Source organism: Phlebotomus papatasi, chromosome 1, assembly GCF_024763615.1.
Source record: "Phlebotomus papatasi isolate M1 chromosome 1, Ppap_2.1, whole genome shotgun sequence".
In the NCBI taxonomy this organism is placed as follows: Eukaryota; Metazoa; Arthropoda; class Insecta; order Diptera; family Psychodidae; genus Phlebotomus; species Phlebotomus papatasi.
This window is the reverse complement of record NC_077222.1, coordinates 1159739-1303917: the sequence shown is the minus strand read 5'-3', so window position 1 is coordinate 1303917 and position 144179 is coordinate 1159739. Positions and strand designations below refer to the sequence as shown.

Sequence of the window (144179 nt, the reverse complement as noted above, 5' to 3'; positions counted from 1 at the left end):
GATGTTATCGCTCGGTGAAGCCAGTGAAAATTTTTTCCTTATTCAACTTAAAAACCAACATTACAACCTTTCAAATAGTCAATTCCAGTGTTTTCTATAGTTGTTTAGTTGAAATATTGATGAAAATCTTAAATTCATTGAAAATCTCAACACACTTAGCCTCTCGATTCACGCAAAGTTACAGAATAACTTTTCTAGCAGTCGTGAAGGGAAGCTCGTGAACCTTTCACTAGTGAATCGTTCACAGAGTTAGAGAATTCCTACCCTGTTTGAAATACATTTCGATATCGAATTTGCGACGGTCAGAGTTTAACCGCTTTGAAGGACATGTTTTTCAACCAATTTGCTTAAATTTGTTTTTTTTTTTTTTGAAAAAGATTGAAATTTCCAACTTGATTGCAACGGACTTAAGGGGGGAATGTCAATGAGAAGACCAAAACTTTGCTCTTTTTCGCGACTTTTTTGAAGGAGAAGGAAACGACCACGATTCTAGAAATTTTTGATATAATGTTCACATATTTAGAGTACTTAAATTTTTTTTGAGAATAAATATTACAAAATAGCGGACTAATGCGTAGTTTAATGAAGCGCCACATCGCAGTACTCCCTTATTTGCGGGAAATCTGCAGCTCGTAATTTTTGTCTGAGAAACAAAATATAAAAATAAGATTCATTCAATTTTCAATAGGGTAAAGTGATACAAGTTGGACATAATGTTACAAGTTCGAAGATTCACCAGTACAAGTCGGACAGGGATTTTTTATTGATAAATACGGCACTAAATTTATTTTAAGCACAAGCAACCAAATTATAAAACTAAAGCATTAAAAATATACAAATAAAAATGAAGTACTAAATTTATCAAGAAAAAAAGCCCTGTCCGACTTATACCATTATACAAATTCTACCATGGTCCAAATTGTATCACTTTACCCTAGTGTATTTCATAGAAAACCCGAAGAATAGCGTCGAATCGGAACTTTTTCTAGGTTTTTTTTTAAACGATACATTTTTGGGACAAAATTTTGACTTTAACATCGCTTGTCAAAAATCGAGAAATAGATTTTCAACAATTCTTTTAGTTCATCTAGAAGGGAATAAGCCTTTATTTATTTTATTTGGTCTATAAGTTGTTTCTTAATTTTTCCTGCAAATTCGATAACATTTTTAAAATGAGAAGTGGAGAAAACACGCCTCAAAGTTATGAATGTCGCTTGAACGCATGCAAATCTGCTCGATGTTCATTTGCTTTCGGCTCTGTATCTTCGAAAATACTTCGAATAAGCTTCTGAAATATTCATGGTATATTTTGAGATCATTTATCTATCGATTTAAACAATAAAAAAAATATAGACCGCTTCTCTCCTTTTAATTGACACACCCCCTTAATCGGTAGTGTCCTCTCTTGGCAAATTGTTCTATTTAGTAAATTATTTATGGCTTTCTCTCCTGAAGTATTCGTTTAAGTGTTTATTTAGTTTGAAAAGACCGTATAGCGGCAACTTTCGAAGTATCATTCATAAGATCCTTTATTTAAGAATCGAATCTCTTTTCTGGACAATTTAAATTCTATAAAGACAGACTATTTGCTACTTGGGATTGTCAACAATTTAACCTTCTGTGCAAGTCATAAAAATATGATGCTCACTGCATTTATGACATTGCAAATTTCACTTGCATTTTTAACTCATTATCTGCTCCTGAGAATTTTCATTCACTATTTTTTCCCTTCCTTTTTCTTTATAAATTAATTAGCAATTTCTGAATATTTATCAATTTTCTTCAATTCGTGAGTCAATGTAGCATTTTGGTTTTATAAAACACAGATAAGTTCTGCACTTGCTGCAGGACCACTTTCAAAACATTTTTCTTTATTTTCTTTTACTTTGTTTAATGAGTTTCTCTGGCGAAGAATCAGCAACTGATTTTTACCTTTGCTCTGGCTCTTTCTGCCTGCGTGTTGGTGTGTATTAACAACCTTAATTCTTGCACAAGATTGCACTGGGCAAAAGTTGCTGCTCGCCAGATTTTCTGGACTTTCAAGAACGCAACACGAAACAAAATAGCAATATGCACAAGAAGAGCTTGAGAAACTTCTTTACAGTGTGGCTTATCATGGAGATTCTCCATGCTTGTGAGGTTTGTAAAAATTTTGAAAATTCATTTATAAGTCCTATATGCAGACCTGTTGAGCTAAATTATGCGATTTCTTACGGCATTAATTTATGTAAAGTAATGAATTTCCTGTGGATATAAAAATATGGTAAAACAAACGTAATTACAAATAATTATTAAAAAATAGTATGTTTTATGGTTAAATATAGGATTCTTTTACATAGTGATAGTTTGTAGAATGCTGGAGTTTTGTAAAATCGGCACCCGCGGCGCTGAAGTACCAAAAATAATGGGAATATAACTATTAATCTATTCGGTTATGAACATTATTTGATTCGTTTTGCATCCTTTTGGTTTGGTTAATTTATATTTTTTTGTATAAATTTTAGGTTACATTAGCACAACATTTGAAACAAAACCGAACATAACCTCAGATTTATGGAATAACCTCTTTTTGCTACATAAAGTCACCATTTCAAGACTCACATATTGATTTTTAATTACGAACTAAGTATTTTGTAATTCTTTTAAACAAATTACTAGTTCTAGTATTTAATTAGAAATCACTTTGAAAAGAAATGGTGGAATTTTATAAATGACACATGGTTACAAAACAATATATTTTTGCAATGAGATACTTTATAATTCTCCGGAAATCTCTTAAATATTTTAAGCCAGAGGGGTGCAAGAACCGTTTGAATTGAATCCGAACAAACGTCAAATGAAAATTGTACGTCAATGGTCAAAACGCTACCTGAACAAACTTATTTTGACGTTTATTCGGTTTCAAATGGTTCTTGGTCACCCATGTCTTAAGCATTGCTTTAACGCATCTCTACATAGAATTTAATTTTATTCCAATTAAGATTGAAAATTTACAAGGTTATGAAACCTCAAAGTGACTAAAGGTACTTCCGTGACGCTACGTAATTTTTGAAGTAATTGTCGATATTTTTATTGTATCATTTAAGCTTAAATTGAAATTCTTTAAAAAAATATTTATGAGACCGATAGTTTTCGTTAGGATAGTCTAGCACTTTCCTCACTAGAATGTCCTGCGCATAACCTTAAAATCAGGAATAAGAGCTTTCGTTTAGGTAGTTCAATTGGTTCAGCATGTGATTGGTATTCCTATGGTCCTGACTTCGAATTATTAATGTGAAAATCGGAAAATTGAGAAAAAGTTAATTCAGATATGGAGCATTTGTTCAATTGCCTGATAAATTACATAACCCCAAAATTTCAAAATATGCTTTTTAGGTATAATAAAGAGCCCTGTGGAATATAAATGCGTATAAGATTGTTAAAATTTAACTTGGTTAGAACAAAAATATAACAAAACTATTTTTAAAGTTCTGATCCTAACCTCAAATGCTCCGATGGTTCAGATAATTTGTATTCGGATGCCCTTGATTCACAGCTTATTTTTTTGAATAAATAAGAGCTCTGAGAAACGTTACAAACGTTTGAATATTTCAATCGTAACCTAAGATGTCCCTAACCTCAATTGATCATTACGTCACAATTACGTATTTTCTATTTTAACGTATTAATTTCCTTCAAAACTAAGTAATTAATTAATTAATTCTTTATTGTACACGGGCCTGGTGGCCATTTTGTACAAGTCCAAACGTCAATGTGGGGTGCCTGAGTCCACTTCAATATAATCTAAAGTACTTGACATTTTGCATCCTAATGAAGTTTAGCCAAAATTCTTACAAAAACGGTTTGAAACATTGGAAAATTCTGATAGCCAGTTTTGAATACAGAAGAAAAGAATTCTTTGATAAGAAAAAGAGAAAAGAAAAAAAAGGAAAACTGATTCGGAATAATTAGAAAAAAATTAAATAAATAAATATAGGTTTGCTTTTGTTTGATATGAAATTTAAACTTTTTAGCGACTAATCCAATGGAACATTATTTTTTTTTAAATTCGTATTAGATTCTCAGTCAGTCCCGTAAAGGCTACGAAAGACACCGTCCTCTTCAAAATCTTCAATCCTTGAGCCTAAAAGAGCTGTTGAATCTCAAGGTTCTTAATATTGATTCTTCTGCGATCCTGAGCATAACTGAGACATTCCATTATCCTTCTAAACTAGCTAGATTTTTGAGTTTGAATATACTTTATAAATGTTAGGCAAAGGTGTCTTTCAAAATTTCAAACGTCCTTAACCTCAATTGATCATAACCTCAAAATCTCCAATTTTTTATTTCAACGTGCCAATTTTGTTTTAAACTAGATAGATCTATTTAGCTTGAATATAGCTCATAAATGTTTAGCGAATGTGCCTTAAAAAAAAACTTTAAAGATCCTTAACCTCAATTGATTATAACATCAAAACTTTGAATTTTCAATTCCAACGTACCAATTTCGTTATAAGCTAGCTGGACTTGTTTAGTTTGAATATAGCTTATAGATGTTTAGCGAACATGTCCTAAAAAAACTCTTGAGTTGTTTGAATGTGCCACAACTTCTCCTATATCTATCGGAATCACTTTTTCAGATTTGATACAATTTATTGTGGAATTCGAAAGAGATTAAGAGAAACATCTCAAGGTGTGTAGCATTTTTCTTAATAATTAAACATCATTTAGCAATTTTTTCGATTGAGAGGCTTTTATCGGAAAATCACATATTTTGGGGATTGCTATATTTCGTTAATTTTTAGTTAAAATCATTTATTTTGTTGTTAACCGTTAAGTGGTTTTGGGAAGAGGCGGAAACACCAACTATGATGTTAACGAAAGAATTAAACTTCTATTTTGGCTATTTTCTGACAGTGTCCAATCAATAAATTACTATAGCAATGGGTTGATGAAATTTCTTATGAAGAAATTTATACTAAACTATATTGAGATCATAACTTAGGAGCTGATATCGACCGAAAATTAATATTCAATTTGTTTCTCTCACTGTCCTGCTGAATACAAATTGATTATAATAAAATAATAAATTTTCGGTTCTTTTACATATTAAATTTTTTTCTCCTCTTGGGGGCTTGGCGATGATTTAAATTTAAATAAATGCGTTCAATATTGTAACACTCCTATCATATGAATTTGCTATAATTGTATTTAATTGGTCCATTATTGTAAAGATAATAATTAACAGTTTTGTTGATTGATTTTTGTTTAAAAGTTATTTTTACCATGAATGGCAATAGTCAATGACTTTTGGGGAGAAATTTTTACAGGTTCAGTGTTCTTATTTAATAAATTTTTGAGTGAGTGTGAGATCGATTGAATAGGTCAATCACATAGTTCTTTTGGAGTGAAGAAATCAATTGATTTTTTCTGATCTCTCTCCTCTTTACTCGATAATCTTCAATTTGGTTCACATTTTTCCTAATTTTATTTATAAGGCGTGCATGTAAATCGTTAATTGATTGACAGACAAGTTTTACGCCATATAAGAAGCGTATAAAGGTCTTATATTAACCGATGATATTTTTTTCCTCATCTTGATGACCATTGATTTTTTCAATCTACGTGTTTTCCTCCATTCGGTTGGTAATTGTGCTTCGGAGTTTTGTTTTAACATGTCGTTATCCCTCTTCACAATTTATATTCTTTTCTCAGAATAGTGTTCTTTTTTCTTTCTTCTTTACTGATAAATTATCTACAATCTCCCAAGGAGATGATTAAGAATTATTGTTGGTTTGTGAGAATGCTCAACAGATGGCATTACTTGTAAGATTTTATTTGAACATATGTCCAAATCGACCGGTAAATGACTGTCATATTTTGGCCGTTTGTTGGCTTAGGAATTTTATTATTTAGTTTTTATTTGGAACTTTTAGAAAAATATCTGGAAAAAATATTCTGAGTGAATTAGTTTTAAAAAAGGAACACCTATTGACACTTTAAGAAGTCGTGCCAGGACTTATTGACACCCTATTCTGTACCAATTGGAATGCGAAATTTAAACAAATATCCTTATCAGAAAACGTAGACTAAGAAAAAACGTCATATTATTTACATTTTATTAGATACTTTAAATAAATTGCAAGATTTTGACAAAAGTGTCAATAGAGGTTCCCTGTCGAAGAGGTGTTCATTCGACCCTCGAGCCGATGGAACCGATCTAGGACTTTTTTTTGTAGGACCTCGATTCATTTCTGAGCAAAGATGTTCAGATTTTCCCTTGGATTATTCATTATATCGCCAAATACTTGTTTTGTTGCGAAAATTTCAGTAGCATGGAGTTACCACTTATCGCCACTTTTAGGAAAATGTGAAATTAATTTGATTAGAACTTTTGAGCCCTTATTACAGGAAATCTCAAATTTGACACAAAGTTACTTAGGTGTATTGGCTATATATTCGTGAAAACAATAGTCCTACAATTTAACCTAGGACTACTTAAAAAACTGATTTTTATTAACAATGGAAAAATAACAATTTCGTAGCCACTTTTTGCCACTTTTCGCCAGTTTTGTAACCACTCTTCGCCACCCACTTGGAAACGTCCAAACTCGATTATTTTGGGCAATATTATACAAAGAATACCAGCATTTCGTTTTACTCATGACCACCTTATTATTACTCACTTTAAATTAATTATGCAAATGTATGATCACAAAATATACAACCTGAGAAGGGATTTTCCATCGTTTTCATCCCGGAGTAGGTTGGAACCAACGCTAAGACGGCGATGGCCGCACGGGGGGTGGGTCAAAAAAGAAATAGAGAGATGATAATAAATAAATAATAATAAAATAAAAATAATAATTTTCTCCTCTTTTATTATTTAAAATCAAATTATTAGACTGTTGCAAAAAGTAAACAAAGCAGATTTGACAATTGAGAATCTACGAACTGAAGTTGAAAAGCAATGGCGACAGGCGGTAAAATCAATTCAAAACATTACCACTTTTCGCCATGCCTCATTTTTACACAAAAATAATATTAAATGATATATTAATTAACTAAATACAAATCATATGTATTCTAAGAATGTAATTAAATATTCAACAGAGAGATTATTTATCCAAAAACATAAATTTTGTCTGATGAAAATTTGATGGCACTTGTTATATTTGGTAAGAAATATTGGATTCGATGCACTCGCTTAAAATATTGTTCTAAAAAACGCTCAAAATCTTAAATCCAAAACAAATAGTAATTATTTTTCGACTCTATACGTAGCAGCAAGATAAATACAAATAATTTTGCGGCTCATTTACTCTATAAATCGTGAAAAATAGCGATTTCAATATAAGTAGCGACCCTATATTGGCATGGATATTATTTTTACACTTAATTCCTATAATTCGGGAGGGCAACGAGTGTGCATTTGAATGACAAAGATTTATATGTTTGTGAACTAAGGTTTTAGTGTCTCGAAAATTTAAACTCAAAAGAAGTATAGCTTTTCATACAATTTCCATTTTCATAAGGGTTTAATCGGTCCCGAAAATATGCAAAATTTCAGTTCTCCCTATATAAGATCTCTTTGTTCATATTTTATTATAGTACCTGGTTTTTCTGCTTTAAGGCCGCAATGACCTTGAATTATCTCTTATGATGATTTTTCAAGGTCGAACGAGAAATACCTAAAATTTAATGAATATTAATGTATCATTAACGGCCCCAAAATTTATCAGTGAGTTTCTGAATTTGTTAATTAGAGCGAATTGCGAATTTTCCTCCACCATAGTTCTATTTTCTTGTGGTGGTTTAGAATACCCAGACTTGTCAACACCCAATATTTCATTTGGTAGTTTTCATGGTATTTCATTAAGGAAAAATTCCAATCCTTCCCGTCATTCTCACAAGCATCACTTAAATCCAAAATTCGCATATTTTTTTTTATAGCATCAGTGTATAGCACTAGATTTTACACGATAAAAGACCAATACTGGCTTCAGTAGAAAACAAGGTATTCTTAATTTCTTTGACTGAACCGCTCATTAGTGCATTCCAACATTTCGCGTAATGTTTTATATAAATCTCTCGCTATATGTAGAAATATTCCAATCGACTTTGGTCCACACGAGTTGGAAAAAATAATCGAGAGGACTTGTAACCAGGGGCTTCTAAGAATGTTGGTGTTTTGGAGAATGTCTCTTTTCTCTTTTTTTTTTGTTTTTGGTCAAGCAAGTCAACAGGGATTTATTGCTAATTCTTTTCATACTTAATCTGCGACATGTCATTCAATTTGGGTGACTTTGCGGACCTTCAGATGCATTCATGAGAAAGATTTTCGCTTGCAATATATAGTAATATGGTTATAATCCCTCTATTTTTCGTTACCTCTACATCTCCATTCTTTCACCTGATGGTAAGTCAAATTTTAAAATAATTATGCGATACAGAAGACTTGGGAAAATTACGTTTCGGTGTTTATCTGTATTCTTTAAAAAAAAATCTTTGTTATTGGGTTGGAGGCTAAACGACTAGAGATATCATTTTCGGTTTTCGATGACCCCCTACACTCTTAATGAAATTCTCTACCCTTTCCACCCCTTTCCAATTCATCTTAATGATGTTCCAAAGCTACATTTTCTTCTTAAGGGCATTACACACTAGGAGCAATTTCTTTAAAAAAATGCCCTTTTAATGAAAATATCCCCTATTCTTGTAGGCAGAAGCGTCAGTTTTTTTGAAAAGACAATTTTTGAAGAAAATTGTTTCTAGTGTGTGGACACCATTAAAAGGCAAAAGTAGGTCTAACGCCATTGTTTTTAAAGAAAATTCTCTTAGAAATAAACATTTTCTCATAGAGTTCTTACAGAATACTATAAGTTTACAAACCTCAAACTCACATATTTATAAAGCTATTTTAAAGGTATTTTAAATTCAAATCAATCAGAAAAATAAATTTAAAATAAAAAATAAATAGAAAATTTTACAAGAGTTTATGGGACACTAAGGAGACGATTTCTGAGAAATAACGTTACGTTGTTTGAACGTTTGTACGTCCGTCTGCTCCGGCTATTATCAGACCTATAGAGGCCCAACGGTTAGAAATAGAGACTTAGAACCCTTAATATGCCCCTTACTTTTCCCCACCCTTTTCCTACCACTCGAAAATGCGTCGTGCGATTCTTTTCGTTTATGAATATGTTTTAGAGATTACCCAGGCGGATAATTGACCATATACGCAAATACCGTTGAATCATTCCCAAAAACGGTTTTCCAAGGTCAAAAGTTAAAAGGCTTTAAAGATAGTAATTTCTCAACCGAAGGGGTTCATGTTTGAGCTCGTTGAAAATGTCTTGGGTTTTCCTACAAAACTGAATCGATTCCAATCTGTTTTGAACCGGTAATGAATCGGTTATGAGGCCATAACTAATTTTTATCGCAAGATCATTTTTTTTTACTCCAAAGCCATTTTGAGCGATCTTTAAACTGATTTATAAACCGGTTTAAATCGATTGTGAACCATTAAATGGTAAATAATGCGAAAGCATGTTTAGGGTAAAGTATCTACTTCACGAGTTCGAGCATTTCTCTAAGCATGGGACGCTTTGCCACCCCTTTTTTTGTAAAATAATAATCGATAAAAATTGATATAAAAGGGCAAATAGTTTAATAATAGGAGAAAGTACTCTCCCTTCGAACGTTCATGTCTTCGAATAATGTGAATTTTCTTTTATTTTTCCTGACATACTTACACATTTCTATGAAATGTTAGCTAGCTTATTATCAATTATTAATAAATATGTGATAATCATGTGTAAGTCCCTTAAAAAAAGTAAAGGAAATTCACATTATTCGAAGGCATGAACGTTCAAAGGGAGAGTACTTTCCCCTAGTTACTGAAAATTTTAATGTCTCCTTTATTTTATTTATATATAAATACTTGCTCTGATTCCTTAAAATCTTGAATGAAGGCTACCTGTGGCATGAATTTGAATCCTCTATCTCTTTCCTCTTAGAAGATATCGAATTTTAAAATTTACAAGTTAGCAAATTTTGCTAGAGTCTTTACTACTATCCCAAGGAACTTCTCAAACACTTTTTCTATTTTTTTCCAGCAGTAAAACAACAGATTGTCATGAAAAACAATCTAGAATCGTTTTGATTTCCTTAAGAGCTTCTACATATTGAAAGTAATTTTCGTCAAAAATTGATTTTTGACAGAATTATGACGTTTTCACCTACAGAGGATGATGTACTTAAAAAAGCAATTTTTGACGAAAATTGACCCCAATGTGTAGACGCATTAAAAAGATTCTATCAAAATTCTATGAATTTGATGTCTTTTGTTCAAACCAAAATACCTCAAATTTGATAGAATTTTTAAAGAAATTGCCTTCTTCACGCTAAACGACTTTTCTTCAAAAAGGTATTTTTCAGTTAAAAATTCTCACTTTTTTAAGCTCATTTTTTTGAATAAAATTTTCATGGAGTAGGGGGAGATTGTGCAGATTCGTAAGAAAAAAAGATATCCAAGATTTAAGATTTTTTATTGAATGTCACACAAACCAAATCAATTATATCACTATGCCAAAAAAATCTCTTACTTATTAGGTTCATAATTCCGCCTCACAAAATTCCTGGAAGCCCTTGAATTTTCCTCTACAGGATAATGAAAATTTAGTGGCGATTTTTACGAAGCTGGCCCATTTTTTATTTTAGCGTTTTGGACCCAGGAAAAATAAGCCTAGACTTTCAAGCTTGGCAGGAAATGTGAGATCTTGGACTAGCTTTTAGAATATATGACCATGGATGAAATTCATTTAGTAACTTGGAAAAAATCAACTTTTACGAAGCTGCAACATTACGAAGCTTCAACACTTTCTCCTATCCTTTAAAATTTGAATTGCCAGAAATATTACATGGATTTCGTTCATTTAAAAGTGCACTCAGTGTATGCTTATACGTACTGATTTATAGCTCAGAGCTAAAATAATTCTGATCGAAAATTTCGCCATGTTGATTTTTCATTATCAAACTTCAAAGCATTCTAGAGGGTTTATTTGTCATCCGATTTGAACATCAATAGATTCATTTGAAAGGTCTTGAAATTCTCAACGAGTCTGAATTGATTATGATCGGTTATGAATCAGTAATTGAACTTTTATTTAAAATTTTCTTTAGACTAATTTTATGAGATTTTGTATTATTACTAATATGACTTAAAAATCGATTTGAAATGGATTGAAAACACCGAAAAAAAAACAATTCTCATTGAAAATGCGTAAGTTCGAGCAATCAGCGAATTTTCCTTCCCCATTGTTTTCTTTTTGTTATATCGTATCTTGGAGGTAATTTTTATATTATTCCTTTTAATCATCAATGGACTATAATTGGTTAGTTAGAGATAAGTCTCTTTACCGTTCGATTTGATTAATCTAATTTCACCACTGTGGCATTTTCTCATAGTTGGGAGAGCCAGCAAGCAGAGAAGATGTTTAAGAACCACTTGATGGTCAATACACTAAATTCTAAACCATTTGATTTCATGTGATTCATAAGATATCTCCTCGGCATTTCTCATCGCTTCTTCCTCTTTTATCTCTTCTTCAATTCTCTTTTTTTAGCTTCTTTTGCCTGTTTTCTCTCCAATTTTTACGATGTCCACCTTGGGCAAGATGTACACACAGGATTCACTGTCAGGTTAATATTAGTTAACAAACTAGAAATAAATCGACTTCGGAGAGAACGACAAATTCAGTTGTAGACTAATTTACGATGGCAATTCGATGGATTTTAATATATTGCTCGTGGTATTTTTTGTTGTTCAAGGGGGGAAAGGACAAAAGAACACAAAATTAGACAAATCTTCTATACCACAAAATTTTTATCATTCAATCAAGCCAATGCTGTCACGTTTTCCCTGGCTCTTGTTTTATGAAAATGTTTCTTTGCGAAATTCTCTTGGGATTTTTCGCTAAAACAAATTATGCGAATTGGAGATTGAGTGCTCAAGATATGACTTTGATCGACCAACATTGAGTCAAAGAACTGTGATTAGCTATTTTGGTCTTCTAACAAAAATATTAAGTTCATTTTGCAACACTTGGAGTCGTGTTAAGGGCTACAGTCTAGCTCTAAAGAGGTCAAAAGGAGTACAACATGCAATTGCAAAAGTCCACATGATCATCCATCTGGTTCTTGCCAACCCGGCTGACAACAAATTCAATCTAAATTCATCAAATGTGAGTCTGGTTATCAATATTCGTCATCACTTTATTTTCGTTTGCGCTCGATGTTTTTGAGGTTGTATAGACATTTTCGTAAAATGCTTATTTTTTTCTAAAATTGTCTAAATTGACTTTAAAAGCAATTGGGATTTTTATTATTAAAAAATCACTCTGATTGTTGAGGTTATGCACATCTTTAGTTCGAAAACAATTTTGGGAAGTAAGGAAATGAGGTTCAGTTATTCAAGAGTTGAGGTTTTTTAGACCATAACCAAACAATATATAAAATTCTTCAAACTGCCCATGATTTGTAGAATTTTTGAGGTTAGAATTAAATTAATTTAATATTTAATGATATTTAATGCTGGTTTATTTCTCGTTGTGACTAAATTACTGATTCTAACTTTAATTAAAAATTATATTTGAAGATTCTACTGCATAATGGTTTTGTACTACATTGTTTTTTTAGGTTAGGCCTAACATAACCTTAAACTTCTTAAAAAGTTTTCTTCCTAAATATGAGGATAACCTTTAAAAATATCAAATCTTCAAAAGGCTGATAAATTAATAGCAATTGCAGTTGAAGTATAAAAGTTTTCCATACAATTATTAAAATATTTTAAGAAAAATAATTATTGTTCATTACATAACCTATAAAAAAATATAATCAATATTTTGTCATGAAAATTCTTAGATTTTTCTAAAGATATCTCAATTGAAGTTGAACAAGTTAACTGACTTCTCAAATAAATTGGAGGGCTCCACTCATTCTAAAGTTAGAACTTAGAATTCAATTTATTTCTTTGTTATTATTATATTTTTTTAGGTACAAAAGTTTAAAACTATGAGAATTTTTTTTAATTGATTTGTTTGTCAACTGATAAATTAATTGCAATACCATAAGTTCCTTAAATATGAAAAAACGGGTATGAATTCAAATTGTAAAATTAGAGGTTATGTACAGAAAATTTCACTTGACTTAGAATTAGAACCATTTTTCTCTGATGCTTCTTCAAGGCTATAGTCTAATATTCATTTAATAATTGCATTTATTTAACAATAAATTATAATGATAAGTTGAATAAATACATTTTACTTAATTTAGGTTAAGTGCATTGTTCCGTTATTTTTTTTTAAGTATTGAGGATTGAGAAAATATTATCTATACCCTACATTATTTAATGTTTCATGTTAATATTTGAAAAAAATTAACTGTGTTTGAATTCTTCAGATGAATTTTAAGTTTCTTTTATTCGAAATCCAAAGCAATTTTGAAGGTTATGTTTAGGATAACCTTACATTGGGAAGTCACAAAATTAATTTTTGTATTTACAGCAACGGCGATCATTTACAAAATATATAATTTGTCAATTATTTGTTTAGGGATTGTAATTTTTAAAAAAATGTTTTTATTAGGATACGGCTTGAATCCTGAATTTCCTAAATTTTAACATCAAAACGTGACCGATAACTGTTTTTTTTTTTTTCAAAATTAAAATCATTTTAAAACGTTGATTAATGTAAACTCAACAAAAACAATGAAATCCAAATTTGTAAGAAGCTTATTCTAAAAGTACCAAGACGATTTTTTAGTTTAATGAAATATTTTTTAATGGAAAATTTATTTTTAATTTAGAAATTATCCCCTTGATGGACTCTTAAAAAATACAGAGAAAAGTGTTGGGAAATTCTGAGAATAATTGCTATTTTGTGAAACTCTGAAACAATTAGAGGGTGTCTATTTTCTGTAAATTAAATAATTGCGACAACTTTAAAGATTTTCATCTAAATTGTGATCCTTTTTCAAAAAAAAAGAATGGCCTGAAAAACAGAGAAAAGTCTTTAAGAAATGGAATTTAAAGAAGAGAAGCAAGATACTAATCACAAACTGTAGGGAGGAAAATGATCCCAAGCATTTAACAAGAAGAAATCTTTCTCAGACTGCGGGCAAGCTTTTCCTGATCACCAGAGCAAGAACAAAGTTTTCCTGAAGAACCCTGAGAAGATTTAACTGAACACCAATTTCTAGTCAAAAGGCTACTAAAGAAAATTCTGTCGATTTTCTCGTGAAAGACAAGAAAAATCTCAAGTTGAACTCCCCAAAGATCCTTATTGTAAATTTGTTCTGAAGGCCCGGATGACTGGCAAAGCAGAAAACTTTCACTTTTTGAGGTTATGTCACGTACCTGGAAGTCCGATGGCGCGAAGATAAAAAAACCCTTTCCTCTGTATCAATTTTCTGTGAATCCTTATGAAGACTTTCGTAACATTTTTCTCTGCTAAAAATCAGGAACCTCAGTATCCATGCGGGTGTTTGTTTTGTTTAGAGGCAATTATTCTTTCTGGAAGAAAAAATGGAAAATAGTAGTATTTTTAGTGTTTGATTAGTGAAATTATATGCAGTGCTTATTTCTAAATTGATTAAGAAGTGTTTTTGTGATGTTAGTTTGACTGGAAGCTTTTGAATTAAGTGTGAAAAGTGATTTTATTTCTGGTGGACTTCAAGCTGGAAACCCTTAAGCTCCTTCAAGGTATGCCCGCCATATTTTCCCGCGCTTCTTGGGAATTCTTTTTATTTTCTCAATTTTAGGATTTTTTTAGAAATTTATTTATTCTTAGTGCGTATAAATTATAGGAGTATATTTTATTCTCACCTACTGTCGAATTTTACTAATGAAAAATCTCAATTTTTGGATTTTTTTTTTAATGTTACTGCTTTTCAAACACGATTTTTTTTTTGGAAACTTGCAAAATTTTGCATTTTCTACGCATTTCGTAAGCGTCTTTGTAAGCGTATTTGTCACAGAATTCCAGATCTCAGCAATTCTCTTTCTTCTCCTTTGGCACCTTGCAACATTTCTTGTTCTTCTTAAAATATTCGGTTCGTCAGATTTAGAGGCCAAACAGTTTAAGATATCCATTTGTGGTTTTGAGGGGAAATTTCATAAATTTTCACAATGACTGTTTTCATCACTTTTTATGATTTTCAGGAACTATTGAAAGCGCATTATGATGAAAATTCTTAATCTAGCCCCTGGAAAGTTGGCTGAAATTTGAAGCCACTTTCTCATACCTCGATTTAAATTTCTATGGGATTTTTTTGCACTCGCGACCATTACGCTAAATATTTAAAAATTGAGAAGTATTTTCGTATTATAAGATCCCTTAACGCGTCGAGGGATTAATATACTAAACTTTTGTTTAAACACATTTTTTCCTCGGAGCACTGTGAGCTGAGTCCGAGATCAATTTAGGAAATTGGCTTCAAAAATATATTGGCTTGTTCTTAATATTTGGAAATCCTTTAGAAGTTGAAATTTTCTCTCATATAAGAAAACGTCTTGAATTGTTCCCAATGACATTTTCAAGGTCATATTTAAAAAAGGCTCTACTGAGCTTATTTCTCAACTGATTTGAACAATTTGGGGTTTGTTGGAAAGGTCTTGAAGTCTGGGGTGAATCTAAATAGGTTTCTACGTGATGTGATTCTGTAATTCAATTTTGCGTACATTTTTAGGTAATATTGCGTTTGTTTGGAACATTTTTTATCATAAAAAAATTCTCAATGCGAAAAGTACTTTCCAAAATGCTTGTATTCCTAAGCAAGAGACGGTTATGAGTTAAATATTTTAAAAATTTTATCCACTACTAGGCCTTAAACTGTATTTATAACAATAATTCTCATATGGAAATCTAATCTCGAGTGAGATCCCAGATTATACTCAAGGACAGGAGGATAGAATTTGACGATGGGAGGTTTACTTCACGAATTGATTGCAATTATTATTTCTCACTGAATATAAACCGATTGCCACTCGTCAGCTGGGAAGAGATCATCGAGTTTAGAGATCATTTCAGGGGGAATCGCTCTTTTGCTCCAGGAAATTCGATAAGATTTCCTATGTTATGGCTTGTTTCTCTACAACTTTTGCTAATAAGACTTGTTAATCAGGTATATATAGTTTAATGTTCCAAATGGCTTGTAGAAGAAATAATTGATTAAATTATCTCATACAGAGTTATCGGATTAATCTCAACAAATGATACTAAAAGAAAATTTAATATATATTTTTTTTCTAAGATCAAAACCTCTCAATAGATTTTCCCACAATGGAAGGCTATCGCCATCAAAGTGTTTGAAGTTTCTGCAATTTCCATTATAAATTCTTCAGAGCACGGAAGCTTCATGCACTTGGGTGTATTACTGTAGTTAAGGCTTATGGGATACCTTACAGACGTGTTTTGCGAAATTTACAAGCCAACTGTGCATTTCGAAATTATGGCATTACACTATCGATAATTGCAATATCGCTCTTAAAACTTCATATATACTAGTCTCTATTTTGCTATACTGGATACAGCAAAAAGACTCGAATAATACAATAAAAAAAAGACCCACGGTGTATAGGAAGGCGTGTCTAGCAATATTTCTAGCTCACCTATTGGGTATCATAATTGAATTCACAAGAAAGCTGGAAGTTGAATCTTATGTTCATATCACGGGTAAACAATTTTGCTTCTTTACAAGAGAGCCAAAATGAAAACTCCACCGACACACTGTGCAACAAATTAGTGAACCGCCTCAATTGTTGTTGTAAAACTTCCCAAGCACGATCACAAGATGAACTTACAATTGCCATTGGATATGCTGAATTTGCTCCATTGTATCATGCTAAATTTTTTTTCGGTGTTCTATATTTATTCTTATACCTCATATGTCTCATTTAAATTCACGCAAAAGTCACCTACGTGGATTTGATCTACTTTCCTACATTTTGATTTTAAATTAACCCATTAGCTCAGTCGCTAATCCACCTTGAAATCATCTTGAATATCAATATTATTTATTAGAAATAGCAAATTTTAAAGATCTTGTCATTGTTAGGGAATGTGGGCAATTCCCTGGATGTAGAAATAAGACAATTTTCTGCCTTGCTAATCAATGTCTTAACTTTGAATTGTAGGCGAGAGTGGGGCCGAATTAGTCAGGGGTAAAATTGGACAATAAGTCAATGGTGGTCAATAATTTTGACAGATGTTTTTACGAAGCTGCAGTATAAAATTTTCCTGAGCTGCAAAAGTGGTAATTTTTGTGAATTTTCCTCGATCCACAAAAGGACCCCTTTCAAGCAAAAGATTTTCATGGTTAATTTTAAACCTGATAAACTCTCTTTAACTTGGAATGTTGTTCTTTTTTCGAAAAGACACTTGAATTGTGAAAAAATGCTTAAAATGTTCCACATCAGAATTACGATTTTAGGCCCATTTTTTATTTTTGCTTCTAGAACCTAGGAAAAAAGGCCTAGGCTCCCAAGTTTGTTAGCTTTTAAAATATATGACCATGGATGATATTCATCTAGTAATTTGTAAAAAAATAATTTTTACGAAACTGCGAAGTTACGAACCTGCAAAACCTTCCCCTAAGTCCCTCCACATTTATTGTAATACTTATCAGACTGACTCAAAGATGTTTCTACAAATTATTGGCAAAGAAAAAAATTATTAGCTGATTGATTCTGCTAGGGTCTCCCCTAGAATTTTTAATACAAATTTTAATTTAATTGTTAAAACTTTTTCATGAACGTTGATGTTTAGAAGCCCAAAAGGTAGTTTATCATCTTTGTTTTCTTTATTTTTTTTTCTTAATACTTTAAAAAATATAATTATTGGTTTGAGTAAAATATCGGGCACCTTGTTGTAGAGAAAATGTAATTTCGTCCACTCTGTATGAAAACAAGCTTTTGTCTTTTTAGAATCCTCGCAAAAAATTTCTTCACAGCATCTCTCATTCGTAGAGGAGACGGTTTTTTTTTTTAATTATTTGAGTCTTGAACTATAAAGAAATAAAAAAAAGAAATTGTGTCATTTTAAATAATGAAACAAGTGGACGAAATTAGAAACATTACCTCACTACTGGTTAAGTGTTGATAAATTGTCTGTTTCTTACACACAAATCGTAATGCAGTCCAAAAAAAAACCAGCGTCTACTTAATGTTGATCAGCTACGTATCGGTATATTTAATACCATCATAGGTGGTTTGATGCTTCATCGTGGAAACGGAATCCAGAAGGACCGTTAATATCTCTGGGGAATTAAATACATCGAAGAGCCTTCCTGCTTAAGGTTTACTTCGGTTAATACCATCATCAGGTTTCTAACACGCTAGACATCTTATTCAGGATAAAAATGGTAACTGACTAAGGTGTCTAGCATGTTAGAGGCCACTGGTAAAAATAAAAGGATCAAATTGATCCAAATTTGATCCTTTTGCAAAGGATGGATCAAATTACTATGTTCTATTATGATAAATATGCATTCAAGGTTTGAAATTTGATCCATATCCTTTGCAAAACCATCAAATTTGAATCAATTTGATCCTTTTATTTTTACCAGTGCCTGATGATGGTATGAAGTATACCGAAACGTTGCTGACTAGCATTATTTAATTTAACCAGAAGGACTGGTTCTGTACATTATTTATATCTAGATTGAAATTTTCCAGGATAATTACGATTTATATAAAGATGATTTAACGTGTGAGAGTTGTAGAATAACTTGGTGGTTCGAAATGCAGTCCAAAAATTAAACGAACGTCTATTTAGACGTCTATTTAGACTTCTATTTAGACGTTCGTTTAATTTTTGGACTGCATTTCGAACCACCAAGTTATTCTACAACTCTCACTCGTTAAATCATCTTTATATAAATCGTAATTATCCTGGAAAATTTCAATTTAGATACAAATAATGTACAGAACCAGTCTTTCTGTACTCTGTCGTATCTTTTGGAAAACTGGTTACCCAAAAAAACTTTCCTTACGATTATTGGCATTGTTAAAATTTTGGTTTTTGACGATATTTGTAGAGAAGGATATTCAAACTTTAGATAATTTTTACAAATATTATTCTTAATCTTAGAACACTTTTTGAAAACATATCTTCCGAAGAAGCAGACTTTCAAGTGGTTTAAAGCATTTAAATCTATATTTTTTCATTCCATAACTCTTTAGGAAGAGAATTACATGACCTGTGTAATCCAAACTTTGATGTATTTTTTTGTGATTCTTCCAGAGCCATGCAAAATTTTTAATACTGCATATTAATTTCATTTGGTTCGAAAAAATGCAGTCTCATCAAGAATTTGTTATTGAGAATTTAAATATTTGAAAAAGTAATTTTGAATGATAAAAATGATTGTTTAAAAAACTTAAAAAAAAATTCAGCTTCACTTTAGACAAATAAAATAGAAAACAACACGAAGTTGTGTCACATTGTAAAACCCTTGTAAATTCGATTCCAAAATGCACGGATTTTGTGTTTAAATATTTGTAAAAAGGATTATTAAAAAGAAAAATAAGGTACCATTCACTTAATTTATGAGAACAAATCCATATTGTTAGCACTAAACCTACCAAGACCGGTCATATTGACCGATTTAAAAACTTTTTCAAATTAACACATATTTAGACGGTACAACTATGCTATGAAACTTTAAGAATTTCATAAAATATGCATGTAATTCCACTTTTCCAAGAAAAATTTGTTGAGTATCCTACCTAACGTGGTCTGTCATTTGACCGAGCCCCCTAGGAAAAATCATTAAAAATGCTAGGTAGGTTAAGTGTCAATCAATTTAGTTGCAGCAATCGACTCTTCACTAAATTGGGCGATATTTAACTCAAATGGTACCGTCTTGCCCGTTGGGGAATCCAATCTAATATTGCTTCGTAGTCCCCTATAAAACTTAGTCGCGATTTTACATAATAATTTTACACAATTTGGGATATTTGTCAAACTGTTTGCAATATCGGACACTTCTTCTGTCTCTGAAAATTCTCTGAATTTTTGTATAATACAATTTATAAACGTTGTGCAATTCAAAAAGAATCAAAAGAACATCTCATGCAGGGAGAAATGGGACACCTTTGAAAGTGGGGTACCTTTGAAATTGGGATTTTTCACCTATTTTTAAGTAAAACTGAACCTTATCGTGATATGATTTATTAATTTATTTATTTATTTATTTTTTTAATTAGGGGTTCATCAATAAGATGATTGCCCCAGTGATATAATTTAGCTGCATAAACAGATTAAGAAGCTAAATTATATTATGATATGGCTCAGTTCCATTTAAACATAGGAGAAGAATGCCAATTTCAAAGGTGCCCCACTTCCTCCTACGAAGAGATACTGTAGAAAAATCCTTGGAAGAGTTCCGAAAATATATTTGGTGTCCGATATAGCACACAAAGCAATATCTATATTTTTTAAATAACATTTAAATTTATCAAGAGTAATTTTAGAGAAAAAAAAAGCGATAAAGAGTTTTTGCAAGACTATAGGGCTTATATGCAAATGCAACACGTCCGAAATTTGACACATTTCCTCCATATTTTGTGATAAAACCAACCTTGAATTTTAAAATGTTTAAGAGCAAATTACAAAAATTTATTTTGGCGGTAGTACAATTTAGGTGATGACTTTAATGTTTAATCTTATTGGCTAATGGGTTAACAAGAGATAAATTGATTTTTTGCGTGATCGCTTTCGGCTTTCTTTTGATAACTCGTTGGAATTCCTCATAATTTATTTTACTTTTTAGTTTTTGTGTTGATTTTAGAAAATGAATTCATAATAAAGAACTATAATTAATAAAGAATTTTAAATAGTTTATGCTCTTAATAAATTCGAGAGGGTTTGTAAAAAAAACACTTTTTTAAAAATAACCTTGTATTGTTATTTTCTAGAGAATTTTAATAAAATGTAATAAACAAGTTGCATTTGCAGAATGTGCAGAACAAGTAGAATCTTATCAACATTTTCAATATTTGTTGAGAATTTTTTAAATTTATATCTTAGAAGTCTATGCATGGCTTCCTTAGTGACATCTATGTTCTCAGTTCACAATTACCAGTTGTTGCTTGACAATACTGATCAGCTGATAATGATGTAATTATGTATTTGCGCATAATCCAGTTTGTGAAAGGTGCTTTTAGAAAAATTCCTCCAGCACCTTCGGTTGTGAGAGAATTTGGCCAAAGTTATAGATCAAACAGTAGCTCATACCACGCATTTGTTGAAATGGATAAGATTACGGCACTAAGGTATGAGCGTTTGCCTGAGGATTCACCTTATGTAAAACCCTTTCGAATGTACTATACGCAGAATGGTGAAGAAAAGAGTTGGGACTTGCTGAAAGTGCACGATTCCGTTGCTATTATTATTTACAATTCAACAACGCAGAATTTGTTGCTCGTGAAGCAATTTAGGCCAGGTGAGAGAGGAATGCGTGGCATTTGTGGAAGTTTATTGGTAAAAATATACAAATTATTTGCAGCGGTTTATCATGGGGTTATTAGTTCGGCTGAAGGAACTAATCCGACGACCATTGATCTGGAGAAGTATCCACCGCAGTTGGGGATAACAGTTGAGCTTTGTGCTGGAATTGTGGATAAGAGTAAGCCCTTGGTTGAGATAGCCAGGGAGGAAGTGTTAGAGGAAGTTGGATACAATGTTCCAGTTGATAGAATAGAAACTGTCTTGACTTATCGGTTAGTAAAATTTTGTTTTATATTGCCCCAAAGTCCCCAAAGCTAAAAGAAATTGTTCAAAAACAGCAATTTTAACGGGAATAGGGTAGTTTGTAATTCCGGACAACGTGAAATTCCGGACAAATTTCTCAAAATTTACTAAAAACCAATTGAATGATACTAAAAGTACTCTATAATTCCATAATTACTAAATTATTACTAGATTAGTCAAGTATGAACTCTCAAATTGATTTTTTCAGAACTGAAGTGTCCGGAATTTCAAATTTTACTCCATATAAGGAACAAATATCATTGTTTTTCAGTGAAAGCCTTAAAAATCGATTTCCATAAAAAGGACATAAAATAGCATATGTTCTAAATCAGAGGAGTGCAAGAACCGTTTGAAACCGAATAAACGTCAAAATAAGTTTGTTCTCATAGCGTTTTAACCATTGACGTAAAAATTTCATTTGACGTTTGTTCGGTTTCAAACGGTTCTTGCACACCTCTGTTCTAAATTATTACTCGATCTGATTAAAAAATCTAATATCCAGATTGTCCGGATTTTTGCGCTGTCCGAAATTTAGCTCTGTCCGGAATTTAGCGCTGTCCGAAATTTAGCGCTGTCCGGAATTTTGAGCTGTCCGGAATTTCAAATTATACCGATTTTTAAAGAAATTACCAGTGAATTCAATTGTTATTCTATTGAGAATCGCTCCCTACTCCGATTAGTCATACAGTAGGTCTCGTTTTTATTCAAATAATCATTGTATTTTAGGTCAGGCGTTGGTGCTACTGGGGCTCAACAGACCCTCTACTACTGTGAAGTAACAAATGCTGATAAGGTCAATTCCGGAGGTGGTGTTGACGGAGAGATTATCGACGTAGTCGAATTAAATTTAAATGATGCTAGGAATCTTCTAACTCAAGGATCTGTTGTTACAAGTCCTCCAAGTTGCCTTTTAGGAATCCTCTGGTTCCTCACGAACAAAGCTCCTAAACCCTAAAAGAGCTAATTAAAAGACATATTAGATTAATTGACAACCTTTTACCCAAAGCAGTAATTAGAAGGGGGATTTAGAAATTTATATATTTTTTTGTGGGAACATTTATTTAAAACACTAGTCCACTTGTGTTTTCTTCAATGCGACAAACACGTTCTAACGATTACATTTAATCAGAAATTGATTTTGTTTATTTTTTTTTAATAGTTAACACGTTACTTTGTAGAATTATTCTTTTGTTTTTGAAACATAGACTTGAATAAAAAGAACGTTTCGAAATTCCGTTAGTGAAATAAATTAATATCTTATGAAACGTTTTTCCTAATAAAAAAACAAAAAATTATACAATAAATATTGGTAAATGAGAAGACTCTTTTTTCTAACTCTTAATAAATAAATTTGAAAAATAAAATGTGGCACAACTATCAACGTGATATTCTTTTAGAATTATATTGACTTCCTTAAGAGTGAAAATACTGGTCTAAAATTGTTCGACAAATTCTGCAATTTTTTTCTTAAATCTTTTATTCTTAATGCTTTGCTTATTCTTCCCGTTCGGTCAGCTTGGTGGGAACTAGTTCACGTGTCTTGATTTCTGGTGACTTGGGCCATGTCCAAGTGACAGGCATTGAGCTTTCGTAGTTGAAATTGTAGAGTTGATCTAACAGCCATTGTCTCTTATCATGAGGCTCCGGGTACGTTGAAGCAAGTCCTGGAAATCAAATTAAAAAAAACATTAACACAATCTCAAATTTTAAGAGACTTTTGGTACAAGGAGGAAGTGTCTGCTGGAAATGTGTTTGCAAGCATTTGATTTTTTTGTATTTGAAGATGAAAATGAAAATTTTGTATTGAAAAATTGGTTGTAACATTTTGTTTCCGTATTTAATAATTTGTCTTTAGCATCTCGTTTCCGTCTTGAACAATTCGTTTTCAACATTTGGACTTCGTATTCAATATTTCTTCTCATATTTTCGTTTTTGTATTTGAAAATTCATCTCCTGGTTTTCGTTTTCGTCTTCAAGAATTCGTTTCAAATATTTCGGTTTTCGTCTTCAAAAATTCGACTCTAACTTTTCGTTTCCGTCTTCAAAAATTCGTTTTAAACATTTCGTTTTCATCTTCGAAAATTCGTTTCAAACATTCGGTTTTCGTCTTCAAAAAATCATCTCCGAGTTTTCGTTTTCGTCTTCAAGAATTCGTTTGAAATATTTTCATTTCCGTCTTCAAAAATTCGTCTCCTACTTTTCGTTTCCATCTTCAAAAATTCGTTTTAAAAATTTCGTTTTCGTCTTCCAAAATTCGTTTCAAACTTTTCGGTTTTCGTCTTCAAAAAATCATCGCCTAGTTTTCGTTTTCATCTTCAAGAATTCGTTTAATTATTTCGGTTTTCGTCTTCAACAATTCGTCTCCTACTTTTCGTTACTGTTTTCAAATATTCCTCTCCTATTTTTCGTTTCTGTCTTCAAAAATTCGTCTCTTACTTTTCGTTTCAGTCTTTAAAAATTCGTCTCCTACTTTACGTTTTCGTCTTCAAAAATTCGTGTCACACATTTCGGTTTTCGTCTTCAAAAAATCATCTCCTAGTTTTCGTTTTCGTCTTCAAGAATTCGTTTCAAATATTTCGGCTTTCATCTTCAAAAAATCGTCTCCTACTTTTCGTTTTCATCTTCAAAAATTCTTCTCCTTCTTTTCGTTTCTGTCTTCAAAAATTCTTCTCCTGCTTTTCGTATTCGTTTTCAAAAATTCGTCGACTGCTTTACGTTTTCGTTTTCAAAAATTCGTATCAAACATTTCGTTTTTGTCTTCAAAAATTCGTTTCAAATATTTCGTTTCCGTCTTCAAAAATTCGTTTTCGTCTTCGAAAATTCGTTTCAAACATTTTGATTTTGGTCTTCAAGAATTCGTTTCAAATATTTCGGTTTTCGTTTTCCAAAGTTCGTCTTATGCTTTTCGTTTCCGTCTTTAAAAATTCGTCTCCTGGTTTTCGTTTCCGTCTTCAAAAATTCGTCTCTTGGTTTTCGTTTTCGTCTTTAAAAATTTTTCTCCTACTTTTCGTTTTCGTTTTAAAAATTCTTCTCCTTCTTTTCGTCTCCATCTTCAAAAATTCGTTTTAAATATTTCATTTTCGTCTTCGAAAATTCGTTTCAAACATTTTGGTTTTCGTCTTCAAGAATTCGTTTCAAATATTTATATTAAAAAATTTCGGTTTTCGTCTTCAAAATTTTGTCTCTTACTTTTCGTTTCCGTCTTTAAAAATTTTTCTCCTTCTTTTCGTTTTCGTCTTCAAAAATTCGTTTCAAATATTTCGGTTTTCATCTTCTAAAATTCGTTTCAAACATTTCGTTTCCGTCTTCAAAAATTCGTCTTTTGGCTTTCGTTTTCGTCTTTAAAAATTCTTCTCCTACTTTTCGTTTTCGTTTTTAAAAATTCTTCTCCTTCTTTTCGTCTCCATCTTCAAAAATTCGTCTCCTGCTTTTCCTTTCCGTCTTTAAAAATTCGTCTTCTATTTTACGTTTCCATCTTCAATAAATCGTTTCAAATACTTCGATTTTCGTCTTCAAAAATTCGTCTCGAAATAATGTTTAAATATTTAAAAATCAGCAGACATTTCCACCTTGTTTTTTGTAAATATTAGCACAAAAATTTCTGGAGATCTATCTAGGACAAAAAAAAACTTGTTAGACACGTGCTCCCTACACGAATAGTCAAACTTACTTTGGCCACTAGTGCAACTTCCTACAAAATGCAAATAAAATGGAATAAATTGCCCGCAAAAAGCAAAATAAAAATCAGTGCTGAAAAAAATCTACTAAACACTCTAATCTACCAATTTGAAACAATCTAAAGCAATTGATTTACCTTTAACATACGCAAATTTGGTGATACCAATGGCTATGTTCAGGGACACCTCCTTGACACGTGCTAGGTCAGGATACAGAGATCCTTGCATGAGATCCGCTTCGGTGACGCAGTCAGCAAGTTCCTGAGCTGCAATTAGGAACATATCCTCGGGGATATGATGTGTTTCAGTTGCAATAACTCCAAGAGCAATTCCTGGGAAAATATAAGCATTATTGCCTTGTCCCGTGTAGTAAGTCTTCCCGTTGTATTCCACCGGTGGGAATGGAGATCCAGATGCAAATATCACTCGTCCCTAAATGGAAAATTTAATTTAAATGAAACTTGTCGAAATCGGTTTAGAAATAGGGGTTTAGGTTTACCTCTGTGTGTTCGAATGCTTGTGCAGCTGTGCATTCTGCTCTGTCCGTTGGATTTGACAGAGCAAAGATGATCGGTTTGGCATTATTCTCAGCCATTTCTGCCAGGATGTCTCTGGTGAAGAGTCCTGGCTGAGCACTAGCCCCAATCAAAATGCTAGGCTTCACTGTCTTTACAATTTCGAGCAGATCATTCATAGGTTCAACATTCTTCGCATAGTACGCTTTATGTCCTTCGAGATGTTCTCGTCCTTTGACGAGCAGGCCATCAATATCGACCATCCAGATTTTGTTTCTTGCCTCCTCCAGAGTGCATCCCTCTACAATCATTGCTCTGACGCAGAGATCAGCAATCCCAATGGCAGCTTCTCCAGCTCCAACGAAAAGAATCTGATGGTCAGCAAATCTCTTTCCCGTCAGTCGCTTTGAGGCATACAATCCTCCAACAGCTACTGCTGCAGTCCCCTGAATATCATCGTTAAACGTGCAGTAGGAGTGTCGGTATTTGTCCAAAAATCGGAAAGCATTGTGATTTCCAAAGTCTTCAAACTGAATCAGGACATTCTGGCCGTATTTCTTCACAACAGCTCTCATGAATTCATCGATAAATTCATCATAGGCGTCTCCCGTTACCCTTTCTTGCCTCAATCCAATGTACAAGGGATCTTCCAGCAAATCCCTGTTATTTGTTCCGACGTCCAGGAGAATTGGTAAACACTGATGTGGTTTAATTCCTGCGAGGGCAGTGTAGAGTGAGAGTTTTCCCACAGGGATACCCATTCCATTGGCTCCTAAATCTCCTAGACCGAGGATTCTCTCACCGTCAGTCACACAAATTGCTCTGACGTCGGGTTCTGGCCAATTCTTAATCACATCAAATACATGCCCTCGGTCGTTAATTGTGACAAATAGACCTCGAGGACGACGGTAAATCAAGCCAAACTTCTGGCAAGCTAATCCAACCGTTGGAGTATAGACGATAGGCATCATATTCTTAACATTCTCCGAAAGGAGACGGAAAAATAGTCGTTCGTTTCGATCCTTGAAAAAAAAATTGATATTTTAAATTAGATTTATGAAATTTGATTTTTTTAGTATTCTGCAATAAAGGGCTTTTTTTTAAATACTCAAAAATATAATAACCGAGTAAATAAAAATAAACAATCGGCCGATAGAGGAACACGTGCTGCTTTCATACATTTGTATTAGCAATTAATTGTGTCATAGACAGTAGCATGTGCCAAATATTACGCGAAAGTTAAGAAATTTCAATGCACAAGAAAGCATCTATCAACTTTGTAAATAAACCGAATTAAAAAAAGAACTATGACTAACAAAAGCTAACAAGCTTAATTAAGACATTTTACGAGAAATGAGGAAACCCGCCTAAATATTCTATTTGCAACGAACGAAACTGATCCTGTTCTTGACAAGAAATTTTATTTATAGAATTCTTAAAGGCTTTCTCTCCTGAAGTATAAGCTTAAGTGTTAATCTCTTTAAAAGGATGTAATTGATCAAAGGACATTGGGCAAAAATGTTTGTATGCGCATTTTATAGGTAATGGTGTAGAATGAAAAACTACCGATATAACGAGGCCATACCTCTCTATAATACATTAAAAGTAGGGGAGGGTGGGGTAGGTAGTTTCACCCCTAAATTGCAAAATGGATTTTGGGACCATTTTGCAAAAAGATGATAAACAGAAGTAAAACTTTGTATATTATGTGAATTACAGTTGTGTTTAGGGTTAATAAAAATAATAACAATAATCCTTTATTTTTATTAATCTATTGTGGAGAAATTTATTTCACTTGAAAGGCGGAATGTGTAAAAGTCCCCCATTGCGGGGCACTTTCAAGATAAATATGAGGCAATTTTTGAGAAAAATAAAACGTGTTTATAGGAAACTTGCGATACCAGAATTGATTAAAATTACTATTTTAAAGTCTTCTAAGACTCTAAAACCTAAAAATATAATCAAACAAGAACTTTATAACAGAATTTGAACACTAATTGATCATACAGAGAAAATAAAATATCGCTAGAGATTTCCAAGCCTATTTCTCATTAATTGAGCAGTTTTCTTTGAATTTTTATACGAATGAAATGTCTTTTGTAGTGCTAAGCTAATTCTGTACATTGTTGGGTCATTATATCGCTATAGAACATGTCCTTTTTAGTATAACAGTTTTATAATAGTATTTTAAAGTCTTGAATTTTTATAATACTAAAAAAAAATACAATATCTTGCTGAAAACATTCTGAAAATATATTAAAACAATTAAATTCATCATTTTTAAGCACTTAAAAAACACTGAAAGATTATTTTTTTTTTTAATTTTTATTATGAACTTTTAGGAAATACTACTTTCCATAATTTCGAACTTTATCGACAAAACAGCTACAAAACGTTTTCAATGATCATTTTAAGTTAATTTTAATTAAAAAAATTAAATTGTTAGACACTGGAAACTTCTCAGTCTGTTTGCATGAAATTGCCCCTCACGCACTTTCGAAGCTCAAATGAAAATTGTTAGAACCGTCTTAGATTTCATTCAACGCAAAGTGCCTTATAATAATCATAAAACCACTCGTAATTTAATACAATTATGTTACTTCGCTAGATAAGTTCAATAGTTCAGAAATTGTTGAAAATAAAACATTACAAAAAGTTTCATTTTGATGCAGTTTCATAAAATCAATTACAGAATTCAAACGCGAAGCGTCACGAAATTAATTATTTTTATGAATATGGATCTCAGTTATCTCTTCAATAATATAATGGTTCTATCCCATTCCTTTCAAAGGGATAAGAAGAATATGCAAAAATTGAAACTGCTCCGTCGTTAAACTGCCCCACCCTCCCCTATCTGACATACATTTTATAAGATCATTAAAATCGGTTGAATACTTTCGAAACTTAACACATTTCTTGTTAATTGAAAACTTTGATAATCTGGAGTGCCCCTTGCGTTCGACTTGTGAACTTATCTATACCGTCATTTTGTAGGAGTTTTCGAGACCTTTCGATTGAGTATTCATTGATTAAATTCGGTTGACAAATCTCTGAGATATAAGGTTTCAAATTTTGACTTTGAGCCTTTATGTTTTAATGTCCCCCTACGCATGTTATGCATTGTAAAGACAGATGATTTTATGTACATTTCGAGAATATGCAGTCATTTAATGTAGTTTATATTACAATTTATTCTTTCCCTTAAAAAAGCAGTATAAATGCACATATTTCGAATAAGAGATTATTTTTCTTCTACGAAAATTTTTTTTCTGTAGAATATTTCCCCCATATGGTTTAGAATTTTGGTCCCGGAACAAAAGTTGTGTCCTATACCACGGCCGTTACATATACTATGGTAGGGGAGACCGGGGTAGAATTAGACACGTATAGTATTAGGTAGTGGTATCTTACAGTTTACAGTTTACCTTCGAAGACATTTTTTGTACAAATTACATGTAATTAAAAATTTCATTTGGTGGCTAATTCTACCTCGGTCTCCCCTATTAGTCTCATTGGTGGTCACACCATAGACCACTTTTGCCCATATTGTCCTTTCGAAAGCATTACTACATTGTAGACTCTTAATCTTCTTTTAATAGAAAAATGAAGTGTCATAGGTCTAGACTAGATTGCTCTTGGTCTTAACAAGAAATTTTATTTAGGGTTTTACTAATAATTTCCTCTCCCGAAGTGTACGCTTAAGTGTAAATCTCTTTGAAAGTCCACCTTTATTGCAGAATAGAGTAATAATAATTTTAATATTTTGCCCTTACTTGTAAATCTACCAAATATAGGTATTTATTGAGGTCCTCCTTGTATCTATCAATAGATATTTTGCAGAGTTCTAGTTGTTCTTCTTGTGTCTTAAATCTGGCTGGTTGAAGACCATGTATACCCAACACCTGTCTTTCCTCAAGCGTAAAGGCCAATCCTTTATTTAATCGCGGATCTCGCAAGTGGTCAATTCCTTGGAGCATTGAAGGACAAGGAATGTCCCCATTAACTTCATGATATTCACGTTGTGGCACGAGAATATCCTTTTTTCCGGTGCCACATAATGCCAATGTACGACCAAATGCTCCCAAATGCATCTGCTTGTAGAGCGGGTTATTCCTGACAATATACACATTTTAAGATTATATTTAAACCATGGTGTTATTGGAGGTCACAATAATAAAAATGCTAAATCGGAAAATACAATAAAGACACGTTGATTTAAAAATAAACTTTTGGCGATTAAGAATGTCACTCTCAAAGAAGATTTTTTGGATATAGAGAGAGAGATAGGTGATAAAAATGATTTGCCCAGATTAATTTGCTAATATTAGACGCGCAAACAAAAAGAAATTTTTCTTTTTTTTTTTAGTCTCCCGCACAAATATTCCGCGGTATCTGTCGTATTTGTACCACTTTTCTTAATCTTTGCTGTAAATCACACAAATATGCCATTTATTTATTGACTCTTCAAAAGCTCACGAGATTCCCAAGAATAAAAATCGATTAGAGCTCAGAAGGTGATGTAAGAATTTTGCACAAACCATTTCTATAACACAAAAAAAAAATTCATACAAATACGTACAGTATATTACGCGCCATCATTTCAGAAACTTTTAAATTTTAATGCACATCTATTAGTGGATGCTTCTCTTCCGGACTTTTTCCTCCCACAGTCACACTCTAATATGATTTAAAAGCTATAATTGTTGGAGAGCAACGAGCACCCAAGTACAATGCTATCACACCGCCTGATTCTCAAGAGAATGACACACCGTCTGACAAGTCAGAAGGGGAAATTTTTACGCTGACGATTGAGGATATTTGGTATCAGAGACTCGGGTTTGGGCATTAGATATACTGGCGTGGAAATATATCGACTTCTCGATATATTTTCTGCTCGACAGGGTGCTTGAAAAAATCTGGCGAAGCCGACGAAGCATTAGCCATATGAGAAGTTTAAATTGAAAGTATTCACTGAACTTATTACATATTCATGTACATTGATAAATATTGAAATTCTACTGGGCGGAGCACGAATTATTTTCCACTTAAAAATAATTTTTGTAGACATACTTTACAATATAGGGGGAAGTGGGCACCTTTGAAAGTGGGGTACCTTTGAAATTGGGATTTTTCACATATTTTTAAATAAAGTTAAGCCTTATCGTGATATAATTTAGCTACACAAAAAGATTCAGAAGCTAAATTACATTAAGACATGGCTCAGTTTTACTTAAAAATAGATGAAAAATCCCCATTTCAAAGGTGCCCCACTTCCCCCTAAATGGTAGGTAGGGGGAAGTGGGGCACTTTTGAAAGTGGGGCACCTTTGAAATTTGGATTTTTTAAAATCTATTTTCAATACAACAGAGCCGTGTCTTAATGTAATTTAGCTTCTCAATCTGTTTGTGCAGCTAAATTATATCACGATAAGGCTTAACTTTATTTAAAAATATGTGAAAAATCCCAATTTCAAAGGTACCCCACTTTCAAAGGTGCCGCACTTCCCCCTACTGTCGTTTACTAACAAAAGCACATTTGAGAATTTCAAAATATTACATTTTTTTCTTATTTTTTCTCTAATGTGATTTATTTATTTATTTTAAAAGTATCAGTATAACAATTTTTGTTTTATTTACCATAGTTTCTAGCCTGAGCTGTACTCTATATTATTATAGGTTTTATTACAGGTTTTATTTTTAATATCATTTCCATATCCTTTTTTTTTATTAAGAAATTTTCAAAATATTTCTTACTAAATTTCTTCATGCATTGCAATTTTGATAAAAAACATCGATGAAATTTTATATGACTCTGGATATTTTCTATCATATATTTTACTTTCAATGAGTTTTTAGAATTCTTAAAATTGGAAACACTTTAATTTCTACAAGTGAAACCTGTTATATGTTGTGATTAATGTTGTAGTTAAAATTTTTAAAAGTAGAGTTATAGAGGTGTTCCAATGAAAAATGAAAAGTTGAAGGCTTTCCCCTGAATATTTTTTAGTACATGATTTAATACATGTTCTTCTGCGTAATCCTCTATTCTTTTATTTGGGTCTTGTCACGACTGTTTTCTCTGGTCCTCATCGTATTTCAAAACCACCAAACAGTCGCGACAGGAACCAGCAAAAGAAAAGTTGATTACGCAGAAAAAGAGAATAGTCATGTAGTAAAAAATGTTCAGGAGAAAGTTTCCCCTTTTCATTTTTGGAATGGCACTTATTTTTCTTGTTTGAATCAAAACATTTTAATTTCTGAATGTTAAACGTTTTACATATTTTAAAACGTTTACCATTTATCTTTTAAAAATAAGAAAACAACGTGAACTTGTTGAACCTTATTTTGAATTCAAATCTCTGCTTTATAGGGATCTTACCAAAAGTTTCCAAATGCTAATAATAATTATAAGCACATTAATTTCTGAATTTGAAACCTTTTAAATGCTGAGGTTTATGTCATGACTAAAAGTATTAAAAACAAAAAGTCCGCTAAATGAAGTGCTTTAAGAGAGGTTTTTGAATGTCGGTAAACGATAACATTTTGATTTTTAAATTTAAAGTATTCTAAATATTAGATCTTGACATTAAAATTTAGGTTTCTTATGACATTAATAGAGAGATATCTACTTAGATACAATTATTCTTATTTAAAATATGCGTAACCTATGATATTTTTCTTGTACTCTTAAAAGTATAGTTTTTAATTATGTTTTTTAGAAAACGTATTACTAACTGGTCCAATATGGACCACTTCTGAAAAAACATTAAGAAACATCGTCACAATTGCAAAATACAATTGCTAAAAATTAAATAATTTGAATAGCTACAAAAACCAAAAGAATTACAGTATTTAATTTTGATCCGCAACCCCTGGATCCTACCTCATTGTTGAGTTCCGTAGTTACTTTATCAGTTTCAAAAATATAAAATCCTTTAAACCCTGTTCCGTCTAGCAAATTATTTGATTTGAAAAGGATTCTAAAGAATTTCCCATCAGATTTTATTGTAAAGCCTTTCATCTGACCACAGAATCTAGGGTACTTCCTGTCCATTGTTTCGAAGTTCGAAAACTCCAGATAATCACTAGCTGAGTCTAAATTGCATGGGAAAACACCTTCTACATCAAAATAGGTAAATCTTATTGCTACTTTTTCCATTGCAGTACCGTAGAAATAGTAATAACATTCAATATTTTTTGGATAGGATCCTGGATAGTTTGGAGAATGAAACCATCCACTTTTCACATTTGTACTGTTGTAAGAAAAGGAGCAGGGATGATCTATCAGTTGATATCCAGTAGATATTCCAAAATCTAATTGAGGATAAAAGGAATGTTATTGAACTTGTTGTATAAATTTTATTAGGGAGTCTTACTCTTCAAAAAAGCGTATTCAGCCTTAAATCCTTTATTTCTGTTACTAAGGTGTGTCCCTTGAAATTCCAGCAGCAATGTAGGTCCACTTGACATTATTGGTTTTGGCATTATTCCACCACAGAGGACATCAATGAGCTTGTAATTGTCCTTTTGTGGTTCATATACCTCAATTATGTCTTCTTCGCCGCAGTCCTTTCCTTTTCTTGGAGGGAAATTAAATTCACTGAAAGTCACTTGAACCCTCTCTTGGTCCTTGCCTTGGAATTCATACCGGCAGGTTGTTTTGCTTGAGTAAGATCCTAAATACTGAGGTGATTGAATTGTTCCTTTTGGAGACACTGATGACTGCAGCGTCATATCACAGTTTGATCCTTTAAAAGGGAAATCATTTTCTGAAGTTTACATTGAAATATATTTACAAATATTTTTTCTAATTAGTATAAAGCCCTAAATAGACTGAGGCTGATCCTCGAGAATACTTAGCTAATACACTGAGTGTTTATGATAATACTCCAATGAAAGATGAAAAGGGTAAAATATTTTTTTTTAGTACATGAATTGTTCTCATGTGCTTCTGCATTATCAAAGTTTTGCTTGTGATGGTTCTTGTCGCGACTGTTTTCCATAATTCTCGTCGTGTGTTCCAAAACCGCCAAGAAATCGTGACAGGAACCAATCCAGAGAAAATTCAATGATGCTAAAAGACATTAGAGCAGTCATGTACTAAAAAAAATGTTTTCCCCCTTTTCAGTTTTCATTGGAATAGCACGAAAAGTTAAAGGAAATAGAGGTCTTTTCCATTAAATTCCTTTACTTGATTGATTATCACTAAAAATTTACTAGATAATTGTTCTCGAGGATCATTTTGTCTATTTGTGCCTTAAACATTTGGTGCTATTCCAATGAAAAATAAATAGGCTTTTTAGCACTTTACAACTGTTCTCAAGTGCTTCTGCATTATCGACTTTTCTTCGTGTTGGTTCCCGTCACAACTGTTCCGTGGGTTTAGAACACAGCAAGGACTGGAGAAAACAGTCGATACAGGAACCAATAGGAAGAAAAGTCGAAAATTCAGAAGTACTTGACAACAGTAAAGTACTAAAAAAAAATGTTCATTTTTTCTTTAGAATAGCTTCATTCAAGTGGTCAATAATTCAATCTAAATTATCTTACCATAAGATTTGACATTTGGTAGTGATCTGTGTTGATTTACAATAACTTGACTTTCAGTGGTTAGAATAGTTGGTAAAGTAGTCTTCACAGAATATTGGTTATCTTCTGAAAGTTTAAGAAAGCAAACTTAGTTTCTGAAACATCTTTGCTGTTGTTGTTTTGTTTAGAATTTTAGTTATGAACTGAGTATGGGATGTTCTAAATAAGCTCCGCCCATAAATAATTTTAGAATACGCCCCTTTTAGAAATTGCGTTTAGAATGACGAAGCACAGTTCTTGTAACATCATAATGATGTCAAGGAAAAAATACGTAGTTAGATCTTATACAGGGGAAGGGTGTATTTCTTTTAATAGTTTCTGTTAAAAAGGATATGGCCTATTTTTCAGTTGATCCTTCTTGAATTCTGAAATAATCGGAACAGTACAAGAATGATTCGATGTTGTATACCTCACAAGTGTCACAAACATTAAATTGACTCTCAGTAGGGGAAAGGGCGTACATTCGGACGACTCAAGCTTCGGACAACTCAAGCTCCGGACAATTCAAATTTTTCTCTATGTTTCTTATGAATTTCACCAATATAACTTTTAGAATTTGAGGTATTATATTAGCTATTAAAATATAATATAACAATGGGAAAAATTCATGTATAACACATAAAAAAGATGAATTGTGCGAAGCTTAAATCATCCGAAGGTAGAGCGCTCTCCCTACATGTTTAAAGGGAGGCGTGGCCTAAAACTATTAATAGGCGGAGTTTACTCAGAAGGATTTATATCTTTTCTAAGCAGTTAATAAAATACAAACATAGATATTGTTCTTACTCAAAGTATTAACTTTTTCCACTCGTTCTTCAATTTCAATAAATCTATATTTAGCACTGAAGCCATAAGATGTGTCATTTGAACTTGTTTCAAATTCAATTAAAAGGAACGGTCCGGTACTTAGAATTCTCTTATTCCACTTTACATCGCAAAAGACATCAATTGTTGTGGATTTGTTGAGTATCTTACTATCGTACACAGTTATCTTATCCAAGTGATTGATGCAGCTAAAACGACATTTTATTTTATTAAAAATGACTTAGATAAAAATGAAAATATTAAAAACTAACCTGCGATTATCTCTCTGAAGAATAATGCCGTCAAATATGATTTCCACGCGATTTTGTTGTCTGAAAAATTGTTTTGATAATGCTTTAGGTTTTGGTAATGTGGAGAATCTTAAGTCGAGAGATGATGTAATGTAATTATAATCAAAATAATAAACAGATTGCATTTTCATCAGTTTTATGACCAACGCACAATAACTTTTGTTTCTAAACATGTTTTCAAAATTTCCCATGAGAATGAGCGAGATGACTAGATCAAGATCTCACTCACTCTCATTGAAATGTCAAAAACATGTTTACTAAACAAAAGTTATTGTGCGTTGGGCATTAGAATAATCCGTCTCTAAGTTTAAGTCGAGAAACGGCTTAGTTAGTGGGAAAATGATGGGAATTTAGTGAAATCATTAGTTTGATTATAATTTAATTAAGCCTTCTCTGGGCTTAAGTCGTAAGTGTGTCTAGGGCATTACCTTCCGATGAACTTGTAGAGGCATTTAACATGGCTGGGGTATTTTGCTGGAAATCTAGGTGAATAGAAGTTCCTAAATTTTGCATTTTCATATTTGTTTTCCCTGACAAATGTTGTGGAATGTGGCAAAAATTGGTAATCACAGTATGTTGTAGATAGCAAGTTTCCGGTTGTCCGGTAAATCTCCTTGCTGATGTATCTAAATTTTCCGGAAATTGAGAAGTTTTCACTGGAAAATGTACTGATATTGTGATGAAATATTTGAATGGCCATAACAGAATCTGAGCTAAAAATTGCCTTTTTCAGCAAAAGAATATGAAAAATGTTTCCTTCGACCAATTTTACTCTTTTCTTGTCTGAAATTTTTGAGGATTGTAGTGTATTTGTGTCCTTAATCTTAAATCCCGTTGTTGTGTTATTGCTGAAGTAAAGTGTTGCATTTTGAGAGCAAATAACATCTTCATAGGGAGTTGTGTCTGTTATAATGGTGTTCTTGAGATGTGGATAAATCCGAATTTCGTCCAAGCACCTATAAATAAAAGCAATTTGCTGATGAATTTCTCAAACAAAGTATAATGATGATAGATCAAGGCTAAAGTGTACATAGTGCAACAGATGTTCAATTAATTTGGTTTTTCAAAAGACTTGATACCACAAAACTCAATAAATTTATTTGATATAAAACTTATACATTACCCTTTGCATTTTACATCATAAGAGAGACTTTTCTTAAAAGCTAAAAAAATTTCATAAATTGTTTATAATATGGTTTAAAAGCAAACTCTTTTTTTTTAAATTACATAGTATTTTCCATAGCTTTGGTCTTCATGCGCTTGCGAAAACCACCAATAATTTTGCAGAAAGCCGGATATTCAATCATAGCAGGACCATGACAATTAAATCCTGGTCCAGTTCCTTTAGCAATTGGAGCTTCTTGTAGAGCACTTTCAGCTTCGTTGGAAGAAAATTTGTCTCCAAAGTTCATTAAATCGTTCTTGAGGCTGGAAATATTTAGAATTATTTTATTAAGTGATATTTTGCATATTGCGAGAATGAAACCTAACCGATCGTGACTAATCAATCCTGTACGAGTTTTATCCCATTTACTCAAAGCCTCGAGGAGCACATCCTCAGGATCTAGCTCTATGGTCTTGTAGCCAAGAAGTACGACAAAAGCATCAAAGTCCAGGGGATCAATTGCTTCAGATAGCATCTGGGCGACTTGATCATCGGATATTTCTTGACCTAGAGTTCCATAGGTGCTCTTTAAATCTTCAGCGTCGATAACTCCGTCACCTGGGTTTAAACCAGATTTAGTGACCTTTAGTATAATGGTTAAATTTTAAAAAGAAAACTTTGTTTGATAATTAAGCCCAAGTAGCACAATTTAGTTAGAATAATGTTATTTGAACACTCGCAATTTCTAAAAACCTGCAATGGCTGAAACTTACGTCTTATTGACGTAAATCTTACCGAGAGTTTCGTAAGTCGTCTATACTGACTTTCGAATGAAAGATTTTATCTTTAACAAATTTGAAGTAAAAACAACGTAATATTTGAGTAAGAGAGTGACTACAATTTAAAATTACCCCAAGTTGTTGAGCGTATGGCCTATTCGACACATGTCAACCCAGTCGACGGCTATAACCCACCAATCCTAATCCTTTATTCCTTTGATACGCCCAGCTTGTACCAATCCTTATGGGTCCTGAAAGGTTGCTTTGGGGCTGTTATTGCCAGGTAACTATCCTCAGTCTACAGTGAGTGAGCATCAATCGCCGTGGACGGTCCACTCTCGTGAAGTTTGTGATTTTACATCAGGTGAGCCCACCAGGGCTTCCAAAAGCTTTTCTGTGACGTTCTAATAACGTTTTCATTACCTAATTTTTACACAATTGCAATATTTTGCTACTTAAATGGATATAATTTAAGGTTTCTTATTGAAGATGTGTTACCGAAAAATATAAAACTCTTTTTACTGCTCGAGCTCCACGGAAAGAGCAGTATAATCCCTCGATTTTTTCACCCTCCCCCCGGAGACCTCTTTTGTCAACTTTTGTTTCAGACGATTTCTGAGAAATGTCGTCGCGCTGTTTATCCATCTGTCCGTCCGGCTGTCGCCAGCACTAGAGACCAAACGGTTAGAGATAGCGAATTGGCATCCATAAGTTGACCCATGGATCTTTAATATGCCCCTTATTTTTCCCCCACCCCTCCATTTCCCCTAAGAAAACAGTTTTTTTTGGATTGCTCGAAAACCCGTCGTGCGATTTTTTTTCATTTTGGATATGTTTTAGGGAGCACCCAGGTGAACGTTCGACGATTTATGAAAATACCGTTGAATCATTCCTAATAACGGTTTTCAAGGTCAAAAGTTAAAAAAGACACAAGAGAGCGTATTTATCAGGCGAATGGGGCCATGTTTGGGGTCGTTGGAAAGGTCTTGGAATTTCCTATGAAATAAAACTCATTCCAATCGGTTCTGAACCGGTAATAAACCGGTTCATAGTTCATAACTAATTTTTATCTGAAAATCAATTCTATTACTTTTAAAACTATTTTGGGGGATATTTTGAGTGATTTATGAATCAGTTCAAATCGGTTGAGAACCGGTAAACGGTAAATGATGGGAAAGTACTTTTGAGGTGTTGCATCTAAGTTACGAGTTCGAGCATTTCGCAAAGCCTGGCATGCTTTGACAACGCTTTTTAGTCTAAGCTTTGTATGGCTACTAAGTATGGCTACTAAGTACTTATTAAGCACTTAATAAGAGCTTAATTTAATGCTATGCCTTTAATTTTAAGTAGTTGTAGAACAATAAATTTCTTTACAAATGTATGGAAAATACCCAAAAAGCAAAATAGCTGCTTTGTAAAACCACTACTTTTTGAAGAGTCTTTTAGTGAACCTTTACAAGGCTTAGGGTCGTAGGAACACCTCTTCGACTGTGCAATTTCAGTGTATTTTTTTCAATCTTGAATTTTAAATAGAAATGCTCATTAAAATTCAAGAACCAGGTGACATTAGCTCGTTTACAAGTACCTATTTGTTCAATTCGAATAGCACACGGTATTTTTGATAGTGAGACATTCCGGAATAATGTGTGATATTATTTAAATAAGTGGGTAGGGTCGAATGAACACCTTTTCGACAGGGATTCCCTATTAACTCTTTTGTCAAAATCTTGTAATTTATTTGAAGTATCTAACAAAATGTAAATAATATGACGTTTTTTTCTTATTCTGTTTTCTGATAAGGATAGGTGTTTAAATTTTGTATTTCAAAAGGTACAGAGTAGGGTGTCAATAAGTCCTGATCTGATACGACTTCTTAAAGTATCAATAGGTGTTCCTTTCAGCCTATATGCAATTCAGGTTTTAGGTCCCTTAAGAATGCACCACTTGTAGCAGTTTCACTGACGGAACCAAGAGCCTTACTAGAGAAATCTACAAGACTATATTAAGAAAACATTGACTCTTTGGGAGATAGTCCAAATAACACCTGACCTTGTATTACCCTTGTTTTACTTTGTTAGATAAAATTCCGAAAGTTATGAAAAAGATTAAAAAAAAAATGTTTTTTTCTTGGGATGATACATTTTCGCTGATAAAAACTTGAGATAGTCCTGATATCGCGCTACTTTGACGTTTGCAAATAGGTTCAGTATGTTTAACCATCAACTGGGTTAGCGATTGTCGAATATGTCATCCGTTTTTAAAAATTAAATTACCGTTCAAGTCAAACAAGTTAAAAGCTTCTTTAAGTTCGATTATCTTCCTTTCGTCCAAGTCACGTAGAGCATTTATGTCTCCTGCTTTAACAGCTACGGGAACTTCGTAGGGTTGGTTCTCGTCCGGAAGGGTCATAGGGGCATCGTTAAGGATCTCATCTAGCAATGTTGCAGCAACAGATTTTTCTGTTCAGTAGATAAAATCTATGTAGATTTATTGGTCGTTTGAAAGGATAAATAGGATATTACTTTCACCAGAATCGGAAATCTCACTAGGGTCCTCTTCATGAACGGTGTCCTCTTGCTGAGGAGCAGGGGCTTCACTAGGTTCACTGATCTTAGCTAATTCTCCAGGATCTTCTGTTTTGGAGGCCTTCCTTGAGCCTTTCTTTTTCTAAAAATAGAACGTATAAAACTGATAAAATGTCCATTAAAATTTTTTAAAAAACAATTTTACTTTTTTCTTCGATTCTTCACCATCAGCCATTTCGATTAAATTTTCCAAGCACTACAACTTTTTAGTAAATTATTGCATTTATTAACTTCATGGCACTTAATAGAGACACTTTTTATCGCGCAACACTGAGGTGCACTCTTTCGAGGCTCTATCGATGATTATTCACTCAATTATGAAAATAAATTTCCAGTGAAGCTGCCTTATATACCAATCTCACATCATTTAGATAGCAACTATCCCGGGAGTTTCCCATATTCACTTAGGCTGGTGAATATTTTTGTGGTACCATGCGGTGACATCAATAAATGTGACGAATTTGCATTAATTAGGAAACTTATTAATAAATTTCCGTATAGCATATGTACCTAAGATTTTTTTTTAAATAAAAGAACGCACTAAAATTACACCGTTTTGCTTGATGTTGCGTGGGAGTGCAAAAATAGGATCATGAGCAGGGGAACGGTCTCTCCGCCCCAAAGTAAAAGTGATTAATTGATGTTCAACATGATGAATACTACAAGGAAATCCGGAACTTACTCTTGGCGCAATTCAATATCCAGAAATCTCAATTCAACTATCTCATTGCTCGCTGCCACAATAAAGATTATTATGCACTCGGTGTTATTGGGCAAATCTTGGGGCATTATTTCAAAATTGCCCCATTCGAGTCCTTCAGTCTCTGAATACCTCAAACAATGACAAACTGCAAAGATATCAGAGGAAATTTATTCACAAGAACATTTAAAATAAAAATAAGAAAAATTACTATTGTGCTCAGAAGAAAATTGATTAGTGAATGAAGTCATCACTAGTGCTACTAAAAGACACAGAATCACAAGATGAATAGTTGAGAGCATTGTCTGTCTAATAATATTTTCACAATATTGTCTATTTTTTTTTACTACGAGTCAGAATTCCTTAGGACAAGCTCAGGAAGGAGAATGTTTTGTTGTGTATTCATTCAATAAATACGGTTGAATGAACTTTACACTGTCCTTTGATCTAATGTATAACGTACAAATCTGTACACGCTTAATTGAACTGCATATAATGCATTATTGGGGGAAGTATCCCCTGTTCATGAGTGTCTGGACAATGTGCAGCTCATCAAATTGCCAAATAATCAAACCACAAATATTATTAAATTGGTGCAAATGATTCGATTTGTCCATTAAAAGATTACTACTTAACTTCACATTCACCACGCTTTATTTACACAAAAAACATATATTTGAAAATTTATATTTTTATTCATTTTATTTTTTGATAACAAAAGTATCAAATAATTATCACTTTGATTAATTTACTATTTTCATGAATAAATTCCCGAAATATTTCTTAAAATCAAATTTCTCTGTTGAGAAAAGCTCAGCTGAAAATTACACCGAACCACTTGCTTTCACAATATGTTTACTACTAATTGCCTTTGTCGATCCACCTGCAACAATTGCTTCTAATTATAAATATTCCTGAGGTTGATTTCTCTTCCTGACAGTAGATGGCATTGCAAAGTGTCCTGAGATTGCCTTTGAAAGGGAAAAGTGATTATATTATATGAGATGCAGTAGCAGAGCATTCTGGCTTTGCGAAATGCTCGATATGCTCGAACTCGTGACATGCTACCTTAAAAGTATTTTTACATAAAAAACCTTAAAAAGTTTTAGCGATTTGTACTGGTTCATTATCGGTTTACAAACGATTTTAACCGATTTATAAATGACTCAAAAGATTGCCCAGAATAGCTTAGGAGAGTGTAATTGAATTTCTAATAAAAAAAATACTTATTGATTTATAACTGGTTTATAATTGATCGAAATTGATTCAGTTTTATCGGTAATTCCAAAACCTTTCCAACGACCCCAAATATGATACCATTCGGTTAAGAAATGCGCTCCTTAGAACATTTTAAATCTTTAATCTTGAAAAAAAAAAAACGTTATTAGAAATGATTCAATGGTATTTTCGTATAAGGACGAAATATCTGCCTAGGTACAGAGATGTGCAAGAACCGTTTGAAAACTTGTACGTCAATGGTCAAAACCAACCTCCTGGCAAGTTACCTGAAATTTGAAGCCACTTTCTCATACTTCGATTTAAATTTATATGGGAACTTTTTTGCACTCGCTACCGTTATGCTAAATATTTAAAAAGTGAGAAGTTTTTCCGTATTATAAGATGCCTTTCCGTATGGAAGGATAAAATATACTAAATTTTTGTTTAAATTCGTTTTTTCCTCGGAGCACTGTGAGCTGAATCTGAGATCAATTTAGGAAATTGGCTTCAAATACCTCCATATAAAAAGTCAACTTGCCAGGCGCTTGGTCAAAACTATTTTGACGTTTATTTGGTTTCAACAGTTATTGCAGAACCCTGATCTAAAACATATCGAAAAATGGAAAAAAAAATCACACGACACGTTTCCAAACATGTTTTTGATGGGAAGAGGAGTGTTGGTGAGGTAATGGGTAATGAGGGATATGTTAATGGTCCCAAGGTCGACTTAAGGAGGGTCCCCGATGGTCTCAAGTCTCGATCTCTAAATGTTTGACTTCTAAAAGAGTAGTAACGCCCTGACTGATATTTTAGTGATATTTTTACTGATTGATTATTTTACAAATATAGAAATTAATATTTGCACTGATCTAAATCGATTTTTAGTCCTAACAAAAAACGTTTTTATCAAATCGAAATAGATAGATAATTTCCTCCCAAGTGAATGTTTTACTGATCTTCTTTACCAAATTAATGATCACAAAAGCTTTTGCAATTTTTATATTTACCGGTTTGCGACCAATTTAAACCGATTGAACCGATTGAGTCAATTGAACTGCAACTAAATTTAGATCGATATAACTGTGAAACCGTTCAGGACAGTAGGCTCAAATTTAGCATAAAGTTGGTTCATTTTATTAGTTACAAGCCCACAACAGTCTTTATGAAAATTTTTTGTGAGCTTTTTTTTATCCGTAATGGCACTCACACATGATGGCGCAATTGCTCTATATTTGACCGGAAAAGTTCCAATGGTTATCTTTAGGTCCCTTCAAAACTTGAATGGGATTAAATCATTTAATTTCAAAACAACTCGATACAGGGTTACTGCCAGTATTATAAAGCTCTATGGTGGATGCCGAAAAAAATTGCATCATTGCCAACCATCGTCCTTAAGGTTCTTGAGATGACAAATGGTCCTTGAGACGCACGTGTCGCAAATTACCATGAGATAAATATTGGAAAAGGACTTTTATTTGAAGCCTTAAAAATTGCAAAAAGCATAAGATTTTATCGATGTTTTAAAAAAAAGTTATGCTCGATTGGGTGAATGAATTGGCTTCGCTTGGCCATTAGAGGCCAATCACCGAAGATCAGCTTCTCTGATGGGCAAAATTATCCAATTGAGCAATTCGTGAGCAAGCAAAATGGTTGTGTCTACCTATGGGAAGGGTCATACTATATTTTCAACATCTAAACGTCTACCGGAAGTCAAGGACCATCATTTTTTATGGTATAGACTTCTGCGATGTCAAATTTATCGCTTTCCTTTGGTATTTTTTGACTTTGGGGTCAAAATGAATGTCACCTGTGTATCGGGAAATCGTCCTGGAAGAAGCTCTGAAGCCATGAGTACACAAAAAAAACGGTTAGAAATAGCAGAGATTCCAATAAGCCTCGGAACCATTACAGAAATCGGGCGTTAAAGAAGATTGGCTAAAAAACAATGTTTCGTTATTAATTTCGAGCGCATGTTGGCCGCCAAGATCAGCGAATGCGAATTCTCTCGACTTCCCCAAAAGGGGCACTTTGTTGGTCAATGTCATGACTAAAAAATACCGAGGGTCAATCCACTGTACTTTTTTCACAAACATTGTCCGTAACATGATCATTTGATGAACATTTTTTGTACTTTTACAAACATTTGTTCGTAAATTTTCGTAAAAACACAAAAAATGTTCGTAAAATTTTGCCATTTATTCGTAAATGTTTGTTTTACTGTCGAATATTTTACGAACAAATGACAAAATTTTACGAACAAATATTTGTAAAAGTACAAAAAAAATGTTCGTCAAATGATCATGTTACGAACAATGTTTGTGAAAAAAGTACAAACTTTTACAAACTTGTTTGTGGGTTATACGATTCACGAGCATTTTGTAACCCCCCCCATAGGAATTCACAAACATTTACGAAAATTTTTACAAAATATTTTTTTTCTGTGTTAGAATAGGCTCGTATGTCGGAGTCTCATCTTCGGGTAGCGTGCGATGCGCTCATTGATTGACACAGTATCCATTCCAAATGTGATTTTATTCAAAATTATAAATAGATTCTCAAATGAATATTTTCTGACTTTTTCTCGTTTACGTCAATAAATTTCATTATCAAAAGAACAGCACTTTCAAAAGTTGCAGTTCAATTGACTCACCCTGCAGTTTAGAAGTAACAGAATTTAATCGCAAGCCAAAATTAAATATTGGTTCATTATAACCATGTTCGTTAGTTCATTAACGTTAATTATAACCAGTTCATTAACGTTTAAAATCAGTTTACTCTTGTCCAAGATTCCAAGATTCTTTGAATTAATCTATACGTACTTTTTCTAAAAATTTGAGGATTATGCTCTTTGATACGAATTTTACCTTGAAAATCGTTATTAGAAATTGCACAAGGTTACTATTAAGTTGTTAAGATCGATCTAAATGACTTTTAAAATTATTCAATAATGAGAAGTATCATCTTGCTTTATCTAAAAATTATCCAAAAGCGGTTTTAGATATATTTTTTTTTTAAATTTCTGCTGAAGGTTCATGCTCTTTGTGGTAAGAATCATTAAAATTTCCTCTCGAATTCAGAAAATTTCTACAACTTTTTTAACCAATAGAAAACTATTCTTTTTAAAACATTTTTATGCACTCAAAGCATTTTATTGGTCGTGTGCTTTGTAATAATTCTTTTTTTATTTTCTTAATTCAAATCTTCTATGCAATCATTTGCATTTCAATAAAATGTCAAATAAATTTTTATTGTGATAAGAAATTGTTAGTAGTGCAGAACTGGAAAGTGTGAAAGTGATAATAATGAATGGAATAGTAATATATATGTTCATTCATACGTGTGCTATGTATGTTGTTTTATATATACATACATAGCATGACGTTTGTGTTTCTCCTATCCACCACGAAAGCGCTATGGTAAAGCTGAATAATCAAAACAATGTATGAAAAGTAAAAATATAGAGAATTATAATTTTTTAAATAAAAGATGTGTGCTCAAAGTGTAAAATTGTGCCAGTATTGCAATCGTGAAGTGAACTCAACTAGCAATCGCCTGATCCAGGAATTATGTGGCCACAATAAATGCAGGAGGTGCTTTATCCAGGAGAAGAATGGATGTCGAATATGCCAAGAGAGCCAGGAGAATGCCCGCAAATCGCCACAAATTCACAAAGTATCAAGCACACCGTGCAAAATGAAGACAACCTGGGCACAGATGGTAACAGCTGCTAAGGAATTGAGTGCAGAAATTGGTCAGGAAGAGGCTGAAAATCCTGGAATTGGGACGGAGAATGAAGAGAAATCTCTGGACTCTGAGGCCTGGCAGATAGATACGGATGTCGAAGAGAATGGAGGCTGTGCTGAGGATGTGACTGAGGAAGTTGTTCAGGAATCTAAAAATGAGAAATCTGATAGTCTTTCTTCAGTTCCTGACCATATAACTGAACAAATATTGCCAGAATCTCGGACAAGGACCAAATTTAGGCTCTCTAAAAATGTCAAGAGGCTGGACAATCAGAGATTTGAATGTACAATCTGTCAGAGGCAATTTTCCAGTCGTCAGCAATGTGTTTACCATTCCTACTGTGATCCCTCCCGGAAGAAGCCCCATGAATGCCCCCATTGTGGTCTTGGGTTTGTCACTCTGCATCATCTCCAGTGTCACCTGGAATCTCATGAAGGAAACACCCTCAAATGCAGCCTCTGCAGCAAGGAGTTCAACAGGACACAGAGTCTGCAGAAGCATCTGAAAATCCATAAAGCTGAATATGAACACAAATGCTCAAAATGCGACATGACCTTTCCTTTTAAGTTTTACCTCAAGCAACATGAGCTTAAACATGAAAATATCCGGCCACATAAATGCACAATCTGCTTACGTGGTTTCGCCCTGAAAGAGAACCTCAAGAAGCACCTTCTGGTCCACACCAAAGAAAAGAGATTCACCTGTGAAGAATGTGGTAGGAAATTCAGCAGAAGTACCACTCTAAAAGCCCACAGAAACACTCACTCAAAGAAGCGCCTCTTTGGACCTTGTTCTCAATGTGGGAAGACTTTTGTCGATCCCAGAGGCTTCTCCAGGCACTCAATGACTCACAATCAAACACCTTCTTTTAATTGTTCCGTCTGCAAAGCCGTGTTCAAGAGGAAAGACAATCTCAGGAGACATATCAGGATCATCCATCCTGAAGAAAATCTACAGGAAACCGTTGAAGAGTCAGTGGCAACTAGACAGGACACTGAAGGACATTTAGAGCCAAAAATATTAAACATTCCCGCCACAAGGACTTGCAGTGTGATTAAATTCACAGGAAATGCAAAGCCGCCAATTGTTGAACCTCCAGCAGTTGAAAAAACTCCTCAAAGGAGTCCGGAAGCTGAGAAAATTGCAGAAGTTCCTGAAAAGCCAAAGACAAAGAAACCCTATGATCCCCTCGAGATCTACAGAAAAATCCTCTGTCCCAGCAAAGATGATGAAGATGAAGATGCAGGAGCTTCGGAGAGTATCACCAAAAGTCCACAGGAGAACATCTTTGTCCACTGGCGCAAGAGAACATCCCTCAATTTTACACAGAATGCAAGGAGAAAAGACTAAGTCAAGGTAAATTATTTTGAGGCAACATTTACCTTGATACAGAGTTGAAGAGATTACAGATTGAAAATCGTAATTAAATTCCAATGGCTCTTTGTAATCTCTTCTTAAAGATATTTTGGCAATAATTCAGATGAGAGTAATTTTTAATTTCGAATTTGGACAGCAAAAAATAAAATTTTCATATCGGTAAAAAAATAAAATCAAAAATCATCAAAAAATGAAATTTTATTATCGAAAAATAAATGTAAAATTTACGTCTCCGGTACACCTTTTAAAATTTCATGAAATCAAAATTAAAATCCCTTACCGAAATTCAATTGAGCTAAATTGAATATGGTGTGATGTTTAAAAGATGAAGAAGAGTGCGAAAAGCGTATGGGAAAGAAAGGGATTCGAATTTCGACTTCATGACATTTTCCTGGTCTAAAAGGTGTGGCAGAGCCATTGAAAACAAAATTCATTATATCAGTAAAAATTAATAAATTAGATCAGCAAAAAAACTAAGTCGTTCAAAAAATTTATCACGTAAAAATACTAAATATGAATAGTGTAAAATAAAATTTGACGAATGAAAACGAAAAATTTATTTAGTAAAAAATAAAATTTAACCAAGAAAAAATAAAATTTGGTCACTCAAAAAAAATACGAACGCGAAATTAAATTTTTGTTTCTGATGGCTCCGGCACACCTTGTATTCCGGCACACCTATCTTATTCTTTCGCTCCAAATTCGATTGAGCTAAATTGAATTTGTTGTGATGTCTAAAAGAAGAAGAAGTGCAAAAGAATAAGATAGTCTTATGCAAGGCGTGTGAGAAGAAAAAGATTCGAATTTTGACTTCAGGAAATTTTCCTGACCTAAATGGTATGCCGAAGCCATGAGTAACCGAATTTGATTTTTATCCATTTGCCATAACTTTTAGGTCATAAAAAATCTCGAAATCAATTTTTCATCCCTGTCTCAAATGGATTGCATAGTCTATCCCACTTTTTTGCATTCAAATCTAAATTGAATTTAGCTCAATGGGTACGTGATGCATTATGTGTTTATCGCTAAATACAGTAAAATATCTAGCGAAATAATCAAATATGCAACAGGATCGACAATAAAAGGTCTGGTAATTTTGATTTCACAAAATAATTTCATGCCTGTAATTTCGTCAAAAACACACAGTTTCAAAGGTAGTTTTTAATTTAAATAAAATAAATAAGTCTTGAAGAAAAAATCTTGAAATTTTCTCGATCAAAAAGTTGAGGATCATTGAAGATCAAAATCTTTTTTTTAATAGATCTGACACACCTTTTAGATTAACAAAATTTCGTGAAATAGAAATACAAATCCTTATTTTTCTCATTATTTTGCACACGTCTTTCCGACTCTTTCGTACTCTTCTTTTTCTTTGGGACATCACACCAAATTCAATTTAGTTTAATCTAATTTTAGATGCGAAAGTGTGATTTGGACGTATGCAAAACTCTTGATAGAGAAAAATGTGAATTTTGATTTCATGAAATTTTCTTAACCAGAACGCTGTGCGAGACCTATAATAATTCAATTTTGCCTTTTTTAATCGAAATGTTGATCCCTCTTCTTTATTGAAAATATTTCATAAATCTCTCCTAAAATTTTGCACTTGAATTAGAATTGAATTTGTAATGACGTTCAAAAGAAGAAGAAGAGAGTGCGAAGAACAGGATAGACATATGCAAAATCGTAGAGCGAAAAGAAAATGAATTTTTACTTCATGCAGTTTACGTGATATAAAAGGTATCAGGAGCAATTTCTGTCCAAAATTAATTTTTATGCCATTAACCATTACCGATCTAGTATAATTTCATGAAATCGAAATTCGCGTCTTTTTCTTTCTCAGACTGAACTAAATTTAATTTAGTGTGATGTTCAGAAAAAGAGTGCGAAAGAGTAGATATGCAAAGCTTTTATGAAAGAAAAGGATGTGAATTTTGACTTAATGAAATGTTCCTGATCTAAAAGGTGTGCCGGATCCATTATTAAGAGTTAGATGTTTCAATGATCTAATTTGACATTTTTACTGATTACTTTTTCGTTTATTGGGTAATTATTTTAATGGTTCTAATTATATTTATGTAAGGCATTGAATAATCGAGCAGCGAAAAGTCAAATTTGAACAGCAAAAAATTCGAAATGATCAATAAAAAATAAAAAAGGGCAGTGAAAAATTAAAAAAAGAACAGTATTTTATTAAAAGCGGTCAGTGAAAAGTGAAAAGCGGTCAGGAAAAAGTGAAACATGATCAGTAAAAAAATGAAATTAAACGAAATTGACGTTATTCATGTATAAATATCGTTCGAGTTTACCAAAATCCAAATTAGCAATGAAGGAATCGCACCTCTATAAGCTGATCCAGGCTTATCATTTGGCTTAATTTTATGCTAAACAATTTATATTATTTTTTACTGACCACTTTTTATTTTTTACTGACCAAATTTTATATTTTGCTGACCACTTTTTATTTTTGACTGGTTGTTCTTAATTTTTTACTGATCACTTTTAATTTTTTGCTGACCACTTTTTATTTTTTATTGACCACTTTTAATTTTTTCTGACCACATGTTTTTTTTACTGCTCATTTTTAATTTTTTGCTGATCGATTCGAATATTTCTACTGATCAGTTTTAGTTTTTTACTGGCCACTTTTAATTTTTTACTGCTAATTTTTTATTTTTTGTTGCTAATTTTTAATTTTTACTGGTCATTTTTAATTTTTTACTGCTCATTTTTAATTTTTTGCTGATCAACACGAATATTTCTATTGTTCATTTTTAATTTTTTACTGACCATATTTTCTTTTTACTCACCATTTTTGTTATATTGCTGATCAGTTTTTAATTTTTTACTGATCAACTCGAATATTTCTGGTGATCGATTCGAAGTTTTTACTGACCAAATTTAAATTTTTACTGACAAAATTATTATTTTTACTGATCATTTCGAATTATTTGCTGATCAAATTTAATTTTTTGCTGACCACTTTTAAATTTTTACTGATCATTTATTTTTTCCCTTATTTTAGTAGTTCCTATTCTATTTATTTTATATTTACCGAATCATTTTTTAATAGTCGTTTACAAATTTTACTGATTCTGATTTAATTTAAATACAACTTAATTTAATGCAAAGTTCTTTATTACTGGCCCTTTTTGTCTAATTTACTGATCATGTTTGTTTTTCTGCTGACCATTTGCACAAAATTACTGCTCAAAATGTTTTTTGCCATTGGTTTTCAACTCTGCTTTGACTTTGTGCCAATTTTCACGCTTTCCCGTGTGGCTTTTTCCTATCAGACTGAAAAGCAATCTTGTGGGAAGCACAAGATGTTTCCTGCAATCTCTGAGAGTGTATCAAAGTGGAAGTGTTCAGGAGATTGGCGAACGATCCGCCAAATTGTCTCCCAAGTTCCTGAAGATGAAAGGAGAAAATTTTCGTGGATCTGGCCAACTGAAGAGTGCCTGAAAAGTCTGGGCAGATCTTTAGAAGTTTGTGGAATTAACAAAATCCTCAGCATAGGCTGTGGATCAGGGCTGTTTGAGTGGATCATCCAGGAAAGCTGTGGTGAGTTTTTTTTCTCAGTGAAAAAGTACTCCCAACTAATTATTTTTGTGAAATTCTGGGAAGGTATTAAAGTGTCTGGATTGGAATTGGATAAATCCTGGTGGACATCTTCTTATGCTCCTGACACTTTCATCCCTCTGAACTTCACTGAGACTCCAATTGATGGCGATTTCCTGCAAAAATGCGCGAGAAGTGGAGATTTTTGTCTGATGTTCTGCTACTTCAACAACGGCGCGGCTTTCCGGGACTATTTAAGACACTTCCGGGGAGACTTTGTGGTGATTGGAGGTCCAAAATTGGGGGCTGGAATTCACACAGATCCCAGCCCTGATGCTCTGTTGGGGGAAAAATTCTGGGAACTTAAGGCAAAAATCGAAGTTGGAGATTCAACCAATATCATTGCCATTTATCAGAAATTGCACAACATGTAAAGTCTATCATTTAATTAATTTATTAATTTCTGTTTCAATGTTGAGCCTTGTGAAGTGCAAATTGCTTACAGTGCCTATGGAATCCTATTTAAAATTTATTTTTAAATATTTCAACAATGTCTCTAAATTTATTTCTAGTTTTATCTTAATTAAAAAAAATATATATATTTTCTAATTTTACAATTGAGTTTTTCATTGAAATATCCCTATAAAAAGTTACAGATACTTTTTTTTATTCGTTTAGAAATAAAGGGAAGGAGTATATTTTTCAGTTTCTGTTAATTGCCTACAAATGCACTTATATTTACAACGTAAAACAACAAATTTTAAAATTATAAAAACAAATTGGCGCGTAAATATTACGCGAGAATAAAGCTAGAGAGGTCTAGAGTGTGACAGAGTCTCGAGGGAAACTCCGGGGGCACGTCATTGGAAAATTATGCGGTTTTTAGACGAGAGATTTAAGCCCATTTCCATCATTTTGAAAAATTCTCTGAATTAAAAAAGAAAATTGTAAGGCTGTTTGTCAAAAATTTGTCGTAATGGCTCCAGCCTAGTCCCCGGCGAGTGGCCTTCAAAGTTGAAGCCAATTTCTTACTTTCACATACAAATGCGTATGGAAATTTTTCTGCACTCGTGATCGTTATGCTAAATATTTAAAAAGTGAGAAGTTTTTCCGTATTATAAGATACTTTTCCGTATGGAGCGATAAATATACTAAATTTTTGTTTAAATAAATTTTTTCCTTAGAGCACTGTGAGCTGAGTCCGAGATCAATTTAGGAATTGGCTTCAAATAGATCCATATAAAAAGGCCAACTTGCCAGGCGCTTGGCTCCAGCAGACTTTTTAGATCAGGAAATTTCATAAAATCAAAATTTACATCCTTTTCTCACACATTTTACATATGTCTGTCTCAGTTTTTCGCACTTCAAATTCGATTGAGCTAAATTGAATTTGGAGTGACGTTTAAAAGAAGAAGAAGAGTGCGAAGGAATGAGATAGACAAATTCAAAGATTGTGAGAAAGAAAGGGATTCGAATTTCGACTTCATGAAATTTTCCTGATCTAAATGGTGTACCAGAGCCATAAGGATGTCCTAACGCCAATTTTTTGAGCCTTAAACCTTATGGCTCCAGCACACCTTTTAGATCAGGAAACGTTCATGAAGTCAAAATTCAAATCCCTTTCTTTCTCACACGTTTTGCATATGTCTGTCTCATTCTTTTGCACTCTTCTTTTTCTTTTGAACATAACAGAAAATTCAATTTATCTCAATCGAATTTGAAGTGCGAAAGTGTAAGATGGACATATGCAAACCTTTTGAGAAAGAAATGGACACGAATTTTGATTTCATGAAATTTTCCTGATCTAAAAGATGTGCCGGGGGCATTAAGTCTAAAGTCCGCATTTTATGAAGTTTCCACCCGGAGTTTATACTTTGTCTTGGGACCTTCCTTGGTCACCTGTAGGATTATCTGTAGGCCTTCTCGTCGTAGATCACGTAGGGTTGACCATTGTGGGATGTAGATTGCGGTTGTTGATTTTGCTGAGAAGGTGGTGGAGGTTGTTGTTGTTGGAAGGCATAAGGTACCCGACCCATTGTTGAGTAGGCCGGTCTAATTTGGCTCAAATTCGCGTGACTCTGGGCCACAACGGAATGCGGCGGTGGCAGTTTATGTGGCAGTGTAGCATAGCTTTGAGCATAGGGCGGAACAGCATATAGAGCAGGTCCGTGTCCTCCCTTGAAGCTCATTTGAACACTTCCCGGACCCATTGGCATTGGGGGCATTCCCATGTGAACGGGTCCGCGGTAGGGAGTACTGCTCATCCGAAGACGTACGATACAGATAATAATAATGAGGATAGCAATGAAGGCTACAACTCCTCCAACAATCCCGATAATCAAGGTGTCGTCATTGTTCATGGGAGCCTGCTTCATCTGCGGCGGTTTAGTCTTGATTTTCGGCATGGATTTAGTGGGAGCTAGACTCCAGATGATTTCAGGTTCAGTTGTCGATGTCATGGTTGGCCTGGGGCTCGTGCTTGAGGTCATAATGGCAATTGTGGGCTTTGGTGTTGTTGTAGGAAGTCTTCTAGGGTCGCAAGTCAGTTCATCATCTCCTACCTCAATCAATAGTCTATCTTGAAGATATTCCGGAGTTTTGCATTTCAATCCTGCCATATTGGTTCCTGGAATCCATCTTCTGAGTGCCCTGGCATTGCAGTCGCAGTGAACAGGGTTGCTATCCAAACCTTTTAGGGCCAGGCTGTTCCGACGATCATCAAGAGCTGATAGGAGTTGTGGTGAGAGAACAGGTATTCTAGATCCCGTGATATCAAGTGTGAGATGAGAAGATCTCGGAACTGGGAAGAGAAGAGCCGGTGGAAGGGATGATAAGGATGTATTTCTCAATTTAATATTCAAATCCTGTGCTTTGAGTCCTGCCAATGTTCCCGAAGATATACTCCTTAACCGATACCCTCGGATACCCAGTTCCTTGAGTCTCGGATGATGCGATGGTTGAATTTGATCGCTGCCTACAGCTGCGTCTTTTACTTCGATGTCCAAAGTCTCCAAACCGGGCAAAGCCTCCAGGATGCCCTGAACGTCCAAGTACCCTAATCTAGGATAGTTGTAGGCTCTCAATTTCGACAAATTTGGCAAATCCTTGAAGGCATTCTTCTCAATCCGGGAGCACTGATTGAGATTAGCTATAGAGAGGGATTTTAGCATCTCCAGATTGTCCAGATCTCCATGAGAGATGGTTTCGAAAGAATTATTGGACAGGTCAAGATACTGTAGGGAGTTCAACGTTGGCCAGATCTTCGATACAGTCTTCATGTCCTGTAGTTTATTTCCTGAAAGATCTAGGTTCTCCAGGAGGGTAGCCCTACTGAATACCCGTTCGTTGACACTCGTGATGTGATTGAGTGAAAGATTGAGGACTTGCAAGAACGGTGTTTCCAGAGATGTGATTTCTCTAATACCAGTTCCTGCGAGGTTGAGATCCCTAACAGTCTTGGGTTCGCTTAGAATATTCGAAATGGCTTCTTCAGAGAGAGGATTGAATGATAGATCCAACTCCTTAATGTTAACCATGATACTATCATCTCCAGGGATGTGCTTCAGCTTATTCTGACTGAGATTTACAGACGAGACAAAGAAGTACTGTCTCTGGAGGGATTTGAGAGGAGCTACTTCAAAGTTATTCCTCGCCAGATTGATATTTTCTAGCATTTGCAACTTTCCCCTCTCAAAGATGGTTTCCGGGAGTTCAGATAAGTTATTCCCTTCGAGATTCAAGTGTTCAAGCCTCACTAGACCCTCAAAAGTTCGGTCACCTATCCTTTCCAGTTTGTTGTCGCTGAGATCGATGATTTGGAGCTGAGTGGAGTTGTGGAAAGACATTTCGCTGAGAGTATCGATAGAATTTCTAGCGATCAAGAGACTTCTAAGTCGAGGAAGCCTGGCAAAGTCCAGTTCCTCAATGTTCTTCAGCATATTCCCTGATAAATTGATGAATTCCAGGTACTGGAGATTCCCAATTAGTTCTGACACGAAAAACTTTAGTTTGTTGCTAGAGATATCTAGGTTCTTCAAACGAGGATGAATCCTGAAAGCTGAAGGGAAGAGATAGATGATCTGGTTGTTGGATATGTCCAAGTCCTCAAGGCTAGTTCCTGTATTGAAGATTTCTCCTTTGAAAGCACTCAGTTGGTTTCCACGGAGAGACAATCTCTGGATACTCATTACATTGACGAAGGACGATGGTCTGATGGACATAATGTTGTTGTTGGATAGGTCAATGGATGTGATATTTCTCAGATTGGAGAAGGTTCCTTCTTGGATCTCTTGTATAGCATTGTTTTGCAGGTTCACAATTTGAAGGTCAGGATTATTTGCTAGCAATTCAATTGGTAGCACCTTGAGACCCGCTTTGCTGAGATCAAGAGTCCTGAGCTTTTTCAGTGGTGTTAGGAGACTGTGAGGAATGGGTCCTAGGTGGGGATTCCCACTGAGATTGAGGTGAACTAGGGCTGGAAGTCCACTGAAAGCATTTCTCGGGATATCAACAATATTATTCTCGCTGAGATCCAATTTCAAGAGGTGATTAAGAACCAGTGGGACATTTCCGACGCTGGTGATTTTGTTCTGTGCTAGCCTGAGGTCCTGAAGAGCACCCTCGAGTCCGACAAAGATATCAGCGCTAATGCCAATCAGGGAATTCCCTGACAAGTCGAGATAGATGAGGTTCTTGAACATTTGGAAGCTGGCAGGAGGAAGTTCTCGGATAACATTCCGTGAAAGAGACATGTACCGAATGTCTTCTGGTTGGATGGATCCTAGAATATCTGAGGACAGGGCAGCAACTCTATTGAAGTCTAGATAGAGGTTAGAGAGCCTGGGTAGTCGTCCAAGGGCACTGCCAGGGATCAGGAGGATGTTGTTGTCTCGGATGATTAGGGTCTGTAGGGCATCCAAACCTTCCAAGGCGTCATCTTCGATCTAGGAAAAAAGTGGAAGGGATTAGGTCAGAGATAGAAGTCAAAGTAAGGTCAGGTTGGGGTAGTTCTTACAGTTCTGAGGGCATTGAGACTGATGTCTAGGAATTTCAGTGTTCGGAGATCTCTGAATGTCCCTGGAGCAATCGAGGTGATCCCATTCCGACTAACGTCTAGGATCTGTAACCCCTTGAGTTGAGCTAGGTGGGAACTGTCTAAATTGGTGATCATATTCGCTGAGAGATTGAGAACTCGTACATTCTCAATTTCTTTTAGAGACACTGCTGGGAAGTTTGTAATGAAATTTTCGGATAAGTCGAGTTTTTGGAGTGTTGAAGCTCCCAAGAAGACATCACTGTTCATCCGGGAGAGACGATTTCCAGCCAAGTAGATCTCCTTGATATTTCTCAGGCCAGAAAAGGCATTCCCTTCGATATGTCCAATTCGGTTGTATCTGAGATCGATCCTCTCGAGATTCGATTGAGCTGCAAAGGCTTCCGTTCTCAGCTGGGCAATGTTGTTTCCGCGTAGGGATAGAAATTTGAGAGCTGATGGTCCATTGAGTGACATGGATGGGACACTGGTCAGACTATTGCGATCGAGGTAGAATTCCTGGCAAAAGAGAAAGATGACTTTTCGTTACATAATTAATTGTGCACACCGTTAGCCTAAGATCTCTGACATGAGATACCGTGGGATACTCTGGCTATTGTTGCCAAGCCACAGTGAAAATCATTGGAGTTCAAGATCATGATCATGTGTCTTGCAACAGCGATCAAGTGATAGAAACTCAATAATATTGCCTGTGCAATAAATCACCCAATTTGCTGTGCATCTGCGCTTTCTAACTAATTTCCGCGAAATATTTTCCACAGATCATACCAGATATTTGATCTCAATCCACAGCAGGAGATCTCTCACATCATGACATGATCTCAGTGAATATTTACGATTTTGCGTGTGGAAATTGATGGACAAAATGCTCCATAACTTCCTCAATTGCCATATTCCCACACGAGCAGATAATATTTCCCTGACCAAGAAACTATCAATGGAAAGTAACATAATTCACAAGAAGAACTTGTTGGTGAGAAATGGTTTCCCGGGATTTTCTTCTAGTGCTTCTTGATTAATAAAACGGTTAGCACATCGGGCTTACTTAGAATAAACTTATTTTCGGTTTTTGACTCTCTTTAAGCGGTTTTTCAATGGCAAATTGAGGTTTTAGGGTCAAGGATTAAGCAGGGGTTTGTGGTACTTAAACAGACACCGATGATGTGCTTGGTCAAGCTAGTAAATTTCCAAGAACCTGCCCATGAATTCGCGTGATTGGTACGCATAGAAGAAACCCAAAGAAGAAAACCGCAAAAAAAAAGATCAAGTCGAGATTCTTGGACGCAAATGATAATCAATTTTTATTGTTAATATTCTTGAACATAGAAGAAGAAACTCGATGATGCCCCTACTTTTCACTTATGTACCCATCATCAACTGTTGACCACTGCAATTGCGACAGCCAAATGACTATTATTATTTTATTTATTTAAGCATTTCCAACTTGCATTTGAAGATGAAGAAAAGGAGGATGATGGTGAAGAATGACGAAGAATATGCGGTACAATGTGTTGTTGATTTTGTTGAAGATGATGCTCAGATCTTCTTCTCACTCACACTCATAATCGTACAATCACAATTCTCAATATTGCTAATAGAATATATAAATAACGCTTGAGCATCCGTTACTTTGGATTTTCTTCTATCCGACTCTCTTTTTTTCACCTTTCTTAGAGCCACATCTTTTCACCTTTTGCCGTGAATGTTTGCGGAGAAAAAGTCTTTTGTACCATCTGGCATCTCAGGTGTGAGATCCAAGACTGGGCATTGAAAGACCTCCCAGCCATTGGAAATCTATTAATGCTATTGGAAATATTATTAACAATTCAAGAAGTGCAGCTCGACACACAGGTGTTAACTTATGCGATTTTTAGTTTATTCCCATTCATTTTTAGATGAGAATTTTCTGTGTAAATAGGTATTCAGGCTTTGAAGAAGTATTTTCTTCCCTATATTGTCTTATAGAACTCTATAAAAGTATGGCATTACAGATCCACATTATTACTCATTGTTTGATCACTGCGACTATTTATTAATACCCTGGAGCAATAGGGGTTTTAGGAGCTTCTAAGAGCATTTAAGCGCAATTCTTGTTATAAGCCTTATATAAGTTCATTAAAAGAATTAAGTGTCTTGTGTACAAAAATTTCTTCTAGTGTTTAGGTTTAGAGACCTTTAGGCGTCTATACACATTGGGAGCAATTTTCGTCAAAAATAGCGTTTTTGACAGAAATTTGACGTTTCCTCCTACAACGCTGCAGGGAATTTCCTTCAAAAAAGCAATTTTTGACAAAAATTGCTCCCAATGTGTAGAGGCCATTATGCCCAACGCGCAATAACTTTTGTTTAATAGTGGAAGAGCTCATAATTTTGAATAGTTTCTAAATTTGGACACTTTGTGGGTAAAATTGGATACTAAGAATAAATTGATTGAAATTATGGATTTTTATTTCAATATTTGATGAATAATGAATTCTGTCTAAACATTTGTTCTTTTTGGAAGATTTTAACACTAAATTCGTTAAATTTTGAATAGGATTTGAGTTAAAATTTCCTTACTGATTGTGAGCAATTGCTTATGAGAAATATGATAGAACTTCGTGTTTACTTCACATTGTATTGTAGTACTAACAATTTTTCCTCGCTTTTTTGAGTGATATTATTAAATATTCATTGAATATTGTCGTAATTCACGTCAATAGTGATTTATTTATTTGATCTGAAGTAAGATTTGCTTTGTGAATTACGTTTTGTGTGAAAAATGAAAAATTTTCTGAAAGATTCACCAGTGAACTAATACTTCTTATTTTGGAGAGATGTTTTCCTCTCGAAATTTCGTAAAGATTTAGCTTTTGTGATAACTAGATAGTATAAATGCCTGGAGAAACAAAAGAGCATAATTTCTACAAACGAGATGTAGTAAGAAAAGCCTTGAAATGCTTCCGGAAAGGCCAGGAAATGCGCGAATCCGCACGTACTTCGAGTGGATTACCCAAGTCAACTCACTTCAATAAATGATAAAAAGTTTCCAAGTTTCTTGTGACATTCTACGGTTCCTTTATATGGGCTTCAGACCTAAAGTTTAGCCATATGGCTTAACGTTTCTAATTTCTTATCAATCAAGATTTTTTGGAAAATTATCACTTAAGATTGGACAACATGGGCAAGTTATCCGTTAAATGTAAAAGAAATCCAATAAAATTGATTGCTATTTTGAATTTATAGACCATCGGGAACTGGGCTAAACCTTAGATCTGTAATCGACCTTTCATAAACAGGAAGATGACTTGGTAAGATAGGTTCTTGAAATGGAGAACAATGGGCATCCTATTGAGGTGGATTAGGTGTCCAAATTTACAACCAAGGTGTCCAAAATTAGAGTCAAATTTACCTCAAAATATCAATTCATTTTGAAACGTATTGAGACTAATTTTAGTAAAAACAAAGGCGATAAACAGCTTGCCAAATTTTTAAACAACCCTTCTATAAAGAGAGTAACAAAAAACAATCAATTAATATTGAAAATATCTCACTTCAAACTTAGAACGTTGATGCTTATAAGCACCCTGTCCAAAATTATGAGCTTTTCCCCTATTATGGAAAATTTTGAAAACATGTTTACAAGCAAAAGTTATTGTACGGTGGTCATTACGGCCAACAGTGACTTAAATTGAAAAATAAAAATAAAACCGATAAACAAAAATAATGAAACGTTCTAAGCTCAAACCTAGGAAAATTCAACAAAGGCGGATTTGGAGTTTTTTTTTACCTTTATTTAGAAGATTGGGACATATCGACGGTAAACATTCTGTATGACCTTATTGTTTACTATTCCCTCCATTTTTTAAAACATATTTTAAAGGTGTTCGAGTTGATTATTTAGTCCATGTTTAATTTAAAGTAAAGATTTAATTCTTACAGGTTTGGTAAAAGCTGGAATTGTTTGAGAGGAATTAATACTTCAAACAAAACTGTACGATGTTCAGTTAGTACTAAAACCGTAAAGTATCGATTAATTAGACTTTTATGGTAAATTTAATTTATATTGTCTGCTATATTCGATTTTTTGGTATGGTTCTTAAGTATTTATAAATCAGTTTAAATCGGTAGCAAAACCGGAAGACTGTTTTTATAATATCGGACTAAAATTTTGGGTATACACTAGACTCTCTCAAATTCGGGCATTTGGGCCCGAAATATCGAACGAACTACAGAGACATTCGAGAACGAAACACTTTGAAATCCAATTTTTTTTTGTTTTGCTGTATTGTAAATTTTGTGAAAAATTCTCAATAATGGAAAATGACAACATAACTAAGGAAAAGCATGGCAAATTTAAGGATTTTGTTCCACTATTTGACAATTAAACTCAAAGAAAAGTTTAAAGAAACTTAAATAAAGAATTTTGTTTTCAAATCTAACTATCACCTGAATTAAAAAGTGACCCGATCTTAAAAGAACCGAATAAGCAATGATTTACTGTAAGTGAAGGCTTTCAAACTTTTCACACACTCAGGCTTCGAACATTGTGTTTTTCCCCTTATTTATTTATTTTATTTTATTTATTTACAATGAAAATGTGTGGTATTGAGATTAAATCCCTTGAAAGCACAGAGACGGTTTAAGCAATTGAGGAAACAGTTAGCATCCACCGCCGTCTTAGCGTTGGTCACCAACCTCCAGAGCAAAACGATGGAAAGCTCTTTCGCAGGTTGTGAATGTAATTTTTTTTAAGTGGTTTTGATCGATTTTTTTCAGGAAATATCGGACTTACAACAACTATCTATTAAAATATGTTTTTACAAAGTCAGGGTATGTGCGAACCCTGAAAGCCTTCCCCTACTTGATGTTCTAAGTTCGAACATTCCGAAAAGTATTTTTTTTGACTCCAGCAAGCGAATTTTACAAATTCAATGTGAGAATGAGATTCTCAAACTCAATTCAACTAAGATTGAGTTGAGAATATTTTTTGAGAATATTTCAAACTGTTATACTGGAAAGTGATGTTTACATTTGGTAATTCCAGTGTCAGAACAATAATGTTTTCAAAAAGTGAATTAATCGAATTAATTCTATAATCCGCACCCTAAGGCACGGTTTTTAGTTCACGAAATAATATTTGAGGGTATCGAATAATCCTTAAATTTGCTAGAAAAAAAATTCAAATTTTTATGCAAAATCATAAATTATGTGTATAAGCACAAACATTCTACATGACTTGTGATTCTTATTTTGACCACACTACCGCAATTTTATTTTCTACTTGTATATAAATATTTTTAAAATTATTAGCATTTACATTAAAAACCACTGTAAAAATTGGAACAAATCTCCGTTTTGGGAATTATAACTTAATTTTAACTGCTCGAACTCCAAGAGAGAACAGTTTCCACAATCGACTTTTTTTTAACTTCTCACCACCCTAGCTGCCAAACGGCAAGAGATATTGATTTCCAGTCTTCGGTAACCCCCCCCCCCCTCAGCACAAGTCAATATATTCTCTATCCAACTAAATTACTCAAAGTACCCCCACTCCTTCTATCCCCTCCAAAAATATGGTTTTTGACTTTGCAGAAAGTTGGTCCTGACGATTTCGTTCATCTTGGATATGTTTCGGAGGTAGTTCAACTGAACATTTTGTCCTTAGACACCTGTCACCAGTTAATTCGCCATCTAGAATTATTTAAAATCAAAGGCCTAATTTTCACCCGTTTTGTTGAATTAAAAGGTTAATGATTTTTGAAATCCTTTTGAACAATTTTCAATTTTAAGCTGGTTTTGTGGTGATTTAAAGACAAATTAAATTCGACAATAATTTTATATGCATCAGAAAAATTGCGAAAAGGTATATAAGGGCCTTGACAGACATGAGGATTAGTCGAGAGACGTCTTAGCGTAATTATATCAGAAATATTGGTTAAACTACATTTCTATAATTTTTCACTAAGTCGTCTCTCGGCTTAAGTCGCAAGTGTGTCTAGGGCAAGGCAGAGATCTTTCTCGGGAGTTCGAGCAACTCGCAAAGCCTCGGACGCTTTGCCACCCATTTTATATAATAAAATGGTACTAAAATTATCCCCACTTTAGGGATAGTCCTCAGAATGAAGATTTGTTGTTCAAACAGCGTTGGTGCTTTGACAGAGAAAGAAAGCACTAGATAAGTTACTATGTTCACCGTTATTTGATTCTCTTTCACATGCGGTGAAGTCTCTGTGTCATTTTGGTGAAAAAATACCAGTAAATACAAATTATTCAAAGAGTTTTTGTGAAAATTGTGCAAATGTTGCTTGCAACTTACTCATAAGAAAGTAGTGATTAACTTAAAATTGTTTTGCTCTGGTTTTTTCGTGGATTTTTCAAGGATTTGTGGCAATTGTAAGTGAAAATTGCATTACAATAGACTACTTTGTCTAAGGTGGAAGTCCAAGGTGGACAAAAGTTCATCGGAAAGTGTTGCTGGATATTCTAGGAGTTCTTAGTAATTGTCAGGGAACGTGCCAATTCCATCATCTCAAGGATGAAATTCACTAAATCGGCTTCTCAAAAACTGAGTCCGGAAGTGCAGAAGATTGCAAAGTTCATGCTTAAGCTGCTCAATAGAATTCGCAACCACAAAAAATATGAAAGTCATCATGATCACTAACAGCATTGTCACCTTCGATCTAATTCTCTTGTGTCCTGAACGCTTTGGCCAGAACATCAAATTCCCACCACCAAATGAGGAAGCTTGACTAGACATACTCATATTCCATTCGCGTAAGGTGAACCTCACCCGAGGTATCATTCTCAGGAGGTTGCTGAGGTGTGATGCGTGTAGCGTCGAGGGAGTGTGCAAGGAGGCTAGAAAAGGAAAAGCGGGTCCGTGTGTCAAAAGAGAACTTCGAAATCGGGCGAATATCTAAACCTTTAAAGCCCATTTTCTCCGCCTTTATTTTTACATTTTTTTTCGAAATGGCTGGAAAGATAGCAAAGACACTTATGGACCTGGAATCAATTTGCAGCTTAATGTTGAGACGAATTATACAGATAATACGGAGATGATCTGCCATTTTGTAATGTTTAAACGTGAAGTAGAATAAATTAAAGCTTAAACCAAAGAGATAGTAAAGCGTCCCAGCTTTGCGGAATACTCGGATTCATGAGATAGAGCTCTCTGTGAATTAAGTTTTCGCTTGATCTTTTCGTTCTTACTGGTCTACTAGAGATCACATTCTTCCATAATTCACAAAAAATTTCAAAATCAAAAACTGGTAATAAGAAATGATCATTTTAGAATCTTCTGGCATGAGTTACAAGTTCAGGGACAAACGAAAAATGTAAACACTAGAAAGATAAGTTATTCTAGGATATTCAACCGATTCATTACTGATTTCAATACCAGTGAAATTTTGGCTTTTAAGAATTGCTCGCTTGGACCACCTCCAAAACATTTCCGAAAATAAAAGAACACGTAGGAGCCGTTTTCGAGCAAAGCCAAAAAAACATGGTTTTTGAGAGGATAAAGGAGCGTGGAGGAAAATAAAAATCATAGTAATGTTTCTTGGGTCAACTTATGGGAGGGGTGGGGGAAGAAGAAAAACGTTTGGTGATATCGTTTATTTAATCCGGGTCACTGAAGATCGGAGCTTGGTATCTCTTACCGTTTATGATCTAGAGCGGTAACAAGTTGAAAAATTCGATTATATAACTGCTCTCTCTTTGAGTTCGAGCAGTAAAATTAAACCCTCGATTTTGAGGTCTAATTTTTGGCATACCTAATGGAACAAAGTTCCAAAAAAAAAAACGATTAAATTATAATAAATTAATATGATCTATACTTTAATGGGTTTAATAAAAATAATTAAGGCTTTCACTGTATTTACCAGCTTGTTAAAAAGCGAATTTTATGAAATAAAAAGAAACATCCACTACAGTAGATTTTAAAAAATCACGTTTAGAGCACCAGCCGCACTTTTTTGTAGTCTCTGAGACATATCGTCGGTTGGGTCTACCTCTGTCGTATCTGCATTTCTTTTGTGTCAGCATTTCACGCAAGAGGGTACGTCTGTATTGTAGCTTGCACCAAATGCAGATACAAAACAAATGCAGATACGACAGAGGTAGACGCAACCGACGATATACGTTCTTTCAGATCCGCAATATTGAATTTCATTTTATTCTAACAACCTGGGTGATTCAAGATAATCAAAAGTCGAGAAAAAGCTGCGGTAGCTTGCTAAACCGAACGAAAACACCGATGAATTGACATTTTCTGGCATGTCAGAAAAGCCAAACATATGAGAAAAACAGCTTACGCCAAAGCACTATTCCACGTTCCTGCATACGAAAATATATTTAAAACTGGCTTGACTTTAACTCTAGAATAACTTTGGTATGTGATACAAACTGAAGTTATTTTTCATTTCAACATTCAGCTGTTAAGGTTTATTGTCTTTAGAATTAAATTCCCTTTTAATGAAACCTATATAATTATTGAAAATCCATTTAAAAATTTTACAATCAATATTTTATCTGTAAAAACTTATTTTTGCTAAACTGAATAAATGTTTCAATTTCACAATTTTCTCCATTTTTTATTTCATGTTTCACAATTAGATTTTTTGTTATTTAGGAACACCATGACGAATTGGCCTGCTAATTCAGGAAGCCCTTTAACAGATTTAAGCAAATTTAGGTTCTATAGAGAAATCTTAGAACCCATAATGCAGTGGGAATTATTTTTTAGAATGAAGAGCTTAAAAATAAATTACTGAGTGTATCAAAAGTACCATATTTTCGTAAATGATTGGACTAAATCAACGAGAAAATTGTTCAAGAATTTGAATTTTCAAAAATTGAAAATTAATGCATAACGTAATTTAATAAAAAGTGAAATATCTCGCTTTTCAGTCAATTACAATAGCTGTGAATATTTGTAAAGATATATTTTGACGTTACACATAACCTCCAATAAGTTCCTGGACAGTGTCTGTGTGTGGAGGGAAAGTGACTGAATCCCTGGATGAAAAAAAAATGATCCCAGAAGCGTCTGGAAGGCTCTGACCGCGCTATCCGCCACCTGGAGTGAAGCAATTTTTGGTGTTGTGTTTTGTGTGTGCGGGAAAGGTGTAGTGAATGCATCTCTGGCTGCAGGAAAAAACTGCCAGAGGCGTCCGGATAAGTCTGGCCACGCTACCCACCACTCCAGGTGGAGGTTCGATCTCTTTCAGGTTATCTTCTAGAGCCACCAGACGCTTTTCCTCAAAGCGAAATAACTCTTTTAGAGTTGTATGTTTTCCGTGGGGGGAAATATGCGGTGACTGCATCTCTGGCTGCAGGGAAAAAGTGCCAGAGGCGTCAGGATAACTGGCCGTGCTATCCTTCACCTTGGGTGGAACTTCAAGATCTTTCAGGGCATGTGCTAGAGCCACCAGACTCTTCTGAGCCAGAAGTTCCCAGTACTTCTGTCTCGGACAAGGACTCGGAGCCGGTATTGAGATCACATCTGTGTCGATCAAGGCTCTCCGTCTTTTCTTCACCTGAAATTTGCTTTCCACTACTGGCTCAATGAAGTTTTTTAGGAATTTTTTATTCTAATTGAGCATTTTTATGAAGCACTGAAGGTGCTAAGATTAAACTTTAAAATTTTAGAGATTTTTTTTTAGAGACTCAGGGACTGTCCGAGAATGATTAATTCATATATTCTGTACAATGTCTTCATCCTCATCCACTATAATATAAAAATTTGCAAATTTTAGAGAGCAACTCTTGGATTTTCATCCTTTGCTCCTTACCATCATCACATTTTCACAAGTCCAAGACTTTGTGAGAATCTTTCAAATTCATTATCAACATTTTTCGCGCGCTGTTATACAATTATCACTGGAAAGTTGTTGACATTTGAGTAAATTTAACCTAACTTTTCTCGCGCCACGCATAAAAATTGATTTATATTATATTAATTCATTATTTCCCTTAAATTAAAACATGTTTGTCAATAACTTTTCATACAAAGTCGAGGAAAGTATCAAAATGAATTTTAATTTACAGGAAAATTGATAAATCAGGCTGAAATAGAAATATTTTTGAACACATATTTTGCGCTAATTTCACAATAAATACTCATTTATTTGCAGATAAAGAGCCTTTTTAAGTTTCAAAATTAATCAAAATTAACAATATTCTTCATTTTAAGTTATTTGGAACATTTTTTTAAAGTAAATGTGAAAGATGAAAATGTTGAGTTTATACATTTATCAAACTCAACATTTTTGCTCAAACTCAAACAATTTTACTCACATTGAGTTGAAACTCAACTCACATTGTTTGAGTTGCGAGCGATTTTTTCGAACAAAATATTCTCAAATTGAGAATCTCATTCTCACATTGAATTTGTAAAATTCGCTTGCAGATGTAAATTAATCTGTATAAATACAGATGTAATATTTCAGCATCTTTGCTCTGAAAAAGATTTTATTTGAGGAGGTGTCTGAGTCGAAGAAATAAACAATGAACCATCCGGCTAAAGAAACCCGAAGAATTTCCATGAGATTTCTGTATCTCCTAAACAGGTGAATTCAACACTTTCGAGAAGAAAAAAAGATCATCTTTTCTAAGGTCAAAAACAGGATGCCGAGTTGAGTACAAATTCAATAAATCGTTAAATATCTCGGATTCCACAGAGTCATAAATGGTGTGTGCTTCAGTGGAGTGGATCGGAGAATTTTACATCTCACACACTAAACTAAACAAAACACCTTGGATCACCTGGAATTCTCAGGTGAAGAGAATGATGAAAAGAGCTCTCCTGGAGCATTTGAATAACAGACTCTCGCGTGCTTGGAGTCAGAATCTGGGTCATATGTATGGCAAATTTCAAAGCAATCGCCAAGACAGAGAGAGTGATACACAAAAGGTGATCAAGTACCTTTAAGTTGGGCAAAAAATTTAGGGGTTTATCAGTGGATGAATTAAAGGTATTGAAAGTCGTAGAGATTTTGAAATTGGAACAGTACTGAAATCTTTGGAAATTGTTCGTCATAAGTAGTACAATTGGTATCTAATTAGGGCTTGGTTATAGTTAAGTAAATTGAGAAACCCTTGAGGTTGATAAATCGCTTTGGTGACACTTTTCATTCACTTAAATCGTCAGTGGTTTTGAATGGAATTGGCATAAGTGATGCTGAAAACACTTGTGGCACTTCTCAATAAATACTCTTAACAAATTGTCGGCCGTTACCTGGGCAAATTGTTTATTGTAACGTGACGGTGAATTTGCAGGAGATGCACAATGTTGCTCTTCACGGTTCCTGACTGAATTAAACTCGGAATAATCTTCATGAGTTAAAGACTGTGGGAGTTTTTTTTTAATAAATTTTTTTCACATAGTCTTCTCCATTTTCCCCTCGATTGACCGTCTGTTTCTCTTTGGCTGTCGATATTCTTGAGCAAAACATTTCTCTCTCTGCAATTATTCGATTGGAATAGACACTGACTGGAGCAAGACGGAGGAATCGTATATTGCACGTAAACCAGTTTTTTCTTTCTCATATATTTGTGCGGTTGGAGGAAAAGGAAAAATTTCTCAACATTTATGGGTTTTAGCTGCAGTTGCCTCCCAAAGAGAAACTTGCGAAAAATCAACTCATAGTTAGGAAATGCATTTCCGGGAGATTGGATTATCCACCAGGGTTAGCCTATAATACACAAGAAGTACTCAAGCATTAGAGTCTTACCTGTAACTTCTCGCATCCTTTGAGAATCCCTTCCTCAATGGCTTTAATCTTGTTTCCGGATAGATCCAGGACTCTGAGATTGGCCAATGTGTGAAATTCTGATGTGGAAAAGATGGGATTCAGTGAATCTCCCAGTAGATTGTCATTGAGATGGAGTTCCGTGAGTGTTTCCTGGATGCCAGCAAATGCCTTATCCGGCAACCGACGAATGGAGTTGTGTGAGTAGTCGAGATTCCTCAGGGGAAGATTTGATGTGGCGAAAGCCTAGATCCAGAAAAGAAAGAGAATTGCAGTTGAAATGTCGAGGGCAATTTTGACGGAGGCTGCAATTAAATTGTCTGATTGAAATCACTCTTGGAAATTCCTTCCTCGCTTTCGTGCTTCTTGGGGGCTCCAGGGGAGAAATGAAGGAGGTGATAGTGATGCACACCCAAAGAGCTATGGCAGTAAATTGAGTGTGATACTGAAGAGAGTGCAATCACAGCAAATAGAAATTCCTTCGCCAACTCTGGCTCGATTTCTTACGAGAAAAGCTTGTATGAGCTTATAGGAACTGTGATTCTTCCATTGCAAAAGTCGATGGGATTTTTCTGCTCCAGAATAATTAACCCTTTAACGACGAGACAGTTTTCGCGGACAGAAAATCTGATTTGGAGTATTTTTTGTCTCTATGAACGAAAGGGACAAAAATAGCCCAAAAATTTAAGTAATTTTTCTGACAATAACCAATAAATAATATTTTTCGCTTTAATGAAAAATAAAATATTTGAGTATTGTAGTTTCTTTTCTCAAAACGGTTTTGCTTAAAAAAAATGAAAGTATAAAAAATATTTAAAATTAATTTTCATTATGAGAATTTAAAAATTCGTCATTTTTTAGCTTAAAAATTTACTATATAGCAAATAGCTGGAGACTTGCAAAAAATATCCTAGATTCTTTCAACCTTCTATTTTGAAATTACGTATAAACATAAGAAGAAAAAATAACTTTAGGTAGTCAGGAAAAATTATTTCCTTTATGGAACACCGGTGTTCTAATCGTCCTTAAAGGGTTAAAGGTTTTTCAGACTTCGCATACACTCTGGCTTCGAACACTTCATATTTTTCAATATTTCTTTAATAAATCTGACCTATTTTTTTCAGAAGAAATGTGTGATGTAAAAAATAAGAACATTAGAATGTGTCCGAAGGCAGAGTGAGTGCGAGTTCGAAGCTTCAAAGCTTTACTCTACTTTGATGCACTCCTATAATTTTAAGTAAAAACAACACACTAACAATGCCTCGGAGTTAAAGGTAGCGACTTTCGATATTTAGAGAACATTCATAAAGTCCCTTGTCATAATTTCTGAGTTTATTGTTTCACGGTTCATAATTTATTCCACTCATTGAAAGAATTACTTGCTAAAAATTATTAAACGGAATGTTTTTAAAATATTCTGGAGGTATAGAATGTTGTACATGAGCAAGACTTACGACGAAAACAGAAAAAAATATACCAAGGAGATTTTAATCCGTTTTTTTATTTTCAAAATAATCAAAAATACTCGACTATGTGCGATCTGGTGGAGTGCAATTTTTGATGAAAACGGAGTAAGACCTTTTTTCCCTTCTTTCAATTTTTATTCGCTACAACGTTTCGGGAATACGATGTCCCCTTCATCAGGTCTACAAAGCGTTTTGAACAATTTGGTTACATTTTTAAAGAATTTTTAACATTCACAAAGGAAACTTACATAGACTAATTAAGGAAGAAACACGTAAGGTATATATCGTTACACTTAACTTCCACTGGGATTGGTTTCCTCCTTTATTATTCTATGTAAGTTTCCTTTGTAAATGTTAAAAATTCTTTAAAAATGTAACCAAATTGTTCAAAACGCTTTGTAGACCTGATGAAGGGGACATCGTATTCCCGAAACGTTGTAGCGAATAAAAATTGAAAGAAGCGAAAAAAGGTCTTACTCCTTTTTCACCAGATAATCAAAAATAATTAAGAATTCCATTTCAAAGTTGAATATAAAAGTTTGCTAGATCCTACTTAAGTATCCCTATATCACAAAAAATCCAATAAAAAAATTGATATAGGCGGTAGTTCGAAATAATATGGAAAAAGCTTTTTTTATTAGAAAAATATACTTTAATAACAGGTTTCGTTTGAAAAGAAATTGAGTTGTAAAAAATTGTATAATAGAGTAGTAGCACGACAAGATTATTGAAGCAATATTTTTAACTATCGTGCGGGAATAAATTCATTATTAAAGTGAAAGTTGAATTTTATAACGATTATCGTAAAAATATTAAAAACAATTTGAATTTCTCTAGTTGAAATCCCAAAAATAAAACAATAAATCGTTGTCAAATTCATTTTTAAAAAATTATTTTTTTTGTTTCGATAATTGTTTAAAATTTTTCTTATAATAATATTGTTGTGATACTCCTAATTACCCAAAACAATGTCTATATTTTTATTAATTTTTTCAGTATTTTAGGAACTGGTTTAAAGACTACCAAAACGATAATCTACTTTTCAAGATTCCGAGCAACCCTCCTAAGAAAGAAGTAACAAAAAATTTCAATATGTATTAAAAATATAACATTTCAAACTTGGGATCTTGGTGCTTGTTTGTAACTATGTCGAAACTTTGTACACTTACCCTACAAACAATATTTGTGGAAAAAGTACAAACTTTTACGAACTTATCAGTGGCTTATGCGAATCAAGTAAGTTAGTTATTTCTTATTGTGTATGCAAAGCCGTACCGAATTTTATGTTCGTTAACGCGAGACCGATCGAATGGTTAACTAACCAAAAGTTTTACAATAGCTGTGAAGTTAAGTGAATCATAGTTATGGAGCATTAGGCAGAGTTGGTGGCTGTTAAGATAACAGATTGCTAATCACCATCTTATCTCACAACTTTTAACTCGCTTTCGATGTTGCATTTTCTAGCAAAGAGAGTAGTTAAAGAATCATTTCGCGCAAGATAAATCATTCAGGATAGATTTAACGATCACTTGACTATCTTATCTGAGTCTATAAAACCCACACCTCATTCTATGGCTAACTCTGGCGGTGAATGAATGCATAAACTGCAGAATTGTGAAATTTCCTCTGCGGAATACTAAACATTTTACCCATTGTAACGAGTAAACGTCGAATTTATGTCAATTTACCCTGCAATTTTCCCGCCCAGCTGTATCTCCTCTCTTGCTCTGCAAATGATGGGAGTTTGTTGGGAAAATAAAAGGTGAGTGGTCGCTTTTAATTGATTTCACGAAGTGGCTCACTTGCATCTTACCATTATCCAATGAAAAAAATTGTTGATTCAATTAAAACATTGCTTTATGAATTTGCTAATATTTGAAGATGAGTGTTTTTTGATCCGAGAGTTGACTCATACCACAGATTGAGAAATCCTCAAATTTGTCAACAGAAAAAGCTTATTGATTTTATTTAAATGAAAAAAGAAATTGATTTAACTAATGCATTGGTATTTCTAATACCTGAACAAGGTGTTTTTCTTTAGTTAATTCAAAGTCTTGACTGATAAGAAATGAAAAGAGAAATTCCATCTCTTCAAAGTTATTATTCCTGTTTGACTGTTCTCAAATGCTTCTGCATTATCGACTTTCCCTTGTATTGGTTCCTGTTCCGACTGTTTCGTGATTTTAGAACACGACGAGGACTAGAGAATACAGTCGAGACAGAAACCAACGCAAAGAAAAGTCGATAATGCAGAAGCACATCAGAACAGTCATGTCCTAAAAAATTATCAGGAAAAAGATTTTCTTTTTTTTTCATTTTTCATTGGAATAACACCATAAAAATAATTATAGGGTCGGAGGAACGTCTGTTCGACAGGGAACCCCTATTGACACTTTTGTCAAAATGTTGAAAATTATTTAATGTATCTAGTAAAATATAAGTAATATAACGTTTTTCTGTAATATACCTTGTACTATAAACAGAGATGTTCAAATTTCGTATCCCAAATGGTACAGAGTAGGGTGCTGACACGAGTTCTTAAAGTGTCAATAGACGTTCCTTTCACCCTAAATGAATAATTAATTCAAAAAAACAATATTTAAATTATTACTTTCATTAATATCTTGTCGGAAAACCATACCTTTAATGAATATAACAAAAGTTTTGTTAATTTTACTCAATTTAACTAATGCACTTAGTTATTTGTACTAATATTCTTAATTCTGTGGTGGCATTTTACCATCTCCGGCGAAAGGAGATGGCAAAAGAGCATCAAATCATAGGCCAAGACAAGATCATAATTCAGATGGTTGATCTTCGCATGGAATTAAAGTGCAATAGCACGCTATTGAGTGGTAAATTGCACTTGATCACACCGATCGTATATTGATCAGTTGAAATTGGATAAATCATATTTTCCTATTGCATTATGGACGTGATCCAGTGCTGCAATGTTGGCTTTTTGAGCACGAGAGGAGGCGGTTGGGGATCATATAAATCTTTTCGAGAGACACGCATTGAATTACCTGACTCGGAAGCGCCTGTTGTCCACTGAATCTCTGCGAAAATGCGATAATTGGAGCTCCCACTGGTAGAACTGGTGACTCGCCCTGGAATACAACTCGATCGCAATCCATAGCAACAGCTCCTAGGGCTCCATTCAGTCCCAAGGGTTCTAGTTTGCATCTGTGGAATAAACATAAGAGATGCATTGGTCCTGAATTCGATTTTCATATCTAAATCTCGATCAGGAAAAGAACTATTCTCATTCACTTCTGCATTATCGATTTTTCTTTGACTTGGTTCCTGTCTCGACTGTATTCCGAGAACCACTAAACAGTCGTGTCCGGAACCAAAAGTAAGGAAAGTCGGTAATGCAAAAGCCTTTAGAACAATCATGTGCTAAGAAAAATGTTCAGGAGACAGATTTCTCCTTTTCATTGGAATAGGATCATAATTCTTCCAATATGAGAATAATCGAAACGAACGAATCTCAATACTATAAAAAATAATCAATAAAAGGTTTACACTCTTTGAACTGTTTGCCATTAGGTCGCCGTGTTTTATGATCGATTCAGAGAGATCTTTAATTAGTTAATAGCCGTCGTTACAAGAGATTTTACCTCGAGTTTTATTGCTGTTATTGGGACTACTTCAATTTTGCAATTCATAGGATTGTGTAGAGGTTTTATTCTTCATCTTGTATGCAAATTCTAGTCAAATCGTAACACAATTCTGACGATCTTATGTTGAAATTCCTAAATTTTATGACAATATAAATTTTCAAACAAATTTGTATTGACTACAACTCATTCGAGTTTGAATTGAGCACTGCTCTAAATCCAATCAGTGATTGAGTGGGAAGATTCTCTAAAATATTTACAATAATTTTCCAAGAAATTTCTTTTTCACATCTCATAAATTCTATATTTTGAAATACACTGTCCATAATTTCACGCTCAATCTCCGTGAAATAATATTTACGAGGTGTATGAGTTTACAAAAATTCACCTAAAATATTTTCACCCACATGATAAACTGTAATAAAACTGTAGCAAAGTGCTTTAAAAAAAATTATACTGTTATTAAGAACCTTAATTAATTCAAAGATTCTTCTCGCGAAGATTTCAACCAACGCAGTTTTGACTATATACAGTTTATTTTGATACTCTGCATAACAAGTTATTTATTTGACATTAGACTTACGATGCTACTAAGCATAGCAACATCTTCGAACATCTTCTTCCTAAAGAATATTTGAGAAATAATTTAAAGAAATAATTGAAATAATTACATCTTCTGTTACTTTCATTTGAATTTGTGTTGATTGCAGAATCTGCTTCACAGCTGACTATTACGGCAGAAGATTTATAACTTTTTTCATATTTGTAACAATTTATTTTGCATAAAGATTTCTGAGAAAGTATTTTTTATAGGAATAAAGAAGAACTGTACAGGAAGACTCCACAGTTTTACTGAAAGATTTCTACAAAACAATACAAGAATAAAAAAGCTTTCTCGGAAATCTTTATACAGTATAAATTATAAAGAAATATATAAAAAGTTGTAAATCATCTGTGATTTCCTCATAGTCAGCTGTGAAGAAGATTTTGCAATTAACATAGAGTGTATCAATCTACCAAAGTTATATGAACTTTGGTAGCTGCCTCATTCTGAATTTTGAACTGTTAAATTCCAATTCTAACGTCTCCGACACCGGATGCATTCAAAATCCCGAAAGCTAAAATCTCGAAACTCAAAATCCTGAAAGCCAAAATCTCGAACGCCAAAATCCCGAAAAGGCCAAAATCCCGAAAGCCAAAATCTCGAAAACCAAAATCCAGAATGCTCAAAATCCCGAAAATGATGAAATTATATAAACGCAGAGAGAGAAATTATGTTCTAGATTCAATCGCAAAATGGGATACTTTTGGAATTGAAAGGGCTTCAATACCATTTTGCGATTAAATTCAATCCCATTTTGTCAAATTAATGATTAAATTCAATCCCATTGTGATTTATTTTATCCTAAATATTTTTGCGATAGATTTTTCGAAAATAATGTGATTGATTTCATCGCATTTTACGATTGATTCTATCCCATTATGAGATTGAAACGGCTCCTATCACATTTGGTGATTGAATCTATTCCATCATGCAATTGATTATTCGAATTTTCCGAATATATTTATCCCACAATACGATTAATTTTATACCGTAATGCGATCAATATAATATATCGCATCATGGGATTGCTTTTATCACATTCTGAGATTAATTTTATCGCATTTTGAGTTTGATTCTATCGCAATATGGGATTGTTTTTATCGCATTATGGGATTGATTTTATCACATTTTCGGTTTGTTTTTATCGCATTATCGGATTGTTTTTATCCCAGTTTGGGATTGTTTATTGAATCATGGGATTGATTTTATCCCACTTTGGGATTGTTTTTATCGCATTATGAAATTATTTATATTTCAGAATGCTCTTGAATCTATCCCAAAATGTGATTGATTTTATCACATTGTGAGATTGATTCAATCGCATTGTGGGATTGTTTTTATCCCACTTTGGGATTGTTTTTATCCCACTTTAGCATTATTTTTATTGCATTATCGGATTGTTTTCATCCCATTTTAAGATTGTTTTTATGTATCATATGGGATTGTTTTATGCCATTTTTGTTATTTTTTATCGCATATCAGTATTGTTTTTAAGGTATTCCGATAACTATTTTATCCCAATTTTGGTACTGATTTCATTCTATTTTCCTATTGATTTCCGCTATGTTCATCCAGCCAGGCATTCATATTTGTTTTCGTTCCGGCCGAGATTCGATCTCACAACTTCATGGCATATCTAAACTTGAGGGCCGATGATCTTACCAATCGCTCCACCAGACGACTTGAATTTCTCTGATTCTCAGGGCAAATAGTTTCTGAAAATGATCGCATTGGGGAATATATTCAATCACATTTTGCGATAAAAACAATCCCATTTGGGATAAAAACAGTCACATTTGTTCCTAAAATGTGTATTTCTAAAAATCTATCACATTCTGTGATAAAATCAATCACATTGTTTCTAAAATTCAATCCCATATCTCCTGGACTCAAGAAATTTTAGGATATTTCTGAGATAAAAATCGCGTGATTGAAACAATCCCATCCATGGAGACTGAACCTGGATACTTGGAAATTTCTCTACGTGTGGAAGATAATGTGCAGAATAATTTCCCAAGACATATAAAATTTCCCTTCGCCTCCAGGAAGTGCGGGTGCAATCGTGGGAGTAGCTATGACACTTTTAGGAATTTGGGATTTTGGCATAAAGGCCTCTACACATTGGGAGCAATTTTTGTCAAAAATTGCTTTTTTGAAGGAAATTTCCTGCAGCGTTGTAGGGGAAAATGTCAAATTTCTGTCAAAAACGCAATTTTTGGCGAAAATTGCTCCCAATGTGTAGACGCCTTACAGCACTGCAGCCAGTTTCCTTCAAAAAAGCAATTTTTGACGAAAATTGTGCTCAATGTGTAGACACCTTAAGTCTATCCCAGTCTTTCAGACTCAAAATTGGACTGACCTAAATTTAATTTTGTGTGATGTTCAAAAGAAGAAGAAGAGTACGTAAGAGTAGGATGAACGTATACAAAACTATTAAGAAAGACAGGGATGTTAATTTTGATTTTATGAAATTGTCCTGATCTAAAAAAAATACCGAAGCTCTAAACATTTCGAAAATGTCAAGAACAGATTCTAAATACTATATTCCTAAACATAGAAAGCAATATTTCCAAAAGAAAAGAAATTGTGCGTAATCCCATTATTGTTCTAAATTTCACTTTATTCTTGGTTTTCTCACCTGCAGGGAAATCTGAGTGCAGGACTGAGTTCAGGGCAGGGTTTCCATGCTGCTGCAAATCCAGTCGCCAAGACCAGCACCAACTGTTGCAGGTGAGTCATTGTGCAAAAAGAATCTGTGGAATAAAATGCCTCGTTAAGCAAATCGCTAAAGAGAGGGATTATGCCGGACAGAAAAAGGGAAATTGCCGAGGAGAGTCAAGAAAGGTCATTTTAAGCGATGGGGCTTCAAAAGTATGTCAATTCCTCTTTGCGAGACGTTTTGTTCTTTTTTTTCGTGGCTGTTCTCAATTCTTTTGCCGTGTGTGCTTAAATTAGTGTGTCGAACAAGAGCGCTGTTCCAATCACAAAATTATTGTATGGACACAAAAAGGGGGGCCACGTTTTATGCTGTGGCATAAAAATTCTCATGCCTTTGAGCATTAGAATGCTTAGGTCTTTTTCTCTTATTCTCAGTACTAATATGAGGCTTTTTTATACACTAGTATTTATACTGCAAATATAGAGAGTATAACTGTACAGTGGGGAGCTTCTGCATGGCAAGAAAAAGTCGTCAATTATATATTTTTCAAGATTAAATTATTATTTTCTTGAGTAGGGTACAATGGGGTAATTTTAGCTCGTTCCTAATTTGGAGTTTTAAGATTTTCTCACTGCTTTAAATGGATAGAGGAAGATGTACTCTTGGTTACAAGGGCTTTTACTTCTCTTCATGGCTTTCTTTTAATCCTTGACCATCTTAGACAGTGATTATTTAATCACTGATTGACATTAATGTTGTGGTGGTAGAATACTTATTCTTTCACTCAAGTAGTGAATAAATTTCAAAATTAAATTATCTCATGAGATTACAGATAGGGACTTACTTCATGGCGCATATGTGTTGCTCACATGAAGTATACAAAATGAAGTAAAATGCCTTAAGTCATAAAATTCACTCCGTACTAAACACTTTACAGCATCTTTAAGGCAGATTATGTTCAAAGAGAGGTTTACAACGATATTTTATTGACTTTTTGGTTAATTTATTAAATGTTTTAGCTAAATTTCTTTATAATGTTAGTAACGTAGATAATTACGTAGACTTTGCACCCTTACTTCTCGTAAACTTCTCTTTAAAAAATCGAGTTGTTCGACTTATATTCCGGGTCGTCGATATGGACCATTGCATTTGAAAATAGCCCACGAAATTGGCGCCAACAGTATTTTGTATTCATCGCGATGTTCTTGTAACTTATTCGAGAGAAATCTCCTGAGCTTATGCAAATTTTCTGGGTGCATAAAACCATTTTGCGCGGTTTTCTTCGGTTCCGTAAATGTGTATAATCCCGGGATCCTGTGTAAATTATCCTGCCAATTGATATTTCGTCTGCATACGACAATAACCTTGCAACATTCTTTCTGACCGTTTCTCAAAGTTAAAAGTAATACACCTATAGCGAGCATATTTATCAACCGATTGGAGCAATTTTGATTTCATTAGAAAGGTTTTTGAATCCCTGATCAATCTGAAATGGTTTTCAGTGCTTGTAAGATTAAGATTTGCTAAAGAACACAGATTTATTAAGCGTGACTTAATTTTAAGGAGTTTTAGAATATTGAACTATAAGATAAATATCAGTGTTATGCATGTGAATGCATTTCACTTATCTAATAAACATTGTGCGGTTATGTTTTTTTTTCTGAAGCGTAAAATTCTTCAATCCTTTTCTATCCAATGGTTAAAGTATGTCCATCTCCTTTTCTTTCTCTTTTTGTCGCCAGATGCCACTACTTTCGCCCAAAAAACTACCTCAATTAAGGGCATAATAAGTACTTATTAAGGACTTATTTTATGCACTTGGACAAAGTTTTTTTAACAATGCTTTTAATTAGGGCATTACGTTAGTAACAACGTACCTGTCCCATGATTCCAATGCAAAAATGAATTCAAATATTATAATTGTACATTTTTAACTGTGTACTTAACGCTAAAGACTATTTTTCCAATGTTTTTTCATCCAATAAAATTCTCTTTCCACACACAATTCATTCTTTTCATCCACGCATGTTTATTACTAAAGTGATTAAGAGATGCATCAAGTGCACAAGTGTAATCCCTTACAATGCATTTTTTTGCATTGAATCTCGATGAAAATATGCAGAAAATTGTCCTATAAATGATTTCGAAGAGAAGAAATCATTTGAAAGACACAATGTCTTCTCTTGTATGGAGATTTCAAAATGACTCACTTCACGCTTTCATTCATAATTTGAATAAGACATTTATTTATTTTTACACAATGGTCACGGCACAGTGTTTGATGCTTCTGCCAAGATAATTCATTGGGGGGAAAGAGTGAAACAAGATTCTCAGAAGAAAGTAAAAATTTATCATTTTTGCCTCATAATGTTTTCATATTAATTAATCCGCCCATCTTTAATCTTCCATCTTTTGGCCAAAAACAAGGTACATTAATGATATAAACAAGCGTTTTTAAATATGGTTAAATGGATTTTCGAAAAAAAGTAAGTTGTTTATTTTAAATGATTTTACATTAATGTGAAGAAAGTAACAATTAACCCATTAATTATAAAACAGTTGGGTGGACAGCACAAAACATTATTGTTTAAAACTTTGTTTACATGCTTTCCTAAACTTCGAATGAGGTGCCAAAATACAATTTATTATATTATATAATTTGATTTACAAATGACACGTATTAATATAATATATTATAATTATACTCTGAAAGAAAAGGTTTTTGTTAAAAGTTTGTCATAGACAGATAAAAATATTTCGTGGAATTATTCGTAAATGTTTGTGGATTCCTATCGAAGACTTACGAAATGCTCATGAATCTTGTAACTCACAAACAAGTTTGTAAAAATTTGTAGTTTTTTTTACAAACATTGTTAGTAACATAATCAATTGACGAGTATTTTGTTGTACGTTTGGAAACGTTTGTTTGTAAATGTTCGTGAACACATAAAAAAATGTTTGTAAGATTTTGTTGTTTGTTTACAAAAATTTACGAACAAATGACAAAATTTTACGAACTTTTATTGTTGTGTGTGCGAACATTTACGGACAAATGTTTGTAAATGTACAAAAAGTCCTCGTCAAATGTTACTAACAATGTTTATAAAGAACGTACAAACTTTTACGAACTTGTTTGTGGATTGCAAGATTCACAAGCATTTCGTAAGTGCTCAATAGAAATTCACAAACAATTACGAAATATTTTTTTTGTGTAGCGGAACGCTTATTCGCAGATCTAACAAACTAGAGAAAAACATCCTTTTGACAAATCAAACAAACAGCGGTGCATGACCTCTTTTTCAGAAGTGGTATAACACGGGCTTTAGACCTGAGGCTTAGTCATATGGCTTAATACCTCTAATTCCTTATCCGGCAAGATATTTGAAGAACTTGTTGCTTAGGAATGGATATTAAGGACAAATAATCCATTAGCTTTTGAAAAATTAACAAAATTGTTTGTTATTTAGATTTTTGAGACCTTCGGAAACTGGGCTAAACCTCCAGTCTGAAGCCGGTATAACCCAGGATCCAGAATCAGAGCACTTAGCAAAGTCTCTTTAACTTGAATTTTTCTGTCTTTATTAAATTTCACGTTTTATAATTTTGTGGCCGCGAAAGATTTCTTGTCTCTTTGAGCACTTTTACGATGATATAACAGGTGACATGGCAGGTATTTTCAATCCCCTCTGCATAAGCAACATCTTCAGACACTCTCTGTACGCCTTTATTTATTTTATGATACACACACATTATTTTATGCGCATAGAGATTGTTGTAATTTGAATGTCAATTGGAATTGACGCTTTTGCACTACAAGCAATATTTCAAGGGAACTTTTCGGAATTCTTATGGTGCTTCCGGTGAAAGTTTCATTTGAGACTTTTGCCAGTGACCTTTAGGAGTTTGATTTAGTCGTAAATTTGATCAGGTTTTATCATTTTAGGTTTTTCTTCGTAAATTAAATTTAGTGTAACTTTGCAACGAAATTGTGTAAAAAATTGTGTAATATTTTATCTTTTCTGCCACATAGAGTTATGCCAAATAAATTTTCACTCCCTGGAATCCCAGAAACTTTCCCATGGGGAATGTTTCAGGTGAAAAGATTGAATTACCTATCCTCAACTTGACCACCTCGACAGACGACAATTTAGAGAGCGTCTAAGAGAAGAATTACTGTGTAGGTAGAAATAGCAGAATTCTTTCCACCTCTATTTCATCTCTGGGGTTTGTCTTTGGAATTCCTTCAGGTTATTCTGCTTTTTTTACTCTTGCTTCTTTCACCTCAAATCCCGCTCCCAAGCACATTAATTTGCATTTTATTAATCACCGCACGTCTCAGGTGATTGTGACACAAGACACATTTTTTTTCCAAGATATCCAATTGGTCAAACGAATCGCAATTTTGGAAGAAAGGTAGCTTTTTTAATCGTCAATGGATCAATAGTCGTACCAAGTGGAAGAAATTAACCAATTATCTCGTTTCGGGTCAGAAAAATCACCGGAAACATTACTTTTCTCCAATATCTCAGACCGCGCGGTTCTTTGATCGAGAGTTCGCGGGAAAGGTTACTCTCAGACTTGCTAATGTAGACATCAATTATCATAAAATACTTTACGCGTTTTTAATGCACATTGATTTTGTTATTGACTAAAATATTTTCCCTCATCAAATTCGATCTTTTATGCCTCCGGCACACCTTGTAGATCAGGAAAATTTTATAAAATTAAAATTGACATCCCTTTAAGTTTACACACCTCAAATTACATTGAATTAAATTGAAATTGATGTGATGTTTAAAAGAAGAAGAAGAGTGCGAAAGAGTGGGAGAGACTTATGTAAAAGGAATAAGAAAGAAAGGGGTTTAATTTTTAATTTCTTGAAATTTTCCTGATTTAAAAAGTATGGTGAAGCCATTTTTAACCAAATTAAATTTCTACTTATCATTTGGAATTGACGACTGATTAATTTGATTTTTTTACAGACTAAATTGATTAAATATTTTATTGACCGAACCTACATACATACTTTTGTATTAAGCAAATTTTCTTTGCTGACCAAATTTGATTTTTTTTTATCAACATAGATTTCTAACCTAAACACTTTTTTATTTAGGATCTATTCCTTATGGCTCCGACACACATTTTAGATCAGGAAAATTTATTAAAATCAAAATACACATCCCATTCTTTCGCAGTCCAAATTCGATTGAGCTAAATTCAATTCACTGTGCTGTTTAAAAGAAGAAGAAGAAAACTAAAGAATGAGATAGATATATAGACAGGGATTCGAATATTGGCTTCATCAATTTTTCCTGTTCTAAAAGGTGTGCCAGAGCCGTTACTAATCTAATTTGATTTTTTCCTAACCTCTTTAACCATAAAACTACTCCTCATTTTGTTAAAAAACAACTTGTCTCTAAAGGATCTGTGGTAAAATTATGCACCTATGAAAATTAAATTTAGGTAAAAATAAAATTTGGATAACAATGGCTCCGGCACACCATTTAGATCAGGAGAATTTCATAAAATTAAAATTCACATCTCTTTCTTTCTTAGAATTTCTGCATTTCCTACTCTTTCGCGCTCTTCTACTTCTTTTGAACATCACACTAAATTCAATTCAGTTAAGTAAAATTTTGAATCCGAGAAAGTGGGATAGACTTATGCAAACCCTTCGAGAAAGAGAGAGACACGAATTTTGATTTCATGAAATTCTACTGACATAAAAGATGTGCCGGGAACATATATATTAAAATTGGTTAGTAATGACTCTGGCGGACTTTTCAGATTAGGAAAAGTTCATGAAATCAAAATTCACGTCCCTTTCCTTGTCAAAAATCTTGCATATGTTTGTCCCACTATTTCGCACTTTTCTTTTTTTGGACAACTTAACAAATTCAATTTATTTCAAATAAAAATTGCGTGCCAAAGATAGACATACGCTGAACTTTTAAGAAAGAAAGGGACGTGAATTTTGATTTCATGAATTCTTGCTGATCTAATAGGTGTTCCGGAGCATTATTAATTACCGAAAATTATTGAAATAACACACTTGAAAATTATACTGTTTCAAAGTTTCAACTTTAGTGCTGATCAAATTTGATTTTTGCTGATCAAATTTAATTTTAATGGCTCTGGCACACCTTTTAGATCAGGGAAATTTTATGAAGTCGAAATTCGGTTATTCTTCCTTCTGACATTCTTTGCATATGTATGTCTATCTCATTCTTTCATACTCTTCTTCTTCTTCTTTTGAACATCAAACCAAATTTAATTTAGCTCAATCGAATTTGTAGTGCGAAAGAAACAGAGTCATATGCAAAACGTGTAAGAAGGAAGAAGATTCAAATTTTGACTTAAGGAAATTTTCCTGATCTAAAAGGTGTGCCAGAGCCGTAATTGCTAATTTTTTTACTGTCAAAAAGTACATTAATTAAGAAAACATTTTTGTTTTTTCTTGTTGTTTTCTTTTTTTGAAAAAAAGTGCTTCACATTAAAATGATCACATGATCTACTACAGAGCCATCTACGGTAAAAGGCTGAAGCTAAGATGTTCTACAAAATCAAATCATTTAAAAAATCTTTTATTTTGGCTTTCTTTTTTCAGCAAGTCAATTGCACTTTATATACGTAAGTAATTGTATAAAAAGAACAAAATACGTAAATTAACGTAACTGCAAGTCGCGGTCTTGTACTTAAGATTACCAAGAGATTTCTTTGTAAGATTCTTGATTACTGGCTGATAATTTGCCACTGAAATATTTCCTCAATGTGATTTTAATTTCCTTTCCATTGCGGCATCGTATGTCATCTTCAGTGCATTATAAGAAAAAGTTTTAATCTAACTTGAATATATGCTCATCTAGTTTGCAAGTTTGTTGCAGATGTTGGCATTTCATTTGCGTGCAAAATGTTTTGCAAAATGGCAAAGAGATAAATATTGAATGAGATGGACATTCTTTCCTGTGGCTGGCAAGATCAAATCATATGATCACATCATTAGCATTAAGTGCATTAAGTGTCTCTGTAATGGATGCACGTGGAACGTGTGTCAGGTGAGCTTCCAATTGCCCAGCGCGTTTTCACTCTTGGAAATTGCTCAATGCACAATTTGCAGTGAAATGGAAAAGAGGAAGATGAATTTTCGAGACACTCTGGCATTTTCTCCATCACTGTCTTGGTCATTGATGGTCAAACTGAGTGGTTAGGTGAGTCATTCAGGTGTGAAGAAGGTCAAAAAATATCTCTATTTTTGTCATTTGGACATTTTTTATAGGATTTTGTTGAGAATTTTGCGGTAGAGTTATGCAAAGTATTCTCTCATCTTTATGGGAATTTTTGGTGAAGATTCAATAGGAGATGTCATTGAAAGATGAAAAAAAAACAAATCAAAGAGGGTGTGAAGCTTTGTTGTGTGTTCGATCTTGAGGAAGGTTATTGTCAAAATCGGCAATTTATGTTGGGGCTTTACGAATATATTAGCGAATGGAGGATTTTAGGAGTTTTTATAAAGATGTATCAAACCGTTTTGGTCGTTTTGGATTTTCTCAATCGATTACATTACCTCTCATCCTCAGTGGGAAATTTATACGAGATTGACGATTGAAATGTGGCAAAACCTGTTTAATTTCTCAAACGGACCACAAGAAAATTTTTGTAAGACAACGTCACACAAAGACCAAGTTAATTCGTTTGAAGCTCGTCATAATCAAAAATCCATTATCGTTTTTACGTGTAGAATCATCAAATGCAAAAGAGATAAATCCATAAAGAGGTGTTAAGAAATTGGTCTTAGGCTCAAGCCAACAGGAATTGGAAACCCAATTTCTATTCCCGAAGTCATCAGAGTGAAATATTTCATTGCATAATTTTGCAATTAATAAATTCTTCTGCTATTTTTTTTCTCTCTTCGTCTTGAGGTGAAAAAGTTGCCTTATTTTCCACGGCGAATGAATCAATTTGAGGTAAATAACCGAATAATGTGACTAATGCAATTGGAATATTTATTAGGTTGTGACTTCATGCGAGTTGTGTTGAGGTTCACAAGAGAGGAAAAACACCGCATGTTACAAGAAAATTTACACGGAGATTTTTGCGATGGATTAGAAGTTGAATTTATTGCAGTCAATTTTAAATGGTATTCAAGGTTCTTTTATGTCTATAAATTGTTCTGGCCAATCACTTTTCAATCCTGAGAAATTTTTGCTACAAAAATGTTAAAGAAAAACTTTATGGATTTTATTAGTCAATTTGTTGACTATTTATTAGCTATTTTAGCGTACTTAGTGGGATATTGATATGTGTAATGAGACATATAAATGGTCTATACATGATTTGAGAAATTAATGTATCCAGAAAATTTGTAAGGGATACCAAAACCTTTCTATTAATACCATATTTACCCAAATTGGACCTGAAATACGCTTAGTATCACTATAGAAGTTTTTTTTAATGAAAAAAAATTACTGAGAATTCACTAATACTGACAATCTATTTCTCCGCATGATGGTACTGTTTTCTCCCGCGAGTGGCGCTGGCAACAGCTCTCTACTATTGATACCCAAGCGGCATTTCATATCCAAATAATGTATGTCTCAAATGTAACTAACATATTTTTAACGTAATCGTGCTATTTATAAAAATATATTGTATGAACATAATGGAAGTTTATTATCTGAAAATTATGTGTCTTGTATGCCAGAAAAATAACTTAACTAAAAAATGTATGGAAAATATCAGTCATTTTCTAATAATATAAATAATAGTACTTTTTATTTGTTGAATTCCAGTTAATGGTGTTTCCCCTTAGAATTACGACAAAATGTTTTTAGATCCATAAACAAGTCATAATATAATCTACTTTTGAGTGAAAATGTCTAAATATATGTAAAAAAATATCGATAGTATATTTATCTTACATATTCTTGCTGTTATGTCCACATAATGTCGTGAAATTGTATGAACGTTATGTTCTGATATATTTTAGTTACATTTTTTCCGTAAAGTAGACAAGTTGTATACAACTTGTGTTTTTTTTTTATGACGCTACCACATTGCCAAATTCTGCTGTGTTTACTAAGCAAAAATTCATCTTCGAGTAAAAATTTGTGAAAAAAGTTGTGTTTAACATTAATTAGAGTCCTGAAGTGTGCCAGCGTGTGCAGTGGAATCGAGTATAGGGGAATGGTGGCATGGTTTGCACAAAGTGAACCTTCAAACAACGCAAATTTTCTCTTTATTTGCAAAGAGCTAGTTCGTCATTTCTTAGCCATAAGATAGATAATAATTAAGCTCATGAGACGAGAAGAGAAATGGTAAGTCAGCTCTTTGCAAACAGAGAGAAAATTCGCATCGTCTACATTCCCCTATAGATAAAAGGGATTAAGTTTGAGAAATTAAGTGCAATTGAAGGAAAAAAAAGTGAATTATTACTTTGTTTGTGAAAGCTAACATTTACTTTCTTTAATTGTAGTGTAACGAAAATCCAAACGTTAGGACAACTTCCCCCGATCTTTGTCGTGAAACCAAGTTGCAGAAAGAGTGCCCAGAATACAGAAAAGAATCTATATTTTGTATACAATGTACGGGATAATGTAAATAAAATAACCAAAATATGTACAGATGTGTTTTTCTTCTATAATTTTTACTTTTTCAGGTTATAATAACTTTGTTTTATTTTATTGGAATAAAAAAGGTTAATGGCGTGGAATATTACATAAATTAGGTGATGTTAAACACAGTTTAAAAGAAATATTACGCAAAAAACCTTGATGTCTGTCGATAATTATCCAGAATTTTTTTAAAGTGCTGTATTCTATTACATTCCGTTAAACCTAATATTCTTAAACTTCTAGGACGTGGCATAGTTCACAAATGTTGTGCCATTAAGCCGCAATGGTTCAACCAGCAATGGACTATATTCCTGAATGAATCAGAAGTATTTCGGGCCTTCTGGATCCCGTTTCAACGCTGAAGTGTCAGACCACCCAAAAATTTTAAATGATATGATGAAAAGAATGAAAAATTCATTCAATTTTATTTTCTTTAATTTTACAACCTTTCCCAAGTGGAGAATGAAATTTTGTTCACTAATATTGTGTCCTCTAACGGAAAGCAATCGTTGCATTAAACTTTCATACACGATAAAAGTGCACGAGGCTCTGGAAATCTAACTAATTTGTTGAAGATAAATAATAGTTATTCATTCGAAAAAAATATTTGAGCAATTCTAAGAAAAATATATAAAGGAAATGACAGTTCTTCAGTCTATACTTATAATATTGGCATTACAGAGTGATTATATTATATTTATAGCCATAATCGATATATTTTACCGTACATGATAACGTGATTATGTATATAAAAAAAAATAATTGTTATATTTTGGATGTAAAAAATCTCCATTCACTTAAATATGGACTTCTTTTATGCGATTATATAGAGGAAACTTGTAAAATCTTCGCCATCGTTTTCGTAAAGATGTCAGACATCTCTACTCGTTTATAGCGATAAATGCTCCTTGGGATATTTATACCACAAAATTTGATCAAAACAAATCAGGAATACCCAAGCAGCAATTTTTTCTCAAAATAGTCTTGTAGAATCCCCTAAGTAAGGCACTATAGAACCAAAATTCTATTAATTTACTTATAACGCTCTTGCTTCCATCACTGAGATTACTATAAGTAAAGTGGCGCACTCATAAGGATCTTATGAATTTCCACAGAAAATGTTCACTTTAAGTCTTTTAAAAGTGTACTAAAAGACTTGTCTAATACTTGGTTCTATAAGGCATCTATTTTTCTTCTTGGGTACCTTTAGTGTTACTACGAAAATATTTTCTTTTTCGGAATGAAAACGATTTGCTGTAAATTCATTGACACTGACAACCAATTTTTCCGCATGAGGGCACTGTTTTCTCCCACGAGTGGCGCTGGCAACAGCTCTCTACTATTGATATTTACATCACGTTTGTACAAATCGAATTAGGAATACCTACACCTTAGAAATCGAACCAGTAAAAATATTTTCTTTTTCGGAATGAAATCGAATTTCTGAGTATTCAGTGACATTGACAACCTTTTTCTCCACATGAGGGCAGTGTTTTTTCCCGCAAGTAGTGCTGACACCAGCTTTTAAAATTTATTTCTCAAGCCTTTCCCAAAAAAAAAAATACAGTTTTGCGAAAGAAAAAGTGAAGATACAATTGATCTTTGCACGTGTGTCAGTGTAAATTCATTAATTAGCACACAATTAACAAACGCATGATTTTCTCGGCAGGAGACACATCTTGAAAGATGAAAATCTTGTGCAATTCTTACCGTTTATCGATGTTGTCTTATTCCACGGTCTTTCTTGCTGCTTCTTCTTTTTTTTAAGGTGAGATCAACTTCGAATTACAGTAATATTATTGCCTTACTGGCGATGATTGTTGATGTTGGCCACAGAAGGCCTATTCTTGGGTGTCGTCTCCTTTCAGTTGCACTCCTCAAGAGCCATAACTGCATTAAAGAAGTGCCATGCAGAAAATTTATACATTGGAAATTGCGTATATTTCTGCTCTTATAAGTTATACATTGTCAATAGAGGGGAAACATTGGCATATTTCTGGCAGACGTAACTTGCAGCAATGATTGGAATGTCTATTTTGAATATTTTTTTCTTGCAAAACTTTCTCTCCACATTCCCCCTCATTGAGTTGAATGACTCGAAATATTCAACTGTATATATTCACGAAAAATTCATTGATAATTCTCGTATTTTCACGATCTATTTGAAATTTGGAGCGACTTTGAAGAAATCTTTGAAGAATATTCAAAAGGGTTTTTTTCTTCTTCTAAGAAAAGTGGGTTAATTTGAGATTTAAATCAAGCAGAGACTATCAATGATAGCTTAAGTTAATGAAAATTTGCCATTTAAAAGCCCAAATTGATATAACACTTAAGAAATTATCTATAAGAGCCTCATTTTACTTATAGCAGTTGGTATAATTTAATATGCATATTAACGAAATAAATTCTGTACATAAAATTGATATCATGTACATACAGCTTATGTAAAATTATTAGATTTATTCAATCATAGTCATTTGTTTAACATAAATCTGCAAAATTATGTATGGTATCATAGATTGTCGAAAAGTTTCATAAGAATTTTCACTTAAAATTACAAAAACTGATGCAAACTTTATAAATTTGAGGTTATGTTCAGAAAGCTTTAACTCTATTTAGAGTTTCTTTAAAATAAATAAAATTGCAGGTAATGCTGTTGTATTTCCAATGAGCTTTCATTTCAAAAATAAATCAGCAAGTATTATTGCTGAAAAATATCTAGAGGTTATAGTCAACTCTTAAATAAAACAGATATGGTAAAAGACCATATTTCTAGCCATAAATTCACCTAAATAGTTTTCCTCTTTATGATTGAAAAATCGTAAAATTGCAGATGGAGTTGCCCCCCTGTCACTTCGAGTGAGTGATTTATGGTGCTATTCCAATGATAACTTAAAATGGGAAATTTTGCTTCTGAATATTTATTAGTACATGATTGTTTTCATGTGCTTCTGCATTACCGACTTTTTTGTGTTGGTTCGTGTCACGGCTGTTTGGTTGTTTTGGAACAAAACAAGGACTGAGGAAAACAGTGTTGATTGGACCAAGCCAAAGAAAAGTCAATAATTCAGAAAAAAGGATTAAAGGAAAACCTATTGACACCTTAGTAATTTGTCAGGCCATAGGGGAAAGCCTGCTACCTTCGGACAATTCAATTTTTTTCTCGATGTTTCTTATAGATCTCACCCATAGCTCTTTTCTGAAATTTTGAGGCATTGGAATAGCTATTAAAATATAATATTATAATAAGCCAAATTCATTTAAGAAACATTGAAAAAAATTAATTGTTCGAAGCATAAATCGTCCGAAGGTAGCGCGCTTTCCCCTACTTATTGACACTTTCAGTACCGATTTAGGATATAAAGTTTGAATATGTCTTTTTATAAGAAGAGGTAGATTACAGAAAAAACATCATATTCCTTGCATTTTACCAGATACATTAAATAAATTTCACCAGTCTGACAGAAGTGTCAGTTAATAGGGGTTTCCTGTCGAGTAGGCGTTTTTTTCGACCCTACTTGAGAACAGTCATGTTCTAAAAATGTTCAGAAGAAAGATTTCTGGTGCTAAGTAGATTTCTGATGGTTCAGTGAAAAATAAATATGATTTTCCCGGATATCACTGTTCTTAAATGTTTCTGCATTATCGACTTTTAGTGTTGGTTTCTGTCTCGAATGTTTTCTCCAGTGCTCGCCGTGTTCTAAAACCACAAAATAGTCGTGACAGTTAGCAATATACAGAAAAGTCGATTATGTAGGAGCTTTTTAGAACAGTAAAGTGCTAAATTAATTAAAATAGCATCCCTCTTTTCATTTTTTCCTTGAAATAGCACCATCTTTCTGGAGATATTACATTGCGAAATACTTCAAGTTAAAAGCAAATTCTTAATATTCAATTGCATTTCAGTATAGGTGAATAAGAGAGATTTGAGTCAATTTACTCCATTTACTGGCACAGAGGCACATATCGAATATAGGTTATATTGCTTTTGTTTCAGCGACTACAGCGCCTCTAGTGGTAGAACAAGAGAATTCAAATATTCTGAACCTTCAACTATTTTATTCATCAATGACAGGGATTTAGTTTAAGCTAAGATTCATTTGTGTAACACGCACATCAGCAAAGTAATATGTTTAATCTTCCTTGCAGCATTTGGCTCCTTATCACAAAGATGATGATTAAAATAGATGTTGTGAGATTTGCATAATAGTGTTGGGAACTGAAATTGAGTGAATTAATCAAGTTGGGAGAATCTCAAACCGTTTAACACTTAATCGTTCCGCATTTGTAAATCCCAACAGTTTGTTTCACTCGCCACGGTTTCTCTAATGAATTGTGTACAATCATTATGCACAGAATTTGCAAGTTTTTCCCGCTCCTCATTTTCTTCTAAGCAACATCCAAGTTCTTGGACGATGTCTTTAGCCATCGAGAGTTCAATTTGCAACATTTCTGTGACTGATGATGGATGCTAAAGATGGAATTGCTTTAAATAAATACCGAGGATTTGCTGGAAAATTAACTGTTTCCATCGTTTTGCGATATTAATCTCTTTGGTGAATGTCTCGAGGATGGGCGATCTTTTTGCTTGGCGCGGGGAAGTGCAATATTGCGGGCTGTTTTTTTTTCACATTGCCGTAAGAATATACATCAAAATTGAGCGATAAAACAATTATTTTCTCTCACATATTAAATTGATGGTGAAGGAGAAGATCTCAAGAAACAATTGTGTACTTTGTTGCACAAGGTTCTTCTTGCGAGAATAGTAAAACATTAAAATGTCGTGGAAAGATCACGGGATTTTTTAACCGTCATTTGATCTCAATTTTTCCCGCCACACAATTGATCTCCAGCCTAAGAATGCGCCAAGTCCAAAAGGTGCCTGAGGATGGTGCACAAAAAAACAGCCCAAGAGAGAAAAATTTAAATAGAAATCTTCCGTGTCTTGAATCTTTGATTGCTCGAACTCTTCGGAGAGGGCAATGGATATAATCCATCTAGTTTCGATACTTCGAAAATAGGTTTGAATGAAAAACTCTTCGACAGGAAACCCCTATTGACACTTTTGTCAAAATGTTGAAATTTATTTAAAATATCTAATAAAATGTAATATGGCATTTTTTTAAAATTAATTTTCGTTTTTCGATACGGATAAGTCTCCAAATTTCGTATTCCAAATAGTACAGAGTAGAGTGTCAATAGGTTCTGACACGAGTTCTTAAAGTGTCAATAGGTGTTCCTTTCACCCTAGATGGAACTTCGTAAATCTTGCGAAAGACAGTTCATCTCTCTGGAACAGGACCGAAAAGAGAAAGTTCATGGGCAGGGGAGTTAGTCTTGATTCGATCAAGAAAATGGAAACATACAGGTCCGTGTTTTGGACCCTGATTATCCACTCCTGCAATAATTGGTTATCCCAGACTTTAGGGGCTACAATCTTTTGGAGATTTTACAGATAAATGCTTTCCGCAATGTGGATTTTTCAAAGTAAAAAGTTAAAAAGGCTATACTGAGCTTATTTATTTACCGATAGGGACAAGTATAGATTTCTTTGAAAGGCCTTTGAAATCTAAACAAATTTGAATTTTGCAATTTTCTATAATTCGATTTGTTATGATTTTTGAAGCTGATCAAAATGATTGTGAAGCGGTATAAAGGAAGAAGAATAACATGGAGTAATCACTATAAAATGTCTATTAGAGATCACTTCGATAGCGAGTAGTCCTCAGTTGCGTCAGTTACACCCTGGCAGGGGACAGGAGTATGTCTTGTTCCTGCTTCGGTGTAATTTGGAAATTTGTTTAGGGATAGCATCGAAATTAAAAGTTCGAGCATCCCACAAAGCTGTAATGCTTTGTCACTCCTTTTGATGGGCCTCGAAAGCCTTCACTTTATACACTTGTTTGGTACTTGTGGTCCATTAATTTTTGAAGTTGAAACTGGTTTTAATCACCTTTTCCACGTTCATGACTGCACAAATAACTTTTATATTATTTATTCAGAGACAGAGAAAGATTTCTTCAAGGGGCATGAAAAAAAATGCGTACGAGAAAGATCCACAAAAATGTGGGCACATCTCTTGGAGAAGAGAAAGTAATGAGGAATTCCTCACAATCTTCGACATTTTGACGATAATTTATCATCCTGGGCGGCTCTTTTTTACTGATCTCGAGAAATCTGGAGCTCTGTTCTTGCTCTGGGAAGATCCTCAAGAAATGAGGTTGCATCTTCCATGCGTAGAAAATCCTCTGTTTTATCTGTTTTTTTTTACGGTGAAGAAACCCTCAAGATCAGAGAGAGAGAGATCTTGGGCATTCCAATCGATTGCTTTTGAAATAAATCCACAAGTCACGAATGCCAATAGCCTGAACCACTTTTTTTTTACAGTGCAACAAATGTAAAGAATCAACAGAGACAATGCTGCTGAAAATCTCTGTGAATCTCACTTAAGAATGAAATACAGACACATACTATGCTAGAATGCTGGCGAGACACCCACAAGAAATTCCCGTTTAAAACTGTCACTCAACTAATTAGAACTTTGGCACAAACATAGCACAATCTGCGTTGGTTTTACTGGAGGAGGTTGCACAGAAAATCTGTATCACTGCCACCCACTTTTCTTATTTTTATTTATTTTTTTTTATTTTTTTCTTGTCACTGCCTTTTAATAACTTTGTGAATGGGTTTCCTTTTGTGAATGAGCCAAAGTCTAACAGACCACTAAGTTGTTTCGAACTGCCTCACGGGAAGGTTTCACTCAGACTGAAATTCACCTCTTGGCTTTAACTCTCAAGACACCGAAGAAAACGCGAAAGAGAGTAAGAGAGAGGAATCCACCGATGAAGAATTTCTCGTATTACACTATGCAGGGGAATTATAGTCACTTGCTTTGATTACATTACTGAGAATAGGTATATCACAAAGCATGTGAAAATGTGCTAACATTGACAATCTTTTTCTCCGCGAGAGGGCGCTGTTTTCTGCCGCAAGTGGCGCTGATCAATAACTCGCCTTGGGCAAGGGTATACCCAGGATTATAGTAAGATAGGGGCATTTGAAATAATATATCAAATGATATTTGAAGAGAATACTTTTGGAAAATTATTCCCCAAAGAAACGTTTCTCGAATGTACAGAAAAAGTATTTCCTCGCAAAATCGCCCTAAATCCGATTGTAGTTCAATTTTTATGAATTTTAGCTTTTTGAAAAAAAAATCAGTCTAAGGGCAGAATCACATTGACAGTAAATGCTCACCGTATTTAGTTAATTTACGAATTTTCAGTGCAATTCTTACACAAAATCTCGATTACCGTATTACCTTATCTCATACTCGGTGGCACTAGTTGAAAATAATATAAGAAATTTGAAGAAATAAAACGAAATTGCGATATACGGTGAACGATTAATTTATCGCACAGTTTTTTGCTCGCCATTTATGGCATTTTCGTTTTATTTCTTCAATTTTCTTATATTATTTTCACCTAGTTCCACCGAGTATGAGATGAGGTAATACGATAATTGAGAATTTGCGTATTTGGAATAAAAATGCGTAAATTAACGAAATACGGTGAGGCTTTGACGGTGACGGTGAGCATTTTACTGTCAATGTGATTCTGCCCTAATCCTTTACTAGGGCCTTATACCCTAGACACACTTACGACTTAAGCCGAGAGAGGGCTTAGTGAAAATGACGGAAATGAAGTATAACCATTATTTCGAATATAATTACGCTAAACCGTCTCTCGGCCAATCCTCAAGTCTATCAAGGCCCCTAAATCTTCTTGATTTGATTCATTTCTGCACCGATTTTGATGATTTCGGGGCATCTAGATAAAGTTACAAAAACGTGTTAATAGATATAAGTGTGTTTAATTGCAGAAGATAAGGGGAAAGGGGGATTACACTTTTAATTAAATTAAAGGATATTCGAGGATATTTTAGAAACACCTGGATAATTTACAAGGAAAATGGAGAGATAGATATATGATTTCTTCTAGGAAAAGGTTCCTTGAGATGTCTTTTAGAAATCCTTCTTTGGCACCAACAACTTACGATAACGATATATCGTTATTGGGAAAAAGCAAGTTTCATAGGGTGAAAGGAACACCTATTGACACTTTAAGAACTAGTGTCAGGACTTATTGATACCCTACTCTGTACCATTTGCAATAAGAAATTCGAACACTTATCATTATCGAAAAAACGTTATATTACTTAGACTTTATTGAATGCATTAAATAAATTTAAACATTTTGACAAAAGTGTCAATAGGGGTTCCTTGTCGAAGAGGTGTTCCTTCGACCCTAAAGTAATTCTATCTATTTCCTAGGAACTCTTACTTTAAGATATCTCAAAAACTGGACGTGATATACTATAGGTTTCTTAAGGAGATATATTAAAGACACACCAAGGACTCCTATAATACCGATGGTTTTCGTTTTGTTGCCCTGTAATGCTCGATATCTTTAAAACAATATTAGTTTGTATGGGAACTACCATACGGACGAGTCAGAGAGAAATCTAAAAATATTTATTTAAAGTTCAAGTCATATATCGGCTTTAAGCCGAATTTCGTGAAGATCGGTCAAGCTGTTTTTGAAATAAATTGCCAAAGTTGTGAATTTTCATATGAATATCGTTAATTTCCCAAGGACTGACAGTCCTTTTTAATTTAGGTCTCGGTAAATTTTAAGTTTTTCACCAATACCTGTAATATCTAGCCCCGTCTCTGGCGAAATGTTGGACTAGCTTCTATACATTTTTGCCCATTGTCCTTTCAATAAGTCCTGTATTCTCAAGTCGAATATCTGATTAAAAAATCGCAGTATTTGGTGCTACTCCTTTAGATTCTCCTAGGTTTAAGCTTGAGGATAATGTCCCAAAAGAAACATTCCTAAAGAAAAAACAGCATAAATTCTATTTGAATCCGATTTTGATGATTTTATGTGGTTCCGATAGCTTATAAACCTTTTCGGATAGTTTTTCAAAGAGTAATAACGTCTTTTTTGTAAGAAAATGGATAAAAGATTTCTTCAATTTTCCTTTCAAACTTACTTACTTTGAGCAACATGGAGCAACAATATTTACACAAATTTTCAAATAAATTATCTCATTTAATTTATTTGTAAATAATTTTAAAATTTTATCCAGAAAATTGTGAATTTGCAAATATTTTGGTTTTAAATCCAAAATTATGACCTACTTGGTGTTTTTTTTATTTTTTACGGAATCAACATATTGCCATTGCGATCCTATTCTTCTGTTATCCAGTGTATAAATCAGAAGATTTTAGGTATCTTCGGGAGAAACAGGTATATGAATGTGTGAGCCAGAAATTTACTTGAGGTTCGTCGCTTGGGAATTGATGTCTTTTGTTTCTCTCACCGATGCGACATTTAAATCACCAAGCAATTGAGTTGATTTGAATGTTACGAAGAAAATAGCACTGTTTGATGATTGATTTACTGCACGATGATGTGAAAGAGGTGTATTTTGATGAAAATTATCCAATTAGACGTTTTGCAGTGCGTTTATTCCACCCAAAGTCGTCAGCATGGTGTTTGCGCTAAAAGTGAAAGGTGATTTCGATATAGTGTTGCTAGTTCCACCACCAGTTTTGTCACCACAATTCATAAATTATGGCCTAAATGAGCTTCTTATAGAGTGTTATGTGTAATGCCAAAAAATAAGAATAAATAAGCGTATCATGTGGTATAGAGGCATATATACTGGTATGAGGAAAATTAGTTGTTAATTGAAAATTTTTATTTTTAACTATGGCATGTTCTCTCTTTACAATGCTTATAGTACATTAATCCCTGAGGAAGAAACATACTAAGAGTTTACTACTTGGTATTATTTATATCATCAGTAACTCATTAATACTTTTGTTGTCTCAAAAAATGTGACTACTTAAGACTTTTTCTATTTTATTTACAAGAATATAGCATTTTGTCTTTTAATGGTTTAGAAATTTGATTTAGGTGACTGTCCTTGTCAGTTTTGTGTTAGAATATCTGGCATAAATTCAGATGAGCATAATTTTCTACTAGAAAATATTTTTAGGGGGCGTAATCCTCTATCTTTGTTTTAAAATTTTATTTATTTTTTTAATATGTAATACTTGAGATCTACAAAAGTGACGAAAAAAACACTCGTATTATTGCAATCTTCGAACGAAATGCTAAAAAATAGACCACGCCCCTTAGAGAACGAGACAGTAAATAAAAGTATAGAATATGCTATTTATCCTCCTCAGCTTCTTTATTTTCAACATTTCTTCAAGAAAACAAATAAAATATAGAGACTAGCTGATGACAGTTGAAGTGAGTAGACAAAGTTTCCTTATTATCTTCTTTGCCCCTTTGATATTAATTGTACAAAATTTAAACGGAATTTTCACAATGTAATGTAAACAAAGTCAGTTTTATGCATATGTATATTAATGCTTTTGAGTTTATGCTCTTAAAAGTTGGTGACCAACGCCCAGAGTAAAACTGTGGAAAACTCCTTCAGAAGTTATATAAGCCATCTGCATCATAAAAAAACAAATGCTTCCTGATTAGAATTAAGAATAAGAAAAAAATAGTGTAATAAAATAAATTCACATGTCTTTTGGGCGTGGCTTGATTATTTAAGGGCGTGGCTAAATTATTTAGGGACACGCCCCTTCCAGCATTATTTACAGTTGAATTTTCGGGAGGGACTTATCAAAATAGTGTCATATTCTTCTATTTTTAAACATTAAAAATTATAATTTAGAACTCACGAAGTTACAATGAAAAGTATTTGGCTCAAACTTTACCAGAAAATGCAATACTAAATTTTATGGAAAGTATGAATTTCCTACAAGAAAAAAATTATGCTCATCTGAAGGGCTCTGAATGTCTTGAATAAGTTAAAATCTTTCACCTTCAATGATCTCTAAATTCGTATGAGGAACTGTTAATTGTAAATCCAACTACTTAGTATTTTTTTTTTGGAATTGCAGCTATTTACATGAATATTGTTTCCTACTTCTGCATTCTAAGAATTAGTTCAAAAGATATATTTGACTGATCTCTATCAATTTTATTTTATTCATTTAAAATAGGTGATTGGTGATAAATTTGTTATTTTTTCTCTTTTGCATCTACTTAAGTTAACAGCTGTTCCTGGTTTTGGAAACAATATAAGAAATATAAAACACAAAATAACATTAGACTAGCTTGAAATCGACTCAAGGTCCTCCTCTCTAACCCCACGCGGAAAATTTCTTATTTGCAAAAAAAAAAAGTTTGTCGCGTGAAATTCAGCGGAAGGGTACTGTTGCCACTGAGCACTCAATTTGATTCTCTACTGTTCTCACTGCTACCCGGTAGGTTTGTGTCACTGGTGGAGGCTGCTGTTCCGGTCGGGCTTTGGCTGAGTGGTTCTGCTGGGACTAGACCTTCTTTAATCCGTTTCTTTTGCTTCATTCGACGATTTTGAAACCAGATTTTCACCTGAAATATTCACAAGATGTTTCATTTTTCTCTCAGATGGAGATGCAGGGAAATTTACCTGAGTCTCGTTGAGTTGAAGAGCATTGGCTATTTCAATTCTTCGCGCTCTCGTGAGGTACTTGTTGAAGTGGAATTCCTTCTCCAGCTCCGTCAGTTGCTTATTCGTGAAATTTGTCCTTCCTGTGTTGTTGTTGTTGTTCATCAACAGAGGATTGGTACCTTGAGAAGCGGCTGAGAGGCCTTAAAAACAAATAAAAACAATGTTATTAAGATATACAAGGAGTTCTTAAAATTTATAGTTAACTATTTAAATATAACGGATCATTTCTTGCACTGCAAGTCATTGTTGTGATATTAATGAATTCTTAAATTGAACGTGAATGTGTACATAGAAAAACATTTGTTTACACATTATGCTTAGCCAAGCTCGCGTACAATGATGTTAAATTATGTTATTATCCGTTAAATTTGATCGAGTGCAATTTTTCCAATAATTTTATAATTCATTGGATAAAATTAATATAATCTTTTAAGACAAATTAAGTTTATAGTGGAAAGGTATAAAGCTAAACTAGGTATTAAAGGTATACTAGATTTCTTAAAAAATTAATTAAGTCATAGGTACAAAAAAAAAAAAAATAAAATACCCAAGTAGCAAAATCTCGTCAACATAACGTGATATTTATCATTTGGTCATGGTAATTATTTAGGCACTCGTACGTTATACACTGACAGACAAAATTGAACTAATATTTCATAGTTCAGGATCTCAGGATCTAATTTATATTTCATCTGAAACTTTTTTATCTTAAGGCCTCTACACCAGAGGCGTGCAAGAACCGTTGAAACCGAATTAATGTCAAATGAAACACGTACGTTTATGGTCAAAACGCTACCAAAACAAACTTTTTTTGACGTTAATTCGATTTCAACGGTTCTTGCACACCTCTGCTCTACACACTAGGAGCAATTTCGTTAAAAAATGCATTTTTTTTTAAAAAAATTTCCCCTGTCCTTGTAGGCAGAAACGTCAGAATTTTTTAAAAAAATTCAATTTTTGACGAAAACAGCTTCTAGTGTGTAGACACCATTAGAAAGCTCTATTGTAAACCAACAAAATATCTCTTATTAGGAGTTCTTGCAAAAAGAATAATTTATTTCTTAGGGCGTTTAAAAAAAAAGACATGTAGGTAAAATTTTGTCACATGTACCTAATTTTTGGTCTAAGATTTTATTTTGCATGGACGCTTTTGGATTTTTGGAGACCATATAACAGTGATCAGACTACATATCAAAGCTGAATCTAGTGATAAAAATATCAAATCCGGATTTCATCCAAAGTTTATTACAGTATATGGCTCAAAAATCCGCTTTCCGCGAGGCATAAAATCTTGGCTAATCTGTAAAACTAATCAAAGTCGATAACCTAAGTAACGTCAGTTTCAGGATACAATAATTAAACCATAAATTATCCGGTTGAGTGACGAATAGAGGATGTCCCGGGATTGGGCATATTTTCGGGACCGAAGAAAACCGCACGAAATGGCTTTATGCATACAGGAAATTTGCATACCTGCTGGAGATTTCTTTCGATTAAGTTGTCGAAACACCCGCAATATATGCAAAATATAGTTGGCACGAATTTCTCAGGCTATTTTCAATGCCAACAGTGCAAATTTACTCTTAAATTTTTCAAAACGGTTCAAATTGCATTTCAAATGTACATCCTCAAAAATTTTAAATACACATTTTTTTAGCTTCGAATGGTAGAAAAATTTGCAAAAAAATGTTTGCAGAATCCCATTATATGCTAATTCCGATATGCATAATTCCGGGACTACCTGTATACCATATATAAACGGAAACGGGCCGAAATTATCATTACTATGATCGAGATTTTATAGTAGTCATATTACTAAATATGTTATTGCAATTTTTCTTTAAAATGTTTATGTCTAGGGGAAACTGGGGTAAAATTAGTCACGCTGGGATGTTATAGTTTACCTTAGGAGAAATATTGAGGAAACTATAATTTTATGGAAGTAAACACCTCCCTTCCTATTCTTTAAAATATTTATAAACCTGATGCTAACATTTTTTGTGAATTATACGTGATAAAAAAAATCGTTTGCTGACTAATTTTACCCCACAGTAACCCCTACTTTTTTTTAAAGAAAAAAGTATTAATTTTGAATCATTTACGAAGGTGAAATATATATTTTTTTAAAAATATTTAAAAAAAATGATACTGAAAGTTTTATTATAATCATAATTATTATTATTACTATTTAGAATTATTAGAATATTTATTATAATTTATCACAGAAAATTCTAATGTTAGCAAGATATCAAGGAAAGAAAATTGGACTAATACTCGTACTGTATAATCTCCGTTTTACTTACGTAAAATAACTTTATCTTTCTGATCACTTTCTACGTAATTATTTGTGGTAAATATAACGTAATATTAAAGTAAGAGAGTGGCTACAGTTCGGGACAATCTCAGGCAAATTTTAGATATTTGTTTTTTTTTTATTTCAATTTATTTTATTAATGGTTTTCGTACTGCTAGCGATTTTCCTAAAATTTATACACTATAATAGTAAAATTTTGCTATTTGGGTATCGAAGAAAAGTATTTGTTTGTTTTAGTGCAATTGAAATAATAATCATTAATTTATCTTGATGCTATGTAGCATATTTGTTAACATGCAAAATTTGTGAGAAATTTAGTACTTCAGAATATTTTTGAGATAGCTTACCTAGTCCTGAGAGTCCAGACATTCCTCTGCAAGGATCCAGTGTTTGCGCAGGATGATTGCTGTACTCCTGCATTGGTGGTGTCAATTTTGGGGCTGAAAAGAAGGAAAAGAAAATTAAGATCTTTCCGCTAATCTCAAAGACAACTTCTCAATCAATTAAAAATCAAAGATCTGGCTATCGATCGCTGAAACTTGGTATTTCTCTTGCAATTTCAGAGCTGAGTTGCTCAGAAAGCGATAGGTGACACTTTTCCCAAAGCCCAGAAGAGAATATAATGTTGGAAATATCAATCAAGAATTTTTCAGTAGCTCATCCATCATTTTCTCACACACGTTTGATTTCGATGCAGTACAAATAAATCGATTAAATCAAATTACAATCGAACATTTTTCTGATGTTCATTCCTCAGAAAAAAATGAGCCAAGTGAGCTTAATAGATCGCTACCGGTCAGATTTGGTCTGTTTGTCGACTGTTTTTTTTTTGACGTTGTCCACGCATGCAATAAATCACTCGGAGAATTAATTAAATTTGAAGATGTCCAACAGTCAATTCTCACCTGAAGGTGATTGTCTTCTTTTCTTTTTAGACAGAAAGAGCACAGAGGTATGTGTGAATTAATTAGGAGATTTCTCACCTCAATTGAAGGGACTTTTTTTTTGGTGGGGTATTTCTGGAAAAGTCAGCAATTCTTCCCGCAGCTTTTCTCACAGTGGGAGGGTTGGAAAATTATCGCACAAGAGCAGGAAGGGAAGAAATTAATACTCGCAACAAAATCAATATGCTTTCGTGCGAGAACATTTTTTTCGTAATGTTTTTCTGTACACGTCAGTCAAAATTAGAGATAAAATCATCATCAGAAGCTTTAAATTCATGACGAGGCTCGTTCTTTTTTTTCACGCGGGGGTGAAAATGTCACGAGGGTTTTCCTACTTTTTCCAATACAATTTTCTCAGCAGGTATTCCTTTTCTATTAATTTAAACGAATGCTTTAGGATTTTTTTTCAGTTATATTACTGCCTATTTACTAAATTTAATATTTACTAAATATATTTTGCTATAAATAAATAAATTTTGTTCTTTTAGAATACTAAATGAGCAGTGAGCATTTTTTTGATATTTAATTTTGAGTAAAGCACGTCATAAAATAATGGTCGCCGTGACGTCATCACGTCGACATTGGACTGACATCAATTTTGATTGCTGTCAAATAAGTAAAATTTGAGTCATTCTGCTGACGTAATGTTAAAGACATTCAAAGGATGTTTTCATAAAGCATTGCGATATCTCTCGTCATTCCGTGTTACATGGGATGAATTGATTGTATTCGTTAAGTTAAAAGATTAATTAAACAAGCTTCATTTTATAGACTTATAAAACATTATTTGGCTCTAGATGAAAAGTACGTTACAATTTTTTCACATGTTTCTTAATGTTTCATATGTTTTTTTTTTTCTTTTTAAAGACTAATTACGGTATGTCTTATGCATTATTCATAGAACTACATTGTTAAATTAATTTTCTGACAAAATTCTTTAGAGAGATTAATCAGATGTTTCTCAGAAGCACTCCTGAATTTTAGAACTGTCAAAAATACGTATGATTGTATTGTAATTCCCATTGGATTTTCCTCTTCCATCTTATCAATTTTATTTGTCCATTGCACTTGCCTTAATCTTCATCGTAAGTTAAGCAAATCCAGCAATTGTTGGGTTAGGAGAATGGGATTGAAAATGTGAATAAGTCACTTTTAGCTATATCAGTTTCAACTGAGATATCACATCTTTCGATAAGGCTTTTGGGCCACAAAAACACTGCAAGAGATAGGGTTTCGGATTTTCCCAATTTCTCAGTGGTGATTGCAGCACTACTATCGCCAATTACTACGTGGGATTTAGTCATGGTTCTGGTAGGGATTAGGACTTAATGCGGATGGATTAAGTTTAGGAGGACTTCGCGATATTGTTGATTTGAAAGATAGGGTATGCCTTGAAACCCTTGGCCTTTTGTGGGATGAGTAAGTTGCACAACAACGTCTTGAACCTCTTGAGAAAATTAGTGGATATTTTTGGAAGCACGTGACTGTAATTCGGGGGAAAGATAAGCTCAGGAGACGAGTTAAAAGATAGACACTCAAGGGTCATAAAAGAGACATCACTACTTAAGAATTTTCTTATCAATCAATTGGAAGCTATCGGGGAAGTGAGTTGCACTTGAAACCAATCTCCAGATTATCATCTTGGTCATCCGTCTCAGACAGACTAGGCAGCCAGGTAGGCATCGAAATTTCTGATCCAGTAGCCCATCATGATTGTCTTCAATTGCGAAGATGGTACACGGAGACGTGGCCAGGAGGAAAAATTTGCATTACTCATGTTCTTAGACACCACACACCGACCGACTGTGTAGGAAAAAGTTGTTTAAGCATTTGATTTATGAGTTAGACATGGCATAAAATGAATCTTGACAGATGCGATAGACATCGCGGTTTTTTTTCCATCTGCTCTATCTGGCACCAAAATAACATCTTTCTCCTGCAATGCATCGCGAAATAATACCCAATTCTGCCATGGGCAATTTGGCAATAAAACAATTTAATTAATTGACTTATTGAAGTAGCTGGGCTTAAAGAAATGTTTCGAAACATCCGTGGGTCAAATTCGAGGAAACTCCCGTGAAGACCCTCATTGGTAAATCAATCAAACAATTGGTCAATATGCTTCTGGCACGTTTTATCTTCTTCATGTCATTCTTCGCTGGAAAGCCAAGAATCATGCTGAGGGATCAAAGTTTCAAGGTGATTTTTGGTGAAATTTCTGAAATATTGACTGTAGAGTACGAAAAAAAATACTGAAAGTGAATTTATAGGCGAGTAGAGAAGGGCGACTAATTTATTCCCTAAAACAGTCTACGACTACAAAATCAGAAGTGGGATTCTCATGCTGCACAAGTGGAGAATCTTCTAAAATGATTTAGTCGTGATTGGTCGCTTTGTCTCATAAAAAAGAAATTTATTTTTACGGATAATCTTGATAATCCCATGTAGTAAAATCAAATCAGCAAAATGTTATTTTTATCATTTGGTCATAGTAATAATTTGGTCACCGGCATGTAATAATTTTGAAGTGGAAAGTAAACTTCCCGTTATAATAAGGTAATTATTTCTATTAAAACTAAACCTACTGATGTTTCTTGGTTGTTTTTCCTAGAACGCTTGGTCAAATGGCAGACCGCAGTAAGGATACTCAATAAACATTTCTTGGAAAAGAGATAAAAATAGGTGTGATTAGAAGGAATCACGCCTAATTAGAATATAAACACTTAAAAATATATTACACGCATATTTTAAGAAATTCATAAAGTTTGATACCTACATTGTACCGTGTAAATATATCGTCGGTTCCGAAGAAGACTATTGTAAGTCTACTTACAATAGTATAAAAAGATGGTATCATTGGATGCAGAAACCTTATATCTATATCCCCACAAAATTTTATGTTGATTAAGATATTCCTGCAAAAGTTACAAGAAGAAAACTTAAAATCAGCGTGCCCAATTATTGCGTTTTTTGCCCACAATTTTGCTATAATTAATTTAAAAGTAGTGTTAACAAGAAGATATTCAATGCGTAAGTATGATAAAATAGTTTCAAAAGCTGAAAGTATACTAATTGCAGTGAAATTAATGAAAATAAATTTTAGCTGTCAAACTTTAAACCTCTTTCCTGTAAAGTTTACATTTTGGACTTACAATAGTCTTCTTCGGAACCGACGATATGTTAATTTCAAAAAGGTTATAAGCCGGTCATATTGACCAGTCTTGGTAGGGTTAGTATTAAAATTATCAAATATTAAAGCGGTCTTCTGAATGGAGGTTTAGTTCAGTTCCCTGAAAGTCTTTAAATCCTAAATAGCAACCAAATTTATTGATTTTTCAGTATCTTATAGGTCATTTGCCTATAAGATATATCTTATAGGCAAATAAGAAGTATCTTATAGGTCATTTGCCTATAATAATCTAATCCTTAGCCAATTTTTTTCGAAAAATCTTGACTGATAAGAAATTTAAGAAGTTAAGCCATATGGCTAAGCCTTAGAGATTTGAGTGTTCGTATAAGAGAAATTTACCATGTCACGTTATTTCATTTGTTTTTTTTTTCACCAACTCATAGCGCTATGAGTAATATGATCATGACAGGATAACCGAGAGAAAAATGAAACGGTAATCGCAATTTCAAAAACTTACATTTTACTGACGCAAATTTTACTTCGAGAACATTAGATATTTTATAAATGTGTTCAAATGTAAATATTTCCGGTAAAAATATTGTAATATCGGGGTAAAAGAGTATGAACAAAGTTTTCATACACCTAAATTGTATTTCAAATTAAATTTTGCTACTTGGGTATTTATTCTGTACTTTTACTACTTATATTCTTGCTCATAATCTACAGAATCAATAGTGTTTTATAGTTCATTGTAAGAAAATTTCAGTAAATTTCAATCAGATTTCGAGCCTCTTTGAAGTTAATTAAATGACAATATTTCACAGTAATAGCCTTAATATTTCAAGAACTCAGTCTCTCTGGGACCATGAACCCTTTTTGTCCTGTCCATCTTGACCATCTGTCTAAAGGGTAAATCTCATCACTGTGACACCAAACATGACTCTATTAATTCCCATGCACGACCAAGAAATGGGATTTTTCTGCACCCTCTGCCAGTGAAGGTTTTCACCTTTTTTCCGTGTTTATAAACCATCAAAATCGAATGATCCATTTCGACAAGTCACTGATAACACTGGCGCCGAATCTCATGTTTGCTGTCACAATGGAATGCCATAATCAGCGCCCAAAATTTATTAACTCTTCACTGCATTTTGCCTATCAGGAGCCCCAAATGAGGGTGCATCAAAATCTAAAATGAAATCCAATAGGGGCAAGTCGGGATACTTTAAACAGGGGTTAATTTTCCACTGCATATTATAGTCAGGTTTAGAAGAGATGCTGGATGGACTAGTTATTTAAACAAAAGCTAATAAGTGAACAACGAATAATTTGATAATTGCTAGAATCTTTTGGCCCCTACACATTTGGAGCAATTGTCAAAAATGCAGAGCTATAGATGGAAACGTCAAAATTCTGTCAAAAATGGATTTTTTGACAAAAATTACTCCCAATGTGTAGAAGCTTTTAAAGGCCCCTACACACTAGGAGCAATTTCTTTAAAAAATGCCTTTTTGAAGAAAATTTCCCCCATCTTTGGAGGCAGAAACGTCAGATTTTTTTTTTTAAAAGGCAATTTTTGATGAAAATTGCTTTTATTGTGTAGACTAGACACCATAAGGCAGAGGTGTGCAAAAACCATTGAAACCGAATTAACGTAAAAATAAGTTTGTTATAGTAGCGTTTTGACCATTGACGTTCATGTTTCTTTTGACGTTTATTCGGTTTCAACGGTTCTTGCACGCCTTTGCCATAAGGCCTATACATTGGTCAAAATTTTCGTCAAAATACTCCATTTTGACGAAAATTCTTTCCAATATGTAGGGGTCATTAGATTCTATTAGAAATTTATTTTTATATTGAAAGTAGTTCTATCTGTCAAAAGCTGGATGAAATATGAACTATTCCTTATTATTTATCAATAAACAATTTTAAAACTGTGGTATTTTACAAATAAGAAACTGTTTGATTTGTTTTATGTTTCTTTTTAAAAGACCATTTGAGAATTTGGCGCGCTATATCCAAAGATCGTTTGTCTCGCTATATCCTGGGTTTTGGTATACTTTTTTTTTATATAAAAGATGACAAGGACAGTTACTAACATTTCCTAAGCCTTTTACTTAAATCTGAATAAAAAAGATCTTGTTTTGAATTAGTTTTTGTAGCAATCTTGCATCATTGTGAAATAATGAGAAGAATTAATTATATATTTTGCATTGATGCTGCAAAAGACATCAGATTTTTGTATAATTCCTTTACGATTTCTTCCTTAAATCTAAGTTCTAACAATCGGAAAAAATCAGACAAAGATATCGTCAAAATGACGTCGTTTTGAGGATAAAATTGCCAAAATGGCATAGGGGGATGTGGGGCTACATTGACGATATTTGGTATATTTCTAAAGAAATCTGAGGTTTAACGTAATGCAATTTAGATAGACATAGCAATTGTGAATATAAATTAACTAATTGTAAGGCCCAGCTTCCTTTAGACATATGCTAAAACATAATTTGGCATAAACACAAGTAGATTTTGATTCTCCAATAGTGTCTTGGATAAAAGATAAATGGAACTCTATTTGCACAAAAAAGTCGTTGATATTCGAAGAATTCAAATTCAATTTCGAATTTTCATACTAAATTTTCGAACAAGGTGGGGAAAATTTCTCAAATATAACACTAAAAAGCTGGCAAAAGAATTACTCAGTGATTATGAAGTGATTAAATAATGGGACTAGAACAGTATGCGTCGCGGTCTTGTTTTTTTTCTCACAACAATGTGAAGACCGACATATTTTGACACTTGAGCACTTCGAAATTCGAACAGAATGTAACTTTCGCCACCTTGCGAAAGTATTAAGAAGTAATAAAGTCTCTTTTTTGGATCTTCAAATAGATTTTCGAATTTTTAAAAATCTACTTGTGAACGATAAGAATATGTCAATGTAGCCCAACAGCTCATAGTAGCCCCACCTTCTTCTATTTTTTTTTGAAAGTAAAAAAATTAATCATTATTCACTGACAATGTAAATTTTAAATTTGGAGTTTAAATTCGCTGCTAAAAAGGCCCTACCCTCCCCTATGAGAAAAGCCTTTCGTATTGATTTCATCTTCTAATTGATGAGTGTCATCTGTTGGGCCAAAAAAAAGTTAACTCAAGAGGTAGAGAGGCAATTAAAGTGGCTGAGAGGTGCTTAATGACCGTTTAAATTGATTTTGATAGATAAATTCATAATTCCCGTGATGAATGAGGCCTGTGGGTGGAAAGTGTAACAAGTTGTTGAAGTCGATAATTCGGTGATGGAGAGATGGAGTGGTTCTTGTTAATTTGCCTATAGACTACCTAAACACTGTGTTGAGCGGAAGTAAACGACCGGAACTGATTGATATCACCCTCACAGATCATCAAATCCGGAAAAAAAAAGTTCAATCACTTTTGGTAATTAACACATGGGGGAAGTGTTTGAGGAATCCCCAAAACACTGAAGAAAATAAGATGAATTATCTGTTGAGTAATTCATTGTTGAGTTATTCATAGAGCAAGAGGTAAATTTGTCTGAGTGAAGAAGTCTTTTCGTGCAAGAAATGAATGTTGTTATCAGAACATATAAACAATTTTCATGATAACGAAAACAGCTACTGGAAACGACGTTGTTTACACAAATAATAAAATACTCTTCATATAGATTGGGAGAAGAGAGACCTCGATTTTCCTTCACACGTAGAAAAAAGAGAAAATGTTGACAAATTTAACATGTGTAAAATGTCAAGAACTTCTTGTCACACTACCTTCCCGAAAAAATCCTCAGGCTAACCCATAAAAATGCACACAAGGAGGGAAATTTCTGGGAAATTGTATGTTTAGATAAAACACTGATATCTCTTCTATGATTTTATTTAGCAAATTCAAACTGATTTAAAGTAAACTCCCATCAATTGGTGGGCATTTGGTCTTTGAATTGATTTTGAGGACTTCTGCCTGTCCCAATCCTTTTATTTAGAGAAGATAAATTGCCTCTTGGACGGGCCTTCGACACTTTCAGTGGATGACAACAAATTTGCCAGCACTTTTGGCAGCAATGAACAACTCTTTTTATTGATTTGCCTCCACCCGCATTAGACCAATCTTCCCCCAAAAAGCCCTCGAGATGCCATCTAGTTTAGTGGGTACAAATAACTAATTTGACAATACTAATTAATGGATGGGGCCCGCAGTGACATAGGAGGAAATAAATTGGGGCTGGAGGATGTGTGGGATTATCTAAATTTAGTTTATGTGTTCCATTTTATCCAATTACAATTTCATTTAACCAGACATTCTGACATATTCACGAAATCTTTCAATTGAGATTTTTTTTTAGCAGAAAAAAAATCTCAAATTAAAATAGAACACTGAGAAGAAAGTGATATATACTCTGAAAAAAATGTCTTGTTAAACAAACAAATGGATTTTGTTGAAATTTTGTCAAAAGGATGTTATTTACCAATTTGACAAAACTTTTTTTTGCATTTTATATGGAAAAATACCCTTTTCACAAACTTTCAACAAGATCCAATTGGCCGTCGATTTGACAAAACTTTTCCATATTCTTTATGGAAGAACATCCTTTTTACAAACTTGTCTTGTTAATTTGACAAGACATTTTATTCAGAGTACAATTACAGAAACTTACGTTTTACTGACGTAAATCTTACCTCTAGGTAAAATATTTTCGAAAAACTGACGTTATCTTTTCGGTTAGTTGTAACGGAATCATTACAAATGAAAATTACATAATATTGAAGTGAAACTATGACCAAAGACTACCATTAACCTTATTACCATAACCTTTTCATGACAATTAGATTTTGTTACTTGGGAATGATAAGTAAAAACAGTAAAAACTCTTTATTTCCTCATTTATGTTCAAAATCAAATTATTAACTCCATCAATACAACTACTATGCTCTCTTGTATGGAAAACTCTCGAGAAAAACATGGCTTGAAGATTCCCAAAAAATTGCCTCATATAATTCCCCATGAATTAGTCGATAAGGTTGTGTGATAAGGTGCTCAAAGGTCATCGGATGATGATTGTTGTGGGCGATACTGTGAAAAGTGGTTATATCATATCATTTCAGTCCATCGGGCTCTGTGAAGGGTATTAAGTGAGTCTTTCTGTTGATCATAAAGCAGTCATATGTAATCCCTCAGCCTTTTTCTTACTTTACTGAAAAGTCGTGGGCCTGCTCGACAAAACACACCTTCCAATCTCTACAAAATCCCAAAGAGAATGCCTCCATGAAGAGTCTCAAGACACCGCCCACAAATTCTTTGCTATCTCTGGGAAAATTCCCCTCATACCATTCAAAAGTTTTCCATGCATCTCGATAAGGGTCTCGAGATTTCCGTATCAACACGTGATATATTTTTCTTAGGCGGTAATATTTCTTGCAAACAAAAACACATCATCTATCAGAGAATAGCCAAAGAAGAAGAAGAAAAAAAAGTTTAAAAGCAATCAATTTGTCCAATCTGCTATTTTCTTCACGAGCATCACCTTTTGGCACGTGAGTTATTTATGGGTTTGATGTATTTATCACAAATTACCACAAAATTGCCATACAATTCATCCAATATTGTTAGTTTAAAAGCTAAAGAAAGACAGCCTGAGAAAAAACCCATTAAAATTGAATCATGAAATCGCGAACAATTTTGATGGAAAACCACAGCGACAAAATGTTATCTTATTCATTCTCTCTGCTGGGCCTTTATCAAGTTTTTAGCACCTTATCGCGACCCTCAGTAAATTATTTTGGCTACTGGTTTTTCTTCTTTATTATTTCGCAATAAATTTTACAGTCTATTCAGCTGATTGTAAGGGAAACTGGTCAAATGGAACATGATGCAATTTAATAATGTTTTACTTGAGATTATCACATTTAGTATTAAAGAATAATTAGTATTAATTGTTTAGCTGGACTGTTTACAAATAAGAAAAAATTAAAAATTTGAAAAGTGAAAATTTGTGTGTAAATCGAGAAAATTAAACTTTTTAAGTTATCATCGCTGCACGTATGCAAGAACCCGTCAACTTCACTCTGGCGTATATTTACAGGAATTCTATTAAGAATGTTCAGGGAAGTACCTAATTAGGGCTAAAATTCATAGATCATAGAGTTTTCACGAAAACCATTAGAGTGTTAGAGCCTCGGGCTGATCCTCGAGAATATTTAGCTTAAAAAATCGGCAGTAAAGATTTATCCCGAAACGGTCATACACTGAGGATAATTGATTAGACGTCCTCTGCACAAATTTGCTTTACTTAATTCTTTAGTGACAAATTTTACATACTAAATGTTCTTGAGAATAAGCCTAAGGTTCTTGACACACTTAAGACTTAAGCCGAGAGATAGCTTAGTCTAAAATGATAGAAATGTTGTTTAACCATTATTTCTAATATAAATGCTCTAAGCTATTTCTCGGGTAATCCGGTATATAAGGCCCTAATAGCATCTACACATTAGGGAAATTTATGTCCATATTGAAGAGTTTTTCCTACACACGTAGGAAATTTAATTCAATATGGACATAAATTACTCTAGTGTGTAGAGGCCATAAGTCTACTTGAACCCTTACATAGGCTTCAGACTAAAGAGTTAGCCATATTGCTCAACTGTTATAATTTCTTATCAGCCAAGATATTTTGGGTTAGATTATCAAGGACAACTGACCTATTAGATTCTCAAAAAGCAATAAAACTGGTTAGGGGAGATAGGGGTAGAATTAGCCAGCAAATGAAGCTTTTTTTTCGCGTGTGATTTGTGAAAAAATGATAAGGTTTGTCTAATGTTTTTATGTTTCATAAGTAGCATTGGGATATTGGCTGTATGAAACAGTGTAGTCTAAGGCTCTAAAATCCTAGATTTTTTTCTAGAGAGGATAATGAAAAAAGTTTGACACATTGGCTACACTTGCCCCGGTCTGGGTAGATATAGCCACTTTTGGGGTTCTAATTGCCATCAGAATTCCAGACGAAATTTTAAAATGGAGATACCAAATATTGTTTCGCTTGATACACTGAAGCCTACTGATGCTAAATATGCCATTTTAATCTAAAGAAAAAGGCTTTAGCCGACTTTTTTTATGACATTCTTGTAATTGAGGCAAAATTGATGAAAATATCCTGAAAAAATCTATTTCACAAATTTTTCATCCGAATGGCAATATTGCTTGGAATATCAATAGTACTTTTTCATCTAACAATTATCCATGTATTAGTGAAAAATCATTGATAGATTTATCCCGCCACGGAAGAGTGGCTACAATTGCCCCGAGGGCTGTTTGAATGCTTATCATCTTATATAAAAAAGTGGATAATTATTATCCAAGTGGAAAATATTTTTTAATTAACTTTATTAAACCAGAAACGAGGTAAAACTATGAAATCTTGACTAGAAACTCAGAAAACCAAATGCTGGTCCAAAAACTGTACCATCAAAATTACAATTTTATACCCATTTTATACAAATGCTTCTAAATTGTAGGATAACAGGATCAGAGTTATAATTTTTTCTGGATATATGGGGATGTGTTCCTATTTTCATTAAAAAATACTTTGCTCGATGTACATTTTAAGAAAAACGAAAAAAATCCACTGACTAATTCTACCCCTGGCTATGGGGTACCCCGGTCTCCCCTACCATTTAAGATTCTGATACCTTCGGGAACTGTTCTAAACTAAACCTCTAGTCTGAAGACCGCTTTAGTCAGAAATTGTTTTCCAAAAATTTATACCTTTACCCCGCTTTGAGTTATTGAAAGGAATTTATTATTTTGAGATAGAAACCCTTGTTAAGGGACACATAAATACAGAGAAAATGTTTTGAAGTATACCTTTATTAAATACCACATGGCCAATATGATAAAATTAATCTCATAACTATGCTATATTATCATAAATTTAGTAATAAAAATTTAATAATCTGTGATTGCGGTAGTGAGATTCAGGGATTAATTTTAATAGAATACGGCCCTTAAGGGAAACTGGGGCAGTATTAAACATCGAGTAGTTGTAAGCACTTCAATTTTTTAGTCACATATTGGACTTCAGAAGACAAGACCTATATGAATTTATAGATATTTTAAGAATCCTTGTCCGCTAAAGAAATGATCAACGTAATTCGAAGTAGTGTAGACTTAAAAATTAGTTTTTACAACTTCCCCATGTTTTCAACCTAGTTTCCCATATTCTATTATTTTTTCAGTTACATTATTTTGCATAGCTTTAATATACTTTTTTTTTAGTAGATTTGCAAATATTGTGGTGTAGTTTATGATACACTAGACATCAAAATCAGTCTAATTTATTATCATAATTTTCAACAAAACTATCCCATAACCAAACTTGAATATATCCCGCAATATGATAAATTGATTTAGATAAATAAGAGAAAAACTTAAATATTCAAAAGATGCCGGTCTCTACAGGTAGAAAATTTTCCTTTAGGGGAAGATGGGACTACTTTGAGCCGTGGGGCTACATTGTTATGCGATTTTTTCGCATATTTATAATGGAAACTGGGTTTTACCATGATGTAATTTGGATAGACAAAATAGTTGTGGATCTAAATAAAAGAATTGTAAGGACCAGCTTTATTTAGAAATAGGCGAAAAAGTCGCATAATAATTTAACCCCAATAGCTCAAAGTAGTCCCACCTCCCCCTATTTCGGTATAAAATAGTTTAATGAATTTTTTCAGTAAATTATTTAAAATAATTAGAATTCCATTTGAATTCTTACATTTGTTTTTCACTAGGACGTCTGGGTCGCAAAGCCAGTGTGTTGTCCAGTAAAAGCTACAGAGACTGCTCTTTAAACTCAAATAATTAATCGAAACATAGAGAAAATCATTAATTTTTTAACACATTATGCCCTGGACACACTTACGACTAAAGTCCAGAGACGACTAAGCTATTGTCAAGTCAGTTCCTGACACACTACAAATGAGGCTTAACACCAAAAAACATAACTTCCCTGGGTTTTTATGCAGTTATTTCTACTGAAATGCACTAATACTCCTCTGAAAATGAAACTATTTGTAATATCATGTCTCAGTACATGTCCAATAATTATTGTTAATTACAATTATTTGTGAGGTGGAAGCTAACTCGCGACTTAAGCCAATTTTAGCTATTCTAGTGAATAATTCTTGTTGTTATACGTGAATTGTGAAGTAAATTTAAAAGTAGTTTCATTTTCAAAGGACTACTAGTGTATTTCAGTAGAAATATCTGCATAAAAACCCACGAAAGTTATGTTTTGTGAGTGCTAGAAAATGTTAAGCCACGTTTGTAGTGTGTCAGGAACTGACTTGGCTATGAACGAACTTAGTCGTCTCTGGACTTTAGTCGTAAGTGTGTCCAGGACATTACAGAGATTAAAAAATTTTTCTCGTTTTTATATAAAACTTTCTTACTTTCTTAATTTTAAAATTTAATGTAGTAATTTTGGTATCGGTGAAGCTTTCACAATTCTTCGGCCTCTTTTTCTTGTCAACAACATTCCCAATACTTCTAATCGCTCCGCCCTTTGACGATGTTCTTGTAACACCCGAAAAAAAAATTCCCTCTCAATGTGGAACAATGCTCAAGTCCCCTGCTTTGGGATTGCATCCTAAGTCCAGAAGGGGGAAGCCTTCCCATCTTTCTGGCTCTCCATCTGCGCACCAATTCAATGGCATTCTTAATTCGGGTAATACAGAATGACAACTTGACGGATCACCAGAGTTTTTTTTCTCCCTCTTGCTCTCATTTTTCCATCCACGGGAATATTTTTATTGTATGACGAGAAGAACGCCATTGGAGGGATGAATTAGCCTTCATTCTCTGGCAGATTCAGCCAGAGTGCTCCCCGGACTAAGAGGGTGATGGAAAAAAGCTTTCCTCATGTGTTCTGGAGATGGAAAAGTCTCCGGGAAAAAAAAAATTTCTCAGTGGGTGTGAGAAAAATTTCACACGTCAGTCAAAAATTTCAATTACCAAATTGCCTTTTTTCCCTTCGAGGGCGCCACTTTGGGTTTTCTCCAGGATTAAAGGGGTGGCGGTGTGCAAATGTTTTCTATCCATGTTTATTTTTTCCATAAAATAAAATTATGCTGCGAGCTTTTCGAACAGAAAAAAAACAGGGCGGAGAGTGTCGCAAGAAAATTGGTATAGAGAACCTAATGGAATTTTATCCAGAATTTTATATCGTGGTGAAGGAAATGACTTCAATTTCTTTTTTCACCTCCAACTTTCTCTGTCAATATGGATTTTAGCCAAGAAAATTTCGATGGCTTTTCCCTTCTTATCTTCACTGGCCATTCACACGAAGGACCTTTTTTTCTTTGGTCAATTCATGGTTCAAGTAATATTTACTTTGGCCATCTAAAGTGCTTCTTTTATTGCTCGAACTCTTTAGAGAGGTAGATATATATAATTTTTCAATTCTGGTTTGTCTTATATTTTACGATTTACGAAAACTTACGTAACATTGTTTATTAGTCTGTTTCATCATTAAATTTCGCTGCCAGAAATCCGGAACTGTCCGATTTTAACCATTACTCCCATCGGTTTTTCAATGTCAAGGGTTAAAAAGGGTCTTGAATGTTCTCTAGTTAACCAATTAGGCCGAATATGGATTTATTTGAAAGGTCTTTGAGTCATAGACCTGGTAATAAACTTTAATGTCCTCAATTCTGAGACCAAGATCAAGATCGATATTAAGAAAATTTTAAGATTCTGGAACTCTGAAATCAAAAAATCAAGATCAAAATGCCATATCTGTCAAATGTCTTGGAATTTTGAAAACCAAAATACAAAATCGGTGTAAATATTACCCTTTTTAGGTGTATTAGGGGTAAAGTTACCCTTTGTCATGTTAATTTTCCCCTAAAAACTTGTAAAATTAACATTAAAAAATGTTGATATATTTTTACACCTGAAAAGTGTTAAAGTTATGAGGAAAAAAAGTTAATCGCACCCTCTTCTTTTCTCAGTGTATGCTTGGTAAAGCTTAGAAATACTATAAAAATACTGCGTTTGGTCCTGTCCTGTAAGTTTCTTGTAAGTTCTCGGAAATGGTACATGTTTCTAGATATTCGTATCGAAATACAACACCCTTAGAATACCTGCAAAAGAATCACAACTTCCATAAGCATTTCAGACTTTATCATACATCACAATTCTTGTTTTTACTTCCTTTACTCCAGATATGGCTTTTGATAATCATTTAATACGACTTATAATTAATTTTCCTAATTTATAAGATGAAATTTCAACAAATTCAGCACAGAAATAAAGATATTTGTCAGAAGTGACGTTTCGTTAAGTGTGGAAAATCTTGAAATTTTGGTTTTAGCAAGGACATTTTAAGTTCCACAAATATTTCGCGTCAAAATATGAAATTTTGATTTCGGAAATATTTGGCAGCTTGAAATTTTGATCTTGATCTTGGTCTTTGAGTCCGACAGCCTTACATAAAACAGAAGAAGAATAAGAAGATCTTGGTCTCAGAATTGAGGCAAACATTTCCATGTGACCCGGTAAATTTAATTTTTATTCGAAATTAAATTGAATTAAATTGAAATTGAAATTAAAATTGAATTTTGGGCGTATTTATAAATCGGTTTAAAACGGTTGTGAACGAATAAACATAAGGGTCCATGAGTATTCGACCAACCAACCAAATAGCTAATGCAAAACCAATTTTAAGCATTCTCCAAAGTTTTAACGCTTCGTCACATTTTTATTTTCAAGAGGTGTGAAAGCTTTTATTTTGCGGTCACAACAGAAAGAAAGCCAAAAGGATCTAAAAGCTGAGAAAGTGACTTGCAGCAACATTGACGAGATTTTCCGCAATAAATTAATTAACGACATTTATCGAATTACAAGAGGTGGAATTTTTCATCCAAAGACACGCACTTGACGTGAAAATTGACCCAACTTGCTAATAATGTACTCAATGTGGAATATTTCTTTCGTACTTTATGGATCCCCCCAACAAAATTTACGTGTTGGACAGCACTTTTTTTCATGTAAAAAACCCTCCAACTACCGTCACGATATTGAATATTGTGCTCTTTTGGCCTCAAACACGCGACATTCGGCAAACAAGCCAAAACCCAGTGTCCAGTATAGTTTGCCCACACGGAGTAATTAATCCATTCATCAATGGGGTAATTGATTCAAATGATATGCAGCGAAACCTCGAAGTTTACCACAATTTAGAAATATTTTCATAGAATATACAGAAAAACTGAAAGGGAAAGGTCTTAAGGCAAATCGGTGACTAACTGTACGCATTTCTTCCATTCTCAAATAATCAATGAAACTGATCAGATATCAAGCTCCAAAAATAATATACTTGTGTTTTATTGTCCCACTGATATATTCACGGATATATTTCTCGTGGAATTAACTAGCTAATGGGTCTATTTCAATCTTAACCACATTTTGTGGCTATCTTTCGAGGGGTGTGTAAGAAAGTTACAACACACAACAGCCACTTATGAAAACAATATTATTGTGTAGTAATTTTAATAAGCATTTTGTTATTCAAAATGCAAAATAAAAATAAAAATATATATTTATGCGTTGAAGAGGATGGGGCAGTTTTACGTGGTGTAATTTAGCGTTCTTTTCTTAGAATTCAACTAACTAAATACGGATGGTTTGGTTGTCTAATGGAATGATTTGGCACAATTTCTAAATATTTATATTAAACACACATTTTTTAAAAAATTATGTATGTGCAAAACTGCCCCATTCCGTCTTGTTAATTGTAAACTTGAACACAGGAAAGGTAATTGTATGGTGGCGGCGTTACTTGAGGTCTGTCTTAACTTATGGCCACGTCGCAATTTTTATCAGAAAATGTTTCCGAAAACTGATTTTTTTTAAATTTGGGGTTATTTGAAATCATTTTGTGACGTTGTAAAATTTTTTGCGAAGAGCCATAGGTAAAGACAAAAGTCACAAGTAATGCCGCCTCCCTACATTTAATTTTCTACACTAGAATTTAGGTCTTTATGTAACCTTAGTAACTTCTCGTTGTCATCAAATTTGAAGTTTACAAGGAATTACAAAATGAATCGGTCTCCATCGTTTTTAAAAATAATTATGATTAAGTAAAAATTTGACTAATATAAGTCTTAGCGATCTGAAAGTATTTGAAGGCTATTACTACACAGTAAAAAATATCACAAGGCTAATCGTTGGTTTCTTTTTTTACCAAGATAATTGTTGCAAACTTACACAAATTTCAGAATAACGTGTAATATTAATTTTGTAAAATGTGCGTTGTGTTGTGCAGCGAATATGATAAAATCCAGGCGAACCCAGGGAACTTTCGGAAGTCCGGGAAAATCCGTAAAACCTAGGTTAACTGAGGAAATTCTCTAGAGTTACGATAAAAATTATCCAATACCCTCAAAAAATAACCAAAAACTTAAAGTAACTTTAAATTTTACGTTACTTTTTGAAGACGTTAAATTTTAAGAGATAATGAATTTCTCATCCCGTAACTTTGTTGCAACTATCACCGGCTTACCAATACCGGCCTCCTCAGGAATCCGACAGAATAGGTGTGATTAGAAATAATCACATCTAATAAGATTCATAGGCTGTTGTTGCTTTATTGGCCATTTCCATTGGAAATTTCTGATTTTTGGAATGAGCCATTTCAATTGAGAAATTTTTCAACAAATTTGTTAGAAAATTCTCAACTCCATAATGAAAAAAGAATGCTTTTATCTTTTATGACAAAATTTCAATTTGGTTGGACTTTTTTGCATTAAAACTTAAAAATACAAATTGGGAACAGTTTCCAGACTGTTCCTATAGGGAACAGCTATCTATTGAGTTTACTTCTGATACTTGCATGCCAATGAGTTGTCAGCAGAGCGAATATTCATTAAAAAAACTTGTTTTCATTTCACAGTGAAGTTGTTTTTAGATGAAATTCAAGTAAGTGAAGGTGAAAATAGTGCGTGCAGTAAGAAAGTGGCCCTGAATTGGGATACGGTGTACCCAGAACTCTGATTTACGGTAAAGGCGGTCAAAGTGTTAGAACTGCGTCGGAAAACAGTATTGTTGCTATTTTAAAGTAGTAATGGTTTAAACTACCACTCATTGTGTCTTCCTCTGCTTCAATTTGTATACCAAATGATTAAAGATATCCTTTAACAGTGATTTCATGAAGGTTTCGGCTGTTTTTATGCATTTTTATCCAGAAACTAAATCAAAACAAACATGCAAGTGTTAGAAGAAAACTCAATGGATGCCGCTAAGCACTGTTCTCGAGAGGAACAGTCTGGTAAACTGTTCCTAATTTTTATTTTTAGCATTTATGCGAAAAAGTTCAACCAAATTGAACTTTTTCTTATAAAAGCATCTTTTTTTCATATGGAGTTGAAAATTTTCTAACAAATTTGTTGAGAAATTTTCCAATGGAAATGGCCCATTACTCATATAATCGAATTTTTAAATAGAAATTTTACAAACAAAAATTATAGTTACAAGTCTGTTATTGTGGCCTCTACATACTAGAGAAATGTATGTCCTTATTTAAGAGTTACCTGAGATTTTCCTACACAAGTATAGGGAATTTGCTTCAATATTAACATAAATTTCTCTAGTGTATAGAGGCCATTACGAGAAGACAACATTTTATAAGAAAAAAACTGTTATTGAGTGTCAAAACAAAATCAATTGTGCTTACACCATTATCTTGAAGCTCATCATTAAGAATGATTAATTTTAGAAAGGTATTTCATTTGTTTAAACGTCTAATTGTAGCCTCAAATCAGGCATTAATCATTTGACTAAATCATTCAGGTTTAACTAAATAAAATTCAAATTACAGGTGCTGCAAACCCCCTGATTTTGTCACCAAGTATATTTAATTACCAAACTCATATCATGTAAATAAATCGAGTAAATGGAAACTTAGGGTGATTTTGGGGTGATAATAAAAAAATATATAGAAAGAAAAAAATCACAAATTGATATTTCTGCCCATAATAATTCCAATTTTCCAAATTGTCAATTAGACTTCTCAAAATAGATGAAAATGAATTGGAGATTTTTCGTGTTGATCATTTTTTCGATGGATTAATATGAGAGGCTTTTAATGCATTAATAATGTATCGATAGTATGAAGGATGTGTGGGATGTAAATTTTGTTTTATTGGGGCTCATGTTGACAAATTCTCAAATAGACAACTTCTTGTGGCCGGTGTTTGACTCTCTATGGGTCGATCCGGTGTTTGTCAGCAAAGTCACCGGACCGAGATGGGTATTGAGAACCCAAGCAGATGTTATATAGGGGATACCGAGGCTGAATTAGCTTGGAAATGAAATTGGGCATATTTTTTTGAGAGCAATTTTTTTTTTAAAATACTATAATTTACAGGGCGATTGAAATAGGATTTTTTGTACAAGTTTCATCACCAAAAAATTGTATCATTTAAGATTTTTCATTCTTGATGTGTCATAGTAGGTAATATTGCAGAAAAACACTATCGCAAATGCTATCTTGGGCGAGACATGAAAGGTTACGCTATCTATGAAATAGACCACGCCCCCTTATCACTATTCGCTTGCCCTCGTAACAAAATCGTGCAAAATTCATAGATTTTTTTTCGAAAACTTTAGCATTTTCTTATGCTTTTTGCAATCTTGTAGTATTTGGATTGAAATAAAGAATTCTGAGTGTATCAAAAAAAAAACACCTGCCACTGTCTTATTTAGCCCCAACTTCCCCTAAATAAATTTTTGACCTGGCGGGAAGAAAGACATCAGTAGTTGTTGAATTAATTACTGAAATATCGCGCCATGGAACAAAAGACAGGGAGGAATGATGAGATGGAAAGATTAGGAGTTCTGTTGAGATGATGATGGGCATAGTGAAGAATTTAATTGTCTATATCGAAGTGAATCTGTGGGAAAGAACTTCTCTCACCATATCCATTTGATGCAACTTTAAACGCTAATGCAATGATTTTAAGGGATTAAATACAGGAGTCCCTTCCAACAGCAAATATATCAATTTTCCATATGCGGTTGCATAATATTTACACTTCACTCTTCTCATGCTGCTGATTCATATTGCAGCCACCAAAAGGGGGCCCCGTCTTTTGTGGTTTTGTCATTGCCAAATGAAGCCCATTTGGTGAAAAATTTTCTCCTGCGCGTCTCAATGCATTTTCCATGATTCACTGGAGAAGTGAAATTGTTTGGACGTCATTCAGAAGAAGATGCCACAGTGATTTCTTCAATTTTAACTTGAAAAAAAAAAGAGGAATCCCATTCCTCAGATCGAATTTCTCAATCGTCCGAGATCTGTGTCTTTGCCACCAAAATTTGTCTTTGATCGACAGACCCAGTTTTATGGGATGATAAACAGGAATGAGGGAATTTTCTACAATATTTGGAATTCTTGACAATTTACAAAACAACCCGGCTAACACAGAGTAAAGTGTTACTAGCGCAATGATAGAATTAAAAGTATTGTCTATGCTCTTATAGCAACGTGTTCATCTTGCCAATTTGGAAAAAGTGTGCTTTTTGTTTTAGTTTTTCTTTGAGAAATAAAAGAAATAAAAAAGAAAAATATTTTTATAGGCCTTAGGGTGACTATTTAAAAAGTGCTTAGTCAAAAGTCCTTATTTAAGTACTTAGTAAAAATAATTTTCATGTCCTTAATACAAATTACTTAATTAATGACTTTGCCAAAGGCCTTAATTAAGTACTTATTAAGACCGAGTCATACTATATAATGTAACGTTTTGGTGGGTTGTGATCTCCCATCACTTATCCGTCTGAGAGCGGTATCATTCCTTTTTTGCTTGATTACTTTTGGGAGGTCGCAATACTTAGTTTCACTCCTGGTTCATGGAGCCTCTGGCAGTGTTCGGGGACTCTTGATTCCTAGAGCTAACTCGAATCAGCTTTCTGATACGTTCTTTATTAAGTGGGTAATAATATTTAATTCATTTCCTCCAAGTGCCAGACTAACTATTGGCGGGACAGCGGCACACTTCCAATCTCAGTCTAACTAGATATTTCTTTTATTATATTTGCACCTGTATTTAAAATTTTGTTAATCTTTTTTTCATAATTTTCTTCTCCTTTCCAAACATTGTAAGAGGGCCGAAACCGATTTGTTTGTGATAATAAATAATAATAATAATAATAATAATAATAATAATAATAATAATAATAATACACTGAGAAAAAGAAGAGGGCGCGATTAACATTTTTTCCTCAGAACTTTAACACTTTTTAGGTGTAAATATATATCAATAATTTTTAATGTTCATTTTACACCTTTTTAAGGGTAAAATTAACATGCAAAAGGGTAACTTTAACCCCTAATACACCTAAAAAGGGTAATATTTACACCGATTTTGGATCAATACTGCAGGGTAAAATTAACATTTCCGTAATGTTATTTTAACTTTTCCGGATTTCTCTCAGTGTAATAATAATAAGGGGAAGTGGGGAACCTTTGAAAGTGGGGCACATTTGAAATTGGCATTTTTCACTTATTTTTAATCAAGATTTGAGCCTTATCGTGATATAACTTAGCTGCACAAACCGATTGAGAAGCTAAATTACATTTTGATATGGCTCAGTTCCACTTAAACATAGGAGAAAAATTCCAATTTCAAAGGTGCCCCACTTTCAAAAGTGCCTCACTTCCCCCTAATACGGTCTTCAGACTTAAGACTTTTAGCCATATGGCTTAACACTTCCAATTTCTTGTCAGGTCAGATTTTTGAGGAAATTGTCGTTTATGATCATTTAGGATTAGATAATTAGATAAAGCTAATGATCCCGAACTAGGCTAAACCTATGCTCCCCGAACTAGGTTGAACCTACAGTCTGAAGCCGGTATTAGGTTCACTACTCGCCGCTCGCCACAAAGCACTGACGTTTTCCTCATCTTCATATATTTTTTAAGTAATTGGAAGTTCTACAACTAAATGATAAATGCATTAGTCGGGAACGGTGCATACTGTAAATTTTAATATAAAAGTGTGAAACGCTGTTAGAAGTGTGTCAAAATCTTGCACTTTATTTTTTAAATATTTTGAATTTTGACCAAATCTTTTGAAAGTTAGGCCCCTTGACCTTGGATAATTCAAAATGGCGAATTAACCGGATAAAGGTGTCTAAGAACGAAACGTTCAGGTGGAGTAACTACACAACATATCTGAAAATCATTGAAATCGCTAGGGCCAATTTTGTGGAAAGTTAGAAAAACATATTTTTTACGTATTTTAGAGGGTAGAGAATACATAAAAGGAGAAGGAGGGAAAATAAAGAGATTAGGTTCGAAGTAATGTCATTTGAGGAGGGGACATCGCAGATCGGAAGTCAATATCTCCTACCGTTTGAATTTTATATGAGTCAAAAGACTGAAAAGATAAAAAAAGTTGTGTAAAATTGACACAATCTTTTCTATTTTAAATTAGAGAGTAAAATTGTTTTTTTTTCCTTTTTTCAGTCATTGGACCGTTAGACCTTAAGGCCTGTCATCATTAAAGAAGTAATCGTAAGTAAACTTTTGTTAATTTTTTAATAATGGTATTACTTCACTGAGAAAAAAGAGGCAACGATTAACTTTTTTTTTGTCGTAACTTTAACACTTTTTGGGTGTAAAAATATATCAACATTTTTTAATGCTAATTCTACACCTTTTAAGGGTAAAATCAACATGAAAGAAGAGTAAGTTTAACCCATAATACACCTAAAAAGGGTAATATTTACACAGTTTTCGAATCATTACTGCAGGGTAAAATTAACATTTCCGGAATGTTATTTTGACTTGTTCGGATTTCTCTCTCAGTGTTGGAATATAAATTAATACATCGTAGGGTGAAAGGAATACCTATTGACACTTTAAGAAGTCGTGTCAGGATTTATTGACACCCTACTCTGTACCATTTGGAATACGAGATTTGAACATCGACCCTTATCAGAAAAGGTAGACTAAGGAAAAACGTCATATCATCTACATTAAATTAGATAATTTAAGTAAATTTCAAGATTTTGACAAAAATGTCAATAGGGGTTCCGTGTGGAAGAGGTGTTCCTTCGACCCTATATTCGTAAAAAATCTATTACAATGCGCCTGAATAACAAAAACTACGAATTAATTAGGTTTCGTGTAATTTTTTCTGAGGGTCTATTTTATAAGTCGGCGACGGTCGTTACTTGAATTCAAATTTCGAAAATATAAATGAGCTTAAAATTTGGAACCTTTCTTAACAAAATAAACACTCCCAATACTTAAATGGTAAACAATCTTCCCAACTCTAGTGACAATCATTCGATTGAAGATGAAACTGAGGAATTTGTGTTTTTTGTGACGTGTGCATAAACAAATTTGAAACCGATCCATGTTTCTCCTTGGATTCAGATCAATTTTTCCATCGATCCAGGGTGGAAAATTCAACCCATGGTCACTTTACCTCAAAAAGCGTGTGTTTGTCAAAAATAAAAAGGTGAAATGTTGGCAAGAGAGAGACATTTTGAGGGTTGCGTGAGTGTCAAATGTTCAAGAATCACCCCCTTTTTTTTCGTACCACGAGAAAAAAGGGTAGCCACTCGAGAGTGTCGTGTAATTTACATTTGGATTATGGTTTTAGCATGTTCTCAGTACATACATCTCGTCCGTGATTAAGCCGTTCTTCTTGGACGTGAGATCACGTTGCTGGGTAAAAGCTTCACGAAGTGGGTGGAAAAGCTGGAAAAATTTTCTCACTAAAATCGAGTCTTTGGGTGAAGGTGGGAGATGGAGTGATTTTCAGAGGGTGGAAATGTTGTGGTATTCAAATTGGCTTAATCACCCCTCGACTTGCGGGTGCGACAAAATCTCAAATCACACGAAGAAATCTACCCTCAAGAGCCACCCATCGGGGGTGAAAATAAAATGTATGGTAAGTGTCCAGCAACGAGAAGTCTGACTGCGCTTATAAAAACCCTGACATTCCTATCGCAACATTGAATTTTAACTTTGCACGCGGGAGGAAAGGACTCAGACTTTGGACACGGCACTCCAGGAGAATGCAAATTAAGTCCCAAGTAATTAATTCAATTGCATATTAATTGCTTGAGGTGTAATGTGTCTCAAGGGTTTATTTATTTACTTTCTCTTGCAGAAAGTTCTTTGAAATCTGTTTGGTAAGAAAAATATTAGAAGATAATGTGATTTTCTAAAAGTCGGACAGTACTGAAAGTCGGACACACCGAAAGTTGGACGGACCGAAAATCAGACTACAAAAGAGAACATCGGTATACAGATATTCATAAACTTGAACTATTCCTTAAGTGTCCACCTTTTCTAATTTTATCTTAAGTTGCTAAGAACATAAAATTTTCTTCGACATTTTTCATATTGCAAGTAGAAACTTGTTGAATTGACCAGAACATTAGTTGTTAGAAAAATTTCATTTAACCCATTCCTTACCATGGTATTATACATCATACGCAAATTGAGTGATTTTTGATGATTTATTTCTGGGCAATTTTTATCCGAATTGCTGTCGGGAATGGATTTTTAGTAACGTTAGTTATTCAATTACTTGAGAAATATAGTCAAACAGAGATGAAAATACATTTTGTTGTTCTTTTCCCCTCAATATCTAATTCTAAGTTAAAATTTTCTCAAAAATCTTTAAAAAGAAATTAGAGAAGTCAAGGCTAAGCCTTAAAGCCTCTACACATTGGAAGCAATTCTCGTCAAAAACTGCTTTTTTGACAGAATTTTGATGTTTCCACCGACAGCACTGCATGCAATTTCCTCCAAAAAAAAAAACAAACAATTTTTGACAAAAATTGTTCTCAATATGTAGAAGCCTTTAGGTTTAAAGATCGTTTTACGCTTAATAATACTAATTAGTTTATTATAAAATAACTTTAGGATAATATTGAAAATATTTCACGGTTTTTTAAGTAGACAAAGTAAGGAATTGTTTTCATTTCCACTGTAGAACATTTTGTGTCCACTATCAATTGAATTAAAGGTTGCGCAAGCTCTCGTGTTATCTTTTCCGATGTAACACGAACTTTACCGAACTCAAGCCTGAAGTAGTTTAACAAATAAATTTAGTTAGTACTATTAATATTCAATTTTACGTATTTATTTTCGTTTATGGATAGTATTCTTTCAACTCATTTGACCAAAAACTTAATTTAGTGGGGAATGCTGTTTTTAAGATGATCAAGAAAACATCTTCTTGATGATTGTTAATTTTTTTGGAATGGAAGCGGAATTAAAAACACCGGATGACGTCAAATGATCATCCAGTGAACATCATTCAGCATGTCATTGTGTCTCCCTCGTCAAAAAAATATGCTCTACAGTAGACACTGTCATGCGATCATGGGTGCAAAATGTGCGCAATCTTGCAGTGATCCTCCTGTCTCTTGGAGGCAAAAATGCTCTTTTAGAATGGGCAAAAAGACGCAAAGGGTAGAGCACGATGCGAAGGAGCTAAAACGACACACAAAATCATCCATCTGTCACTTATCCATGGCGTACACATCAGAAAAATTGAAGAATTGAAACATGAACGCGCCGTGCTTCTTGTCAATTAAACGCGATCATAAAATGATATTTACGGAATTTTTTATCCAATACTCCAAAGCACCTCACGGTGTGCGTTTGGGTGCCGACGGACTAAGTAATTTTTTGAACTTGGCGAGGCAATGAAATTTCTCAATTGAGATACACCATCGTGAGAGACATCCAGAAGCAAATAATCACATGTTAGGATTCAGAGTTTCATGATAAATTAGCTCATTTGATGGTATTTCAAAGGTTTCGTGAAAAATTTCAAAGCTAGGTACACAGTGTAAAATGAGTTGGAAAAATTCGGTATAGCGGCCAAAATAAACTGGATACTAGTTTTTACGCATCTTTTTCTCATCAATGTTTCGTGTAATTTCTTTGTTCAGAGCCTGAGGAAGTGATCAAATAAATCACGAAACGTCGCTAAGATGCGTAAAAACTAGTACCCAGTTTATTTTGGCTGCTATACCGAATTTTTCCAACTCATATTAACCACAGTCGTCATTCTTCAATTACAGTGTAAAATTATTAGCTGTTTTAGTACGATTAAATAAACAATTTTTACGTACTACTACACATTTTTGTAATTCCTACACTTTTTGTGTAAAATATGTGTAATTTTACACAAAATGTGTGTAATTTTTTACAAAAAATATGTTACTTCATAATCTAAATTGTGTAATCAGGTACTAAATTTTCCTTCTAACTACACAGTGTCCTGGAGTACTTAATTATTTAACTTTTCAACAATAAATTCGTAAAATAGTAAACTAATGATTATCGTTGCACATAATAATTCTCGTATACGCTTGATAAATTTCGTCGGTTGCGTTTACCTCTGTCGTATCTGCATTTCTTTTGTGTCAGCATTTCCCGCAAGAGAGGACGTCTGTATTGTAGCTTGCACCGAATGCAGATACAAAACAAATGCAGATACGACAGAGGTAGATGCAACCGACGATTTATATGTTATTTTTGCAGTAGAAATTACGGTTTCAATTAATTTCAACTTTGTAGAATATTTTAGGACTTTATATTATGTGTTATTTATTAATTTATAATTTTGATTTCATCCTGATATCATTCATTTGTTTTATGATCTTTTATTTAACCGTTTTTAATAATTTATTTTATAAACTTTACTCTTTTTATTAAAAAGTTGTGGCGATGTAGAATGCGCCTTTGTTTTTTTGTTCTTCAAATTTTATTTCTTTCTTAAAATTATGAATTGATTTAAGTTTTGATTTAGGATAAATTGAAATAGTCAGTAGGCTTTAAAGAACTATACCTCAAAGTTTGCGTACAATCTTATCTTTTTTGTTTTTGATCTTGTTTTATCCTCATATTTAACCCGGTTTTCAAATGTCTATGAGACTACAGTAGACTCTCACTCAATCCGCTCTTTTTCAATCAGGCGACAAATTTTGTTGACAATTTTCACGTTTAATTATGAAGCTAATTCGATCAAATTCGGTGTAGTTCTTCCTATTTTTTCGTGATTCTTTATAATTGAGCGATTTTTGTGGAATTTACAAAGGCTTTGACGCTCAATTCTATCGCTAAACCGGATGATATTTTGCCCCATATTCCCGATTGAGAGAGAGTCTACTGTAAATCTTTTACAAGTAGAAGTTAGCGTATTAATTTGAGAACAAACCGGGAATTTTTCTGATCACTCAATCCTATCTCAACGATTGAAAGAATAGATTTAGGCACCTGCATTAATTTATACTAAATCATTGCGACTTACCTTGAGGCTTTGGCACATTCCTTTTGATTTGCATCCACTTGAAAGTGGTAATGTTTTGTTGATTCTGTTGCTGTTGCTGTTGCTGATGTTGTTGCTGATGCTGAAGATGCTGAACTGGAGGTGATCCTTGCATCCCTGTAGAAGCCATATGGCCCATTTGACTCGTTGTCTGACTTCCCGATGAGATCTGTCCCAGTCCAAAGGGATGGCTGACAGAATTCTCAATATACGAGGAATGGTGATGATGATGCCAGTTCCCACTTCCTCCTGAGCCATGGTGCCCTGTTGCTGAGGGTAGCATCTCATCCCCGAGCTGGTAGTGACTCAGGGGCACTTTGTCCTCACTAGCCTGGAGATAGGGACTAGAAGTGGCGCCTGGGGTGCCATGATTTTGCCCATAGATGTAGTCCAGGTTGGTGTAACTGAGTCCATTGTCGGAACTGATAATGTGGGAGTCTTGTAAAGGCCCACCTGGTGGACCTCCATTGGTAGCCGTTGGGGGAAAGTAGGGCTGATGCTCGGGCTCGTAGAAGCCCTCTGTTGGGGAGTTGTTGGCTGTTGTTGTGATACCGTACTCAGCTGCCGAAGGGCTGTAGAGGTGCGGATGGGATGTATACAGATGTCCGGCGGCTGTGGACACTGTGGATCCAGAGCCCACCTGCCCAGATGAGTACCCAGCCTCAGAAGCACTGACCTGATGGCTCTGATCAGAGCCAGCTGAATTGGACTGGATAATGCTCAAATGTGGAGGATGGTGGGTGGATTGGAAGTAGGAAGTGTAACTGGTGGATGTGGCATCGGGGCTCTGGAAGCCCCCGGGGTGGGTTGTGTGATTGCCATACATGCCAACGTCCATCATATTGGCAAAACGAGAAGTATCCTTAGGTCTCCTATTTCCCGCACAGTCACTTCCTTGGACCATTCGATCACTATTTTATTCACTAATTCACATATGGGGGATAATTCACTTTTTTATACTTTTTCTGTTTCCCAATTCACTCCCTATTTAGGTTCTTACACAAGAGTTATCATTGGGAAAATGTTTTTTGGCCGGTTTTTTTCTTAAATTAAATTTATTGAAAAAACATTCAATGTGTAAAAAATAGTTTAGTTGAAAAATTACTTTTGTGTTAAATTAAATAAAATTTATAAGGAAAATGAAGATATTGATTTTTCATGATAACAATTTCAAGACGAAATTTATCATTTTACTATTAACACCAAAATAATATCCACTCATAAGAAAAATCATTTTTCCGACTAATTTTAATAAAAAACTTATTTAAACATTGCTTTGCCAATTCTGTTCCTTATTTTTATTGTTAATTTATTTTTTTAAAAAACAAAATTCAAGTATTTTCCACCTTAAACTATTTTTTACCGACTATAAAACCTCAGTTGTTATCATTGTAAAAACAAAACTAATCACACTTTTCTATTATCCTTAAAAAAAAACTTTTTTTAATCTAAATCTCAATTTAAACCACAACGCGACGTTTCCGTAAAGCGAAAGACTCACATGATGCCATGTGCTCGACTTGCTTGACTGTTCACGTATGATAAAAATTGCGCCGTGAACGTCCACTTGAAACTTTTCTGCACTCTTCTGGCATGAACGTGTTATCTCTGTTTAGCACATAGTCCAGGTAGGATTTAAGTTTGGCCCTGGCTTCAACGTATAGGTTCGACTTGGTCACACCTATTGGAATCTTAAGTCTCAGTCCCGCGTTTTCGAGGTATTTCTGTGCTAGAAGACTTCGTGTCTTATCAGTTGAGTTTCTTGCTTATGGATATCTAGGATACCATTAGGTCAGCCAGGAATTCAGCTCTTGTCGAACCTGTCTAACCTATAGGTCCGGTATAGAACCCTTCCTGAACTCAACAAAATCTAATGACTAATATACACTTCCGGTTTCCAACAAATCCCAAATCCAATTGAAAAAATAATCCGAAAAACTTCAAGTAGTACAAAACAGAGTTCAGCACTGGTTTATGGTGTTATGCTATCATCTCGCTTTAGCTACAATGTTAAATGCTTTTAGGGCGGTGTCTTGGCTTGAGTGTCAGGACCAATCCAATCCTCTGGCCAAGCTACTCATATGGATTGGATCGCCGAGAATAATTCTCAATTATCCAGGGAAGCATCTCGAGGCTGATATTCGGAGATGGCACATTTTGGGTATGAGTTCCAACGGATAGTTTCCGCGTATATGAAATTATATATTTAATTAGTGCAAAGGTTCTCATTAAAAAGCGAGAGATGGAAATGGAATAGGGGAATGTGAGGCAGTTTTATGGAAAAGAATTTAAAGTTGACTGTGACTGATTCGATTATACTTGATAGACACATCTTAATATTACTAAAAATGACTAAGAAAGACTATTTCTATTTCTCAATATTTATTTAGGGGGAGCTGGGGTAGTAGTAAACAGGGGTAGTTGTAAACACTGTGATTTTTTTTCATTAATTTTAAGACTCCAGAGGATAAAACTCATAACCATTCATAGATACCATGGGGATATATGTCCACAGATGAATTGAACAATAAAATCCTAATACTTTAAAAATAAAAGTCATTTTTCCCGAAAATGTTAATATTTCGATTATTTTGATCATTTGGATTTCCACCTGGAAATTAAAAACTGTGTAAAATAATCGAAATGTAGCAATATCAGTTCTTTCCTACATTTTTTAGGATTATATTAATGAATTTACTAGAGAAATTTAGATTGTCATTATTTTAAAAGAATTGATAATTGGTCAGAAAACAGCATTTGGGGTAGATATAAACAGGCAATTTCCCCGTAATTGTAGATGTCGCGAGTGTAGAATGAATGGCAAAATATTTTGTCTTGTTCTTCATTTCATTCGTTTGACAGCTGTATCTCATGGTGGGAAACTTTTCGTAGTGTTCAAGAAGAAGTCACATGAATTCAAAATATGGGGAAAATCCATTTAAAAATGTCTTTTATTTGCATGGTTTTAGTTTTTTTGCTATTTTAATTATTCCTTGTAAAAAGTATAGTGATTTTTTTTTTTTAAAAATAAACAGTCTTTATATATTTCTTAAGTAATTAAAATAATTGAAAGTGGTGCTAAGTTAATTTCAAGGGTGGAAAAAAGGGTGTTTACATCCTCCCCAGAAAGTGTTTACTTCTACCGCAGGTATTTTGTGAAAAGAGAAAAATTCACAGTGACACAAATTTTATTTCTATGGAAAACTCAATTGTTTTCCAGCATCCGCATTACCCTCGATGAATTGTCTATACCCAAGGGTAAAACATGAGCTAAGAAATATTTTCCAAAAAATCACGGTGTCCTTGGAAAATTACCTCAAATTCGCATCTATTGAAAATGTTTACATGTGCCTCAGTCGTCCCTAATTAAACTTGTTTTCATTTTAGTCAATTTTATTTTAAGCAAAAAATAAGGAAATTGAAAAAAAGAAGAAAAACAAAGTTACAATTCGTTATATTTTTATAATAGGGGACAGAGTGCTTCCTTCGGAGAACTCAAGTTTCGAACAACTCATTTTTATGTGTTGCTCACATGAAGTATAGGGGTAACTTTAAAAATTCACCATTGCACGGAACTTATCCTCTAAATAGCGCCGTGCAGCATCCCCCAGGCAGGGTATGCGGCAAAGCAGGTTCACAACAATATTTTATTTTTATTGAGCTTTTTTACAAAAGATATTCCAAAATTTGTTCCATTCTTTAAAAAAGTAATTCAAATATGTATTTTTTATTGATTTTCGCGGGAAATATGTGCTGCTTTTTGTCAATTTTTTCAATTAAACTACCTATTTCATTATAAATGTGATTGGGATGCAGCTGCCGGCGACTTACCTGAACTGGACTCATAGTGAAAACTACGAAAAATCTGAGTAAGAGATTATTTAACAAAGATTTTAAAAGCTATTAGAATTTTTTTTAATGGGGCGCTATATTTGTGTGTTTATTCCCTGAAAATTATACCAGAATTTAAAAAAAATCATACAAAAATGGTTGTATTTTTCAGGTTTGGCCTTACATCCTTGTATCTGCATAATAGAGGTGAGTACTTTTTTTAGTTTTAGTCCTTCGTAAAACCATTTGAGGTATAAATTTGCTTCAGAAAGAATATTATAACAGATATGTAAGTATAACTCATTTCTAAGTGTTGGTTGCCTATTTTGTGTTGGTATATTGAATAAATTGAAATTGAAATTGAAAAATAAATGATATTTTTGTTAAAATTTTCTTTATGAGCTGATTTCGAAAATTTTGAACAAAAGAAGATCTATTTATTTCTAAAACTCAAATAACAACAATTAGATTTTTTTTAAAAAGTTTTGGAATGGTTTCTCATTTTATTATTATAACAGTTTCTGCATATTATCTTTCCCATTTATTGACACTTATAATATTTGGCGTATTGTATTGTATTATAGGTATTATACTTAGCTAGATTTCTGGCTATAATCGGACAATTGTTAAAATGATTTATTGAGGTCTCTACACATTGAGAGCAAGTTTCGTCAAAAATTGCTTTCTTGAAGGAAATTGTCTGTACTGCTGTAGGTGGAAACGTCAAAATTCTGTCAAATATGTTTATTTTTGACGAAAATTGTTCCTTATACGTAGAAGTCTTTGTCAAAATTGGTTTCAAGGCCTAAAACCTTGGTAAGCACGGGTAGTGTAAACCTTATAAATAAAAGAAACGAGCAAAAATATCTGCTCCTTTACAAAATAGACTCGCTCTCCCCTAATGGTAATTCGTATAGAAGATACTTTCCTTCTAGTGGCTCAAAGGTCTTCCCCAGTGCTGGGATTTTGCAGTGGAATTTACTTTGGGGGATAATTGATCAATGGAATTGATAATTTTTGATTAATACCTAATTCAATTACCTGGGATCTAGGCCAGTTCGATCAAACGGGATTAGCTGAGTGGGCTAAACTTTGGATGGCTCTGGGATCAAAATTCGTATATTTTGGTTTTTACTAATCTCACACCATTTTTAATTATAGTCTCTAATTGTGTAGATAAAGTGATTTATTGATTCTTTCAGATTAGCACAAGCTATGCACTAAATCATTTCACATAATCTCGTACGATTTTTTTTTGGTGGTGACTGTTTTTGTGATTTCTTCTCAATTGCATCACCAGCACCTCATAATATCTCAATCACTAGTCCTTGGGATTTTGCTAGCTAGACCTCTTATCCTTGTAGCTTGAAGGTATAACTTGGTGATGATTTCTGGGAGACTTTGAGGAATTTATGTCTTGCTCTGTAAATTTGGCAGGAGATATTGAGGATGGGTATGTCAATAGACTAAGAGATATCTCTTAGACAGGTCATCAGAATAATTGACAGGACATCCCAGGATATTCATTGTAACTCACTCCAGGACAATTCCAGCCTCTTTCCTCATCACGTGAATCTTTTGGGCGCATCAATGAGCCCCTGACACTTTTTTCAAAATTCCACCTCAAAATGTCCTCATACCCTTCAATCACCTGGAAATATTCTATGCGATGAATTCAGTACGAAAGGTGAGAGAGATAGTGAAGAAAATAGAGACGTGAATTTCTTATCGTGGCCCATACATGAAATTTGTAATCATTTACAGCTATCACTTATATCTTTTTCAACTAATCCCCGTGCATTAAGTGGGATTTACGTAGTCCGATTACAGGAGAAGGTAATTTTGGTTATTTTGCGCGTCATCCGCATTTGGACGTGCCCAACACGTCCCTCTTTTTCAAATATTACTACTCTGAAAGGCAAGGTTTGTAATGGTATTTTAATAAAAATTTATTAGGGGATGGCTTTCAGGCTTCACACATCCTCTGGCTTCGAACACTTCATATTTTCTCCATGTTCCTTCCATGAATCTGACTTATTTTTTCAGGAAATGTGTAATTTAATACCAGCTATTAATTTATATTGCCATAGGTCAAATTTATTAAAGAAATATGGGGAAAATATATGAAATGTGCGAAGCCAAAATATGTACGAAGCCTGATTTCCCTATTGCTACAATATAAAACATGAAGGAGTTTTGTCACATCATCGGCAGAAACACATCCCTTTGATAAACTTTTAGCAAAAAATATTAAGAAGTCTAGCTATTATATTTACTTTTTTTTCTAAAATTTTGCATACTTCCAAAAAAAATTCCACCATATATTGCTAATATTCTCTCTCTAAAGAAATCTTCATCTGCCCAAAAAGAATTCGCGAAGAAAAAAAAAACGTATTAATCTGGATTTGGCGAAGAGACGGCGCGAGATCACATTAAGATGTTGTGACAACATTAATTGTGACTTTGTCTATCGGTGAGATGACTCTTGACGAGAAACATCCGCTCCTAAAGTTGATTAATTAAATTATAATATCCTTTCGCGCCACTTGAGACACCCACACTCAACTTCTTCAACGCCACTTCTTCGTCGATAAATTGTCTCTCAATCCCATCACATTGTCTGATCCGCGTGTCCAGAGATTTCTGGAGAGAGAGAGAGTGAGAGGGATTCCTTCTCCCCGTGGATGCACATTTTCAGATTGAAATGCGATACCCAAAATATTGAAGACAGTTGAGCAACAGAGTCAATGATTTCAGTGGTTTTGTCCTGTCACCTCAATCAAGTGATGGATGATGACAAAATAAATTTAACTGTGCAGGATATCTTGGCGGGAGGATGATGACTAAATTACAATCCAGTCCTGGAATTCACTATGTGGCATTATTTTTTAAATTGCAGCCTAATAACTGACAAAATGCAATACCAAAAACGATATTGAAACTTTTATAGGCTAAATGTTCATCTTCAAATAAAAGGGATGGCAAAGCGTCTCAGGCTTTGCGAAATGCTCGAAATCGTGACTTAGATGCCATACCTCAAAAGTACTTTCGCATCATTTACCGTTTGTCAATCGATTTGAACCGATTCATAGATCACACAAGAGATCCCCCAAAATAGTTTTAAAAGTAATAGAATTGATTTTCAGATAAAAGTTAGCTATCGGCTATGAACTAGTTCATAACCGGTTCAAAACCGATTTGAACCGATTCAGTTTCGTCGGAAATTCCGAGACCTTTTCAACGAGCCCAAACATGACCCATTCGCTTGATAAATGCCCTCTATATAGCCTTTTTTAACCTTTGACCTTGAAAAACCGCTATTAGCAAGGATTCAACGGTATTCCGTAGATCTTATTTATATTTATCTAAAAAATTAATTAATTTTATTTTATATGAAAAATAATTGTTTTCCAAATGTTGATCATATTTGATTCGTCAAAAGTTTGTTGCCTTATTGAAAAAACATGCAACCAACTTAATGTAAATCGGTTACATTTTGAGTTTATGTCACATGAGAGGCAAATGATGGATTTGTACATTTCTAAAGTTATCAATGGTGGATATATGTATATAAAAGTGATAATGAATAATAAGAAATAATCTGGTTTTCGATAATTTTTAGTTTCGGTCAAAAATGGCAAATTACAAAAAGTTAAAAGATGGGAAATCATCCAGAGATGCTGTCGGAATCAAGGGGTAATTCATAGTCAATCATATTGGCTCGGGTTCCCAAAAAAATGTATGGGTTCCCCGGGTTTCCTGAAAAAAATATATGGGTTCCCCAGCCAGATTGGCTCGAGTTCCCCGAAATGAGTTACCCCTTCGTCGGAATGATTATCTCAGAATTTAGCTCTCAAATGACATAAACTTAAAATGTAACCGGTTTACCTTAAGTTGGTTGATGTTTTAACCATTTTAAATTACTTTTTAACCCTTTAAGGATGATTGGGTTACCGGGTGGCCCAAAAATGAAATTTTTCTACGGACTTATAATGTTGTATTTTACTCTAATAAGTTAGAAAAAATTATTTTTTCTGATCCTCACTTTTTGATCTTTTCGTCTTTAAAGGGTTAAATGAGGCAATAAACTTTTGGCGAATCAAATATGATCAACTTTTGGAAAACAATTATTTTTGATATGAATAATATCATAATTGATAGTAATCTACGGATTACAGGGAAGTCATTTTCAAAAAGAAAAATTTTAAAAAGTAATTTTTTCTATCATTTTTTTCACTTGTTTTCTCAAAAATGCATTATGGAAGAAACTATTGGCACCCATTGTATATAACTGCTCTCTCCGTGGAGTTCGAGCATTAAAAACTGAAGTGTTAGACGCACCAAGATTGATCTACTGAATTTCAGTAGAAGCATTTGATCTTCTGAAAGGAGTTTTTCATCACTTAAAAATTTTAATGTCACGATAGAGTTCAATCATATTATAGCATCATAGCAAGTATAGAATCATATTAGGGGAAATCGGGGCAGAATTAACCAGGGGTAGATGTAGACAGTGGGATGTTATAGTTTTCCTTAGAAGGAATATTGAGAAAACAACTATTTATTTAGAGTAAATGTCTCACTTCTTTCATTCGAATATTAATCAGCCTGATACAAACAATTTTTCACAAATTATTACTTACTGTCTTAGTTATCTCTAATTTTGTAAATATTTAAAATTCTTGAATTTCTTTTCAATCTTTGCATTCGATATTACTTTGAATTAAACAAATAAACTAAATATTTTAAACCTGGATTTTTCCAGGATATATAAACCAGAATATATTGCCAGGATATATACAGATGATTAAATTAGCTTGGCAACCTTGCTCTCTTTTTTTGACTGGACTAGCCCCAGTGAAATGTAAAACATATTGCAAAACCGAAACATACAACCAGAGAAAGGACATTTTCACCGTTCAGTCCTGGATTTTGGAATCAAAACTAAGACGGCGATGGACGCATAGGGGATGGGGAAGATCAAGTATGAGATGAAATAAATTCAATTCAATTCAATTTCGAAATACATTCACAATCTCAGTGAATCTCAGAAAATTTCTCCTAATGGTTCGTTCCTGAGATACGTTTTCTCTATTTGTCTGATATAATCTACTCAAGTGTGTCTCAGCTAGAATTGATTAGGTGGAAGCCTCTCTGATTTTTTTTTTAACATTTTATTAGAAAACCTGGCAGACTTCTTATTATAGGGGACAAACAACATCTACTCTTAAATTTAGTATACTTAGGAGGTGACCTGCTTATACAATCGACTGGTGCGGGCTCCAGACTGTCGCTAGCTTTCTGCACTATGTCCTATCACTTGTACGACACATGACGAACTCACGTCCGTACTCACTGAGATCGTACGATCGACTAATACAGTCGTCTCCAAAATCATAAGAGGCGTTGGCCTAGAAAGGAGACATTACGTTTCGAATATTTAGGGTTGCCTTAGCAGAGTATTTATTGCTATAGGACGGGAAATTTAGACTTTACATTGTGTAATTTTCAACGTTTTAAATATTGTTTGCACGGGGTTTTACATATAAAAAAATGGAAAGAAGCTGATTTATAGCTGATGATTTAAAAGATTTTATGATGTGATGCACTGATTATGGCAAAATTTATTTATAATTTATTTTCCTTTTATATATTTTGTATTGTAAAATGTCTTCTTCGTCTTTGCTGAAGTTTAAGACAAGTTAGCGCATCTTAAAAAAAATTTGTCTCTCTTCAAGAATTTTGAAAAATATTTATGCTTTTAAATTAATTTTTAAAGTATGAATTAGGTTTTAATCTAATAGGGCACTAAAGAAAGCAAAATTAAAGTGGACTAAAATCTTTCGACAATTCAAATTACTTTTGTAATACTGTAAGAACGTGAATACAATAAGAAACAGTATAGAAACTAATAAAATTTTATTTCATTCAAAATATTGTCCCTCAGTAAATGTTTCCAACAGGATATTTAGCTACAGTGCTATTTAGGTATAAACAGTGACTTTTATTGTGAGTCAAACTAGCAGAATTCCACAAGTCATTCTGATTTGTGAGACGTGTGGGGAAGGATTAAAAAATCTTGACATTTTTTTTCCCTGTGTTATTTTTCTTTATCTTCCACATGACAAAATATCTCCAACGCTGCGGGGAGCTCCAAAACATCATTGAGTATGTGGTCATGTCTTGTGTGATCTCTCTTCTCCGGATAGGAGATAAAATTCTCTTAATGCTAGAAAAATATATGCCAAAAAGTTAATGCAGTTCATTGTCCATTGAAGTTCTTTTTGTGAATCTCTTGGGAGTGTTTCGTTGGATGGTAAAAGGTATCAATGTCTTCCTGGAAGATTGTTTACACAGTTTAGCCTCTAAATCCTATTGTTGACCACACTTTGGGTTTCTTTTTCTTACTTGCCTCTGGGATCGAGTTGTAGAGTATTTCTGGTGGCTTTCTCAATTTCATCCTAGGAAGGATTAATTCAGTGGCTCACAATTTGTCACATGACTATTTTCCATGACACGAAGGAATTTGAGGTGAAGGTCTCCTTATTTGTTTCTACAGTGAGGGTGGGCTTTTCTTATTAATTAACCCTGCTTTGTACTTGGACAGAAAAATTAGGTATTCCACCTCTTTGACGGCTTAATTTGCCATTGACATGAATGAATTGCTCAGTGGTGTTCACGCGGGAATTATTCCACTCATTTGCTCCAACACAAATCCCGCTGTGACATTTTTCACCTCTTGGCCATTTTTCCACTGCTCCACAAGACATCTCTTCATGACAATCACCTGGACAGAAGCACAGGGAGCTATGCGCGGAAAAATCTCACGTGGAACGATCACTGTGCTATAATACCGAACATGTGCTATTGATCGTGAATTTGATAGAACTTTGCACCAATAAATCAATCTAAGCTCGCTCATTTGTCTGACAAGTTATCAAATTATATATTTATGATTTATGTTTTACTTAAGATGTTGGATATCAGCGGTAAGACGGCGATGGACGCTGAATCATAAATCTAAATAAGTTTTTTGTTCGTGAAGTACTGACGACACTATTATTCTGTGAAAAAAAGTGTTTTTTTATGGTTGGGTTCGATCTTTTGCAAAAGTTTTGATGCTTGAGTTGTCGCAATTCTGATTTTTCTCAAGGGGTTATATGTTATCTAAGACAAAATATTCACAATATTTTCTTTGTGTTATTTCTTTCAATGTATTTAAAATAATATTTTAATTAAGCTTTCTAACCAAAGTACAGTATTTAAACCATATTCCCTCAGAATTTTCTTAGAAAAAATTAAAAGATCGGGTATGAATTCTAAGATTCGTGAGTTACTCACATGAGAAATTCACGACTCTGAGATCACCTTTAGTTAGCATTTTGTGAAGCCTTCGTAAAAACTATACCGTGCTTTCGTAGATGCTGTAAGAGTTTTACATGTATACTTTACATGAAAACTTAACGAAACTCTGACATAGGACGACTTAAAAGCCGTGAGTTTCTCACGTGAAAAACTCACGCATCTCAGAATTCGTACCCAGATGTATCGAGCCCCGTTCGAAGGATTTTTGAAAAAAAAAGTCAAATTTGGATTTTCTTTCTTGTAAAATAAGTCATGAGCAACAAAATAAAACATTCTTCGTTTACGAGTTTAACTTAGATGTTAACGGGGAACAGGGAATAGGGAAGACCGGAGAAGAATTAGTCAGGGGCAAAATTATACAGGGGGTGTTATTACTATTTATTCACAGTAATTAAATCCCTCTCTACTTATTGAAATATTTTTCAATCTTATTCAAAGATATTTTACGTACAGTGACGGCCAAAATAATAGAATCAGCTCCGCAAAGACAGCAATTTTTCCTTTACCATTTTTGTTTATTCCAATCTTGTTTACCGCAATATAAGTAAAAAAAACAGAAAATATAGTTTAAATGTTATAGGGGAAACTGGGGCAAAATTTGTCAAATCGAAAATTTTAAAATTCGATATCTTCCAAGAGAAAAGAGACCGAGGCTTCAAATTTTAGTCACAGATTGCCTTCATGAACCTCAATAAAGGTCAAAGGTTTTAAGGCATCAGAACACGAAATATAGAAAATAAAAAAATATTGAAATTTTGAGCCTTATTTTTAAAATATTTGCTCTTCAGGAGATATCAATTTTCATCGACTTATGCCCAGCACACAATAATTTTTGTTTGAAAACATATTTTCAAAATTTCCTATGAGAGTAAATGAAATGTAGATATAGTCATCTCGCTCACTCTCATAGAAAATTTTGAAAACATGTTAAAAAAAAAACAAAAGTTATTGTGCGCTGGGCATTACTTTCCAAAATTTATGCATTAGTGTGTGTTTGCTGTATAATTTGGATATCCTGATCACGAATCTGTTGTTTGTTTGCGAATTCTCCAGAGTGATTTTCCTTCAAATTTAGCTTTATCAAAAATGATGACCCGAGGTAGACTTTGTCAGAAGGCATGAGGCAATAATTGACAAAAACGGAGAATTCCGAGGTTCCACACGGCGAAAAGACACATCCAGTCACTGATTCTGATTAGATTGCAGATGATTTCTGAAGCAGCACAATTCTGATTGGAAGAGATTAAAGGATTTTTGGAAGAATTTCCAACATTACAAATGTGTTTTTAAGGTCAAAATTTTGTGGAGTTCCATATAAACACAAAACACTTTCCGCCGCTTTTCTTCTTTTTTGCTACAGTAGACCCTCTCAAATTCGGGCATTTGGGACTAAAATGTCACACGAATTAGACAGAAATTCGAGTAACAAAATTTTTGAAATGCAACGATTTTTTATTCACCTGCATACACTGAGTTTACATACTCATATTTATGGTAAATTTCATGAAAACCCCTAATTAATGCAAAATCATAAAATAATAAAGACACTGAGAGAGATCCGAAAAAGTTAAAATAACATTCCGGAAATGTTAATTTTACCCTACATTATTGATCCGAAATCGGTGTTAATATTATGCTTTTAGGTGTATTATGGGTTAAAGTTACCTTTCTTCACGTTAATTTTACACTTAAAATGGTGTATAATTAACATAAAAATATGTTGTTATATTTTTACACTTAAAAAGTGTTAAAGTTCTGAGGATAAAAGTTAATCGCACCCTCTTTTTTTTCTCAGTGGACACACCATCGCAAGTTTGAGCATATTTGTATTATTTGATAATCATAATCAAACTCAAGGGGCTGACATCAGCTTTGAAAAATGCGACCAGTTTTAGTGTAATTTTTCTCCTGTTTTCATACACATTTCATGAGATATCTCCAAAACTACGTAGGTTGCCAATTTGGGGGTTTCGGTTGCCTTCTCGTTATTAAATTGGCTTTTATTTTGTATTAGTATTATTTGATAATTCATTCTACAATGACAGAAAACAGAAAATAAACTCAAAAAATTTTTCGGCGCGCTTGAAACATATGGGAAACGTAGGAAACGTCATGCCCTTGAAACTTGAAAAATGACAAAAATTTTTTTTTAAATGTAACTGTTGCCCGAATTAAAAAATAACTCAAACTTAAAAGAGCCGAATTAGCGAGAGTCTACTATATATGACATTTTCTCGGCAATTTGTTCGGTTCTACTCGCCCAATTCGCCCCTCTGCCATTTCTAAGCCTGCTAAGACAATTTTCTTGCCAAAAATAGAGTTTGAAAAATAATTGAAAAGCACATTTCTAGTTTAGATAATAAAAAATGATCTGGATAAAGTTATAAAGGAATAAATTTCCTATCAAAATATTTGAATAATCAAAATATTTGAATAATCAAAATATTTGAATAATCAAAATATTTGAAAATGATAAAAAATACCCCATGCCTGGCAAAATTTGCCAGTATTTTTGAGAATTTCCACAAAATATTCTTTCAGGAAATTGCTCGGAAATCGCATTTCCTTACGAATTAGAGGAAAATAACGTTGGCAAAATTATAGAGCAGTAAATTTTCTATAAGAATATACTCAAATAAAGTCGTTCAGATTCTCTAGTTCGTGAAAAATAAAATATCCATTTTGACAAATATTGCCCCATTCTCCCCTATTCTTTCACATGCATCAGAATTGAGATAAAATATTTTGCTTTATCGAAAAAAAAAATGGGGAAATATAATATTTTTTAGTCTTCAAGGTCCATATAACCCCTTAACTTGCTTAATTCTTCATAAATAAAAAGCTTAAGGTAATACCTGACAATTATTTTCGATTTCTTGTGAAGTTTGTAAGACTGTTACCAAAGTTTATTGAGTTATTTATTGCCTATAAATGGAGATATCTTGATTAAATTTGCAATTTGCAGACTACGACAGAGAAAAGCTTTCGAAAGCCCAATGCCAAGAACTTAATTAAAAACTCCAAAATTAATTTCACAGATTTTTTCTATATTGCAAGAAGAGATAGTGAAGTATAAAGTGATAGTACAAAGATAATATGTATAGTACAGTTTAAAGGACGGATTCAAGTGCAGAGAAGAGATTGAAGGTCTAGTGCAGAATTTCTCAGTATTTAACATACTGCGTAGAGGCATAGGGGAGGGATGTAGCGTAGGCGGCACGAGCCAAGGCTGGGGCATAAGCAGGAGCCAAGGCTGGAGCATAAGCAGGGGCCAATGCTGGAGCATAGGCAGAGGCGTAGGCCTGAGGATAGGCAGCCAGAGCTGGTGCAGCGAAAGCTGGGGCAGCCTTGATCAAGGCTGGAGCAGCTAAAGCTGGAGCAGCACGGTAGATGGCTGGAGCAGGGGAAGCCTTGATGATGGCAGCTGGGGCTGGTGCTGCGACAGTCTTGATCAGGGCTGGCTGGGCAGGAGCAATGGCAAGGGCAGGCTTGGCAGCACCAGCATATTTAACATCAGCATTAAATCCATTGATAGGATCAGCGATGTAGTCAACGATTCTCTGTCTGCCATCAGCTTCCAGCAAGCTGTATTGTCCCTTGATAACTCCATTTTCCAGACTCTCCTGCTGGCTCTTAAAGTCACCAGTCAGGGCATCCTGAATGTTGTAGTTGAAAGCGTACTGAGGATTTGGGTCATAAGACTCGATTTCTTTTCTGGCCAATAATGCCGGCTGGGCAAGCAGAGGAGCTGGCTGGATGATGGCAGCTGGGGATTTCAACAGAGCTGGTGCTTGGTAGATCTGTTGGAGCCCTGGACGAGCGTGGGCCACAGCCAAGAGAGCGAGAACAGGAACAAACTGGCAAGAGAAAAGGGCACGTCAACTTCTGAACATTATGAGACATTTCCTGCTTTTAACTCACCTTGAACACCATTTTGACTTAATTGGAGTTTATTGTACAATAAATTTAATTAATACTTTTAGTCTTGAGCTAGAGGCTCTTCTATCACTTGAAGCTGTGAATACTGGAATGAATTGCACTGGCCATTTCAGTGACTTTTATACCAAAAATCCCCAGATGTGGTGGAGGAAAAATAGCCGGTTAACATTTTATCAATACTATGCCCCACATGCTTCAATATTAAATAAGAGCAACACTGCAAAAGCTTGGCTGATGTAATAGCTTTTGCGAGTGTCGTTGTTGCATTTATGCTCCAGATATTGATGCAGAGATTAAATTTCGCTGGAACATCTCAATTCAAGTTTAAAGATGCTCTTGAACTTACACAACTTAAAAGAAAGCTTCTTGAATGAAGAAGATCTAAAGAGCTTTTTGTGAAAGTTGAGCTCCAAAGCTCTAATTTTCACCCAAATTTTCTGACTATTCTTATTTACGAAAATTTTCTCAAAAAACACCAATTGAAATCCTTTTTCATCCTGAAAAATCCCTCTGAAAATGCTGATGCAATTCCGCATGGAAATTGGTGCAAAAAGTTGGCGAATTGCAAGACATCGCAGACTTCGCGACTTTACCCACACCATGGCATAACTTGGAAGTGAAAGAGCAATAAACTTGGCGCTTAATTCACCGCCCAAAGTCTCAATGCAAGAGCTTACGCAATGGACTACATAATTCGCTTTTTTCTCTTCATACATTTTTGCAATGTTTTCAAGTTCACGGTCGCAACTGCTTTCAATGGGTACTTTTCAGGATAAAAGAGCGTTATTTCGAGGGGATGATAAATTCAAGAAGGAATCTTTCACGGTGGTTGTACATTGAATTGCTAACACGCGTGAAAAAGGGAGACAATTTGATTATTTTGCTGTGAATTCATTTTATTTCTGTTTACAATGACTAGAGATTTTTGTGCTTAAGTCTGGAGTAAGGAAAATTCCTAGAAGAACAGGGACAACGTACAGAGTTGAAGAAGAACTTGTAGATAAAAATGAAAGCAAACAGAATTCGAATAATATTTAGGATAGAGTTCAATTTTATTGATTAAAGTGAACCTTAATAATAATTCGCAATGATTTTCTGCGGATGAAGCCAAAATCCTGAAAGGGCCAAAATTCCGAAAGTCAAATTCTCGAATGTTCAAAATCCTGAAAAGGATGAAATTATATTGGAGAATAATGTGCAGAAAATTTCCCAAGACACAGAAAATCTCCCTTTGAGCAAGCGCGGGTGCAATCGTGGGAGTAGCTATGACACTTTTAAGAATTCGGGACTTTGGCTTTCAGGATTTTGACCGGGACCCGGAACTGAGTCCTATCATAACGTAATTTAGCTTTAAAATTAGTTTGTAGGACCAAATTATCTCATTGTAAAGCCCAGTTCTATTTAAAAATAGAAGAAAAAGACCTAGGGTAAGTGTACCAAATTCCGTCCAGCTTGCAATTCCGGCCACATTTTTTATTCCTCAAATTTACACGTATTTTTTTTTTATTAATTTTTGCATACTCTAGTGATTATACAATGCAAAAAAATAACAAAAAATACCTTCGACGAGCAATACGATCTGAAAAAAGCATTGGAAGAATTCCGGAAAAGCAACGAACTATAAGAATGAAGCTGGCCGGAATAGGCCAGAAATACTATATCTACATTTTTATTCATTTTAAAATGTTTTAAGAATAATGTTAGAGAAAATAAAGACGATAAACTATCTACAAGGTTCCAAGTAACATTCCTGATAAGGAAGTACCAAAACAAAATTAATTTGTATTGAAAATAATTTCATTTCAAACTTGAGACTTTGACGCTTGCATGCAACTATGCCGAAATTTGGCACACTTATCCTAACTCAAAGGATCCACAATTCAAAGGTGCCCTACTTACTCAAAATTATTGGCGATTAATTAAAGCCAATGATTGGAAACGGTTTATAAACTAATTTTGAATAATCTAAGATAATATTTGTTTCTTATACAAGGGATGATTAAATAGACTCTTTGATATTTGCATAAAGATCAATAGATCGTCTGAATTTAGTAAGTAATTTTTAAAATAAGAAGAATCATAGATAGAAAGTTTCCCTTCACCAGCAATACTTATAAAGGCAAATGAGTACGCTGTAATAATTTTAGCGACCACCGCCGTCTTAAGGTTAATGACTAACCTCTGGAGTAAAAACACGGTGG

At 33.7% G+C, this 144179-nt stretch overlaps 9 protein-coding genes across 10 annotated transcripts; 3 read left to right on the top strand and 6 right to left on the bottom strand.

The window, feature by feature from the left end:
* Positions 1-21136: 21136 nt before the first annotated feature.
* LOC129799842 (uridine diphosphate glucose pyrophosphatase NUDT14-like) lies at positions 21137-23168 on the top strand. Its single transcript, XM_055844085.1, has 3 exons — positions 21137-21483; positions 21547-21760; positions 22518-23168. Exons 1-3 carry the CDS (start codon positions 21165-21167, stop codon positions 22744-22746), a joined length of 762 nt encoding a protein of 253 aa, XP_055700060.1. The 5' UTR covers positions 21137-21164; the 3' UTR covers positions 22747-23168.
* On the bottom strand, positions 22894-30781 carry LOC129799840 (NADP-dependent malic enzyme). Of its 2 annotated transcripts, XM_055844082.1 has the most exons (6): positions 30563-30760; positions 29757-30096; positions 25968-27005; positions 25606-25900; positions 25462-25482; positions 22894-23455 (listed from the first exon to the last, which is right to left on the bottom strand). In XM_055844082.1, exons 1-6 carry the CDS (start codon positions 30580-30582, stop codon positions 23286-23288), a joined length of 1884 nt encoding a protein of 627 aa, XP_055700057.1. In that variant the 5' UTR covers positions 30583-30760; the 3' UTR covers positions 22894-23285. The 2 variants fall into 2 exon arrangements, with proteins under 2 accessions (XP_055700057.1, XP_055700058.1); XM_055844083.1 differs by lacking the exon at positions 25462-25482 and having other exon boundaries at positions 30563-30781.
* Positions 30782-31568: 787 nt separating this feature from the next.
* LOC129799839 (suppressor of lurcher protein 1) lies at positions 31569-41718 on the bottom strand. The gene is made up of 8 exons (XM_055844080.1): positions 41067-41718; positions 40838-41003; positions 36115-36642; positions 35648-35707; positions 35358-35584; positions 34533-34637; positions 33359-33730; positions 31569-33296 (listed from the first exon to the last, which is right to left on the bottom strand). The coding sequence occupies exons 1-8, from the start codon at positions 41155-41157 to the stop codon at positions 32791-32793; spliced, it is 2055 nt and encodes a 684-aa protein (XP_055700055.1). The 5' UTR covers positions 41158-41718; the 3' UTR covers positions 31569-32790.
* On the bottom strand, positions 36763-40876 carry LOC129799841 (uncharacterized). The gene is made up of 5 exons (XM_055844084.1): positions 40301-40876; positions 40093-40237; positions 39844-40029; positions 37178-37409; positions 36763-37114 (listed from the first exon to the last, which is right to left on the bottom strand). Exons 1-5 carry the CDS (start codon positions 40328-40330, stop codon positions 36910-36912), a joined length of 798 nt encoding a protein of 265 aa, XP_055700059.1. The 5' UTR covers positions 40331-40876; the 3' UTR covers positions 36763-36909.
* Positions 41719-45500: 3782 nt separating the features above from the next.
* On the top strand, positions 45501-50555 carry LOC129799838 (zinc finger protein 425). Its single transcript, XM_055844079.1, has 2 exons — positions 45501-47173; positions 50491-50555. The coding sequence occupies exon 1, from the start codon at positions 45560-45562 to the stop codon at positions 47165-47167; it is 1608 nt and encodes a 535-aa protein (XP_055700054.1). The 5' UTR covers positions 45501-45559; the 3' UTR covers positions 47168-47173; positions 50491-50555.
* On the top strand, positions 50410-51189 carry LOC129798458 (uncharacterized). Its single transcript, XM_055841607.1, has 2 exons — positions 50410-50758; positions 50822-51189. Exons 1-2 carry the CDS (start codon positions 50410-50412, stop codon positions 51187-51189), a joined length of 717 nt encoding a protein of 238 aa, XP_055697582.1.
* A 1294-nt stretch (positions 51190-52483) lies between these two features.
* Positions 52484-92250, bottom strand: LOC129799836 (protein artichoke). The gene is made up of 7 exons (XM_055844077.1): positions 91975-92250; positions 87214-87393; positions 75872-75986; positions 72033-72192; positions 67523-67786; positions 55770-56306; positions 52484-55698 (listed from the first exon to the last, which is right to left on the bottom strand). The coding sequence occupies exons 3-7, from the start codon at positions 75970-75972 to the stop codon at positions 52663-52665; spliced, it is 4098 nt and encodes a 1365-aa protein (XP_055700052.1). The 5' UTR covers positions 75973-75986; positions 87214-87393; positions 91975-92250; the 3' UTR covers positions 52484-52662.
* Positions 92251-95252: 3002 nt separating this feature from the next.
* On the bottom strand, positions 95253-128383 carry LOC129799837 (homeotic protein labial-like). The gene is made up of 5 exons (XM_055844078.1): positions 128207-128383; positions 126826-127886; positions 99751-99843; positions 97048-97229; positions 95253-96989 (listed from the first exon to the last, which is right to left on the bottom strand). The coding sequence occupies exons 2-5, from the start codon at positions 127745-127747 to the stop codon at positions 96828-96830; spliced, it is 1359 nt and encodes a 452-aa protein (XP_055700053.1). The 5' UTR covers positions 127748-127886; positions 128207-128383; the 3' UTR covers positions 95253-96827.
* A 12682-nt stretch (positions 128384-141065) lies between these two features.
* Positions 141066-142070, bottom strand: LOC129799835 (cuticle protein 18.6-like). Its single transcript, XM_055844076.1, has 2 exons — positions 141961-142070; positions 141066-141896 (listed from the first exon to the last, which is right to left on the bottom strand). The coding sequence occupies exons 1-2, from the start codon at positions 141970-141972 to the stop codon at positions 141204-141206; spliced, it is 705 nt and encodes a 234-aa protein (XP_055700051.1). The 5' UTR covers positions 141973-142070; the 3' UTR covers positions 141066-141203.
* Positions 142071-144179: the final 2109 nt, after the last annotated feature.

Bases quoted from the DNA above. Each gene is read 5' to 3' on its own strand.
- LOC129799840 (XM_055844082.1), bottom strand. From the start codon at position 30,582: ATGATGGCGCGTAATATACT. The intron at 30,097-30,562 runs GTACGTATTTGT...GTATATTGTCAG, and splicing joins ATGATGGCGCGTAATATACT to GAATAACCCGCTCTACAAGC. The intron at 27,006-29,756 runs GTAAGGGCAAAA...TTTTTTTTCAAG, and splicing joins TATATTTGGTAGATTTACAA to GATCGAAACGAACGACTATT.
- LOC129799836 (XM_055844077.1), bottom strand. From the start codon at position 75,972: ATGACTCACCTGCAACAGTTGGTGCTGGTCTTGGCGACTGGATTTGCA. The intron at 72,193-75,871 runs GTGAGAAAACCA...TTTATTCCACAG, and splicing joins GCACTCAGATTTCCCTGCAG to ATGCAAACTAGAACCCTTGG. The intron at 55,699-55,769 runs GTAAGAACTACC...CTTTTTTCCTAG, and splicing joins GTCTCAATGCCCTCAGAACT to ATCGAAGATGACGCCTTGGA.
- LOC129799837 (XM_055844078.1), bottom strand. From the start codon at position 127,747: ATGGTCCAAGGAAGTGACTGTGCGGGAAATAGGAGACCTAAGGATACT. The intron at 99,844-126,825 runs GTAAGTCGCAAT...CCTTCTTTTCAG, and splicing joins GAATGTGCCAAAGCCTCAAG to CCCCAAAATTGACACCACCA. The intron at 96,990-97,047 runs GTAAATTTCCCT...TGAATATTTCAG, and splicing joins TTCAACTCAACGAGACTCAG to GTGAAAATCTGGTTTCAAAA.
- LOC129799841 (XM_055844084.1), bottom strand. From the start codon at position 40,330: ATGGCTGATGGTGAAGAATCGAAGAAAAAA. The intron at 40,238-40,300 runs GTAAAATTGTTT...TTCTATTTTTAG, and splicing joins GTGAAGAATCGAAGAAAAAA to AAAAAGAAAGGCTCAAGGAA. The intron at 37,410-39,843 runs GTAATTTAATTT...GTTTAAACCCAG, and splicing joins TAACTTGTTTGACTTGAACG to GTGACGGAGTTATCGACGCT.
- LOC129799842 (XM_055844085.1), top strand. From the start codon at position 21,165: ATGTATTTGCGCATAATCCAGTTTGTGAAAGGTGCTTTTAGAAAAATT. The intron at 21,484-21,546 runs GTGAGAGAGGAA...AATTATTTGCAG, and splicing joins CGTGAAGCAATTTAGGCCAG to CGGTTTATCATGGGGTTATT. The intron at 21,761-22,517 runs GTTAGTAAAATT...ATTGTATTTTAG, and splicing joins GAAACTGTCTTGACTTATCG to GTCAGGCGTTGGTGCTACTG.
- LOC129798458 (XM_055841607.1), top strand. From the start codon at position 50,410: ATGTTTTTTGCCATTGGTTTTCAACTCTGCTTTGACTTTGTGCCAATT. The intron at 50,759-50,821 runs GTGAGTTTTTTT...AATTCTGGGAAG, and splicing joins GATCATCCAGGAAAGCTGTG to GTATTAAAGTGTCTGGATTG.
- LOC129799839 (XM_055844080.1), bottom strand. From the start codon at position 41,157: ATGCTCTCAACTATTCATCTTGTGATTCTGTGTCTTTTAGTAGCACTA. The intron at 36,643-40,837 runs GTAAGTTCCGGA...TTTTATTTATAG, and splicing joins GATATTGAATTGCGCCAAGA to GTGCTTGGACGAAATTCGGA. The intron at 34,638-35,357 runs GTAAGAACAATA...TTAAACTTTCAG, and splicing joins GGAAAAAGTTAATACTTTGA to AAGATAACCAATATTCTGTG.
- LOC129799838 (XM_055844079.1), top strand. From the start codon at position 45,560: ATGTGTGCTCAAAGTGTAAAATTGTGCCAGTATTGCAATCGTGAAGTG.